This window comes from Schistocerca serialis, chromosome 11 (genome assembly GCF_023864345.2).
Source record: "Schistocerca serialis cubense isolate TAMUIC-IGC-003099 chromosome 11, iqSchSeri2.2, whole genome shotgun sequence".
NCBI classification, from domain to species: domain Eukaryota; kingdom Metazoa; phylum Arthropoda; class Insecta; order Orthoptera; family Acrididae; genus Schistocerca; species Schistocerca serialis.
Window position 1 is genome coordinate 181,949,998 of NC_064648.1, and position 144,179 is coordinate 182,094,176.

General features: G+C 43.8%; 1 protein-coding gene and 1 long non-coding RNA gene across 10 annotated transcripts; one reads left to right on the forward strand and one right to left on the reverse strand.

Annotated features, from left to right (window-relative positions):
• Positions 1-6,040: 6,040 nt before the first annotated feature.
• On the reverse strand, positions 6,041-89,554 carry LOC126427010 (facilitated trehalose transporter Tret1-like). 7 transcript variants are annotated; one of them, XM_050089159.1, is made up of 5 exons: positions 89,434-89,554; positions 31,373-31,488; positions 25,835-26,089; positions 14,282-14,809; positions 6,041-9,993 (listed from the first exon to the last, which is right to left on the reverse strand). In XM_050089159.1, exons 2-5 carry the CDS (start codon positions 31,473-31,475, stop codon positions 9,200-9,202), a joined length of 1,680 nt encoding a protein of 559 aa, XP_049945116.1. In that variant the 5' UTR covers positions 31,476-31,488; positions 89,434-89,554; the 3' UTR covers positions 6,041-9,199. The 7 variants fall into 7 exon arrangements, with proteins under 7 accessions (XP_049945116.1, XP_049945114.1, XP_049945115.1 ...); XM_050089157.1 differs by lacking the exon at positions 89,434-89,554 and adding an exon at positions 57,343-57,476; XM_050089158.1 differs by lacking the exon at positions 89,434-89,554 and adding an exon at positions 55,952-56,053.
• Positions 89,555-92,308: 2,754 nt separating this feature from the next.
• LOC126427013 (uncharacterized) lies at positions 92,309-119,766 on the forward strand. Of its 3 annotated transcripts, XR_007576496.1 has the most exons (4): positions 92,309-92,570; positions 100,468-100,595; positions 113,523-113,690; positions 117,506-119,766. It is a non-coding gene; the product is annotated as an uncharacterized LOC126427013 (long non-coding RNA). The 3 variants fall into 3 exon arrangements; XR_007576498.1 differs by lacking the exons at positions 92,309-92,570; positions 100,468-100,595 and adding an exon at positions 103,014-103,120; XR_007576497.1 differs by lacking the exons at positions 100,468-100,595; positions 113,523-113,690.
• Positions 119,767-144,179: the final 24,413 nt, after the last annotated feature.

Below are 144,179 nucleotides of genomic sequence, written 5' to 3' on the forward strand. Positions count from 1 at the left end.
CTGGTAAGGATCCCTCACCACGCAGCAGTATTCTAAAAGAGGACGGACAAGCGTAGTGTAGGCAGCACTTTAGTAGATCTGTTGCATTTTCTGTTTGCCAATAAAATGCAGTCTTTGGTTAGCTTCCCCATACCATTTTGTATGTGTTCTTTCCAGTTTAAGTTGTCTGTAATTATAATTCCTAGGTAGTTACTTGAATTTAAGGTTTTTTGATTTGACTGATTTATCGTGTAACCGAAGTTTAATGGATTCCTTTTAGCACTCATGTGGATGACCTCACACTTTTCATTATTTAGAGTAAATTGCCAATTTCCCCACCATACAGATATCGTTCCTAAATCGTTTTGCAATTTGTTTTGACCTTCTGATGACTTTACTAGACTAAAAACGACAGCATCATCTGCAAATAACTTAAGATGGCTGCTCATATAAATACAATAAGACGTGATAAATCGGTGTTCGTACACAATTGGGACATTCCCAATTCAATCCATATTAATGACTATGTATCTAAACTAGCAATAAAATGTTCTTTTGTATGTTACACAAGAACTGTTTTCAAAAGCTGCAGCCAGAGAATTGAATATTCGTTTTTGTCTATCAGCACCGTCTAGACTGGAGAACAGTTTACAAGTACGAGATTTGTGTATTACAGCCACACGTAAGGTACATTAGGATTCAGACACGTATTTATACAAGGTACATGGTGGCATATGAGGGTGGTTTAAAAAGTTCTCGGAAGCACCACGGGAGGTCAGTGCTAGCGCAACGAGTTCGTCACGTGATATTCACTGGACTGTTGCCTGTAAACACGTGCCACGTCAGAGAGCTGTGGCTGTGACGTGGCTCTGTTGTTGTTCCCACGTAGTGATTTGCGAAGATGGAAAAAAATCGAGATTCGAGCAGTAAGTACTTCGTAAAGAAACGTATGAAAGCTAAGGACATTCATGCCGGTTTGCAGAGTACACTGGGGGACTCTACTGCTTCATATTCCACTGTTGCCAAGTGGACAAATGAATTTAAATTTGGTCGGGAGAGCGTAGACGATGATCTGCTGAGTGGTCGGCCAACAAGTGTCATTACTCCAGAAATCACTGCAAAAGAGCACGGAGGATCGCCGACTGAAAGTGCGTGAAAGTGCTCACGCTTGCCAGATGTCATCTGAAAGAGTATATCATCACTTTTTAACTGAAGAATTAGAAATGAAAAATTATCTGTATGCGGGGTGCCGTGACGCTTCATGATGGATCAAAAACGCATGAGAATGGACATATTGGAACAATGTTTGGCCCGTCTTAGGAGAAATGAGCAAGCTTTTTTGCTCCCATTTGTGACCACAGATGAAACTTGTGTGCGATACTATAGTCCAGAGACAAAACAACAGTCAAAACAGTGGAAACATGCTGATTCTCTGCCACCAAAGAAAGCCGAGACAATTCCTACAGTGGGAAAGGCCACGGTATCAGTGTTCTGTTTGTAGATTGTCTCTCCGCTGGGCAAACAATTACTGGAGAATACTATGCTAACCTCCTGCAGAAATTGAAGCTAGAGATACGCGGGAGAAGGCCCGGTTTACCAAGGAAGAAAGTCATATTCCATCAAGACAATGTGCGCCCGCACACATGTGCCGTCGCTATGGCAAAATTACACGGACAAAGGTATGAACTGTTGCCACCCCCGCCTTATTTACCTGATGTGGCTCCTTCAGACTTCCACCTCTTCCCAAAACTAAAAAAACTTTTCTTGGCGGACGAAGATTCACTTCAAACGAAGAATTAATAGCCAGAGTTAACTACTATTTTGCTGGCCTAGAGGAAACTCATTTTCGAGATGGGCTCAAGGCACTGGAACATCGTTGGACCAAGTACATTAATCTATAAGAAGACTACATTGAAGAATAAAAAAAGTTTCAGTGACATAAGTAGTTTTTTCTATTCTGTTCTGAGAACTTTTCACACCACCCTCATATGCCTTCCTGTAGCAGGGAAAAGAAGGGAACCGGCGGAAAAATGCTCCTATCGGAAGAAGGCGAATATGGTGCTCTTTATTTAAGAGACTCTGAAAAGTGGAGTACGAGCTGCCTCATTCTGGCAGTTAGAATGCAGTCTGTTATTCTTCATCTATCACTGTAACTTTTAATACATACCTAGAGAACAGATGCTGTACTAGACTAATTTGCGTCAGCTCTATCGAATGAACTCGTAAAATTCACTTTAAGAGTCATTTTGTCTGTTATGGCGCGTCACAAGACACATTTGATGCCCAGTATTTGTTTTGGCTGACAGCTACTCACTGCAAAAACGAAACTGCAACACGAGAGGAAATAGTTACAGCCCACACAGAATCGCACAGGTCCAGTGTGGGCTGTAATTATCGTATGCTAGCGAAACCTGGTAGGTATGCTAATGCGTTGATGCGGAATCGATTTATATGGAAAAGAATTAGGCCCATTTTTGGGTAGCACGCACACACACACACACACACACACACAGGTACTGGGTGGTCCATCAAACGAAAAAACTATAAAGAACAAAACTCGTCTAGCTTGAAGGGGGAAACCAGATGGCGCTATTGTTGGGTCGCTAGATGGCACTGCCATAGGTCAAACGGATATCAACTGCGTTTTTTAAGAATGGGAATCCCCATTTTTTTATTACATATTCGTGTAGTACGTAAACAAATATGAATGTTCTAGTCTGACCACTTTTTTTTCGCTTTGTGATAGATGGCGCTGTAACCGTCACAAACGTATGGCTCACAATTTTAGACGAACAGTTGGTAACAGCCAGGTTTTTTAAATTAAAATACAGAACGTAGGTACGTTTGAACATTTTAATTCGGTTGTTCCAATGTGATACATGTACCTTTGTGAACTTATCATTTCTGAGAACACATACTGTTACTGCGTGATTAACTGTAATTACCGCATTAATGCAATAAATGCTCAAAATGATGTCCGTTAACCACAATGCATTTGGCAATACGTGTAACGACATTCCTCTCAACAGCGAGTAGTTCGCCTTCCGTAATGTTCGCACATGCATTGACAATGCGCTGACGCATGCTGTCAGGCGTTGTCGGTGGATCACGATAGCAAATATCCTTCAACTTTTTCCACAGATAGAAATCTGAGGACGTCAGATCCGGTGAACGTGCGGGCCACAGTATGGTGCTTCGACAATCAATCCACCTGTCATGAAATGTGCTATTCAATGCCACTTCAACCGCATGTGAGCTATGTGCCGGACATCCATCATGTTGGAATTACATCGCCATTCTGTCATGCAGTGAAACATCTTGTAGTAACATCTGTACAACATTACATAGGAAATCAGCACACATTGCACAATTTCGATTGTCACCGATAAAATGGCGTCCTATTATCCTTCCGCCCGTAATGCCGCACCGTACATTAATCCACCAAGGTAGCTGATGTTCCACTTGTCGCAGCCATCGTGAATTTTCCGTTGCCCAATAGTGCATATTATGCCGGTCTACGTTACCGCTGTTGGTGAATGACGCTTCGTCGCAAAAAAAGAACGCGTGCGTAAAATCTGTTATCGTCCTGTAATTTCTCTTGTGCCCAGTGGCAGAACTGTACACGACGTTCAAAGTCGTCGCCATGCAATTCCTGGTGGATAGAAATATGGTACGGGTGCAATCGATGTTGATGTAGCATTCTCAACACCGACGTTTTCGAGATTCCCGATTTTGTCTGCTACTGATGTGCGGATTAGCCGCGACAGCAGCTAAAACACCTACTTGGCCGTCATCATTTGTTGCAGGTCGTGGTTTGACGTTTCACACGTGGGTGAACACTTCCTGTTTCCTTAAATAACCTAACTATCGGGCGAACGGTCCGGATACTGGGATGATGTCGTCCAGGATACCGAGCAGCAGACATAGCACACCACCGTTGGGCATTTTGATCACAGTAGCCATACATCGACACGATATCGACCTTTTCCCGCAATTGGTAAACTGTCCATTTTAACACGGGTAATGTATCATGAATCAAATACCGTCCGCACTGACGGAATGTTACGTGATACCACGTACTTATACGTTTGTGACTATTACAGCGCCATCTATCACAAAGCGAAAAAAGTGGTCCAATAAAACATTCATATTTCGTTATGTACTACACGAATATGTAATAAAAATGGGGGTTCCTATTTAAAAAAATAAACGCTGTTGATATCCGTTTGACCTATGGCAGCACCATCTAGTGGTCCAACCATAGCGCCATCTGATTTCCCCCCTTCAAGCTAGACGAGTTTCGTTCTTTGTAGTTTTCTCGTTTGACGCTTATTTCGTGAAATGTTTGGTCTGGTCGTGTCTGTGTGTGTGTTAATTGTAAAATTAATTAAACATTTAAAATACGATTAACAGTATGCACAAATGCTGAAGACAACGTAAAAAACGATACAGTACCACCCCACCCCCCCCTCCTTTCCTCCGTCCTTTCCCTGGGCTCCCTCTTGCCCCATTCCATCCTGTGTTTCTCCCTACCTAACCTCTCCCGACGTCCCTTCTCCCCCCCCCCCCCCCGAGTCCTTTTGTATTCCCATCCTCTGCCTTCCCCACCCCCTGTTGCATCTGCCCAACATCCCCGACCCCGTTTGTGGGTCCTAATCCTCCATTGGCTCCTTTCTCCCTTCCCCCCCTTCGCTTTTCCTCACCTTCCCCCCTTTTTTATATTCCCGTCATCTGCCCAGTTTCCCCCCACCAGCTCTCGGCTGTGGTATCTCATATTTTAGTGCAGTGTTCCAGTGAATGTTCAGTGTTGTTTCGTCTTTACAAGTGTTGTGAACAGAAACCATGCCGTTGCTGGGTGTGAATTTTATGTCTTTTGCGAACAGAAACCAGACTGTTGCGGTGTTTTTTTTTAATTGTCTACTATTTTACCTGTCTGCTTCAGATGTATTTTATTAGCATGATCATCCCTTTATTGTATGTTCTAAGTTCCACGATTTTTTCGCCATGATACCCTTTCAGTCTCCGTTTTTATCGCCTGTTTTTTATTCTATATTATCTTCACCTTTTCAAAACAAACTCTGTAGGCTGAAGAGCGGCGTACTAAGCTGCTACCAGCCCGCCTCCTATGGGGGGAATCGAAATCCAATAAAGGAAAAAAAAAGTGAAAGGCAATCTCTCAAAATGTGAATGAGGTACCTGCCAGTTAGTTTTGAAAACTGTCGACAGGGGCGCCACAGAGTGTAGTTGCTGAAAATGGCTTACAAGGCAGCTAAAGCGTTTTGTGTGCTGGAATTTGCCCGCTGCCAATCGTCAGTGACTATTCAAAGGCCTTTGACGTGATACCACCTGTGCCGTTTCCAACAAGACAGTCTACGGACCGCTTCTTTGCCGAGAGAACTGCCAATAGTATCACCTATCTCGAAGTGCATAAATTGTCAATCGTGCCACATCTTGAAACTGAAAGCAGGGTTTTCGTCTTTTAACACTACGGCGCCCCTCCCCCCCCCCCCCCCCCCCCCCGACCCCCGGCACACCTCCACAACTGTGTATATGAGATAACCGGAACGAGATGTTGCCACATCTCAGGATAGGCCATGATGCGGGCACTCTCCAGGTGCTACTCGAGTGTCCACAGAGGTCGCCGGACTTGACACCTTCAGATTTTTTTCCTGTGGGGTAACATCGAGGTTTGCACTTCTGTCCCAGTTCTACGGCAGAACCTCCAATACTTGCGACACCACAGTGGAGCAGCTGTTCTTACTGTCTACTCAGATATGTTGGGTATGAGCAGAGTTGGACTACCGATTATGTGTACAGTATGAGGAAGGATGGACACATAGAACATTTATAAACATTGTAAAAAATACTGTGAGGTCCGTCTTTCATATACTGTATCATTTATTACGTTATTCTTGGCTGTTTATCTCTACCAAATTTCTGAAATGTTTCACAGACTTTATAATTACTGTGTATATAGACTCATTCCATGACCAAGTAGCTTAGGATAGCATGGTACCATGGATATGAAATATAAATAAAATTCTTTTTTAAAAGTCTTCTGGACGCAGTTTGCTCATTTGGCCAAAGAAGTCGATGTTACACACTGAGAGAAAGGAACCTACGAGTGAAATTGCATTTTCGTGTTGATATTGTCTGTGTAGCAGAAAAACCTTTTTCGAAACATTTTTACTTGAGTTAAACAATGCAGACACTTATTGACACTCATGAAAATATCGGCATTCTTTGAATACATCTCATCAATGGGATTTCCATCATCTATGGCATACGGAAGCGATGGTTATTTTTCTTTTATTATCTTTTCTTACCCTTCACTCAATATGGTTAGTGAGGGATAATAGTGGTACAAAATTATAACGTTTATACTATCAAAAATTTTAGAAGTATACAAAAATTTATCTTAATATATCGACAGAGTCCTTAAAATACATGATTTTAGGTACAACATGATAGTTATTTCACAATCTATAAACTGAATGAAACGATTCATTGTAATTACGTAACGTGAGGAATGCAAAGAGACCAATATGAAGTGAAGGAATAAAAACACACAAACTGTCAATTCTATGTGGTGGGCCTTTGCTTAAAGATTTTTGGAGTCTGGAACAAATGAATATGGAAGTTAAGTACTTTAGTAAACAGGTAGTGGATTAGGTGTGGAATGGATATTGGGCGTGAAGTTGTGAAGGTTTTTCTGGAGAGCTGATTGGAGGGATAATAAAAATAGGGATAATCGGTAATAAATGAAAGATTAGGACATAGAAGAGAAAGAGGCGAGTATGGATATGGAGAAAGAAAGAAAGGGCCCGTGACAGCTGATGGCACAGGTATAAGCCAGAGTCAAAAGGGGTTCAATGAAAATGTTCTAGGAGATGATGTGAAAATTATGTAGGTATAAGGTAGAGGTATGAGCTGTTACAGATGCGGCAGTGTGTAAAGACAGGAGGTTAGACAAGAAAAGATACTTTGGATGGTATCAGGTATTTTGGAGCTGTAGGATATTCTTATGTGTTCAATCACAGTGAAGAGAGGACATAATTTGATGAGTGGCTAATTGACTCACCTGCGGGACAAGAAAGGGACAGAGAACGAGAAGTGAATGCTGTTTGAAGACTTAAAATACTTGTACAATTTTGGGGTTCAGGTGGCTAAGTCACATTTAAAAAGGTATGCACTTTATACACCAAGGTTTGAAGATGTAAATAATGGTGGGGAAGCTTCATTCCTGAAGTGTAGCTGGCTAATTCTTTTACGTGTGCAGCGAGCCAAGAGTCTGGGGTGGGAGAGATTGGGTAGTTTTAAACTTTTTGGAGTAGGGACTGATCAAATTTCGCATCATTGTGGGTGATGTCATTAGGATGGATTGCAAAGTGGTTAATTTTGGAGACGTTGTTCGGTAGAGGGAGTAGCAGATAGCAGATAGCATTGGGAACAGATAGGGTTTGTTGCATTGTGGCTCGATATGACAAATGGGGAAAGTCTTCTGAAGAAAGAAAGGCATGCTATTAGACTGTTACGATAGTACTGATTGGCTTCAAAGTTTTATACCTAAGGCTTCCCAATAGGTTTACAATCATATGTGGAGGTAGTACAGGATGTGAACAGGTAGGCTATTGGGATTAAGGCATCCAGGTAGGGTCTATAGAGCGACAATCGGATAGACCGATTGATACTTGATTCCAGTGATGATGTTTTCTGCAGTGATTTAGCTGGAATGATAGGTTAAAAGTGGGATAGTGATTGTGTGACCATGGAAAGAGTCATTAGACACCAGCACTTGATTCTGACACGGGGAAGTTACTGTGGGCATTGAGAGTGATGGTAGTGCTAGAGATAGGGAAGGTCTTAGCTGTGCCTGTGAGAAAGTCAAGAGGATTAGAATGACGGGAAAAAGGTTTCACAGCTTACAGGAAAGTGATTGGGTAAGATGGTGAATGCTTTAGGGATTGTTGATGAACAGTGGTGTACCTAAGTCGAGCACTGAGAACTTCATCTCAACACACAGATTGTGGACTGTGTCTTCACTTTGTAAGCTTGTAAGAAGGTCACATTGAGGACAAGGGTTTGAAGTTTGTGTTCACTGAGTGTCCTCATGAACAGAATCGTGGTTTGCAGAAGCACGAGATCTTGTGGGAAAGGAGGTTTCAGCAGTGTCGTAGTTTACTTAACGTTAGGGAGTAGTATTCAGGTTAAGGGGAGTGTGATAAGGCTTACGGAAGGGAACTGAGATGGTTGTAAACGACGTGTACTTGATGACTGGCTCTCAGGTATCCAGTTGGATGGCAGTGTTGAGATACTATGAGACATCCCCCAGACTCGCCCAAACCATTTTCAGGCAAAGTCACTATATCAGAAAGTTATGAGTGTGGCGTGTCAGATTATCTCGACAATACCATTCAGCTGGAAACAATATTTCATTAGTAGCTTACACCAGGGACCATTTTATTCACACAGAAGCGTACTGGGTTGGAACAGCAGGTGGCTAAGAGATCAAGGTGGTATATGGAACAGGCGATAAGGTAAAAAATGGTCAAATGGCTCTGAGCACTATGGGACTTAACATTTGAGGTCATCAGTCCCCTAGAAATTAGAGCTACTTAAGCCTAACTAACCTAAGGACATGACACACACCCCCAGACTGAAGCGCGTAGAACCGCTTGGCCACACTGGCCGGCCGACAAGGTAAACTAGAGGGAAGTCCATCAAATTAGTTGGATAGTGGTCAGGCATTTTACATCTTCAGGTGTGGGATGGAATTGTATAGGTTTGGAGAGGGGAAGAAAGGGGAGAGGGGATGAGTTATATGGGAACAGTTTAGTTATGTATTCTCAATTCGACTATGGCGACAGTCATTATACAATGGTCAAGCCATTTTATGCTAATTCGGTTGTTCCAGAAGTGTTGGTCCAATAAGGTTCAAAATGGCTCTGAGCAGTATGGGACTCAACATATGAGGTCATCAGTCCCCTAGAACATAGAATTACTTAAACCTAACTAACCTAAGGGCATCACACACATCCATGCCCGAGGCAGGATTCGAACCTGCAACTGTAGCGGGTCCAATAAGACATACAGGATGGTATGTAAGTGTATGGTACGTATATGGTAACTGCTGTACTTGAGAAAAGTCATGAATCGTGATCTGGAGCACTATTTAAATCAGCTAATGAATGTGATAAAGTCCATGAGCTGGAAACTTGTATCATTTTAAGGAAAAAAGGTAGTGGCTCAGTTGGAAGAGCATTACTGGTGGCAGATGAGGGCCTGGGTTCCTGTTGTGGTCCATTAGATTGTTCCAAGTGATCAAGTGAATGTCTGATGTTAGAAAAAGTGAGACCGTGTTACTACCATTCGCTGATTCGTGTACGAATGTGGGTTCATCCAGAGGAATGGTGATCACTGTAACATCCAGATTTGTTGAGGTGAGGAGGTTCATCTGCAGGTGCAGGACAAACTCCACACTCGGGCCCCACCAGACAGCTGCCTCTGCACCTCCTCCAGCGACCGGTCCTTCGTCTCGGGAACCACGAAGAACACGAACAGGGCGCCGGCGACTGCCACGGAGCCGAAGATCCAGAAGGTTCCCTGGACGCCGACGGCGGAGCTGAGCTCGCTGAAGAAGGTGGTGACCAGGAAGGAGAAGGTCCAGCTGACGAGGCAGCAGAGGGAGCCCGCAAAGGCGCGCACCTCGGGGGCGTACAGCTCTCCGAGCAGCACCCAGGTGACGGGCCCGAGCCCCAGCGAGAAGGCCACCACGAACAGGCAGAGGCTGGCGAGGGGCAGCCAGTCCAGGCCCTCGGCCTCGCCACTGGAGTCCAGCTGGAAGTAGGCTCCCAGGAGCAGAGCGCACAGCCCCACCACTGCGGCGGACGCCACGAGCAGCGGCCTGCGGCCCGCGCGGTCCACCACCAGTGACGCAACCAGCGTCGCCACCACCTGCATGGCGCCCACCACCACGGCAGACGTATCCGCCTCCAGGGCTCCGCCCGACGCTCTCTGCGACACCGACATTTCGAAACGTCTCAGGTCCCTGCTTTTGGAAGGCAACGTAGACGACAGATACAGTAAGGCGGGTTGTACACTGGGATGCAATCAACAAAGGTAGGGCAGGCAGCATGTGCCCACTTCTACGTGGGCCGTGCTGTGTCTAGGACACAGTTCACTGTGCGAGCACCACACGTGCCCACTCACGCGGATGGTGTCTCAGAATGATGATGATGATGGTGAAGGTGAAGGTGATGGAGAAATATTGATACAAGGGCAAATCAAACAGTATGTTACACTTTCAAGTTCTGGCCATTTATTAAACCACATACACATAGGGAACACGGCTACGGCAATATACAATGTAAGTTCAGTTCCCCATATAGTCTCCAACAGACTGTAAACATTCCTCGGAATGAGCAACCAAGTTTTCGATTCCAGATGCGGAGAAATCACCCCCAGCGCAATGTGACCACCTGGATACAGCTGCTTTCACTTCATCATTGTTTCGGAATCGTCGTCCACTGAGATCGTCTTTCATCTTGCTGAACACATGATAATCGCATGGCACTAGGCCTGGGTCTCACACTTGAATCGCTCAGCAGTTCTGCATTACACTGTTTGATCATTGTTATCAAAGTCCCAATTTCCATTGTTTTGAAGAGACAGACACTCCTGGAGTCATGATATGATCAGTGTTTGGATATCACCTCATGTCATAGCTGGTGGGGATTGAGTGAATCCTGGTGGTACAACAGCACTTCAAGGACATCCTCATCTCTTCCCTCTCATGCGACAGTCTCATGTGCCATTTGTCAACAGGACACTGGTCGTTCACACGTGCCAAATTTCTTCATGAAATTTGTGCAGCATGTTGAGGTAATCACATGGCCAGCACGATCCCAAGATCTATTCCCAACAGAAGATGTGTGGAACCACGTTAAATGTCAATTGTCTTAGTGTCGGCATCCAGATATTAAGGGTAAGGTGAAACACTTGTGGGTCAGCTTGCCTCAGGATACGGTATAACTGTTTCATGGCTTCTTCTCAACCAAATAAGTACATACATCCAGGCCACAGGTAGGGTAACGCCGTACTAGTAAGTGGGCTCATACTGTCAATTTCTTTTTCAATTTGAATTGAATTTGAAATAACTGAAGTAACGTCACACATCCTTCCACCCCATTTCTTCGTTTTTTCCTTCCCCTGGGTGTTCGGCTTCTTGTCGGGCAGTGTATTGTTACTATTATTTAAATTCTAGTAATCTGTAGAGTGTTAATTGTAGTTGGTTGGTTGGTTGACTTGAGGGGAAGGAACAAAACAGGAAGGTCACCAGTCCCATTGGATTATGGAAGGATGGGGAACCGTCCCAGCATTTCCCAAAGAAATTTAGGGAAATCACAGAAAACGTAAATCAGGATGGCCAGAAGCGGGTTTGAACCACCATCCTCCCAAATGCGAATCCAGTGTGCTAACCACTGCGCCACATCACTCGGTATTAAATGTGAGTTTCGCAATATGTGATATTCGGGAGGAGTGGTGGGGGGGGGGGGGGGGGGAATGGGGATATGGTGAGAAACCAACCCCAGAACTGGACTGTGGATCTGTTGTTGCAGTCTTCCACAATATGCTGCCCCAAATTCGAAGCTGCACAGCAACAAAGTTACATAATTAATTTTTCGTTTGTTCATAGTTACATATCTCTTGTTCTGATTGAAATGCCTCCACCACAGTACCACAGCGTGCTGTTAGATGAGCCAAAATAAATTGGCCCTGCCGATTGCCAGATTTGAGATTGGTGGGGTTCATTACTTTCCTGCATTAGTAGGTTAACAATGTGACAACAATCGATGGTGAATTGGTAGAAGCGTACACCAACAGTAACCCACCATATGACATGTGGTTAGCTGGCAGGAATGCTTTTAGTGCTGCAAAAAAAAAAAAAAAAAGAAGCTGAATGAGAAAGAACTATATCTGTGTGATGGAGAAGAAAGTGGAAGAGTGGTGGAGGCACCAATGTTCGGAGACCAGGGGTATCACTGTCAATCTGATAGTGAGAAATGTCAGAATTAGTCACAGATCAGTTTTCAGTATCTTGGATGGCACATTGGGCACGGCAAAGGCCGCCACCCAATGGCTTCCTGACTGCTTATGCCCATTGTAAAGCCCACCAAATCGATGCAGCTGTGAAGATGCAGCAACTCTCTCAGACCAGTCCAGAGGACTTCTTTAGCTGCCTGATCTCCATGGCCGAAGTACTGGGTGTATTACAGGGACACTGAGACAAAAGAGCAAAGCAAGAACATGTGCATTCATGACTATCAGAAAACTCGAAAACTCAACCAACATCGGAGAAGCTGATGATGTGTGTGTTCATGACTGCTACAGTGTGGTTGGTCTACTAGCAATTACACTCGGAAGTGTAAATCAGTCACAGGAGCATACAACTGAAATCTCTTGCAAGGTTATGGGAGGTTGTGATGATGAAGTGTAGCGAGAAGCTGTCCGACTTAGTGCCACTGGTCGATGAAAATGCACAGTCTGTAGAATTCTGTGACCATTGTCACTGAAGTTGAAATCTGCTGATTTGTTAGGCCACATCATTTTTCTTCGCATGATCGCCGTTTCGACCCCGTTGCTTGGATCTTCCTCAAGATCTTATGCCGCAGATTGTGCTCAGTCTACAACGGACAGTAAAAGATCCTGAAGTAGATCCCAGCAGAGGGGTTGAAATGTCGATCACTCCAAGAAATATGACACGATCAGGCTGGCTGGAGTGGCCGTGTGGTTCTAGGCGCTACAGTATGGAACCGCGAGACCGCTACGGTCGCAGGTTCGAATCCTGCCTCAGGCATGGATGTGTGTGTGCTGTCCTTAGGTTAGTTAGGTTTAAGTAGTTCTACGTTCTAGGGGACTGATAATCTCATAGGTTGAGTCCCATAGTGCTCAGAGCCATTTGAACCATTTTTTGACACGATCAAACAACCCAGAACATTTTAACTTCAGTGCCCCAGATTGCCCTGGACAGGTCACAGTCACACAGTGTGTCTCTTTTCCGTGCAAAATTTTTCCTCATCTCCCTTATTCTCCTGATACGGCACCCATGACCTTCTTGCGTATCCAGAACCAGGACACAGTGATTTTCAAGGTGGAATGTTTCTTCAACAGCCAAAATTCAGTCTTGTACAACTAAGTGATGCACTGTTGGGAAAAATGTGTCACATTCATGAGTGAATATGAAGGGATAGATAACAATACAAGCAATGTTCATGACCACAGCTTCTCAAGGTGCCACAGATGAAATTTTAACCCAATAAGAAGGGGCACCAGATTGTAAAAATAACATTAAAACTAGATTTGTACTCTTGCCCATTGTGGCCGCTCTGTGGTCTTTGTGTGGACCCCAGACGATGCTGGGATACCCGGCAATGAACATGTTGACAGCCTGGCCAAACAGGCCACCAGTAAACCATCTCTGGACATTGGCCTCCCGGAGACTGATTTGCGAGCGATGTTACGCCGCAAAGTTTTCCAACTTTGGGACACTGAATGGCGCAACCTGACCACGCCAAACAAACTCTGTCCTATCAAGGAGACGACGAGTGTGTGGCGGTCATCCATGCGGGTCTCTCGCAAGGAGTCCGTTGTCCTGTGCCAGCTGCGCATTGGGCACGCAGGGGTGACGCACGGCCACTTATTGCGCCGTGAGGACGCGCCTCTATGTCGGTGCGGATCCGCTTTGACGGTGGTCCACATTTTGTTGGAGTGTCCCCTTTTAGCTGTGCTCAGGCAGACGTTAGCGCTACCTGACACGCTCCCTGCCCTTTTAACAAATGACACTGTCATGGCAGGCTTAGTTCTGCGTTTTATTCAGGCAGGGGTTTTTTATCACGTAATCTGAGTGTTAGTTATGTCTTTTTTGTTTTGAGTCTGGCCTTTGGCCTACGATTATAGACTGGGTTTTCGAGTGTTTCTCGGTGTTTGGCTTTTCCTTTATTATCTCTATGGTCAGCCAACCACTGTCACACTCTGTGTGATTTTATTTCGTTTTGTCTGATCTCTGTGTATGTCTTTCTTGTCTTGTGTCGTGTGTCGTCTTTTCCATAGTCGTTTTTATTCTCTGTGGGTGTTTTCAGTTTTGGACCAAGGGACCAATGACCGTAGCAGTCTGGTCCCTTTAATCCCACAAACCAACTAAGCTAGATTTGTACTAGTGAGGACTATCTTAGATGGCGCATTCTCTTGGCCAAACGTCCCTCACTGTGAATCGTCACAAGAGTCGCTGGCAGATTTTGCTCACCAGGAAGATATCGGACGCGTAGAAAAGCACAGCATTGATGCCACAGAGCTGGAAGCACGTGACGAGCCCCAGCCCCGCGACGATTCCCCGACCGGCAGCAGGGGTGCTCAGCCCCTCCCGGAGGGACCCGGACCTCCCGTTCCCGGAGTCCTCCTCCAGAGCCGCCCTCGCCTCGGCCAGCTCCGCCTCCACGTCCCAGCGCGGTCCCCTCAGCCAGCGGAGGGTCGCCCGGGCCTCGTCCTCCCGGCCACCCTGCAGCAGGTAGGGGGGAGTCTCGGGCACCAGCGAGAGTGCCACCAGGAAGACCGCGGGCACCACGGCGCAGCCCACGGAGGTCCAGAACAGGCCGGTCACCGCACCCAGCACGTAGACGTAGAGGGTGCCGACGGTGAGCAGCAGCTGGAAGTAGCCGCACAGTGCTCCCCGGACTTCCTTCTGGGCCACCTCGGCGATGTACACCGGCGCCAGCACGTTGAAGGCTCCGCCCGCAGCTCCGGTCAGCAGGCGGCCCACGCACAGCAACGCCAGCTGCGGATAGAGGTTCCCCATGTAATCTTACATGTATGTCTGGACTCACAATTGGTCACCCCTTCAAATGAGAACACTAATTGAGCGGAACAATATAGATGATTTAAAAGACATCAGCAGCCACTTTGTTGTTCTTGTTGGTCTCCAATTTATACTCTCTGATCATAAGAACCGAGTCAGTCCTATGTAATGCGGAAATCACCACTAGATATCAACAGAGGTGGGCCCCTACGGTATAAAACGGGGTGAGGAGTATTGTGTTGTCAGCAGAGAAGCAGTAATTTTCACGTGATTTTTCAAACCACTTCAGGGAATCCAGCCAGATAATATTTACAGCGACCATCTACAATTATGTGATCAAAAATATCCGGACACCTGACTGAAAATTACTTACAAGTTCAGGGCGCCCTCCATCGGTTCAAATGGCTCTGAGCACTATGGGACTTTAGGCTCTGAGGTCATCGGTCACCAAGAACTTAGAACTACTTAAACCTAACTATCTTAAAGACATCACATACATCCATGCCCGAAGCAGGATTCGAATTTGCGACCACAGCAGTCACGGGGTTCTGGACTGAAGTGCGTAGAACCGCTCGACCACAATGACCGGCCCCTCCATCAGTAATGCTGGAATTCAATATGGTGTTGGCCCACCCTTAGCCTTGATGACAGCTTCCACTTCCGCAGGTCTATGGTCAATTAGGTGCTCGAAGGTTTCATGGGGAATGGTAGCTGAGTCTTCACGGAGTGCTGCATCGAGGAGAAGTATTGATGTCAGTTGGTGAGGCCTGGCACAAAATCGGCGTTCGAAAACATCCTAAGGGTGACCTGTAGGATTCAGGTCAGGATTCTGTGCAGGCCAGTCCATTACAGGGATGTTATCATCGTGTGACCACTCCGCCACAGGCCGTGAATCATGAATGTGTGGTCGATGGTGTTGAAAGATGTAATCGCCATCCCCGAATTGCTCTTCAACAGTGGGAAGCAAGAAGGCGCTTAAAACATCAGTGTAGGCCTGTGCTGTGATAGTGCCACGCGAAACAACAAGGGGTGCAAGCCCCCTCCATGAAAAACAAGACCACACCAAACACCACCGCCTCCAAATTTTATTGTTGGCAGATGATGTTCATTGGGCATTCGCCATACTCACAAACCTCCCATCGGATCGCCACATTGTGCACCGTGATTCATCACTCCACACGACGTTTTTCCACTGTTCAACCGTCCAATGTTTATGCTCTTTACACTAAGCGAGGCATTGTTTGGCATTTATCAGTGTGATGTGTAGCTTATGAGTAGCTGCTCGACCATGAAATCCAAGTTTTGTAAACCCCCACCTAACTGTCATTGTACTTTGGGTGGATCCTGATGCAGTTTGGAATTCCTGTGTGATGGTCTGGATTGATGTCTGCCTATTACACATTACGACCCTCTTCAACTGCCGGCGGACTCTGTCAGTCAACAGATGAGGTCGGCCTGTATGCTTTGTGCTGTACGTGCCCCTTTAAGTTTCCACCTCACTGTCACATCGGACGTTTAGGAGTGTGGAAGTCTTGCGTACAGACGTTTGACCCAAGTGATACCCAGTCACCTGACCACATTCGAAGTCCATGAGTTCCGTGAAGCGCCCCATTCTGCTCTCTCACAATGTCTAACGACAAACTGAGGTCGCTGATATGGAGTACCTGGCAGTAGGTGGCAGCACAATGCAACTAATATGAAAAACGTATGTTTCTGGGTTGGTCAGATACTTTTGATAGTGTATTTCGGCTGGAGTACACCCCGTCATTTTCAAGGCACAAACTGCAACAGACAGGCGATGTGCAAGCAAATTTAAAAGCTCAGTTCTCGGAGTAATTCTGGAATGATAACACACACACAAACACACACACACACACACACACACACACACACACACACACACACACACACACACACTGTCCACTAGTGCCACCAAGGATGACCAAAGTGAGAGGCATCGACAGTAAAAGACTAAGAACTAGCAAGTGAGGTAACATTGTCTTAGGTTAGTGGTGTTTAACGTCCCGTCGACAACGAGGTCATTAGAGACGGAGCGCAAGCTCGGGTTAGGGAAGGATGGGGAAGGAAATCGGCCGTGCCCTTTCAAAGGAACCATCCCGGCATTTGCCTGAATCGATTTAGGGAAATCACGGAAAACCTAAATCAGGATGGCTGGAGACGGGATTGAACCATCGTCCTCCCGAATGCGAGTCCAGTGTGCTAACCACTGCGCCACCTCGCTCGGTGAGGTAACATTGTCCTTCTGTTTTCTGACACGGGAAAGAGCAGGATTGCAAGCAGATTTTAAACAAAAACCTGCATCCCTGTTTACAACGCTGCTCGTTACATTAATCTCAACAGCTCCCATAATAACACTGTCCCGTTATCTGAACGTGCATGCTATTATCTCGGTATTGTTATGTAACATAGGGTGACCAGTATCCAAACAATGTTCAGCAGTAGCAGATGTAGAATGAGATTTTCACTCTGCAGCGGAGGGTGCGCTGATATGAAACTTCCTGGCAGATTAAAACTGTGTGCCGGACCGACACTCGAACTCGGGACCCGAGTTCGAATCTCGGTCCGGCACACAGTTTTAATCTGCCAGCAAGTTTCATATCAGCACACACTCCGCTGCAGAGTGAAAATCTCATTCTTGAAACATCCCCCAGGCTGTGGCTAAGCCATGTCTCTGCAATATCCTTTCTTTCAGGAGTGCTAGTTCTGCAAGGTTCGCAGGAGAGCTTCTGTAAAGTTTGGAAGGTAGGAGACGAGGTACTGGCAGAAGTAAAGCTGTGAGGACGGGGCGTGAGTCGCGCTTGGGTAGCTCAGTTGGTAGAGCACTTGCCTGCGAAAGGCAAAGGTCCCGAGTTCGAGTCTCTGTCCGACACACAGTTTTAATCTGCCAGGAAGTTTCAGTAGCAGATCTAGTTGGCTGCTGTAATCGTGTCTGCCTTTTACACTGAGTCCATCGGTTCTCCACGGTCCTGATAGTTTGACCAATATATGCCAAGCTGCAGTTACAAGGAATGCTATATACAACCGTCTTAGGCAGACCAAGATCATCCTTAACAGAACCCAAAAACACTCTAATTTGAGATGGAGGTCTGAAAACACATTTCACATCGTATTTCCGTAAAATACGACCGATCTTGTTGGAAATTCGTCTTGCGTAAGGCAAAAAGGCAGTAGACTCAGTATCATCAGTCACCCGATGCACTGTTGGTCGATAGCGCAACGCACGTTCAATCTATCACTATAACCATTCTGACGGAATGTAGTTTGAAGATGGGCCAGCTCAGCTGGCAAAGTGTCAGTGCCGGAAATGACATGTGCCCTGTGTGCCAAAGTACGGAGTACCCCTTCACATTGAGCTGGATTGTGACAAATATCAGCCTGTGAATAGAAGTCAGTGTGAGTACGTTTCCGGTAAACTACATTTCCCAATGATCTATTAATCTTACTCCTAATCAAAACGTGAAGAAAGGGAAGGCAACCATCCTCTTCCACCTCCATCATAAAACGAGTGTTCGGGTGGATCGAGTTCAGATGTTCTAAAAAGGTTTTCAAATTCTCCGTACCATGAGACCAAACAACAAAAGTATCATCAACATACATGAAGAAACAGGCGGGTTTCAAAGGTGCTGACTCCAATGCACGTTGCTCGAGGTCTCCCATAAACAAATTTGCAATCACAGGAGACAACGGGCTACCCATAGCACCTCCATCTGTCTGCTCGTAATGCTGGTCACTGAATAAAAAGTACCGTAAGCGGATGTCAACAAATGTCGAAAGACATTAGTTAATTCAACACCAAACCTATACTCAATTAACCGCAACAAATCAGACAGAGGAACACGAGTGAACAGAGAGACCACATCAAAACTTACTAGAATATCAGTCATTGAAGTGCATTCGCTCCAAACGACACAAGAAATCATCTGAGTTCCTGATACTTGTAAACAGGGATGGAGATTTTTGTTTATGTTATGTAACAATACCGAGATATTGGCATGCAAGTCCAGCTATTGGGACAGTGTTATTAAGGAAGCTGTTGAGATTAAATTAGCGAGCAACCTTGTAAACAGGGATGGAGGCTTTTGTTTGAACTCTGCTATGAATCCTGCCCTCTTCCAAGTCAAAAAACAGAGGGACAAAGTCAATGTTACCTCACCTGCTAGTTCGTAGTCTTTCACTATCGATACCTCTGGCTTTGGTCATCCTTGTGGCACTAGTGTTCAGCGTTTGTGTGTGTGTGTGTGTGTGTGTGTGTGTGTGTGTGTGTGTAATCTTTCCTGAATTGCTCCAGGAAACGAGGCTTTAAATTTGCCTGTACATCGCCTGTCCGTTGCAGTTTGTGCCTTGAAAATGGCGGGGAGTACCCCTGCTGAGATATCGGCGGTCGCTGTAAATATTACCTGGCTGAATTGCCATAAGTAGATTGAAAATTGTATAGGTCAGGAGAAAATCGGGTCTCACAGATTACATCAGAAATCAGTGACTTCAAATGTGGACTACCCATTGGATATCCCCTGAGTGACAATCATCAGGAACGTTCCAGGCCCTCTAAAGCTACCCAAGTCGACTGTTGGTGACGTTGTTGTGAAGTGGAAATGTGAAGGGACAGCCACGACTAAACCGAGACCAGAACAGACCTCGTGTACTGAAGGAGAGAAACCGTCGTGCATTGTGAAGATCGACTGTTAAGAGAGGACGGAATCTCCAGTGAGTACCAAAGTTCTACCAGCAGTTCGGCTTGCACAGTGATTGTGCAAAAAGGCGTTAAGAATCATGTGGTACAATAGTCGAGCCGGTCTTCATTTAGTAAGCGGCGCTCGAGATGGTGTAAAAAGCGATGGCACTGCACAGTGTATGACTGTATACACGTGGTTTGGAGTGACGAGGAAGGCTGTACCGTGTAGCAATCTGGTGGAAGGATTTGTGTCTCTCGAATGCCTTGAGAATGTTGCCCGCCATAAAGTGTAATACCAGCAGTGAAGTATGGAGAAGACGGTGTTACGGAATCTTTCGTGTCTAGGGCGTGGTTTCCTTATTGTACTTGCAGAGGCAGACAAAAATGTTTTACAGGATTTTTCACTGCATACAGTAGAGGAACATTTGGGAGATGATGATTGTATAAGGACGACACTGTTCCTTTTTTACGACAGCATCTTTAAGGGGACATTGTACGTGAAATTCGTTGAAATTTGACATTTTCTGTTTTCTACTCCATAATGTACTTTGGAGTTTCCTGAACATTTCGGTACATAATACATTAAAATCAGACAATTGTGGGACCTTCAAATAGTATTTTGAATGTTGACGTGTGACTGTCAAATTTCGCGGCTACGCATATACTGGCACAGTTGAGCAGTCATATCTTGGGAACTACACCGTCTAGAAGGCTGTGAATTGCTTTGTTCTGTGCCTGCTGCTACGTCTCAGACGTTCGAATTAATAATAAACAAATCAGTCCTTTGTTTCTGATACTAATTTTCGTTCAAAGTAGTGTCGTGTCTGATTGCAAGACAATAAAATGTGCTGGAAAAGTAGCAGACAAAGTAGTTGATGAATTACAGCAATACTATGCGAAGGCCATTAGAGATAACTATGACAATTTAGAGAAGATGAAAAGAGCTGTGTGGAGCACTTTCTTTCATCGAATATCAACCGATGAAAAGCCATGTCATGCTTTGTGTCCACCTCCACAAAACACTTTGTGTAAATATAGGCAAGCTGAATTTTCTGACACCCTGCATGAATTTACACTTAAAAATTCTCTTCCTTCAGCAGTAATGGAGGCAATCAAAGATATTTACAGAGATTTGGCAAATCCTGAGCTACTAAGCAAATCTTTACATAGGAAGACCCAGAATGTAAATGAGTCTTTCAATTATGTTGTGTGGTGGCATGTGCGTAAAAATGTATTTGTTGGCTTTGTGACTCTAAAGTTAGCAGTGCCTCAAGCTGAAATAACTTTTAATGGTGGGAAATATGAAAGAATTAAGGTTCTGGAGAAGTTAGGGGTAAGATTGGGACAGAACGCAGTTAAAGGACTGCAGGAAGGGGATGAGTTTCATGTACGTGAAGCAGAGTTAGCTGCTCAGCAAATGACAAAAGAAACCAGAAAGAAGAGGAGGAGGCAAGCACTGGGCTGTTGTGACACTGAAGAAGACACAGGCTATGGGCCAGGGCAATTCTAGAGCATAAAAGACGCAGAAATGTAAGTCAGTATAAGAATTTGTAATTAAAAAGTTTTAAACCTCAATATCTCTGAACTACATTCTTTTGCAATAAATTACCCATTTTCTAAAAAAGTACTCATGGTAGAGGCATGAAATTCTCACAGCATGCCAAGAGTGATATTCAACACATATGGAACTAGAATGATTAAAATATCCTAAGTTGTTTTGTTTTTGTTCATTTATTTACAAAATCTGTCAAAAAATGAGTGTTTGAAAAAAAAGAGGACATGCCCCACAATACAATTTTAGTAATAATTCTAGTCCAGTATATCTAGAAAAGTGCATTCAATAATTATGGAAAACTGTAAGTTTGTCTCTTAAAGAGTTTCCACGATAATGGGTCACAAAATTAGATAAAATTTAACATTGGCAGCAAAGGAGAAACTGGGTGATCAAAAAGTCAATATAAATTTGAAAACTGAATAAATCACGGAATAATGTAGATGGAGAAGTACAAATTGGCACATATGCATGGAATGACATGGGTTTTATTAGAGCCAAAAAAATACAAAAGTTCAAAAAATGTCCGACAGATGGCGCTTCATCTGGTCAGAATAGCAATGATTAGCATAACAAAGTAAGACAAAGCATCGATTATGTTCTTTACAGCAAATGCTCAATATGTCCACCATCATTCCTCAACAATAGCTCTAGTCGAGGAATAATGTTGTGAACAGCACTGAAAAGCATGTCCGGAGTTACGGCGAGACATTGGCGTCGGATGTTGTCTTTCAGCATCCCTAGAGATGTCGGTCGATCACGATACACTTGCGATTTCAGGTAACCCCAAAGCCAATAATCGCACGGACTGAGGTCTGGGAACCTGGGAGGCCAAGCATGACGAAAGTGGCGGCTGAGCACACGATCATCACCAAACGTCGTGCGCAAGAGATATTTCACGCGTCTAGCAGTATGGGATGGAGCGCCATCCTGCATAAACATCGTACGTTCCAGCAGGTGTTTATCAGCCACGCTGGGGATGATGCGGTTGTGTAACATATTCGCGTACCTCTCACCCTTCACTGTAGCACTTACAAAACCAGAATCACGCATTTCCTCGAAGAAAAAAGGCCCGATAACGGTAGATGTGGTAAATCCAACCCATACCGCCACTTTCTCGTCGTGCAATGGAGTTTCCACGACAGTTCTAGGATTTTCGGTAGCCCAAATTCTGCAGTTGTGGGCGTTGACAGACCCTCGGAGCGTGAAATGAGCTTCGTCGGTCCACAACACGTTACTCAACCAATCGTCATCTTCCGCCATGTTTTGAAACGCCCACACCGCAAATGCCCTCCGCTTCACTAAATCGCCAGGTAACAGTTCACGATGCCGATGGATTTTGTACGGATAGCATTGTAGGGTACGCCTAAGTGCCAACCAAACAGTAGTGTATGGAAAGCCGGTGCGACATGCGACTGCACGAGCGCTGACTTCTCCGTGCATAGACGAACACGCTACAGTATCCATTTCTTCCTGAACTGTCTCAGCAGCATTACGCCTTGTGCTCGGTCGGCCACTATGGGGTCTATCGTGTAAACAACCCATGGCTTCAAACTTCGAAATCATTCTCGCCACAGCTGCATTTGTCAATGGACCTTTACCTGTTCCAATCCCCTTCCTATGGCTTTAGGATCGTAACGCTGAACTAGCACATTCCCCATTCTGATAATACAGCTTCAGTAAAGGCGCCTTTTCAGGTAACGTCAACATGCTGCGACTGCTGGCGCATCTGATTCTCTCTCTCATTACAGCTCCTTTTATACACGATTGTCATGCGCAGTCACTGACGTTTTGCTATCCAGCGCCATCTGTCGGACATTTTGTGAACTTTGTTTTTTTTTTGTTCTAATAAAACTCAATGTCATTCAAAGCATGTGTGTCAGTTTTTACCTCTCTATCTAAATTATTCCGTGGTTTATTAAGTTTTCAAATTTATACTGACTTTTTGATCACCCGGTACAATGTCCCCTTAAGGCAATTTCTTTTTGGAGCAATACACCACCACTTGTGTCTTGTGCTGTTCGTTTAAGTACATCCCAGGTTTCGGTCTTTCATGTTATTTTGAGGTATTTGATTTTATGCCTTTAACATACATTGCAAGACACTCAGCATGTTGTCAAGTTCAATGTTGGCCAAAAATTAAGAAAAATATTGGTTCCCCACGAAATGTCAGATTTAAAATGGTAACAGATCATTAAATAATCATAGGATCCCGTCGTATTTACTAAAAGCAGGCTTACGTTGTTAAATAAAAGATGAACACATGTCCCTAAAACATAAGTACGTTTTAAGGACATCAGAGTGTATTCATTGTGCAACAGGGCGCAGAAGTGGTAGTATAGGCTGTGAACAGTGGTGCTGGAAGTTTACAAAGCAGGTCTCAGTCCAGTCACTTCCACAGGTTATGCAGTCTGCACACGCTACCATAAAACAGTATAGCATTCCGAATGATACTCTCAGCATACACCATCGCAAAATCGCTTTGGACCTCGCCGCAACTAGACATGAAGCTACACGGTGACACTTATTGAACTGTATGAACAAAAACGTAAATTAGTTAGAAACTACGGCGTGCACACATTTTATTCAACATGTAAACGCCACTACAGATGTTCGGATTTAGGTTATGACATATTCGGTATGCCCACCCTCATTAGCGATGATGTGGCGCAGACGAATAGCGAAATTCTGCGTGACGGCTGAAGTGTCAGAACGTTGATACTGTCGGTGACCTCCTGAATACCTGTTTTCAGCTCAGAAATGGTATTGGGATTGTTGTTGTACACCCTGCCTTTAGTACAGACCCACAAAATGAGTCGCACGTGTTCAGATCCAGAGGATATGGCAGACAATGGAGGCCCACGCCAGTAGCCTCTGAGTAGCCCAGAATGAGAATACGGTCCCCAAAGTGCTCCTCCAGGACATCAAACACTGTCCAGCTTTGATGGTGTCGAGCTCCGTCTCGCATGCATCACATCTCGTCGAAATCAGAGGCACTTTGGAAAACAGGGATGAAATCATCTTCCAAAACCTTCACATAGAGTTTGGTAGTACCATGGTATTGAGGAATATCGCACCGATTATTCCGTGACTGGACACTGTCCACCACACAATCCCATGTTTAGGGTGAAGAGACTTCGCGATTGAGAAATGCGAATTCTCAGTTCCCCAAATGCGCCAGTTCTGCTTATTGACAAACCCGTCCAAATGAAAGAGGGCTTCATTGCTAAACCAAACGAATTAAAGAAAACCATGCACATACTAATTTCCACAGTGCCCTGAGGCCAACTGTGCAGTTTGAATGTCATAATGCAAACCGTTATTTGATATACACTACTGGCCATTAAAATTGCTACACCAAGAAGAAATGCTGATGATAAACAGGTTTTCATTGGACAAATATATTATACTAGAACTGACATATGATTACATTTTCACGCAATTTGCGTACATAGATCCTGAGAAATCAGTACCCAGAACAACCACCTGTGGCAGTAATAACGACCTTGATACGCCTGGGCATTGAGTAAGAGCTTGGATGGTGTGTACAGGTACAGCTGCCCATGCAGCTTCAACGGGATAGCATAGTTCATCAAGAGTAGTGACTGGCGTATTGTGACGAGCCAGTTGCTCGGCCACCATTGACCAGACATTTCAATTGGTGAGAGATCTGGAGAATGTGCTGGCCAGCGCAGCAGTCGAACATTTTCTATATCCAGAAAGGCCCATACAGGACCTGCAACATGCGGTCGTGCATTATGCTGCTTAAATGTAGGGTTTTGCAGGGATCGCATGAAGAGTAGAGCCACGGGTCGTAACACATCTGAAATGTAAGCTCCACTGATCAAAGTGCCGTCAATGCAAACAAGAGGTGACCGAGACGTGTAACCAATGCCACCCCATACCATCACGCCGGGTGATACGCCAGTATGGCGATGACGAATACACGCTTCCAATGTGCGTTCGACGCGATGTCGCCAAACACGGATGCGACCAGCATGATGCTGTAAACAGAACCAGGATTCATCCGAAAAAATGACGTTTTGCCATTCGTGCACCCAGGTTCGTCGTCGAGTACACCATCGCAGGCGCTCCTGTCTGTGATGCAGCGTCAAGGGTAACCCCAGACACGGTCTCCGAGCTGACAGTCCGTGCTGCTGCAAACGTCGTCCAACTGTTGGTGCAGATGGTTGTTGTCTTGCAAACGTCCCCATCTGTTGACTCAGGGATCGAGACGTGGCTGCACGATCCGTTACAGCCATGCAGATAAGATGCCTGTCATTTCGATACGAGGCCGTTCGTATCCAGCACGGCGTTCCGTATCACCCTACTGAACCCACCGATTCCATATTCTGCTAACAGTCATCGGATCTCGTCCAACGCGAGCACCAATGTCGCGATAAGCTACAATCCGACCTTTATCAAAGTCGGAAATGTGATGGTACGCATTTCGCCTCCTTACACGAGGCATCACAAGAGCGTTTCACCAGGCGGCGCCGGTCAACTGCTGTTTGTGTATGAGCAATCGGTTGGGAACTTTCCTCATGTCAGCACACTGCATGTGTCGCCACCGGCGCCAGCCTTGTGTGAATGCTCTGAAAAGCTAATCATTTGCATATAACAGCATCTTCTTCCTGTCGGTTAAATTTCGCGTCTGTAGCACGTAATGTTCGCGGTATAGCAATTTTAATGGCCAGTAGTGTAGTTCAATAAGAACGGTGTGCGGTGTGGTGGTGCGGAGGAGTACAGCAGGACTCACCGAGTCTCCCCAGATGAGGAACGCCCAGCCGGCCAGGAAGAGGGGGCCCAGGCAGAGCCCGGCCCGCTTGCGTCCCAGCACGTCGGCCAGCCGCCCCACGGGCAGCGAGAACGCCAGCGCCCCCAGCGACATGCAGCCCGAGACCCAGGACAGCTGCCACGACTGGTAGCACTGCGCTCCGGCCGCACTGCAGCTCCGGGATGGCCACGCTGGTCCAGCCGAGTGTCGTGCCCGTGCCCAGCGCCCCGATGCTCACTGCGGACAGGTCCGGGCGAGGCCGAGGTCAGTCTGGGACTCTGGGTGTCTGCTGGTGGCTCTCACAGAAACAGTAGAATATCCAGAATGAGATTTTCACTCTGCAGCGGAGTGTGTGCTGATATGAAACTCTCTCGGTCTGGCACACAGTTTTAATCTGCCACGAAGTTTCATATCAGCGCACACTCCGCTGCAGAGTGAAAATCTCATTCTGGAAACATCCCCCAGGCTGTGGCTAAGCCATGTCTCCGCAATATCCTTTCTTTCAGGAGTGCAAGTTCTGCAAGGTTCGCAGGAAAGCTTCTATTAAGTTTGGAAGGTAGGAGACGAGGTACTGGCAGAAGTAAAGCTGTGAGGACGGGGCGTGAGTCGTGCTTGGGTAGCTCAGTTGGTAGAGTACTTGCCCGCAAAAGGCAAAGGTCCCGAGTATGAGTCTCGGTCGGGCACACAGTTTTAATCTACCAGGAAGTTTCATATCAGCGCACACTCCGCTGCAGAGTGAAAATCTCATTCTGGATACCTTTGGAATGTTTTGTATCACCGTGTTCGTGCCGGGCCTCACTGAATGACATCAATACCCGTCCTCAGCGCAGCACTCCGTGAAGAATGGGCTGCCATTCGCCAAGAAACCTTCCAGCACCTGATTAAAAGTGTGCCTGCGAGAGTGGAAGCTGTCATCAAGGCTAAGGGTGGACCAACAGCATACTGAATTCCAGCATTACCGATGGAGGGCGCCATGAACTTGTAGGTAATCAGCCAGGTGTCTGGATAATTTTCCTCTTCACCAGGAGTAACACTAATGTGGCTCTCCAAAACATTTTAAGGATGGGAACTCTCCCTAAAAATGGTTCAAATGGCTCTGAGCACTATGGGACTTAACTTCTGAGGTCATCAGTCTCCTAGAACTTGGAACTACTTAAACCTAACTAACCTAAGGACATAACACACATCCATGCCCGAAGCAGGATTCGAACCTGCGCGACTGTAGCGCCTAGAACTGCTCAGCCACCCCAGCCCGGCAGTATGGATGTGAGGCAGCTGCTGTGAAAACAATTAAAGACTAGTAGTATATAGGTTTCTGGCAACTGGAAGTGTTCTGAATCATTTGGGTGGTGCACATCGTAATGTTTCATAAGAGACAGCGGAGGACACGAGAAAAGCATTTCTCAAAAGCCCCTTGAAGCATCCCCAGCTCTCTTGTGGTCCCCTTTTTAGGTACTCCACGTAGACGTCTGCTCGTAGATACGTATCGTCGGTAGGTTTTCCGGCTTTACTTCCCGACAGCGACGACTCTCCGATAGGGTGCGGGCCTTGTGTTTCGCTATTACTACGAGTCTTGTAAATATCGCTTTTATTTAGTAATTTGCCCGGGTAAAACTCTCCCCTTTTATGATTAAGACAGCCTGCGCCACCTTTCGGAGGGAGTGGGGATGTCAAAGAATCACAAAAGTTCATATTAAGCAGTCCGTAAAACACGTAAACGTTCACTTCAGTTAGCGTGTCAGTTAATGCCTACGCTTTCCGCTAGATGGTGCTGACTTCTTGCTGAATAGCTTTGGTTCCGTAAAACCTCCACTGATTATTACTAGGTAGATGAAATAAGTACAACACTCTTGTATTTCACTTTCACTCTATATTCGAGGATTAAGATGGTGATGGATGAAGGTCTGTTTAAAAGGTTCCTAGCCTGGAGGAATCTAAATAGTCCGCAAATGCCGATATGCACGCGTTAATATCTGAATACCGGTACCTCTGAATTCACTCGTATCAGCAGATAATTTGAGTTTCTGTCATCTATATGTCCGTAAAGTTCCAATCTAGCACTAAAGTCCTAAAATCCCCTTAATATTCCGTTGCTACCAACAGTCAGAGATCGTACACTACATCACTTTTAATCTCCGTAATATTCGAACAGTTTATCGTGAATCTCAACACGATGAAGACCAATCTCATTATTGTCTCGCTGACTGACACGGGTTCCCGCCCTTTAACGAAACGATCAAGGAAAAAAGGCGGCAATAATGACGATCAGGCCTTTTTATAGGTTTTTCATCACAAGAGTTAACGTCACCGCCTTCTCCATGACGGAGCTTCCGTGGCTTTGCTGTACTTAGACGTAAAAACTAGTTGCTGATATACTATAATTTTGATCTGCAATTACCGAACGCTGATTCTACACTATTTTCCTCTCTAAAAATTCTATTCTTAATTTTAAATTATTCTTTCTATAGCTTTTATCACTGTAATCTGAACCGAGGTGTTACACCCTGTATGAATTCCGCAGGCACCTAGGCAAGTTAATGTGCTCCAGGCGACATTACATCCTGTAGTACAACAACATCTTTGTTTGTATGCTTATGAAGTGCACGGTCTGTAACATTTGATGGCGAATGACAAACCGAGGCGACAACAGTTTTCTACGGATATGCTGCAACATACTGGCATGAACACCCAGTTCCTGGAAAGACGGCTGTTCTCAGATGAGGCAATCCTTCATGTATCAGGAACGATTAATCGGTATAACATTCAGATCTGGGACTTGCAAAATCTGCACACTATCACTGAACATGTTCATAATGGTGCTAAACTGAACGTCTTGCATTGCTGGACTGTTCTTCTTTGCAGAGAACACACTGAACGGGTCAGTGTGTCTGGACATGTTGGAGCAGTTTGCATACTGTCAGATACGAGGCTGGCAACGCAAAACCATCATCCTACAGGACTAAGTTCCTCTGCATTGGTCAATACCTGTTCACAAGTTAATGGCTAAGAAATTTCCTACTCGCTGCGCTGGATCAGATGCAGAGGACCCAATGCCTGGTCACGTTCCCCTGACTTTACTACGCTCAGTTTCTACATCTACATCTACATCTACATTTATACTCCGCAAGCCACCCAACTGTGTGTGGCTGAGGGCACTTTACGTGCCTCTGTCATTACCTCCCTTTCCTGTTCCAGTCGCGTATGGTTTGCGGGAAGAACGACTGCCAGAAATCCTCCGTGCGCGCTCGAATCTCTCTGATTTTACATTCGTGATCTCCTCGGGAGGTATAAGTAGGGGGAAGCAATATATTCGATACCTCATCCAGAAACGCACCCTCTCGAAACCTGGACAGCGAGCTACACCGCGATGCAGAGCGCCTCTCTTTTGCAGAGTCTGCCACTCAAGTTTGCTAAACATCTCCATAACGCTATCACGCTTACCAAATAACCCTGTGACGAAACGCGCCGCTCTTCTTTGGATCTTCTCTATCTCCTCCGTCAACCCGACCTGGTGCGGATCCCACACTGGTGAGCAATACTCAAGTATAGGTCGAACGAGTGTTTTGTAAGCCACCTCCTTTGTTGATGTACTACATTTTCTAAGCACTCTCCCAATGAATCTCATCCTGGTACCCGCCTTACCAACAATTAATTTTACATGATCATTCCACTTCAAATAGTTCCCTACGCATACTCCCACATATTTTACAGAAGTAACTGCTACGAGTGTTTGTTCCGCTTTCATATAATGATACACTAAAGGATCCTTCTTTCTATGTATTCGCAATACATTACATTTGTTTATGTTAAGGGTCAGTTGCCTGCACCAAGTGCCTATCCGCTGCATTTCGCTGCAATTTTCTAATGCTGCAACTTCTCTGTATACTACAGCATCATCCGCGAAAAGCCGCATGGAACTTCCGACACTATCTACTAGGTCATTTATATATATTGTGAAAAGAAAGGTCCCTTAACACTCCCCTGTGGCACGTCAGAGGTTACTTTAACATCTGTAGACGTCTCTCCATCGAGAACAACATGTTGTGTTCTGTTTGCTAAAAACTCTTCAATCCAGCCACACAGCTAGTCTGATATTCCGTAGGCTCTTACTTTGTCTATCTGGAGACAATGTAGAACTGTATCGAACGCCTTCCGGAAGTCAAGGAAAGTAGCATCTACCTGGGAGCCTGTATCTAATATTTTCTGGGTCTCATGAACAAATAAAGCGAGTTGGGCCTCACACGATCGCTGTTTCCGGAATCCATGATGATTCCTACAGAGTAGATTCTGGGTTTCCAGAAACGACACGATACGCGAGCAAAAAACATGTTCAAAAATTCTACAACAGATCGATGTCAGAGATATAGAGGTCTATAGTTCTGTGCATCTGCTCGACGACCCTTCTAGAAGAATGGGACTACCTGTGCTCTTTTCCAATCATTTGGAACCTTCCGTTCCTCTAGAGACTTGCGGTACACGGCTGTTAGAAGGGGGGCAAGTTCTTTCGCGTACTCTGTGTAGAATCGTACTGGTATCCCGTCAGGTCCAGTGGACTTTCCTCTGTTGAGTGATTTCAGTGGCTTTTCTATTCCTTGCACACTTATTCCGCTGTCAGCCATATTTTCGTTTGTTGAGACTCGTAGAGGACTGTGTGGATGCAATTATAGCGGATAACATGACTATGTTGAGACATCTGATGGGATTGCAACAGTGCCACAGCATGTGTTACAAAGAACATGGCAAGAAATTAAAAACAGTCTCGATGTACTTTCTGTTTCAAATGGTTCAAATGTAGAGGTGTACTTATGATTATTAAGTAAATTAATTTAGATGCTATTGCATATGGTGCGAGTTCATCATCATGTGTACTGCACATTTTTCTCCTCACTTTTGAAGTGTACAAGGTCTTACATGGCAGCTAGCTGAAAACCAAACCTGGACAGGTGTCCCATGAGAGCTTTCTGAGATTCCAGATTCGTGCAAAAATTATCACTGCTGAGCAGAGTGAAATTTTTGTTTTATTTTGCGAAAGACACGTAAACGTAGAGTTCTCCGACTACTATATCAATGAGTCACAATTGGTACAGGTCAGCTCGTAGAAATACCTGGGAGTAGCAGTTTCTAAGGATGTGGAATGTTGTGACCAGTTGGCCTATTTAAAGGTAAGTCAGATCACTGACTGTGATTCATTGGTAGAACATTAGGAAAACACAGTAATTGCACAAAGTGGACTGCATACAAGTCTTCTGTGACCAGTCTTAGAGGACTCTGACAAAGTAGGACATTGGCCCACGACCTTGAAGATACAGAGGATAATGGCCTTAGGACATTGACCCTTTTGGGATATCTGGCAACAGTGTAAGCTTGATCCCTGAATTTTGGAAGATCTGGCAACAATGCAGACTGTCTTTGTGCCAGTACAGCGCCACTACTGCTAGGTGTAACTATTTTTAGGAATATGGTGTTGAGCAATCACATTGGACCAGCCGTGTGTAAGGCAGTTGGCAGACTTGTACTCACTAGCAATGGCGGCCAGGTGCTGCCTCAGTCTGCTGGCTCTTCGGCTTCCTTCAGTTGCATGTTCAGGAGGCGGCTTCATCTCCAGCTCGACAGAAATGGTCATGATGTACTGCCTGCTATAAAAACAAAATGATTCATTGCTAACATGCATGTGTCAATAGTAAAAGCAATGTGTATTAGTATACTAATGTGAAAGGGACATGTTGAACAGTGATCCTTCAAAATAGGAAAAGTTGTTAATCACATTACAGTAATTATCTGACTAAACTTTTATTCCATTCGGGAGTAATATCCATCATCAACAAGGCAAATGCAGGTATGGTTCCTTTGAAAATGACATATACATCTGGATCTACATCATCAGCTCCATCTGTACTTAGGAAGCTACGTTGCAGTGTGTAGCGGAGGGTACTTTGTGCAACAGTGTCACTTTCCCATTTTCCTGTTCCATTCACGAACAGTTCATGCGATGAACGGTTGCTGGTAAGCCTCCATGTGAGTTTGAGTCTCTCAAATCTTACCCTCCTGTCCTTCTCGCGAGATATACAGGATGGAGAAAAATTATGGTTCAAATGGCTCTGAGCACTATGTGACTTAACTTCTGAGGTCATCAGTCGCCTGGAACTTAGAACTAATTAAAGCTAACTAACCTAAGGACATCACACACATCCATGCCCGAGGCAGGATTCGAACTTGCATCTGTAGCGGTCGTTCGGTTCCAGACTGTAGCGCCTAGAACCGCAAAGCCACTCCAGCCAGCGAGAAAAATTATGTTACGAAATTTTAATCCTAGATACCTGATGCCAGTATGAACCAAAATTACTAATGTTGTGTAGGTCGACAGTGGAAAATTTCTAAACTACAGAAACTTGGCACCACACTCTCCAATTGGCTGCTGGATTGCCCTGCTGCCAGATGCTCTGGACAAGGCATGACCTCGAATGCTTTGCCTGCCAGAGATTGCAATGTATCCGAGATAGCCGGCATGTTCGGTGGTACCACTCCAGCCTGTAACGCCGGAAATGCATATCCTCCTATTTCTATCTATTGTACTATTATTTTTTTCCTTGTTTTGTTACCGCAAGATATGACATTTCTGTGTCTTTACATATTGTAATTGTTTTACTAATTGTATATATATATTTATGCATTTATGTCGATGTATAATTGGTTTGTTTCGTAAATATTATTTGTATTTTTACGCTGGGTCTTGCCTAGGGAAAACTGCTATCGAACGATTACATCGATAGGTCGTGTGAAGACTCAAAGTGTGTAGGATCTTTGGTAGTGTTAACTCTGCCGCGTGGAGCGCGGGCAGAGCAGAGTGAGAGTCTGGCGGGAGTAGCGAGTGGAGCAGGTGTGTTGTGTGACGCTCCCGCGAGTTGCCGCGCTTTCGGGGTTTGGCAGCATGTAATTGCGCTCGACTCGCGATGATAGTTTCTGACATGGTGTCGCGGACGGGAAGCATTAGCTGGCGCACATCAAGAGCCCGTTTCGCCTGGTGACCGTGTCGAGAAGAAGGCGCGCCAACATCCAGCTTCTGCAACAGCGACGGCCGACAATGAGTGACTGTCGCCACCTCCTCGATCGACGGCTTCAAACCTTCAATCAACCAACAAGGAAGACTAAAAGCACGTAAAGTTTCAGAACTGTATGGCAGACCTCAGCTTTTCAAATTGTTCCATTTGCCTCGCAAAATTACAGCAACTTAGCATGAACCTTTGTTGCTCATTGTCCCAATTGCATTGCCAAGCAGGGTCCCTTCCTTTTCCGAAATGAACCCGAGTGTCGTTGAAATTCAAACGCCAGCATTAAAATAATATAATTAGATTTCACTGCTTTAATTTCAAAGTTCAGTAGCTGGCTACAATATTTAGGTTACACGAGCACAAATTAAGAGTGCGAGTTTTGTTACCTTATTTTAGCTTACCTGTGACTGCAGCTCAGCTTGGTACGTACTAAATTTTACTATTGTTAATAGTTCAGAATCATTTAATTCAAGTTCAAAGTAAAATCCCTTGTTTCTAAATTGCGTAGAGTCAAGTTGCTTTTGAAATGATTGTTGAGGTAGTCCAAGACTAACCGTATTTTACTGGATTTCAATGTGCTTCAGAAAGAAAGCTCACTATTAACTTCAGTCACTAAATTAACTTTCGATTTTCCGGTTTTATTAATTCTTTTGCTAAATTAAGTCAGAGTGTAGCGAAATTTATTACTTCTGACAAACTTTCAGTTTTCACACTACACGTGTCAACCTTCAGTTGCCACGCTTCTAGTGTTAATTATATGTGTAATAACCTTTCTTTTTCAGTTACTGTAGTAATTGTCCTTAGGACTGGCGACCGTGATTTCCCCCAAATCTCAAATATCTAATTACCGCTAGTTAATTGTTAACGTAACGGCCGCACATTTACTTTCTTTATTAACTTTACCCCTTTTCAAAATTAATTTCCACCAGTTTCATTTGCATTTTTCCTTTCATTTAGATGTAACCCTTTCCTCCCTCTTTACCGATAGATTAACTTCGGTGACGATTGCTTTTCCCAAATTTCCATTAGGTACACGCGGTTTAATTTTTCACTGTCATTAAGGTCGATAAGTGAGGGGGGAGGTTACAAGCCTTCCACTCAGGGGGCCTGGGGGCGAATCCACCAGGGTCCCGACACATCAATTATAGTTTCATGATAAGATGTACTGTAAACAAACCCATTAATAGCTGTTAGTTTGCATACAGAAAGTCTTTTACAAATTGTGTCGGCCCTGAAAAGGGCCTTTTTTTGTAGCAGGACATGTTTACTTAAAGCAGTTGCCCGAACTGGCGACCCCCTGATGCGACACAAGCTTGGTAATGTCGAACGGTGTTTTGTCGAATTCTTTCAAAGATTGGTGGCATGCTGAATGTGATCCATTAATTACCCAATGTTCCTAAGTATTTAGAGTCCGGGTGGGTGAACTAGAACCTCGAAAAATCCCCACAGGTAAAAATCTGGTGGCGTGAGGTCTGGTGATCGCGGGGGCCTACGAGCACCTCTGCCGAATTATCTGGCCGTCGAAGAGTCCATTTAAGTATCCACACACAGCACAAATGTTATGTGTGGGCACCCCATCGTACTACAGCCACATGCGTAGCCGTATGTCCAGGGGAACATCTTCCAGCAGGCTGGGTAGAGTTTCTTGCAAAAAGTGAAAGTAATGTGCCCCGGTAAGTCGAGGAGGTATATGGACCGACCCAATCAGATCGTCAGCCAAAATGCCTGCCCAAACGTTGAGCGAAAATCGTTCCTGGTGTCCGTGGACGTACGTGACATGAGGATTTCCCCTTGCCCAGTAATAAATGTTTCGAGTGTTGTAAAGGCTATCCCGATGGAAGGTGCTCTCGTCAGTAAACAATGCAACGGGGAGGAAGTCGGGATCTCGTGCAACACTTTGCAGAAACCACTGGCAAAACCCTAGCCCATGTTCATAGTCCGCCACAGGTTTTATGTCTTGGACAGGGCGGAAACTAAATGGATGCTGGCCGTCATCCCTCAAACCGATGAGTGACCCCCACATCGTGTCCAACCACTCGAGTACTTGTAGACGCTTCCTCGATGCGCTCCAGAACTGTCGCTTCAAATGCAACATCCCGTCGTGCTCCAGGTCTTCCAGCATCACCGTGATATCCTGCTAACGAGCCTGTTTCGCCAAGTCACCGGTGAACTGCTGTAAACGTTTGCGAGTGTGGGTGGCGTCCTGCTGGGTACCGTTCCTCATACAACCGTCCAGCTTCATGCTCATTACCGTCGGCTAGTCCAAAAACAAATACCACATCTCGGTGTTCTTCAAATGAATACTGTGCCACCATGCTTACTGTGTGACTAGATTGCAGGTGACGTGTGTGTGCTCTGAGGCAAAGCTTGCGTGTGAATGCCTCTGACATGAGGTGGAGACAAATGGCAAGGTCTATTGGACACGTGTGCGTATCACGTTAGGGCAGTGACGGGGTGAGGCAAATTTGTGTGTGTGTGGACTGAGAACCATAGCGCTGCCCGTCACCCGATGAACTTCAACAGGGCAATCCCACAGCCAATCGGAGTGCATGGCGCCAAGTTTCCGCAGTTTAAAAATGGCGCTTGTCGACCTACACAACATTAGTAATTTTGGTCCCTACTGGCATCAGCCATCCAGGGTAAAAATTTTATAACACAATTTTTTTCAACCCTGTATGTACACTCATGCTCATAAATTAAGGATAATGCTCATACATGGTGAAACAGCGCTCTGGTGGACGGTTTGCGGGTTTAAATTACCTTGCGGTATGGCCATGCAGTGCATTTGACCTGCGGTCTTCACATGGTGACGCTGGCAGCAGTCCACGTATGCAGAGGTGTGTCAGTCCATGTCAGAGCATGGTGAAGCGAGTAAGTGTACAGGCCTTTTCAGACGTGCTAATGGTGAATGTGTGTTGAAAATGGCTCAAAGAACACATATTGATGACATTATGAGGGGTAGAATACTAGGGCGACTGGAGGCTGGTCAAACACAGCAGGTCATAGCACGGGCTCTCCATGTGCCACAAAGTGTGATCTCAAGATTATGGCAACGAGTCCAGCAGACACGAAACGTGTCCAGGCGCTACAGTACGGGACGTCCACAGTGTACAACACCACAAGAAGACCGATATATGACCATCAGTGCCCACAGACGGCCACGGAGTACTGCAGGTAGCCTCGATCGGGTCCTTACCGCAGCCACTGGAATAGTTGTCTCCAGACACACAGTCTACAGATGGCTGAACAGAGACGGTTTATTCACCTGGAGACCTGCAAGACGCAGTCCACTGACCCATGGTCACAGGAGAGCCCGTAAAGTACGTGGACATTGGAACAGTGGTCCCCTGGTTATGTTCACGGATGAGTCCGTGTATAGTCTGAACAGTGATTGTGGCCGGGTTTTCATCTGGTGTGCACCAGGAGTCAGATACCAACCCCTTAATGTCCTTGAAAGGCACCTGCATGGAGATCGTGGTTTGATGATGTGGGATGGGATTATGATTGGTGCACGTACACCCCTGCATGTCTTTGACAGAGGAACTGTAACAGGTCAGGTGTATCAGGATGTCATTTTGCACATGTCCACCTTTTCAGGGGTGCAGTGGGTCCCACCTTCCTCCTGATGGATGATAATGCACAGCCCCACCGAGCTGTCTTCGTGGAAGAGTATCTTGAAACAGGCGAAACAGACAAATGGAGTGGCCTGCCTCTTCTCCAGACCTAAACCCCATTGAGCACATCTGGGATGCTCTCGGTCAACGTATCGCTGCACGTCTTCAAACCCCCACGACACTTCAGGATTTCTGACAGGCACTGGTGCAAGAATGGGAACCTATACCCCAGCATCTGCTCGACCACCTGATCCAGAGTATGCCAACCCATTGTGTGGTCAGTGTACGTATGCATGGTGATCATATCCCATATTCATGTCGGGGTACATGCGCAGGAAACAGTGGCGTTTTGTAGCACATGTGTTTTGGGACGGTTTTCTCAACTTATCACCAATACCGCGCCTATGCTATTAGCGCCAGTTTTGTGTAGTGCCACGTTGTGTGGCACCACATACTGCAATTATTCTTAATTTATGAGCATGAGTGTAGGAGTAAGCAATATATTGATTAACTCTTGTAAGGACTCGAAACTTTAGCAGTAGAGCACACCGTGATGCAGAATGCCTCTCTTGCAGCGTCTGCCACAGGAGTTCACTGAGCCTCTCTGTGGCACTTTCGCGCTCAGTAAATGAGCTTGTAGAGAAATGCACTGCTCTTCTTTGGATCTTCTCTGTTTGTCCTGTCTGGTATGGAACCGAGACTGACGAGCAATATTCAGGCTTTGTTTGAACGAGGCTTTTATAAGCTACCTCCTTCATACGAGGGTCACTCCAAAAAAATGCGGTGGTTAGCACACTGGACTCGCATTCGGGAGGACGACGGTTCAATCCCGCGTCCGGCCATCCTGATTTGGGTTTTCCGTGAAATTCCCAAAATCGCTCCAGGCAAATGCCGGGATGGTGCCTTTGAAAGGGCACAGCCGACTTCCTTCCCCTTCCTTCCCTAATCCGATGAGACCGATGACCTCGCTGTTTGGTCTCTTCCTCCAAACAATCCAATCCATTCTAAAAGAGATGCACACTATTTTTGTAAAAATACAGTTTTCATTCTGCATGTGTGAAAGTGTACAGTGTGCAGATACATCCTTCCCGCTTGTTTTCAAACTTAGTTCAACCTGTTCCCGTGAGTGGCGCTGTCACAGCATGTCTTCAAGATGGATGCTACACTTGAAGTTCGTCAGAAGCAACGTGCTGTCATAGAATTCCTGTGCTGTGAAAAGAAGACAGTGGGAAACATCCACAAGCGGTTCAAAAAGGTGTACGGAGATGCTGCTGTCGATGGCAGTACAGTTAGTCGGTGGGCGAGCAGGTTACGCGATGAAACCGGGCACGGCAATGTTGAGGATTGTCCTCGCAGCGGCAGGCCTCGTACTGCACACACTCCAGACACTGGGCAGAGAGTTAACGAATTGGTGACTGCTGACAGACGCATCACAGTGAACGAATTGTCACACTACGTTGTGATAGGGGAAGGAAGGGTTTGCAGAATACTGAAAGTGTTGGCGTTAAAAAAGGTTTGTGCCTGGTGGGTTACCAGGATGTTGACAGTGGCTCACAAAAAAACAAGAAAAACGGTATGCAGCGAACTTTTGGAACAGTACGAGAATGTTGGAGATGAATTTCTTGGAAGAATTCTGACAGGTAATGAAACATGGCTCCATCATTTTTCACCAGAGACGAAGAGGCAATCAGTGGAGTGGCATCATGCAAATTCACCCAAGAAAAAAAATTCAAAACCACACCTTCTGCTGGAAAAAATATGACTACGGTGTTTTTCGATTCCAAAGGACTCTTGCTTGTGGACATCGTGCCAAGTGGAACCACCATGAATTCTGATGCATATGTGACGACACTGAAGAAACTTTGAGCTCGACTGAGTCGTGTTCGACCACATCGGCAAAAGCAGGACGTTTTGCTGTTGCAGGACAATGCACGGCCACATGTCAGTCAAAAAACCATGGAAGCGATCACAAAACTCGGATTGACAACACTGAAACACCCGCCTTACAGTCCTGACCTGGCTCCATGTGACTATCATCTCTTTGGGAAACTGAAAGACTCTCTTCGTGGAACAAGGTTTGAAGATGATGACTCCCTTGTGCACGCTGCCAAACAGTGGCTCCAACAGGTTGCTCCAGAATTGTACCGTGCGGGTATACAGGCGCCGGTTCCAAGATGGCGTAAGGCAGCTGAGAGGGATGGAAATTATGTGGAGAAATGAAAATATTGTTCCTAAAGGCTGTATCTACACATTCTTTAACTTTCAAACATGTACAATAAAAGATGGATTTAAAAAAAAATAGTGTGCTTTTCTTTCAGAGTGACCCTCGTATGTCTACTACACTTCCTGAGGACTCTTCCAGTCAATATGAATCTTGTATCTGCTTCACCCATGGTGAATTTTATGTGGTCGTTCCACTTTAAACCGCTCCCTACCCACACTTCCTGATATTTTATGCAAGTAATTCCTTCCCGCGATCGTTCTGAAACTGTGAAATCAACACTACATTTGTAAATGTAGGCTTCCGCGGCCGTTGTCACGTTGTTATTGTGGTCTTCAGTCCAGAGACTGGTTTGATGCAGCTCCCCATGCTACTCTATCCTGTGCAAGCTTCTTCATCTCCCAGTACCTACTGCAACTTACATCCTTCTGAATCTGCTTAGTGTATTCATCTCTTGGTCTCCACGATTTTTACCCTCCACGCTGCCCTCCAATGCTGAATTTGTGATCCCTTGATGCCTCAGAACCTGTCCTACCAACCGGTCCCTTCTTCTCATCAAGTTGTGCCACAAACTCCTCTTCTCCCCAATTCTATTCAGTATCTCCTCATTAGTTATGTGATCTACCCATCTAATCTTCGTTGTCACTGTCAATAAAATTCTTCTGGGTTTGAGGCCGCAGCGTCAACTATAAAATTCCGACGTTTCGGCGACTATTGCAAGACGCCTTCCTCAAGGTGTACTGTTAACTGCCAAACGTGACGACTAGTTTCCGTAGTTTAAAAATCGTGCGATGTCGACCTACACAACATTAGTAATTTTGGTTCCTACATTGCAGTCGTCCTCGATGATTTCATGAGCTTAAGTGTTATAATTAGAGACCAGATTATATGCATTTGCATGTTGCATATGCATCTGCATATTTGGCTCCTTTTCTACGGTTATTGCGTATTTTAACTAAAAACTAGTGACGATACGTATTTTCGCTTTATGTTTACAATATTTTAAAAATTTAGACTGGCGGTCTCTAGCTCTATCTAGTTATGATGTCTCACTGATTGACCGCACAACTGCGTGTAATCGATAACCGTGAAGCAACTGCGTAGCGAAATCGTTACAGAAGAGGAACAAGCAGAGAGAGTTAATGCTCCTGCTCCCTCGCCCACGGTTTCTTCCTTCCGCTGTCACACTGAACGCGTCGGCAACAATTAAATAAAACCGCGCAAGCTTTTAGTCGCACGTCCATCGTTTCAGTTTAGCTTCCTATTTACTTGTACACGGCTGAACGTGTTTACGGCGTGTAGTGCGTAACGCGTTGTGCGCTACGCCACTCAAAAAACAGAACGTCGTTTCGTGGATAGCTGACCACCCTAGAACACCTAAAAAAAAAAAAAAGGCTCTGAGCACTATGGGACTTAACATCTGAGGTCATCAGTCCCCAAGAACTGAGAACTATTTAAACCTAATGTAACAATACGAGTCAAGATAGAGGTAACGGAACTTGAAAAGCGTATTTGCTTCCATTGGTTACGGTAGAGAGATCGATCTTTCGGTCCTGTCTGTATATTTATATATAATATCGCACGAATAAAGGCTGGGCGAGTGTTAAGCTATCGTTAAAAACGCACGCCGCGCGATTTGTTACGATTTGGTCGGTCATAATAATAATAACATGCATTTGAATACAATTAAAATATAACGACGATACCTTTGTGATCCACCAGGAAAACTTATGTGCAAAGAGTATCACTCTAAAAAATGTGATGAGTGTGGTTGTTCGTACAACCAATTATATAAGGAAGCATGGGCTACAACACAGGCTATTTAAAAGCTTTCTTGAGCATGAAAGCCTGTATGGTAGGCTGCCTTATTACAGCGAGGTCCGCTGGCTTAGTCGTGGCGAATTATTAAATCGATTTTTTTGCCTATTAGATGGGATAAATATGTTCATGGAAATAAATACGAGGGCAGTTCAATAAGTAATGCAACACATTTTTTTTCTGAAACAAGGGTTGTTTTATTCAGCATTGAAATACACCAGATTATTCACCAATCTTTTAGCTACACAACACTATTTTTCAACGTAATCTCCATTCAATGCTACGGCCTTACGCCACCTTGAAATGAGGGCCTGTATGCCTGCACGGTACCATTCCACTGGTCGATGTCGGAGCCAACGTCGTACTGCATCAATAACTTCTTCATCATCCGCGTAGTGCCTCCCACGGATTGCGTCCTTCATTGGGCCAAACATATGGAAATCCGACGGTGCGAGCTCGGGGCTGTAGGGTGCATGAGGAAGAACAGTCCACAGAAGTTTTGTGAGCTCCTCTCGGGTGCGAAGACTTGTGTGAGGTCTTGCGTTGTCATGAAGAAGGAGAAGTTCGTTCAGATTTTTGTGCCTACGAACACGCTGAAGTCGTTTCTTCAATTTCTGAAGAGTAGCACAATACACTTCAGAGTTGATCGTTTGACCATGGGGAAGGACATCGAACAGAATAACCCCTTCAGCGTCCCAGAAGACTGTAACCACGACTTTACTGGCTGAGGGTATGGCTTTAAACTTTTTCTTGGTAGGGGAGTGGGTGTGGCGCCACTCCATTGATTGCCATTTTGTTTCAGGTTCGAAGTGATGAACTCATGTTTCATCGCCTGTAACAATCTTTGACAGGAAATTGTCACCCTCAGCCACATGACGAGCAAGCAATTCCGCACAGATGGTTCTCCTTTGCTCTTTATGGTGTTCGGTTAGACAACGAGGGACCCAGCGGGAACAAACCTTTGAATATCCCAACTGGTGAACAATTGTGACAGCACTACCAACAGAGATGTCAAGTTGAGCACTGAGTTGTTTGATGGTGATCCGTTGATCATCTCGAACGAGTGTGTTCGCACGCTCCGCCATTGCAGGAGTCACAGCTGTGCACGGCCGGCCCGCACGCGGGAGATCAGACAGTCTTGCTTGACCTTGCGGCGATGATGACACACGCTTTGCCCAACGACTCACCGTGCTTTTGTCCACTGCCAGATCACCGTCGACATTCTGCAAGCGCCTACGAATATCTGAGATGCCTTGGTTTTCCGCCAAAAGAAACTCGATCACTGCCCGTTGTTTGCAACGCACATCTGTTACAGACGCCATTTTAACAGCTCCATACAGCGCTGCCACCTGTCGGAAGTCAATGAAACTGTACGAGACGAAGCGGGAATGTTTGAAAATATTCCACAAGAAATTTCCGGTTTTTTCAACCAAAATTGGCCGAGAAAAAAAAAATGTGTTGCATTACTTATAGAACTGCCGTCGTAACGTGTGTTCCTGAATTGAAAGAGCCTTCATGGAAATGTGATCTCGCGTTCTTAGCAGATTTAACTAGCCATCTGAATGCTTTGAACATTTCACTACAAGATTAAAGATCTGCTAATTACTCATTTCATAGATCGAACACGAACTTTTAAAATGAAATTGATGCTTTGGGTGAGTCAACTGGGAACAAGAAATCTAGCTCATTTTCCTAAATTATCATCCGTGCAAGATGTTCACAAAGACTGTGAACGTTATTCACATAGTTTAGTTGCCCTTAAGGAAGAATTTGATCAACGCTTTCAAGATCTGACAGCACTAGACAGTGATTTTGATCTGTTCTCCTCTCCGTATTCAGCGTATATTGAAGAGATTCGTCGTGAGCTGCAACTAGAAATTATTGACCTCCAGTGTGACAGCGAATACAGAGACAAATTTCGGCACAAGAAAAACATTTTGGAATTCTACAGACACTTTCCTCATAATAGATTTCCTCGTTTACACAAATTGGCGGCTACAATAATATCAATGTTCGGTTCCACGTATGTTTGTGAACAACTGTTCTCTGCAATGAAATGTAACAAGACGCGCTTGAGAAACGCATTGTCTGATCGAAATTTAAACTGCACACTGCATCTACAATGCACAAGAACAATTACTCCGAACTTAGACGCAATTGTAAAGGGCAAAAAGTACAAGATAACCGAGAATCCCACACTTCAGTGACATCTTTTATTGTGTAACAGTTCACAAATTAATGCGAATGTAGAGGCATACACCAAGCTAATAAAATTATGTGGCACGTGTACATTCTCCTTTATTTGTTTCATTTGTCACAGTAATAATTCGTGAGTGATATCCCTGCAGGTGGCCGCGGATTTACATTGACTGGCGGCAGCTGTTGTGTGCCCCACGTGACCCTCCCCACTCTCCGCTCTGGTCCGGTAGTGGGGGTAGCGTGCTCGCGCCTTGCTGCTCACAGCTTGCTCCGCGAGCACGTATGTTGTGAAGCCCTGTTCTAGTTGGACCACTTTTTTCGCTTTGTGATAGATGGCGCTCTAATAAACACAACCGTATGGCTCACAATTTTAGACGAACAGTTGGTAACATGTAGGTTTTATAAATTAAAATACAGAACGTAGGTACGTTTGAACATTTTATTTCCGTTGTTCCAATGTGATACGTATACCTTTGTGAACTTATTATTTCTGAGAACGCATGCTGTTACAGCGTCATTACCTGCAAACGCCACATTAATACAATAAATGCTCAAAATGTAACCTTGTAATGTAACCATCAGTCTGTTTTACGTGTGATTTGTTGGTCCCTCTTACCCGTCTTTCGCCTTTTGACTAAACAAGGCGTCTGCCATGTAGAGTCATACGTTTTGAAGACAGTAAATATGCTGGACTGATGGCTACACTTCTGTTTTATCAATACATGACGATACTGAAGATTTTACAATATGTATGAAAACTAATTAAATCTGATAGTGTATATTACGGTGTATTATGGAGTTTTATTAAGACCGAGATCTTGTAATTAAGGAAATTTACATGTAACACATTGTATTTCAATATGATTTATTGCTCTGATAAAACATCGCTGTATAATTCTAATTACGTAAAGTAATGTGCAGCACCTGATTCTTTTAGTCAATATGGTCTGTATTTCAACATGTGATTATTTATCTGTTATATCTTCCACAGTTTAGGCCTGAAGATGACGTAGTGTAACGTCGGAACTGGTTGCCTAGAAATAAACCTATACAACAGCGACTGGTATTGTTTTTATTAAACACTGAACAGCCGTAGTCCCATACTCCACCGGAAGATGGAGTTACATTGATCAAATACGATTCTGATGGTATGTAAGGTGTGTTAATTGCAGTTGACGCTAAATAATGAAAAGTGTGAAGTCATCCACACGAATCCGTTAAACTTTGGTTACACTATAAACGACACCAATCTATACGTGGTAAATTCAACTAAATAGCTAGTAATTACAATTACAAACAATTAAATTGGAAAGAAAACACAGAAAATGCTATGCAGAAGGCATACCAAAGACCTTTTTATTGGCAGAACACTTAGAGGATGCAACAGATCTGCTACAGAGACTGCCTACACTGCACTTGTCCGTCCTCATTTGGAGTACTGCTGCGCGGTCTGGGATCCTTACCACATAGGATTGACGGAGTATGGTATCTTCCAGGGATAGCGTGGCCTGTACATAGGCATGTGGTAGCACATATCTTCCAAAAGGTAACGAGACGTCTTGCGGAATAGATAGCCACGCAGATTGGCTGCTGTTCTGTTTTGGACACGCAGACCAGATCGCTACTAACATCTACATCTACATGGATATCTGAAAATCACACTTAAGTGCCTGGCAGAGGGTTCGTCGAACAACCTTCGAAATAATTCCCTATTATTCCAATTTTGAACAGCGAGCGGCAAAAATGAACACCTATATGTTTCCGTGCAATCACTGATTTCTCTTATATAGATCGGTGTCAGCAAAATACACTACTGGCCATTAAAATTGCTACACCAAGAAGAAATGCAGATGATAAACGGGTATTCATTGCACACATATATTATACTAGAACTGACATGTGATTACATTTTCATGCAATTTGGGTGCATAGATCCTGAGAAATCAGTACCCAGAACAACCACCTCTGGCCGTAAAAACGGCCTTGATACGCCTCGCCATTGAGTCAAAGAGAGCTTGGATGGCGTGTACAGGTACAGTTGCCCATGAAGCTTCAACCAGTTTCAACATGATACCACGGTTCATCAAGAGTAATGACTGGCGTATTGTGACGAGCCAGTTGCTCAACCACCATTGACCAGACGGTTTCAGTTGGTGAGAGATCTGGAGAATGTGCTGGCCAGGGCAGCAGTCGAACATTTTCTGTATCCAGAATGGCCGGTACAGGACCTGCAACATTCGGTCGTGCATTATCCTGCCGAAATGTAGGATTTCGCAGGCACCGAATGAAGGGTAGAGCCACGGGTCGTAACACATCTGAAATGTAACGTCCACTGTTCAAAGTGCCGTCAGTGCGAACGAGAGGTGACCGAGACGTGTACCCAATGGCACCCCATACCATCACGCCGGGTAATACGCCAGTATGGCGATGACGAATACACGGTTCCAATGTGCGTTCACCACGATGTCGCCAAACACGGATGCGACCATCATGATGCTGTAAACAGAACCTGGATTCGTCCGAAAAAACGACGTTTTGCCATTCGTGCACCCAGGTTCGTCGTCGAGTACACCATCGCAGGCGCTCCTGTGTGTGATGCAGCGTCAAGGGTAACCGCAGCCACGGTCTCCGAGCTGATAGTCCGTGTTGCTGCAAACGTCGTCGAACTGTTCGTGCAGATGGTTGTTGTCTTGCAAACGTCCACATCTGTTGACTCAGGGATCGAGACGTGGCTGCACAATCCGTTACAGCCATACGGATAAGATGCCTGTCACCTCGGCTGCTAGTGATACGAGGCCGTTGCGATCCAGTACGGCGTTCCGTATTACCCTCCTGAACTCATCGATTCCATATTCTGCTAACAGTCATCGGATATCGACCAACGTGAGCAGCAATGTCGCGATACGATAAACCGCAATCGCGATAGCTACAATCCGACCTTTATGATAGTCGGGAACGTGATGGTACGCATTTCTCCTCCTTACACGAAGCATCACAACAACGTTTCACCAGGCAACGCCGGTCAACTGCTGTTTGTGTGTGAGAAATCGGTCGGAAACTTTCCTCATGTCAGCACGTTGTGTGAATGCTCTGAAAAGCTAATCATTTGCATATCACAGCATCTTCTTCCTGTCGGTTAAATTTCGCGTCTGTAGCACGTCATCTTCGTGGTGTAGCAACTTTAATGGCCAGTAGTGTATTTTCGTATTCGGAGAACAAAGTTGGATACCGAAATTTCGTGAGAAGATACCACCGCAACGAGTAACGCCTTTGTTTTAATGATGTCAACCCCAAATCATATATCCTGCCGGTGACACTCTCTCACCTATTTCTGGATAATACGAAACGAGCTGCCCTTCTTTGAACTTTGTCGATGTACTCCGTCAATCGTATATGGTAAGCATCCCACACCGCGCGGCAGTATTTCTAAGCCGGGCGGACAAGCGCAGTGTAGGCAGTCTCCTTAGTAGCTATGTTACATTTCCTGAGTGCTCTGTCAATAAAACCCATTCTCTGCTTCGTCTCCCCCACAACATTTTCTGTATGTTCTTCTAGTTTAAGTTGTTCGTATTGTAGCTAAATTTACGGCCCTTAGATTCGACAGCATACGACTTGGAAGAGCAGTTGGAAGGAATGGGCAGTGTCTTGAAAGGAGGATCTAAGTGGGGTGATGCTGAGGGAATTAGATAAGGTAATGAGACACTTAAAGTAGTGAAGGAGTTCTGCTATTTGGGGAGCAATATTATTGATGATGGTCGAAGTAGAGAGCATATAAAATGTAGACTGGCAATGGCAAGGAAAGCGTTTCTGAAGAAGAGAAATTTGTTAACATCGAGTATAGATTTAAGTGTCAGGAAGTCATGTCTAAACGTATTTGTATGGAGTGTAGCCATGTATGGAAGTGAAACGTGGATGATAAATAGTTTGGACAAGAAGAGAATAGAAGCTTTCGAAATGTGGTGCTACAGAAGAATGCTGAAGATTAGATGGGTAGATGACATAACTAATGAGGAGGTATTGAATAGAATCAGGAGAAGAGAAATTTGTGGCACAACTTGACTAGAAGAAGGTATCGGCTGGTAGGACATGTTCTGACGCATCAAGGGATCACCAATTTAGTATTGGAGGGCAGCGTGGAGGGTAAAAATCGTAGAGGGAGTCCAAGAGATGAATACACTAAGCCGATTCATAAGGATGTAGGTTGCAGTAAGTACTGGGAGATGAAGAAGCTTGCACAGGGTAGAGTAGCATGGAGAGCTGCATCAAACCAGTCTCAGGACTGAGGACCACAACAACAACAACAAAAGATTCGACCGATTTACCAAGTAAGTGAAGTTCAACGGATTCCTTTTAGCAATCATGTGGATGACCCCAAACGTTTCGTTATTTTGGGTCAAAAACGAATCCTCTGACCATACAGATATCTTTTCTAAATCGTTTTGCAATTTGTTTTGATCTTCTGATGACTTTACTAGACGATAAACTACACCGTCATCTGCAAACAACTTCAGATGGCTGCTCAGATTGTCTCCTAAATCGTCTGTGCGGATAAGGAACAGCAGAGGACCTATAACACTACCTTGGATAACGCCAGAAATCATCTCTATTTTACTCGACAACGTCTCGCCAGTTACTACGAACTGTGACCTCTCTGACAGGAAATCAGCTGTGACGAAGCAGGTTGGCATCTCTTTACCTTGTTGTTTCGCCATCTGCCTCCTTAAATTCATTTTGTTTTCATTTTTGGGTCATTACCATTAACATGCATGAGTATAATCTGCATTTCCACAAACGTGTAAGGTTGGTCCTCAGTCTTAAGGAATATAGCACCAGGTCTAATTCTGTGCTTAGTTTTTTCAATGTAATTGATTTCCTAATTTATTTTGACCATTCCTAGTTAATATCTTATGCTACACATAGGGTAAAAAGTGTGAGATTTGCAGAGGAGGATGGCGGGGATTTCCCTCCCTCTGCATCAGACCATCCCCTCATCTGGTTTTAGTTTATGCATCCCAACCTGGGATTTTTATTTCCCACGCACTGGAGTAAAACTTCACACATAATTTAAATTTGTGGAGCCTAACACTGAAAGTTTTTAATACAGTTTTACTATTAATATGTTTACTTATTAATTTTGAAAAAGTGTTATGTAGTAGGTAAGCATTTCAAAACATTTAGAACTAAACGACAAGACGATGCACGCCACATTTCCGTAGCATGCTACAATGTTGCCAGACGTCGCCCCAGTGTAAACGAGGCTTTAGAGCCAGGTCTGTATTGTATGGTGGATATGATGTGTTGCGCACGAAACTGAAACCTGCAATCAGATCCAAACGACGTGGAAAACTGTGAAGAGGTGTCGTCATGCAGCAAGATAACGCTCGCCCACATTCTGCCAAACGGACAGCCGACGCAATAAAGGAATTGAGATTCGAGGTGCTGGAACATCCACCATACAGTACAGACCTGGCTCCAAGCGATTTTCACATGTTTGAGCCCTTAACGGAAGCACTACAGGGAAGAAGATTTGAAAGTGATGAAGACGCCATTGCTGCGGTGCAAAATTGGTTACAGATGCAACCGATAAATGTATTTTCTGATGAAATAAAAAAAACTCGTAAAACGTCGGGAAAAGTGCATTGAAGTCCAGGGAGGTTACGTAGAAAAATAACGCATGTTTCAGTTTTCTATCATCAGAATAAGTACAGCTTTTCACAAATGTGCCTTTACTTTTTGAATTGCCCTCATATACCTGTATGTAGATGATTTTGTAAATAAGCTTTACCTATAATGTACTTTTAAAGATATAACAAGGGATGGCTTTTCTGGTAGTGCTTACGCGTGAATAGTGAGTTTCGGCATTAACATCTATTTATAAATAACTGTTTAACCATAGCTAACGCCACGGTCCAAGCTAGTAACATATGTAATTATACTAATTATTTATACTAGCCTCCTAAGACATCCCCCTCCCCCCCCCCCCCCCCCTCACTGGTAAAAGCACAAAACGAACACTGGGCTAAAATCAGTAATTGTTTCATGACTTAGATTCTAATGGAAATAAACGTACGTCGAAGATGGGGATGAAATGATGATGAGGACTACACAACGCCCGAGCGGAGAAAACCTCCAACCCGGCCGGAAATCGAACCCGGGCCCACTTGCATGGGAGCCGAGCACGTTACCACCCAGCTAAGCAGGCGGATACATAGATTCTATTTTTGTCTTACAAACAAATATAAATTCCCTACTAATTATAAACATTTGGAAGAAGAACTACTAGGATTCTGAAAGTATTTATTTGGCCCTATTTGAAACCATATTAGCAAAGCCAGTCCTTAATTAATTCCAAAATAATTACCACGTTTGTCAAAAGCTTTGTTTGTATAACTAGATGTGTTAATTTCGTTATTTAAACAAATAATTCGGCCTAGCCTTTGTGGTAGAAGGAACTGTTGAAACGAAGGAATTTCTCGATGTATTCAGTTAATTGAATGAGTTATATCACGGTATATTGATAATTTTTACTTATGGACCATCTGACAGCAACTGAATAAAACACAATTTTAGTGCCATACGCGTTTCGCCTTTATTTTCTGCAAGGCATCATCAGTGGCCTGGAATACGTACGTATGTTAGCTATTTAATTTACATTTTTGTCACTGTGCCTATAGGTTATAAACAGTTCTGGTGGTTGGTATTTCCTATTAAGTAGTAATGTTTTGAACTGTACTTACAGGTTGCACGGACAATTTCTTACGTATTACGCTCCTGTTGCATTTTTGGTGTTGTTCTTCTTCTTATGAATGCCAATTTGCGGTTTTTTTCCCACATGCCACAGCACTATGAACTGAACGCTTGTTTCAATGCAATGTTTTGGTTTCTGTTGCCGACTATCAAATGTTTTGTCAAAGATCTAATGTTATTGCCAAACTTTCGAGTGTAATTATTGAAGTATCTGTGATCTGTTCCTGTATGCATTTGTGTGTGTGCGTGTGTGTGTGTTTGGCTGTGCTTTTGTGTGTGTGTGTGTGTGTGTGTGTGTGTGTGTGTGTGTGTGTATTTTGGGGTGTCAGACGGTCCATAAGCAAAAATTATCAATATACCGTGATATTACGTGCAACTGAGGAAGAAAGGACCACAAAAGTTGAAGATGAATGAGTTATGTTTTAACCCTTAAATGCATGATTTCTTATTTCAAGCTGTAAAAATTACCACGTTTAGTTATATTGCCTGCATTACGAAAAAATATTGATAAAATTTTTTAACTAAATTAACAAAGCATTATTGTTGACAATCGCTACAAACACAAAAACAGGTCTGATCTCAAATCTATCGTAAAGACTCTCGAATTAGCTGTCTACACCATATCTACTTACGTTTTCAAAATAAAAAAAGTAATTTTCAAACCCACAAATCAGTGCACAAACACCAAAAAAAACGTCTCTACTTTCCGCCAGAAAACGCAAGCACGGCAGTACAGTCACACAGCTGATTGTCGAACAGGGACAGTTCATCCTGCCATTTACGATCGGTGTGAAGAATTACTAGCAGCTGCAGTAGAGTGTAGGCTATACACGTAACTGTATAACGAATTTGATACAAAATGTTGCTCAGTATACGATACATCGAAGAAATGTCTGTAGGTGACCAGCTACACTATGCATTCAAGGGTTAATTGTAATTTCTGTAACTTAAACATCGCACGATATATAGTTTCAGGGCCTATTATTGTGGGGGTGTATAAAGGACCGATTTTTGGTCCCGAGACAGTCACTCAGTACACGGCCGATTTTCAGAAAAGTAAATTGTATTGGTTAGATTAAGAACAATGTATCAACTCAACACTGGAATAAGGTAAACAAATAGGCCGTGTGTTAGAACAATTAATGACGCTATCTGTTTAATTTATTCGAAAAATAGTGCCACAAGTACCGTATAATTCTGCAAGTACTGTGAACTGTGTGCTTAGGTTTTTACTGCTCATAGATGTTCAACAGCAGACTATGTAGCAGTATGCTGATGTTGCCTGCGACCTGTTAATGAGGCTTATCAACACTCAGGAGTAGTGAGCTGGCCATATAACTGTGCAATACTGGGAGGGGGGGGGGAAGTTGTGAACAGTGAAATTAAAGTACTATGAGCCGGCCGCTGTGGCCGAGCGGTTCTAGGAGCTTCAGTCAAGAACCACGTGGCTGCAACAGTCGCAGGTTCGAATCCTGCCTCGGGCATGCGTGTGTCTGATGTCCTTAGGTTAGTTAGGTTTAAATACTTCAAAGTCTAGGGGACTGATGTTAAGTCACACAGTGCTTAGAGGCATTTGAACCGAAGTACAGTGAAACGCAATCATGCAATTGTCAGCTACAACAGTTGCAGTAGTCACTGTTGAACTTCTAACCCCCCCCCCCCCTCCTCCGCCCAATTTTCAGCCAATATAACAAAGCAGTACGTCGACGCCGAGGACTATCAACGAAAAAATAAAGCAGGCGAACGTCACACAGTCACATACCTGAGACGATATTCCACAATCACGCAGTTTCACTAGAAGCCGCTTGTGAGGTACAGTGTAAGCATTCTGGACATCTGGAAATACGGAATCAATTTGAAATTCAAGGTCAATAGCACTCAGCACTTCGTGCTAGTTGTGTTTCACGAGAACGACGTTTTCTAAATCTGTGTTGACTAGGTGTCGAGGTAATTCATAATATTCGAACACAATGCAGGGTGGTTCATTGATCGTGGCCGGGCCAAATATCTCACGAAATAAGCGTCAAACGAAAAAACTACAAAGAACGAAACTTGTCTAGCTTGAAGAGGGAAACCAGATGGCGCTGTGGTTGGCCCACTCTATGGCGCTGCCATAGGTCAAACGAATATCAACTGCGTTTTTTAAACAGGAACCACCATTTTTTCTTACGTATTCGTGTAGTGCGTAAACAAATATGAATGTTCTAGTTGGACCACCTTTTTCGCTTTGTGATAGATGGCGCTCTAATAAAATAGGAACCCCCATTTTTTAAATAGGAACCCCCATTTTTATTACATATTCATGTAGTACGTAAACAAATACAAATGTGCTAGATGGACCACTTTTTTCGCTATTTCACTATTTTAGATGAAGAGTTGGTAACAGGTAGGCTTTTTAAATTAAAATACAGAATTTAGGTACGTTTGAACATTTTATTTCGGTTGTTCCAATGTAATAGATATACCTTTGTGAGCTTATCATTTCTGACAACGCATGCTGTTACAGCGTGATTACCTGTAAATACCACATTATTGCAACAAATGCTCAAAATGATATCCGTCAACCTCAGTGCATTTGGCAATACGTGTAACGACATTCCTCTCAACAGCGAGTAGTTCGCCTTCCGTAATGTTCGCACATGCATTGACAATGCGCTGACGCATGTTGTCAGGCGTTGTCGGTGGATCGCGATAGCAGATATCCTTCAACTTTCCCCACAGAAAGAAATCCAGGGACGTCAGATCCGGTGAACGTGCGGGCCACAGTATGGTGCTTCGACGACCAATCCACCTGTCATGAAATACGCTGTTCAATACCGATTCAACGGCACGCGAGCTACGTGCCGGACATCCATCATGTTGGAAGTACATCGCCTTTTTGTCATGCAGTGAAACATCTTGTAGTAACATCGGTAGAACATTACGTAGGAAATCAGTACACATTGCACCATTTAGATTGCCAACGTAGATTTTCCGCTGCCCAATAGTGCATATTATGCATTTACGTTACCGCTGTTGGCGAATGACGCTTCGTCGCTAAATAGAACGCGTGCAAAAAAATCTGTCATCGTCCTGTAATTTCTCTTGTGCCCAGTGGCAGAACTGTACACGACGTACAAAGTCGTCGCTACGCAATTCCTGGTGCATAGAAATACGGTACGGGTGCAATCGATGTTGATGTAGCATTCTCAACACTGTCGGTTTTGAGGTTCCCGATTCTCGCGCAATTTGTCTGCTACTGATGTGCGGATTAGCCGCGACAGCAGCTAAAACACCTACTTGGGCCTCATCATTTGTTGCAGGTCGTGGTTGACGTTTCACATGTGGCTGAACACATCCTGTTTACTTAAATGACGTAACTATCCGGCGAACGGTCCGGACACTTGGATGATGTCGTCCAGGATACCAAGCAGCATACATAGCACACGCCCGTTGGGCATTTTGATATCAATAGCCATACAGCAACACGATGTCGACCTTTTCCGCAATTGGTAAACGGTCCATTTTAACACGTGTATTGTATCACGAAGCAAATACCGTCCGCACAGGCGGAATGTTACATGATAACCACGTACTTATACGTTTGTGACTATTACAGCGCCATCTATCACAAAGCGAAAAAAGTGATCCAACTAAAACTTTCACATTTGTTTACATACTACACGAATATATAATAAAAATGGGGGTTCCTATTTAAAAAAATAAACGCTGTTGATATCCGTTTGACCTATGGTAGCGCCATCTAGCGGCCCAACCATAGCGCCATCTGGTTTCCCCCTTCAAGCTAGACGAGTTTCGTTCTTTGTAGTTTTTTCGTTTGACGCTTATTTCGTGAGATATTTGGCCTGGTCACTATCAATGGCCCACCGTGTATATGTTCGAAAGTCCTGCTTCATATGGACGTTAAAGATGTGGGCCTGTAATTAAGTGGATTACTCCTTCTAAATTTGTTGAATATTGGTGTGACCTGTGCAACTTTCCAGTCTTTGGGTACGGATCTTCCGTCGAGCTATCGGTTGTATACGATTCTTAACAACGGAGCATCAGCGTACTCTGAAATGAAGCTAACTGATATACAGTCTGGATCGGAAGATCTTCTGTTATTAGGTGATTTCCGTTGCTTCCTTACTCCAAGGTATTCTACTTCTAAGTTGCTCGTATCGGCAGGTTTTGTTGATTTGAATTCTGGAATATTTACTTCCCAGCATTTGGGAACCGACCTTTCGCCGAGCGAACGGTTGTGTATGATTGTTAAGTACGGAGCTATTGCATCAGCGTGCTCTGAAAGGAATCTAGCAGTCTGGACCGGGAGACTTGCTTTCATTGAGTGATTTACGCTGCTTCACCATTCCGACGTTATCTGCGAGGCGTGTTTTTTAAAGTAAGTACCGTTTTGAAAGTAAAAAAAAGACGTGCTGCGATATCTCAATAATTTTATTTTTGCAGAAAAGCCTGTACCTGAATCTACATTTCTACATAATTTCCGTCAATATTGAGGTACTTGTGATAACGTGGTACCAGTTTTTAAATACCCTCCTCATAGAAGTCTGACGGCTGACTTGTTAACCACTGCATCGCCACAGTTTTGACTTCGTCATCGTCTCGAAGACGCTGACCGCCCAGGTGTTTCTTCAAGTGCAGGAACAGATGGCAGTCACTGGGCGCAAGATCGGGGCTGTACGGAGGATGATCTAGAGTTTCCCATCGAAAAGATGTGATTCGCCACATGCGGACATGCATTGTCTTGCAGCAAACTGATGCCCTTGCTCAACTTCCAGGGACTGTTGCTTTGATTCTGGTGCTACGTAGGCCACCCATGTTTCATCGCCCGTAACAGTCTGGCTTAAGAAACCATCACCGTCGTTGTGGTACCGCTCAACGAAAGTCAATGCACTGTCTAAACGTTTGGTTTTGTGCGCATCCGTCTTCCACATCTACATACATACTCTGCAATCCACCATACGGTGCGTGGCGGAGGGTACCTCGTACCACAACTAGCGTCTTCTCTCCCTGTTCCACTCCCAAACAGAGCGAGGGAAAAATGACTCCCTATATGGCTCATGCCTCTGTACGAGCCCTAATCTCTCTTCTCTTATCTTTGTGGTCTTTCCGCGAAATGTAAGTTGGAGGCAGTAAAATTGTACTGCAGTCAGCCTCAAATGCTGGTTCTCTAAATTTCCTCAGTAGCGATTCAGGAAAAGAACGCCTCCTTTCCTCTAGAGACTCCCACTCGAGTTCCTGAAGCATTTTCGTAACACTCGCGTGATGATCAAACCTACCAGCAACAAATCTAGCAGCCTGCCTCTGAATTGCTTCTATGTCCGCGCTCAATCCGACCTGATAGGGATCCCAAACGCTCGAGCGATAATCAAGAATAGGTCGTATTAGTGTTTTATAAGCGGTCTCCTTTACAGATGAACCACATCTTCCCAAAATTCTGCCAATGAACCGAAGATGACTATCCGCCTTCCCCACAACTGTCATTATATGCTTGTCCCACTTCATATCGCTCTGCAATGTTACGCCCAAATATTTAATCGACGTGACTGTGTCAAGCCCTGCACTACTAATGGAGTATTCAAACATTACAGGATTCTTTTTCCTATTCATCTGCATTAATTTACATTTATCTATATTTAGAGTTAGCTGCCATTCTTTACACCAATCACAAATCCTGTCCAAGTCATCTCGTATCCTCCTACAGTCACTCAACGACGACACCTTCCCGTACACCACAGCATCATCAGCAAACAGCCGCACTTTGCTATCCACCCTATCCAAAAGACCATTTATGTAGAGAGAAAACAACAGCGGACCTACCACACTTCCTTGGGGCACTCCAGATGATACCCTCACCTCCGATGAACACTCACCATCGAGGACAACGTACTGGATTCTATTACTTAAGAAGTCAACATTTTCGGTACTCAACGTGAGCACAATATTCGGAAATTCTAGTGCTCGGTCACAATACCATACGAAACACTACGAGAAACATTAGGAAAGTCATCCTGCAAGGAGTAAATCGTAAAGCGTCTGTTTTCTCTCACCTTATTGTCCACTTCCCGCACCAAAGTTTCATTAACAACCGAAGGACGCCCACTCCATCGTTCATCGTGCACATTTGTGCGGCCATCTTTAAATGCTCTCACCCACTCTCTTACCATTCCGTCACTCATAATGTTTTCTCCGTAAACTGCACAGATCTCAACGATGAATATCGATCGCTTTTAGGCCTTTAGCTCTAAGAAATCTTACAACAGCCCGTACTTCACAGTCGGCGTGACTCGCGATTATCGGAGGCATCTTAAACACTCAGTACACAGCGTAAACAAGGAAGGACCAGACTGTAATGGCGTCAGTGCGTAGATTAAGGTACGGCCTTTCATGTGAAAATAAAATTATTGAGATATCTTAGCATGTCTTTTTTTAATTTCAAAACAGTACTTACTTAAAAAAACACGACTGGTACTTGAAAGTTAATCACGTTTGCAGCTGTTCTCGATTCGAATTCTGCAATATTTACTTCGTCTTCTCTGGTGAAGGAATTTCGGGAGACTGTGGTTAGTAACTCTGCTTTGGCAGCACTGTCATCGATAGTATTTCCATCGCTATCGCGCAGTGAAGGCATCGATTGTAACTTGCCGCTAGCGTACTTCTAGCAGGTGGTCCTAATGTGGTCAGCCTACGCGGCAGTGGACCAACACCGACTCAAAGGAAGGCCTCGGGGCTTGTTGGTGACGTCACGTCAGCTAGGCACGGCGAACGCCACGTCTGTTGCAGGCAGAACGCCTGAGCGTTTGGTTTGGTATTGTTTTGAATTCCGCAGTTTTATTTAGATGAAAGATTTTATTGCTGTCGTAAAGCTACAAATGAAGATCATAGTTCTGTATTACTGAGTCCTGTCGAAACAACCGTAGATCAATATGAGAAGATGCTTTGCCCCATTGCAAGCTTCGGAAATTTTACATTCAAGTAACTATATTTACTTGATCCATTTTGTTATCGAAACTTACCCCAACTCCCTTACAATTAACTCGTTTCTTTTATTTATTTATTTTCGTTAGACATCGTCACTGGGAATGTGAACTAATTTACACGTGTAAATGTCCAACTGTTGTCAGTCATTAGATTACAGTCGATTTCAATGAAGTTCTAAACAGGAAACAAAATAGCTTCATACATCGAAAATACTGCCGAGCTTAAACTTTTTTAAACATGCACATTAGAAAAGATAAATATTCCCCTCTTGCAATTGAAAGAAGAAACTTCATAACACAAAAAAATTTTATTTGATAAAACGAGTATCTCTCTTTTGTCTCTTCTTCTGTCCCGCACCCCCTCCCACAACGTGTACAATCGCAAGATATTTCACTAACATTCAGTGGTCCTCACCCCATAGTCAACCAAAATACCTAAAGAAGAGCACCAATATGTTCAGTTTCTTGTAAAAGCAACCCAGTACAAATGTAACTTCCTCAGATTTACAAATAAGGTAAAGAAGCACGAATTCTGTTGCTGCCGGACCATGAAGTTGTTTTTGTACCTCAATCGTTAAAACAGATGAAAATTTAAGTTCAGGAGTACACTATTTGTTAAGAAGTGCAATGTATTGCACAATTAATTGATTGCAGAAATCTCTCAGAACAATGTGTGTTGGTCAACTACCGCCAAGAGTTTCACATTCTCCTGTGTCAGAGAGGGAGACACCACCGTTATGAGTATGCCTGCAACAGACCTGGCGTTCGCCGTGCCTAGCTGACGTGACGTCACCAACAAGCGCCGAGGCCCTCCTTTGAGCCGGTGTTGACTGGATGCAGCTGTCGGACAGGGCCTACTCACCGTTGCCGGCGCTCCCGAGAACCTGTAGATGCAGACGCGGCTGGTTGTATTCGCTGCCGCCGTCTCCAGACTTGGCGACTTGGCAGACCGCCTGTGCCTTATCACCAGACGCAGAGCAGCACGGATCAGCTGCTGCCGCCGTCTGACACTAATCCAGGACGACGGCAGCCGGCCCGCTGTTATCTGGCCCCACACGCGCCGTCTGACGTCACACGGCGGTCCGCGTCTCTTGTCTCCGTAATGTCGCCGGCCACACGCGTGCGTAGAAACAACAGACGCACGGTCCGGGGACCCGACTAGCGTGACACCACCTGTTGCTCACGAGTGGTCATCAGCAGGACCGCCTGCTGTTACTGATACGCTCCAGTCGTCCGCCCCATTAGCTGATGGTCAGCGCGTTGGAATGCCACGGGTTCGATTCCCGGCTGGGGCGGGAGATTTTCTCCCCTCACGGACTCGGTGTTGTGCTGTCCTCCTCATCATTCCATCCCCATTGCCGACGCGCGAGTCGCCCAATGTGGCGTCGTACTCAGTAAGACTTGCAACTGGCGACAAAACTTCCCGACTGGGAACTCCCGCCCACTGACCCCAAACGACCATTTCCATTTCCACGGTCATTTTCACGGTGATTAAAAAAGGGACGGACCACAAAGGGACTATCCGAATGGGACACAAATCGGTATAGTTTCATACACGTCTACAGACAAACAATTACAATGAAGAGTCAAAGGAAATGGTACACCTGCCTAATATCGTGTAGGGCTCCCGCAAGCATGTAGAAGCGCCGCATGGACTACACTAATGTCTGCGGTAGTGCATTGGTCGAAAAAAGACCGGAATGGGCCAGAAGACATGGCAAAGTAACTTTTTTACACGACAATGCACCTGCACACAAAGTGAAACTGGTTCAGTATACAAACACTTGGCTGGGAGCTGCTATCTCACCCGCTGTATTCACCAGACTTGGCCCCTTCCGACTACTATTTGTCTTCATCAATGGGACACGCATTGGCTGAGGAGCACTTCGATTCCTACGAAGAAGTCGAAAATTGGGTGTCTGATTGGTTTGATTCAAAAGACGAACATTTCTATTGGCGTGGTGTCCACAAATTACCAGAAAGGTGGTCAAAATGTATAGAAAGCAATGGTCAGTACTTCGAATAAAATGTTTTTTACTTTTCAATTCAAAATTAGTGTTTCATTTTCATAAAAAAAACACTCATTTCATACCGGTACACCTGGTGAATGTGAATTGCAGAGTAACCATGTAGATGAAGATGTACATGTGAATGGATGCAGGTGATCAGGCAGTTTGCTTACGTACGTGTCACCTGTCAGAGTCGTATCTAGACGTATCAGGGGTCCCATATCACCATAACAGAGCCTCCACCAGCGTGAACAGTCCCCTGCTTACATGCAGGATCCACGTATTCAGCAGGTTGTCTCCATATCCATACATGTCGATCTCCTCTATACAATTTTAAACGAGACTTGTCTGACCAGGGCACACGTTTCCAATCATCAACGATCTAACGTTTGTGTTGACAAGCCAAGGTGAGGCATAAAGCTTTGTGTCATGCTGTCATCAAGGGTACACTAGTAGGTCTTCGGTTGCGAGAGCTCATTTCAATGATGTTTCGTTGAGTGGCTCGCACGCTGGCACTTGTTGATGGCCCAACATTGAAATATACAGTAATTTGCGGAAGCGTTGCACTTCTGTCACGTTGAACGATTCTCTCGTCGTCGGTCCCGTTCTTACAGGATCTTTCTCTGGCCACAGTCATGTCGGAGATTTGATATTTTACCGAATTCCTGATATTCACGATATATTCGTGAAATGGTCGCACGGAAAACTCCCCATTTCTCCGCTACCTCAGCGATGCTGTGTTCCTTCGCTCGTGCGTCGACTATAACACCACGTTCAAACTCACTTAAATCGTGACAACCTGACGTTGTAGCAGCAGTGATCGATCTAACAACTGCGCCAGACACTTGCCGTCTTATATAGGCGTTGCCGACCGCAGCGCCGTATTCTGCCTATTTACATTGTATTTGGATACACATGCCTCTTCCGGTCTGTTGGATGCTCCAGTTTAATTAAAATCACAGAAAAGCTGAATGTTTTATTCGAGAGAGAGAGAGAGAGAGAGAGAGAGAGAGAGAGAGAGAGAGAGGGAGAGAGACAGAGAGAGAGAGAGAGAGAGAGGGAGAGAGAGAGAGAGCTTCACAAACGGAGCAAGTCAGAAAGGGTTTGGCCCATCTCTGGTTGTTATGCCTGCCAGAGCCAACAGACTTGCCGCTGTGACAACACCCGACCTCGTCAGATCACCGAAGTTGAGTGCTGTCGATCTTGGCTAGTATTAGGATGGGTGACTGTCTGGGTCTGCCAAGTGCCGTCGGCAAGCAGGGCGTGCACATCCCTCGTGAGGCCAATTGAGAAGCTACTCGATTGGTGGGTGGCGATTCTGGTCACGAAAACGGAGAATAGCCGGGAGAGCAGTGTGCTGACCATATGCCCCACCACATTGCATCCAGTGACGCCTGTGGTATGAGGATGACGCGGCGGCCGGTCGGTACCGTTACGCATTCAAGGCCTTGGTACATAACGACTCCAGACACGAAAACTGAGAATGGCCAAGAGAGCTGTGTGCTGGCCATATTGCATCCAGTGACGCCTGTGGTATGAGGATGACACGGCGGTCGGTCGATACCGTTGAGACTTCAAGGCCATGGTAAATAACGGTTCCGCTCACGAAAACTAGGACTCGCCAGGAGAGCTGTGTGCCGACCATATGCCCCTCCATATTGCATCCAGTGACGCTTGTGGGATGAGCATGAGACGGTGTTCGGTCGGGACCGTTGAGACTTCAAGGCCTTGGTAAATACCGACTCCAGTCACAAAAACTGAGAATGGCTGGGAGAGCAGTGTGCTGACCATATGCTCTTCCATATTTCATCCAGTGACGCCTGTGGGATGAGGATGATACGGTGGTCGGTCGGTCCATTTGAGCCTTCAAGGTATTGGTAAAAAAAGGCTCCGGTCACGAAAACTGAGAATCGCCGGGAGAGCTGTGTGCTGACCATATGCCCCTCCATATTGCATCCAGTGACGCCTGTAGGACGAGAATGACACGGCGGTCGGTCGGCACCCTTGAGCCTTCAAGGCCTTGGTAAATAACGACTCCGGTCACGAAAACTGAGAATGTATGGGAGGGCTGTGTGCTGACCATATGCCCCTCCATATTGCATCCAGTGACGCCTGTGGGATGAGGATGACACGGTGGTCGGTCGGTACCGTTTGGCCTGCAAGGCCTCGGTAAATAACGACTACGGTCACGAAAACTGAGAATGGCCAGAAGAGCTGTATGCTGACCATATGCCCCTCCATATTGCATCCAGTGACGCCTGTGGGATGAGGATGACACGGTGGTCGGTCGGTACCGTTTGGCCTTCAAGGCCTTGGTAAATAACGACTACGGCCACGCAAACTGAGAATCGCCGGGAGAGTGCTGTGCTGACCACATTTCCCTCCATATTGCATCCAGTGATGCCTGTAGGATGAGGGTGACACGGCGGTCGGTCGATACCGTTGAGACTTCAAGGCCTCGGTAAATAACGACACCGGTCCCAAAAACTGAGAATGGCTGGGAGAGCAGTGTGCTGACCATATGCTCTTCCATATTGCATCCAGTGGCGCCTGTGAGATGAGGATGACGAGGTGGTTGGTCGGTCCCGTTGAGCCTTCAAGGCCTTGGTAAAAAAAGGCTCCGGTCACGAAAATTGAGAATGGCTGGTTGAGCGGTGTGCTGACCATATGCCCCTCCATATTGCATCCAGTAATGCCGGTGGTATGAGGATGACATGGTGGTCGGTCGGTTCCGTTGAGCCTTCAAGCCCCTGGTAAATAGCGACTCCAGTCACGAAAATTGAGAATGGTGGGGAGAGCTGTGTGCTGACCATATTCCCCTCCATATTGCATCCACTGACACCTTGTAGGATGAGGATGAGACGGCAGTCAGTTGGTCACGTTGAGCCTGCAAGGCCTTTCTAAATAGCGACTCCGGTCACGAAAACTGATAATGGCTGGGAGAGCTGTGTGTTGACCATATGCTCCTCCATATTGCATTCAGTGACGCTTGAAGGATGAGGATGACACGGCGGTCGGTCGGTTCCGTTGAGCCTTCAAGGCCTTGGTAAATAACGACTCCGGTCACAAAAACTGTGAACGGCCGAGAGAGCTGTGTGCTGACCATATGCCCCTCCATATTGCATCCAGTGATGCCTGTGGTATGAGGGTGACACGGTGGTCGGTCGGTCCCGTTGATTCTTCAAGGCCTTGGTAAATAACGACTCCGGTCACGAAAACTGAGAATCGCCGGGAGAGCTGTGTGCTGACGATATGACCCTCCATATTACATCCAGTGACACCTTGTAGGATGAGGATGACACGGCGGTCAGTCGGTCCCGTTGAGCCTTCAAGGCCTTTCTAAATAGCGACTACGGTCACGAAAACTAACAATGGCTGGGAGAGCTGTGAGCTGACCATATGCCCCTCCATATTGCATCCAGTTACGCCTGTGGGATTAGGGTGACACAGTGGTCGGTCGGTTCTGTTGAGCCTTCAAGGCCTTGGTAAATAACGACTCCGGCCACGAAAACTGAGAATGGCCAGAAGAGCTGTATGCTGACCATATGCCCCTCCATATTGCATCCAGTGACGCCTGTGGGAAGAGGATGACACGGCGGCCGGTCGGTACCATTGGGTCCTCAAGTCCTGATTAGATAGAGGTTAGTTTTTTATTGATTGATAAAGTTGTTGAAGGCCTTCTGAGGGATATCATACCAAATTGCGTGCAACTGGTACGTTAGAACGTAAAAATCTCGAGCTAGTTATTGAGCCCTGCCCGTAATGCTCTTGACGTTGTCAACTGGGGACAGAGCCGGTGGGCAGGTATTACTTTGATTAAATGTAAGCCCAGAATGGCTTGCCATCAGGGGCAAACAAAACGAGACGTAGAATACCGTGGACATACGACTGTTTTGTATGCGTGCAGCGGATGGTCAACAAAGGGGTCCCACGACGAAAGGAAGCGCCACTTCAGACCATCATTCCTGTTTCTCGGGCCATATGGCGGGCAGCAGTGTAATTGGCACCCCATCACTGTCCGGGGCGTATCCACACACTTCTTCGCTGGTCAACAGTGCCCATCACTGAAAACAGTTCTACCCCATTCAATCAGACTCCGGCCGAAGACATGTCTGGAAAAACCCCAGTCAGCAGTGACAGCATCAGAAATCGCAATGGCTTCAGTGTAGTTATTGTCTTTGAATAAAAGTGTCATTTCTCTTCGAACCATTCCATGTTTCTTCGAATGTACTATTCTGTACTATACTACAGCAGTTCTCTCTATCTTCAGTCCACGTTTCATCAAGCTTGTGCTTGCCAACGACGAATCATGCGAAAGTTATTTTCGCCCTTAAGTTTAGGATAACCATCTTAGCAGCTACGAAACAGAATAAACAACATTCTGTTTAAAATGTTGTAACTCACATCTGCATCTACATACACTATCTGGACAAAAGTATCCGGACACCCAGCAAAAAATGACTTACAAGTTCGTGGCGCCCTCCATCGGTAATGCTGGAATTCGATATGGTGTTGACCCACCCTTAGTCTTGGTGACAGCCTCCACTCTCGCTGTCATACGTTCTATCAGGCGCTGGAAGGTTTCTTGGGGAATGGCAGCCCATTCTTCACGCAATGCTGCACTGAGGAGAGGTATCGATGTCGGTCAGCGAGGACTGGCACGAAGTCGGCCTTCCAAAACATCCCAAAGGTGTTTATAGGATTCAGGTCAGGTCTCTGTTGAGGACAGTCCATTACAGGGATGTTATTGTCGTGTAACCACTCCGCCAAAGGCCGTGCATTATGAACAGGGTGCTGGATCAAGTTGAAAGATGGAATAGCCATCGTCAAATTGCTCTTCAAAGAGTTGGAAGCAAGAAGGTACTTAAAACATCAATGTAGGCCTGTGCTGTGATAGTGCCACGCAAAACAAGGGGTGCAAGCTCCCTCCATCCCACACCATACACCATCTTCTCCGAATTTTACTGTTGGCACTACACACGCTGGCAGATGACGTTCATTGGGCATTCGCCATACCCACACTCTGCCACCGGGTCGCCACACTGTACCGTGATTCGTCACTCCACTCAACGTTTTTCCAGTGTTCAATCGTCCAACGTTTAGGCTCCATACACCGAGCGAGGCGTCGTTTGGCATTTACCGGCGTGATGTGTGGCTTATGAGCAGCGGCTCGAACAAGTTTTCTCACCTGCCGCCTGTCATAGTACTTGCAATGGATCCTGATGCAGTTTGGAATTGCTGTGTGATGGTCTGGATAGATGTCCGACTATTACACATTACGAATCTCTTTCTCTTTCGGCGGTCTCTGTCAGACAACAGACGAGGTCGGCCTGTACGCTTTTGTGCTGTACGCGTCCCTTCACGTTTCCACTTCACTATCACATCGGAAACAGTAGAACTAGGGATGTTTACGAGTGTGGAAATCTCGCGTACAGACGTATGACACAAGTGACACCCAATCACCTGACCACGTTCGAAGTCCGTGAGTTCCGCGGAACGCGCCATTCTGCTCTCTCACGATGTTCGTATCACGTACGACTACTACTTATTTGCTGTCCGCTTCCACTTGCAAACAGAACGAGAGGAAATAGACTGTCTGTAAGCCTGCTTAACGACTCTTAATTTCTCTCGTCTTATCTTGGTGGTTGTTACGCAAAATGCATGTTGGCGTCAGCAGACTCGTTCTGCAGTCAACTTCAAATGCCGGTTTTCTAGATATTCCCAATAGTGCTTCGCGAAAAGGATGTCGCCTTCCCTTTGGGGATTCTCTTTCGAGTTCCCGAAGCACCTGCCTAACTCTTAAATATTGTTCCCAACCAACTGTAACTGAGCCGTGTGTCGACTCGTGCTACACCTTGTAATTAGATTGCACTGGTTTTCCTTTCCTTCCCCTGGCATGTTTGTTTGATACGTGGTCTGTCATTAAGTGGCTTCCTGGTCGTCTTTTCTCTCTGCTATCGATATCTGCGTTTGCTTCCGGGAAACTGCTATGGAGGAAGTGAGATCTTTGACCGGTTGTAACTTCGTGTGGTGGTGCGGCAGTAGGGGCGTTGCGCGTAGAGAAAGTGTGGTGGACACGGGAGGCCAGTGTGGCTCTCCAGCGAGAAGCAGGCGTGGTCGGCTGTACCGAGTCGCCACGTGATGTATGTCGGCTGTGTGTAACGAGCGGGTCGAGTTGACGGAAGAGCGCCCCGCGGGTTGGTTGTATGCAGAATCGCCCCACGAGTAGTTGCTGTTCATTTCGCCTCGGTGGGGCGTTAACAAGCTTCTTTAAGTTCTCCGTTTCGACACTGGAGTTTAAAAAGGAGACACCTAAGATGAAGGAGCGGTCACTACCCGTCAACGTTGCAGAGAAGACGGGGACTCCGGTGACAGAGCGTGTTGTCGCGTGACCGTGGCGTGTCGGGTACGCTGGCGACGCGTGCGAGGTCGGATGTGTGGATGCTGGCCATCGGAGGTCGTGTACTGCCTGGTCGAGCATAATTGCAAGTTAAGTTCGTGGAAGGTTTAATCATTAGGTAATAATCTTCTGTAACCAGAGTCTCTTCTGCCTTGTGGCCTCCGGCGATCGGATTTCCTGTCCCCGGCACCGGTGTCATTGAACACAGTGGTCTTTCCTCCTCCTCTCGTTACTGTCCGATGGGAGGTGTAGTTTTGAGCAGTTTAATTGTTTCGCTGTTCTGTCGTGGGTTATGAGTAAATTCGTGCTTCTTGTTGGTCGATCATGTGGACGCTCATTCAGGACTGTGTGGTGTAATGTTTCCTTGCACGAGGTTAGCTCTAATTCTGTCAGCAAGTTAAGCCATCTTATTACAACTTTTCGCTGGCTAAAAGTCGGTGCAGTGACCAGCCTGAGAGTGGCCATTGTGTTTACGGGCGTATTTAAATTGGTCATTATTCTGCCCAGCCTGAGTGGGTGATTTGTGGCTGCCTTACACGGGTCCGTCATGTCTGTTATGTTCTAATGATATTCCAGGACTCTTTTGTTTAAAAACTTTTTTAAAATTCCTCCATTCCTTTATTGCCATTAATCGTGAGTTTGCTGAGACCTTTGATTTTTTTTTTTTTAAATGGCGCTGTTGGTAGCTTTACTACCTCACCGTACCTTATTAACAAACTTCTGTATTTACTTTAGTAGCCTGTTTACTAATGTTCTTTAGATTTTATAAACTGTTGCATTGCTATAAATTACTTGGTTGCCGTTAGCGGCGTGTTTAAAAGGCTGTTTATTGCCGTACTGCTAGTTTCTGTAAGATACGAATAAAACATATGTGAAAATCTCAACTCGACAGTAAACTACTAGAAATTTGGCCCCGTTTCCCAACTTCTGGTGTCGCTTGTAGTAACCGTAACCACTGTGTGTGTAAGGAATGGAAGTTCTTATGTAAATATCTCCACAAGAAAGCATAATGCATAATTAACGAAAATTGCTTTTTGCTCAGAAGTATATTCTGAAAAGACCATGGTTAAAAGATCATAATTAGCGTTAAAGGCTTTCAAGGTGTTGCAATTTGCGAACAACATGAAAATTCGATTAAATAAAAACAAAACAAAAAAATTCTCTGCCGGCCATACAGTGTATCGGAGCGAAGCAGTGGGCGCTAACCTACTTAATGTACGTACGAAATAACAACGATCCTATAGCGCTTTCCTGGGGCACTCCTTGTCTCTGATGAACACTCGCTGTCGAGGACAACATACTGGGATCTGTTACGTGAGATCTTCGAGCCACTCACATATCTGGGAACGCATTCCGAATGCTGTGACCGAGCGGTTATAGGCGCTTCGGTCTGGAACCGCGCGACCGCTACGGTCGCAGGTTCGAATCCTGCCTCGGGCATGGATGTCTGTGATGTCCTTAGGTTAGTTAGGTTTAAGTAGTTCTAAGTTCTAGGGGACTGATGACCTCAGATGTTAAGTCCCATAGTGCTCAGAGCCATTTGAACCATTTTGAACCGTATGCTAGGACCTTCGCCAACAGCCTGCAACGGGACACCGCCCCAATTGCTTTTCGGAAACCTAGAAATATGGAATCAGCCTGTTGCGCTCTATCCACGTATTGTTGGACATTATGTGAGAAAAGGGAAAGTTGAGTTTCGCATCAGTGATGCTTACTAATTTTTTTCTGATTTGTGGACAAACATTTTTCGGTCTGAAAAACTTTTTTATATTCGAAGTCAGAATGTGTCAAAGAAATCTGCAGCAAACTGATGTTAAGGATATTGGTCTCCTATCATGGGCGTCTCTTAGATTAGGAAATGAGACACTTAAAGCAGTAAAGGAGTTTTGCTATTTGGGGAGCAAAATAACTGATGACGGTCGAAGTAGGGAGGATATAAAGTGTAGACTGGCAATGGCAGGGAAAGCGTCTCTAAAGAAGAGAAATTTTGTTAACATAGAGTAGTGATTTAATTGTCAGGAAGTCGTTTCTGAAAGTATTTGTATGGAGTGTAGCCATGTATGGAAGTGAAACATGGACGATAAATAGTTTGGACATAAAGAGAACAGAAGCTTTCGAAATGTGGTGCTACAGAAGAATGCTGATGAGTAGATGGGTAGATCACATGACTAATGAGGTGTTGAATAGGATTGGGGAGAAGAGAAGTTTGTGGCACAACCTGACAAGATGAAGGGACAGGTTGGTAGCACATGTTCTGAGGCATCAAGGGATCAACAATTTGGTACTGGAGGGCAGCGTGGAGGGTAAAAATCGTAGAGGGAGACCAAGAGATGAATACACGAAGCAGATTCAGAAGGATGTAGGCTGCAGTATGTATGCACTTCCATACATGGCTACTCTCCATACAAATACTTTCAGAAACGACTTCCTAACACTTAAATCAATACTCGATAGTAACTAATTTCTCTTCTTCAGAAACGCTTTCCTTGCCATTGCCAGTCTACGTTTTATATCCTCTCTACTTCGACCATCATCAGTTATTTTGCTCCCCAAATATCAAAACTCCTTTACTACTTTAAGTGTCTCATTTCCTAATTTAATTCCCTCAGCATCGCCCAACTTAATCCGACTACATTCCATTATCCTCGTTTTGCTTTTGTTGATGTTCATGTTCATCTTGTACCTTCCTTTCAAGACACTGTCCATTCCGTTCAACTGCTCTTGCCAGTCCTTTGCTGTCTCTGACAGAATTACAATGTCATTGGCGAACGTCAAAGTTTTTATTTATTCTCCATGGATTTTAATGCCTACTCCGAACTTTTCTTTTGTTTCCTTTACTGCATGCTCAATATACAGATTGAATAGCATCGGGCAGAGGCTACAACCCTGTCTCACTTCCTTCCCAACCACTGCTTCCCTTTCATGTCCCTCGACTCCTATAACTGCCATCTGGTTTCTGTACAAATTGTAAATAGCCTTTCGCTCCCTGTATTTTGCCCCTGCCATCTTCAGAATTTGAAAGAGAGTATTCCAGTCAACATTGTCAGAAGCTTAGCATTTACAATTACGAACAATTTAAACTAGAAACAACACACAGAAAATGTTGTGGGGAAGGCAAACGAAAGAATGCGCTTAGGAAAGAGACTGCTTACTCCTCTTTTGGAAAACTGCTGCACTGTGTGGGATCGTTACCAGATAGTATTAATGGAGTAAATCGAGAAAGTTCACAGAAGAGCAGCACGTTTTGTATTGTCGCGAAACAGGCGAGAGAGTGTTACTGACATGATACGTTATTTCGGGGTGGACTTCATTAAAACGAAGGTGTTTATGGTTGCGGCGTATCTTCCCACGATATTTCGATCACCAACTTGCTCCTCCGAAAGTTGGCACCCAGCTACGCAGAGAAAAAAGCTATCATAATAAAATAAGAGAAAGATTTAAGTGTTCGTTTTTCCAGCACGCTGTTGGAGAGTGGGACAGTGGAGAAACAGCTAGAAGGTGCTTCCATGAACACTCAGCCACGCACTTGGTTGAGAACTGGAGGGTCGCCAGTAAGTGCAGACGTAGATGCAGATGCAGATGAGAGTGTTTTGTGGACGGGCACAGCCAGGACTGCTGCGATGTGAGACGTCGCGTTTCAATTGTTTTTGTAGATAAGAGGTACTTGAAATCCTGGTGCAGGGTAATGAGGTGCTTTCGCTCTGCTCTCTCCAAATACTACGCTGTCCTCGACGGTGAGTGTTCATCGGAGGTGAGGGTATCATCTGGAGTGCCCCAGGGAAGTGTGGTAGGTCCGCTGTTGTTTTCTGTCTACATGAATGATCTTTTGGATAGGGTGGATAGCAATGTGCGGCTGTTTGCTGATGATGCTGTGGTGTACGGGAAGGTGTCGTCGTTGAGTGACTGTAGGAGGATACGAGATGACTTGGACAGGATTTGTGATTGGTGTAAAGAATGGCAGCTAACTCTAAATATAGATAAATGTAAATTAATGCAGATGAATAGGAAAAAGAATCCTGTAATGTTTGAATACTCCGTTAGTAGTGCAGCGCTTGACACAGTCACGTCGATTAAATATTTGGGTGTAACACTGCAGAGCGATATGAAGTGGGACAAGCATGTAATGGCAGTTGTGGGGGAAGGCGGATAGACGTCTTCGGTTCGTTGGTAGAATTTTGGGAAGATGTGGTTCATCTGTAAAGGAGACCGCTTTTAAAACACTAATACGACCTATTCTTGAGTACTGCTCTAGCGTTTGAGATCCCTGTCAGGTCGGATTGAGGGAGGACATAGAATCAATTCAGAGGCGGGCTGCTAGATTTGTTACTGGTAGGTTTGATCATCACGCGAGTGTTACGGAAATGCTTCAGGAACTCGGGTGGGAGTCTCTAGAGGAAAGGAGGCGTTCTCTTCGTGAATGGCTACTGAGGAAATTTAGAGAATCAGCATTTGAGGCTGACTGCAGTACAATTTTACTGCCGCCAACTTACATTTCGCGGAAAGACCACAAAGATAAGATAAGAGAGATTAGGGCTCGTACAGAGGCACATAGGCAGTCATTTTTCCCTCGTTCTGTAATGGGAGTGGAACAGGGAGAGAAGATGCTAGTTGTGGTATGAGGTACCCTCCGTCACGCACCGTATGCTGGATTGCGGAGTATGTATGTATAAGTAGATGCAGATGTAGTTCTGAAATTTCCTACGACTAATCAAAAACAACACCTTTCCTCTAAAGAACAGTCTGATCATCAGACACTGATTGTGCGGACACTTTGTGACCATCGACTAGACGGAGCGTTGTAAAACACTGGATGTTAGCTATCGTGGTGTTGACAATTCGCCGTCCATCATAAGGAAATGGACTCTTTTTCCACGTTATTAAGTCTGAAAAGGTACTTGAAATGGTCTTATCTCTTTATCAGTGAATTCCGCACGTCTTGTTATCTGAGAGATGCATTTTATTTTAAGGTACTACGCAGTACGCTGACCGAGCTATCTCGATTGGATGAAGGGTGGGGATGATGTGGAAATATAGAGGGAAAACAATAGATTAGGTTTGTGAGAGAAAGAGAGAGAGAGAGAGAGAGAGAGAGAGAGAGAGAGAGAGTTTTTAAGGTTCGTTAAGCCAATCGGTAAAGTGAGAACTCTTATCATTGTGCTATCCGTTTGTCTATCTGACTGTTAAGACCTCTTTTTCTGAGAAATGGACAGACGTATCAGGTTGAAATTCATATGACACACTACAGTCCATTGGCAGTGTTAAAATTTTTAGCTCCTAACTCAGTTTAATCAAAAGATACTGCCATTTATTGTACAGAAACTAGATGGCAGTTATGAGAGTCGAGGGACATGAAAGGGAAGCAGTAGTTGGGAAGGGAGTGAGACAGGGTTGTAGCCTATCCCCGATGTTATTCAATCCAAATATTGACGAAGCAGTAAAGGAAACAAAAGAAAAATTTGGAGTAGGAATTAAAATTCATGTAGAAGAAATAAAAACTTTGAGCTTCGCCGATGACATTGCAGTTCTGTCAGAGACAGCAAAAGCAAAACGAGGATAATGGAATGTAGTCGAATTAAATCGGGTGATGCTAAGGGAATTAGATTAGGAAATGAGACACTTAAAGCAGTAAAGGATTTTTGCTATTTGAGGAGCAAAATAACTGATGATGGCGAATTAGAGAGGATATAAAATGTAGACTGGCAATAGCAAGGAAAGCGTTTCTGAAGAAGAGAAATTTGCTAACATCGAATATAGGTTTAAGTGTCAGGAAGTCGTTTCTGAAAGTATTTGTATGGAGTGTAGCCATGTATGGAAGTGAAACGTGGACGATAAACAGTTTAGACAAGAAGAGAATAGAAGCTTTCGAAATGTGGTGCTACAGAAGAATACTGAAGATTAGATGGGTAGATCACATAACTAATGAGGAGGTATTGAATGGAATTGGAGAGAAGAGAAATTTGTGGCACAATTTGACTAGGAAAAGGGATCGGTTGGTAGGGCATATTCTGAGGCATCAAGGGATCACAAATTTAGCACTGGAGGGCAGCGTGGAGGGTAAAAATCTTAGAGGGAGACCAAGAGATGAATACACTAAGCAGATTCAGAAGGATGTAGGTTGCAGTGGGTACTGGGAGATGAAGAAGCTTGCACAGGATAGAGTATCATAGAGAGCTGCATCAAACCAGTCTCTGGAATGAAGACCACAACAACAGCAATGTCACATATTTTGATATTTGTCAAACTCACCATCAAAACCTATAGGGCACTTCCGCTTGATCTGGAATCATTAGTTTTGGGAAGAAGCAAGGTTTCGCTGTACAAGTAAAGGGAAAAATTCGAAAATTGTTAAACTATAATTATATCATGTAAAAAAAGATTTTTTGCCATTACAAACTTACATCACACTTGCAATCTGTCAAAAATATCAGTAACTGTGGTAGGGATTTTGATCGGTTTTTCTGTAATAGGTGACGTGATTCACGAGGTAGGTTCGTATGTTTAATTTACGGATATCTGGTGCTAATTGGCTGAGGTGTGAATCCTATGCCTTTGTCATCTAACGTTGATAGCCACATGGCCGCATGACTGCAATGGCGGATACAGAAAAACATCGAGGGGGCGCTAAAGGTATCTTGAGCTACCTTTACTTTTACCGTAATAAAAAATCAAGTCAAATGCAAAGTTTAGGAAAGTTTTATTTAAACTGATTATACACATATACAAGACAATGCTATCTTATGATATAAAAAAGTTGCAGTTTTGATTCTCTTCCTTAAATGATGAATTCTATGCGCCTATCCTTCCTGTCGAACTGGTTTATTACATCGTCAATAGAACAATCAGTGACGGGCTGAGTGTTGAACAGAGCTAAGCTATTAAGTCGATCCCCCTTCATTGTCGACCTCAGCCATGTCTCTGCACGCCGCAATGTTGAAAAAACTTCTTTCTACTGTAGCAACAGACGCATGTAGACTAGGCTGTCCATTTGTCCCGTTTTTCCCGGGATAGTCCCGTTTTTTACCAAAATGTCCCGCTGTCCCGAAAGTTTTTTTGGGGGACGCTCAAATGTCCCGTTTTTTTTATGATTCCGCTTGGCTAGAGTATTTTACTCTACTGGTTGTTTGACTTGCTATTAACTGCGCAATTATTTACGCCAGGAAGCGTGTGATGACTTTCAGCATACCCCAAACATGTACCGAACTGTCAAAATTCGCAAGTAATTTTAAACGCACTATAGGTTACGAATAACAACGAAGATTCTTCTCTTCTAAATCGATCCACTGAATCCATCCAGAGATACTCTACACCACTGATACTTGCTCTCTGGCTTTCGTCACCACACTATTAACGTTTTTCACTGTGCAATCACTGTTTCATTATGCCAAAACGAAAGTCTAATTTTAACAGCAGTATAAAAACCAAGTTTCCTTTTATCAGTGGTAGTGGAGAAACTGTAGAATGTACGTTGTGCAGATCAAAATTTGCTATTGGTCATGGTGGAAGGTCTGACATTGCGAATCACATTAAGACTAAGAAACATCGCATGGATGATCAAACGAAAAGAGCAAATAAATGCGTGAGTGACTGCTATGTAAACTTAAAATCAGTAACAGAAATGGATAGGCAGTTGGCAGCACAAGAAGCTACATTTGCATACCGCAGTGCAATGCGTAACCATAGCTTTAAGTCAATGGACTGTACTACAGCAGTCGTTAAAAAAATTTTCAATCCTAAATTCACATGTGGACACACAAAATGTAATGCAATAATTTCAAATGTTTTTGCACCATATGCAGCTCAGCAGGTTTTAAATGAACTGAAAAGTGCTCGATTCATTTCTGTAATGATTGATACATCAAATCATCTGGGTTTGAAGTTGGTTCCTCTCCTTATCGGGTATTTTCACCCTGAAAATGACATCATGGTTAAAGTGCTCGAATTGGTTAATTTAGCTGGGTAAACTTCAGATTTACTTCAGAATTATGCGCTGGAGGTTTAAAAGAAATATGATCTTGAGGGAAATGTGATTGCAGTTTCTGCAGACATCACTAACACCAATTTTGGTGGTGAGCAGAGGAAAGGAAAAAACAATTTGTTCTATAAACTGCAACAGAACACAGTGAATAATATAGTAGCTGTTGGCTGTCCAGCACATGTGGTGCACAATTCCTTACCAATTGGCTCAGATTGCCTACCCATCGACTGTCAATTAATTCTAAACAAAATCTACCAGCATTTCCACATATATACAGTAAGGGTTGAATCTCTGAAGTAATTCTGTAAGTTTACTGAAACTGAATACAAAACTGTACTTGGGCACAGCAAGACAATTTGGCTATCTCTGCTACCAGCATTGGAATGAATTGTAGAGATGTTTCCTGCTTTGAAATCATATTCCATTTCCCTTGAAAAGTGTCCTGTTATCTTTAAATAATTTGTTGATAACCTTGTGTCTATTGATCTTCTACATTTTCTTGTTAGCCAACTAAAACCAATCTCCACAACAATTAAATGTATTGAGAAACAAGAAATCACAATAGTGGAAGTTTATCAAGAAATAAACACATTATTGGGCAAATTACAATGTAGTAAATCTGAAAGATTTCTCACGTCCTTTGTACATGAGACTGTAAGAAAGCTGGAAGAAGAGGGTGAAATTACTGCAGAATAATTTCATATTTGTGCTGACATCTTCTATGACTCTTGCAAAAAAATGGTTCAAATGGCTCTGAGCACTATGGGACTAAACATCTGTGGTCATCAGTCCCCTAGAACTTAGTGCTACTTAAACCTAACTAACCTAAGGACATCACACACATACATGCCCGAGGCAGGACTCGAACCTGCGACCAGAGCGGTCACGCGGTTCCAGACTGAAGCGCCTAGACCGCACGGCCACACCGGCTGGCTATGACTCTTGCACTGAGTATATTAAAGAATGATGTTTACCTTTTCTCATACCTTTTAAAGCATTTGACTGGGTTAATAACGAAAAGGAACAGCTACAATGTAAGGATATTCAGGACTGTTGTGTTTTTGTTAAAAGTATTGTACCAAATTTTCCTGTTGATAAAGACGAACTGTTTGATGAATTTTCATGTGCACAGAACTTCATAAAAAGTGAAGAAGTAGACAAAGAAAGTGTTAGTGCAACGTGGTGTAAAATATTTGCTTAGTTCAAAAGTAAAATCATTAACATGAAAACATGACTCATTTGGTGGAGTTTTGTCTGGCAATTCCTGGGTCAAATGCTGCCGTGGAACGCGTGTTTTCGTTAGTGAACTCTTTGTGGTCAGATGCAAAAAAAAAAAAAACAGAATGAAAGTTGAAACAGTGAGGGCCTTGGTCCTTGTCAAAACACACTTTAATGGTGTATCGTGTACTGACTTGTATGATACAATTTCAACGAAATTGCACTTCTTGATAAAGTACATAAAAGTGAGAAGCACGGTGATAGTGTGGCAGAATAATTGTAAAAAGTGATTTGGGGTCATCTGAGTGCACGTTGTAAAGGTAAACTTGTATGTGTATTAAATTTAGTCAATGCAATATTTATGTCCCGCTTTTGTTTCTTCATTGTCCCAGGTTTTTCTCAAATTTATTTTAAATGTCCCCTTTTTCAATGAAAATGAAATGGACATCCTAATGTAGACAAGCAAATATTTTGTACAGCGTGTGCAAAGTAGGATAGCCATATCTGGGACAAACAGACAACGGTTGCATAACAGAATCTAGAGCATTAAGGACGTTTATGCTCGTTTGCTTGTGCTCAAGAATCTCTCCCATTAGTCTCTTTTTAATCACAAAACAGTAGAATATACACAACTTTTCTCGAACAAATAGAGACAGATTAACGACGTATCGAGATCACTAGAATGGCCGCGAATTTTCTCGTAGATATCTACATCTAATGGATACTCTGCAAATGACATCTAAATGCCTGGCCGAGGATTCATCGAACCACCTTCACAATTCTCTATTATTCTAATCTCGTATAGCACCCGGAAAGAACCGTAGGAGCTCTGATTTCCCTTATTTTATCGTGGTGATGGTTTCTCCCTATGTAGGTCGGTGTATACAAAATATTTTCGCATTCGGAGGAGAAAGTTGGTGATTGGAATTCCGTGAGAAGATTCCGTAGCAACGAAAAACGCCTTTCTTTTAATGATGTCCAGACCAAATCTTGTATCATTTCAGTGACACTCTCTCCCATATTTCGTGATAATACAAAACGTGCTGCCCTTCTTTGAACTTTTTCGATTTACTCCATTAATCCTATCTGGTAACGATCCCACACAGTGCAGCAGAATTCCAAAAGAGAACGGACAAGCATTGTGAGCGGGACTTCACATTGTTTGCAAAACGTTGTCATGTAAGTAGATCAGCCTTTGTCAGCAATACGTTTCAACAAATTAAATTTATCGAATCAACACGCCTTTTCAGGAATAATACCGCTCTTCTGGAATAATACAGTTCCCCACAGTCGTTTAATGAACAAAGTAAGAGCATATGGACTATCAGACCAATTGTGTGATTGGATTGAAGAGCTCCTAGATAACAGAACACAGCATGTCATTCTCAATGAAGAGAAGTCTTCCGAAGTAAGAGTGATTTCAGGTGTGCCACAGGGGAGTGTCATAGGACTGTTGCTATTCACAATATACATAAATGACCCTGTGGATGACATTGGAAGTTCACTGAGACTTTTTGCGCATGATGCTGTGGTGTATCGAGAGGTTGTAACAATGGAAAATTGTACTGAAATGCAGGAGGATCTGCAGCGAATTGATGCATGGTGCAGGGATTGGCAATTGAATCTCAATGTAGACAAGTGTAATGTGCTGCGAATACATAGAAAGATAGTTCCCTTATCATTTAGCTACAAAATAGCAGGTAAGCAACTGGAAGATGGAATGATCATATAAAGTTGATCGTCGGTAAAGCAGATGCCAGACTGAGATTCATTGGAAGAATCCTAAGGAAATGTAATCCGAAAACAAAGGAAGTCGGTTACAGTACGCTTGTTCGCCCACTGCTTGAATACTGCTCAGCAGTGTGGGATCCGTACCAGATAGGATCGATAGAAGAGATAGAGAAGATCCAACGGAGAGCAGCGCGCTTCGTTACAGGATCATTTAGTAATCGCGAAAGCGTTACGGAGATGATAGATAAACTCCAGTGGAAGACTCTGCAGGAGAGACGCTCAGTAGCTCGGTACGGGCTTTTGTTAACGTTTCGAGAACATACCTTCACCGAGGAGTCAAGCAGTATATTGCTCCCTCCTACGTATATCTCGCGAAGAGACCGTGAGGATAAAATCAAAGAGATTAGAGGCCACACAAAGGCATACCGACAATCCTTCTTTCCACGAACAATACGAGACTGGAATAGAAGGGAGAACCGATAGAGGTACTCAAGGTACCCTCCCCCACACACCGTCAGGTGGCTTGCTGAGTATGGATGTAGATGTAGATTTCTTCATTTTTGTACGCTGTTCTGTAATTAGTTGATTGACGCCACGGACTGTTGCTTTGATTCTGGTGTGACGTGGCCCACCCACGTTTCATCGCCCGTAACAATTTGGCTTAAGAAATCATCGCCGTCGTTGTGGTACCGCTCAAGGAAAGTCAATGCACTGTCTAAACGTTGGTTTTGCGCACATCCGTCAACATTCTAGGTACCCAACGTGCGCACAATTTTCGGTAATTCAAGTGCTCGGTCACAATGCCATACAAAACACTACGAGAAACATTAGGAAAGTCATCCAGCAAGGAGGAAATCGTAAAGCGCCTGTTTTCTCTCACCTTGCTGTCCACTTCCTGCACCAAACTTACATTAACAACCGAAGGACGCCCACTCCGTTGTTCATCGTGCACATTTGTGCGGCCATCTTTAAATGCTCTCACCCACTTTCTTACCGTTCCATCACTCGTAATGTTTTCTCCGTAAACTGCACAGATCTCACGATGAATATCGATTGTTTTTAGGTCTTTAGCTCTAAGAAATCTTATAAGAGCCCGTACTTCACAGTCGGTGGGACTCACGATTATCGGAGGCATCTTAAACACTCAGTACACAGCGTAAACAAGGAAGAATCAGACTGTATTGGCGTCAGTGCGTAGATTAAGGTACAGGCTTTGATGTAAAAATATAATTAGTGAGATATCTTAGCACGTCTTTTTATTTTAATTTCAAAACGGCACTTCCCTAAAAAACACGCCTCGTATAATGTCTCTTATTACATTTATATCCAAGTAATGATACTGAAACTTATGTACTTCATATCATGGACGCTTTTTACCAGGAGCACAGAGGGGTCGAACCTGTGGAAAGTGCGCCTCTTCGACTTTTTCCAACAGACCGGAAGATAACAGGCAGGAAGTACATGACCTTGTTATACTTTTTGTTGTGGACTGACAAGACAGCCAGTCCACAGTGACGGGTAACCGAAAGGCACGCGCTTTAACTCACGCAGGCTGGCGTGAGGTCTGAAACAGGATACGTAATGAATGCTATAAAGAAAAGTACGTAGCTTCTGGAATACTTAACTTTAATCCACAATTGGTGAACATTGGTCTTGTTACTGTACATGCTTCATTAGATACATAGCAAAAGATAAATGGCGCCTTGCTAGGTCGTAGCAATTGACTTAGCTGAAGGCTATGCTAACTATCGTCTCGGCAAATGAGAGCGTAATTCTCAGTGAACCATGGCTAGCAACGTCGGCTGTACAACTGTGGCGAGTGCTAGTAAGTCTCTCTAGACCTGCCGTGTGGCGGCGCTCGGTCTGCAATCACTGATAGTGGCGACACGCGGGTCCATCGTATACTAATGGACCGCGGCCGATTTAAAAGGCTACCACCCAGCAAGTGTGGTGTGTGGCGGTGACACCACACTTTTCCTGTCTTGCTTCTAGATCACATGATTTTATAATATTCCGTACTTCCTTAGTCACTATCCTCACGGTGAATCGTCTGTCCTTCTCACGATCTGAAAACACTGTGCAGGCAGAAGATATAATCCCGGAGGCTAATGGCTAACAGGTTACTGAACTGGGCATTGTTCTTGACAAAAGAATAAACAAAACAAAAAACTGTAGTCATATATTAAGTGAAAACTACACTACTGGCCACTAAAATTGCTACACCAAGAAGAAATGGAGATGATAAACGGGTATTCGTTGGACAAATATATTATACTAGAACTGACATGTGATTACATTTTCACGCAATTTGGGTGCATAGATCCTGAGAAATCACTACCCAGAACAACCACCTCTGGCCGTAATAACGGCCTTGACACGCCTGGGCATTGAGTCAAACAGAGCTTGCATGGCATGTACAGGTACAGCTGCCCATGCAGCTTCAACACGATACCACAGTTCATCAAGAGTAGTGACTGGCGTATTGTGACGAGCCAGTTGCTCGGCCACCATTGACCAGGTGTTTTCAATTGGTGAGAGATCTGGAGAATGTGCTGGCCAGGGCAGCAGTCGAACATTTTCTGTATCCAGAAAGGCCCGTACAGGACCTGCTACATGCGGTCGTGCATTATCCTGCTGAAATGTAGCGTTTTGCAGGGATCGAATGAAGGGTAGAGCGACAGGTCGTACCACATCTGAAATGTAACGTCCACTGTTGAAAGTGCCGGCAATGCGAACAAGAGCTGACTGAGACGTGTAACCGATGGCACCCCATAACATCACGCCGGGTGATACGCCAGTATGGCGATGACGAATACACGCTTCCAATGTGCGTTCACCGCGATGTCGCCAATCACGGATGCGACCATCGTGATGCTGTAAACAGAACCTGGATTCATCCGAAAAAATGACGTTTTGCCATTCGTGCTCCCATTTCGTCGTTGAGTACACCATCGCAGGCGCTCCTGTCTGTGATGCAGCGTCAAGGGTAACCGCAGCCACGGTCTCCGAGCTGATAGTCCGTGCTGCTGCAAACGTCGTCGAACTTAGTGATAAGAGGCTGTTGGGATCCAGCACGGCGTTCCGTATTACCCTCCTGAACCCACCGATTACATATTCTGCTAACAGTCATTGGATCTCGACCAACGCGAGCAGCAATGTCGCGATCCGATAAACCGCAATCGCGATACGCTACAATCCGACCTTTATCAAAGTCGGATACGTGATGGTACGCATTTCTCCTCCTTACACGAGGCATCACAACAACGTTTCAGCAGGAAACGCCGGTCAACTGCTGTTTGTGTATGAGAAATCGGATGGAAACTTTCCTCATGTCAGCACGTTGTAGGTGTCGCCAGCATCTTCTTCCTGTCGGTTAAATTTCGCGTCTGTAGCACGTGTTCTTCGTGGATTAGCAATTTTAATGGCCAGTAGTGTACATGAAACGTATTCGCTGTTGCGATTACCAACGGCCATCAACTGCGTACGGGAACGACTCTTGTTGCAACCCTTGTTCACTAAAGTAGGAGCAGCCCTTAGCGACTCGCCATCTTATTTACAACTTTTAATGACGTCGCCTTTCCGGCTTTGATTTTTTTTAAATGTGACTTGTAAGTACTGCATCTTTTTTCGGTCAATACAAACTTTACTTTTATTAATGTATTACATACCTAATATGTATTAGAACAGTTAGTTTAATTCTGAAGACGACGCTCATAGTAGCGTCGAAACCTGGTCAATTTTGACTTAATATTTGTGACCACGGGTTTATTTGTTCTGATATGGTCAAGGTAGTTTTCAGATAAAGCACTTAAAAAAATTTCACTGGATTCTTTGTCCCTACCACCCGTTATAAACGTTTGAGCCTTCCAGTCTATATCCGGCAAATTAAAATCTTCACCCAGATCTCCCCATCGTTGTTTGGGAATATGAACGGCTGCAGAAGGTCTGGATGTAGCCGGACATACCCACTTCCACTCAATGATCGGTTCAGTTGGAACGAAAGAAGCAGTCCGTTCGATGGAAACACAGCCCACACCGTTATGGAGCTTGGTTCAAAAAGGGCTCAAATCGCTCTGAGCACTATGGGACTTAACTTCTGAGCTCATCGTCCTCTAGAACCTAGAACTACTTAAACCTAACTAACCTAAGGACATCACACACACCCGTGCCCGAGGCAGGATTCGAACCTGCGACCGTAGCGGTCGCGTGGTTCCAGACTGTAGCGCCTAGAACCGCTCGGCCACCCCGGCCGGCGTTATGGAGCCTCCACCAGCTTGCTCAGTGCGTTGTTGACCACTTGGGTACACGGCTTCGTGGATTCTGCGCCACACTCGAACCCTCCCATCTTTTTTTGGTCATCAGTCTACTGACTGGTTTGATGCGGCCCGCCACGAATTCCTTTCCTGTGGTAACCTCTTCATCTCAGAGTAGCACTTGCAACCTACGTCCTCAATTATTTGCTTGACGTATACCAATCTCTGTTTTCCTCTACATTTTTTGCCGTCTACAGCTCCCTCTAGTACCATGAAAGTCATTCCCTCACGTCTTAGCAGATGTCCTATCATCCTATCCCTTCTCCTTATCAGTGTTTTCTACATATTCCTTTCCTCTCCGATTCTGCGTAGAACCTCCTCATTCCTTACTTTATCAATCCACCTAATTTTCAATATTCGTCTATAGCACCACATCTCAAATGCTTCGATTCTCTTCTGTTCCGGTTTTCCCACAGTCCATGTTTCACTACCATACAGTGCTGTACTCCAGGCATACATCCTCAGAAATTTCTTCCTCAAATTAAGGCCGGTATTTGATATTGGTAGACTTATCCTGGCCAGAAATGCCTTTTTTGCCATAGCGAGTCTGCTTTTGATGTCCTCCTTGCTCCGTCCGTCATTGGTTATTTTACTGCCTAGGTAGAAGAATTCCTTAACTTCATTGACTTCGTGACATCAATCCTGATGTTAAGTTTCTCGCTGTTCCCATTTCTACTACTTCTTATTACCTTCGTCTTTCTCCGATTTACTCTCAAACCATACTGTGTACTCATTAGACTGTTCATTCCGTTCAGCAGATCATTTAATTCTTCACTTTCACTCAGGATAGCAATGTCATCAGCGAATCGTATCATTGATATGCTTTCACCTTGTATTTTAATTCCACTCCTGAACCTTTCTTTTATTTCCATCACTGCTTCCTCGATGTACAGATTGAAGAGTAGGGGCGAAAGGCTACAGCCTTGTCTTACACCCTTCTTAATACGAGCACTTCGTTCTTGATCGTCCACTCTTATTATTCCCTCTTGGTTGTTGTACATATTGTATATGAGCCGTCTCTCCCTATAGCTTACCCCTACTTTTTTCAGAATCTCGAACAGCTTGCACCATTTTATATTGTCGAACGCTTTTTCCAGGTCGACAAATCCTATGAAAGTGTCTTGATTTTTCTTTAGCCTTGCTTCCATTATTAGCCGTAACGTCAGAATTGCCTCTCTCGTCCCTTTGCTTTTCCTAAACCCTCCCATCAGCACTTGCCAACTGAAATCGGGAGTCATCTGACGAGACCACAGTTTTACAGTGGTCTAGCGTTCAACCGGTATGGTCTCGAGCCCAGGAGATGCGCTGCAGGCGATGTCGTGATGTTAGCAAAGGCACTCGCGTCGGTCGTCTGATGCCATAGCACCACTAACGTCCTATTTCCAGCACTGTCCTAACGGATACGTTCATTTGTACTTAATGAAATCAAAAAATGTATTTTTCTAAGGTAACAGTGCACGTGACTGTAAAGGTCCCTGTAAATGATCAAACTTGTTTGTCAAATTCGGCGTTAGCTATCGAAGGTTTTGTCAAAAGAGCGCGTATATGCACCAGCCGTGTTTGTCAAACTTAACCCCACTTCTCAAGCAGCTGCAATATTGTGCGTATCGTGTCGAGAAGTTACTTGGTACCAGTGAAACTCTAAACGATCAGTATCTGCTCCAGTTGCCACATATCTCAGAGTTATAGATAATATTTCGTAAGTTGAGGAAACTGCACATCAGTTGCTTAATCGACAATATCTTATTGCGTACAAGGCCGGTTTCGGAACACTTACAAGTTCCTTATCATCTGGTCTTCCCATCGCGCAACATTGAGGAACAGTTTTTATCTAATTTATGAGACTTTTATCTTTTTGACCTGTATTTCCACGATACCATTGATGTGACGATGACCTCTGGAGTGTTAAGCGATGTTTTTTTGTTACACCAGATGACGGAACTACAACTGTTTCGAAAACGATCGTGCACACAATAAAAGTTTGTGGATTAAGCAACTGTTGCACAGTTTCTTCATCTTAAAAAATGGAGGCCGACCGCGGTGGCCGAGCTGTTCTAGGCGCTTCAGTCCGGAACCGCCCAACTGCTACGGTCGCAGGTTCGAATCCTGCCTCGAGCATGTATGTGATGTCCTTAGGTTAGTTAGCTTTAAGTAGTTCTAAGTTCTAGGGGACTCATGGCCTCAGATGTTAAGTCCCATAGTGCTCAGAGCCATTTGAACCATTTAAAAAATGGACTTCTACAGTTGCAGCTGATGCATAAATAGAACTCTTTATTGGTAATAGTCTGGCAAGCAACTGGCTATTCGACAAACGCATGTGTAAATGGACGAACTTGTTGGTCAAGCAGCCTTTCAGTCCAAATTTTTCTCAAACACGTTAACAGAGATCTGAAACGAGGTAGCACACTGCCAAATAATTTGACAGGCAGGGGGAAATTTGACATATTGATCACCTACCGAATGATTAACAAATTGCTGGGATATAAAATGGAATCAATACATGCGTTCTGTCGCAGGCGCAGCAGATATTAGACCAGAAAAATGCGATTAATGTACAGGGCGCGGCCTGTAAAAAAAATAGAAAAAGGTTCAAACGGCTCCAAGAACTATGGGACTTAACATCTGAGGTCATCAGTCTCCTAGACTTAGAACTACTTAAACCTAGCTAACCTAAGGACATTACACACACCCATGCCCGAGGCAGAATTCGAACCTGCGACCATAGCAGCAGTGCGGTTCCGGACTGAAGCGCCGAGAACTACTCGGCCACAGCGGCCGGCGCGGCACGTAAAACCGGCCCATAAAGTCAACACATGAACATAGACTGAAGCGTCAGAGAAACTGGAATAGGCATGTGTATTCAAATACAGAGATATGTAAACAGGCAGAATGCGTCTCTGCGGTCGACAACGCCTGTATAAGACAACAAGTGTCTGGCGAAGTTGTTAGATCGGTTGCTGCTGCTACAATGGCAGGTTATCAAGATTTTAGTGAGTCTGAACTTAGTGTACGAGCGATTGGACACAGCATCTCCGAGGTAGGGATGAAGCGGAGATTTTCCCGTATGACGATTTTACGAGTGTACCGTGAATTACAGGAATCCGTTAAAACATCAAATCTCCGACATCGCTCCGGTCGGAAAAAGATCCTGCAAGAACTGGACCAATGACGACTGAAGAGAATCGTTCAACGAGAGAGGAGTGAAACCCTTCCGCAAATTGCTGCAGATTACAGTGCTGTGCCATCAAGTTCAAAAATGGTTCTGAGCACTATGGGACTCAACTTCTGAGGTCATCAGTCCCCTAGAACTTAGAACTACTTAAACCTAACTAACCTAAGGACATCACACACATCCATGCCCGAGGCAGGATTCGAACCTGCGACCGTAGCGGTCGCGCGGATCCAGACTGTAGCGCCTAGAACCGCTCGTCCACCCGGCCGGCCCTGCCATCAAGTGTCAGCGTGCGAACCATTCAATGAAACATCATCGATATGGACTTTCGGAGCCGAAGAACCACTCGTGTACCCTCGATGACTGCACGACACGAAGTCTTACGCATAGCCTGGGCCTGTCAACACCGACATCGGACTCTTGGTGACTGGAAACATGTTGCCTGGTCGGACGAGTCTCGTTTCAAATTGAATCGAGCAGATGGAGGTATACAGGTATGGAGACAACCTCAGGAATCCATGGACCCTGCATGTCAGCATGGGACTGTTCTAGCTGGTGGAGGCTCTGTGATGGTGTGGAAGGTGTGTAGTTGCAGTGATACGGGACCCCTGATACGTCTAGATACGACTCTGACAGGTGACACACACATTAGCATCCTGTCTGATCACCTGCATCCATCCGTGTCCATTCCGCATTCCGTCGGACTTGGGCAATTCCAACAGGACAATGCGACACCCCAAACGCCCAGCATTGCTGCAGAGTGGCTCCAGGAACAGTCTTCTGAATTTAAACACTTCCGCTGGCCGCCAAACTCCCCAGACATGAACATTATTGGGCACATCTGGGATGCCTTTCAATGCGGTGTCGAGAAGATATCTCCACCCCTTTGTACTCTTACGGCCCCTTTGTACGCCTACGACTATTTTACGAGTGTACCAGGAATTACAGAAATCCAGTAAAACATCAAATCTCCGACATCGTTGCTGCCGGAAAAAGATCCTGCGAGAATAGGACAAACGATGTCTGAAGAGGAGCGCTCAAAGTGACAGAATTGCAACCCTTTCGCAAATTGCTGCAGATTTTGATGCTGGGCCATCAACAAGTGTCAGCATGCGAACCATTCAACGAAACATCATTGATATGGGCTTTCAGAACCAAAGGCGCACTCGCGTATGGTTGGTGACTGCACCGACACAAAGCTCTATGCCTCACCTGGGCCGGTCAACACCGACATTGGACTGTTGATGACCGGAAACAAGTTGCCTGGTCAGACGAGTCTCTTTTCAAATTGTATCGAGCAGATAGACGTGTACAGGTATGGAGACAACCTCAGGAATCCATGGATCCTGCATGTCTGCGTGGGACTGTTCAAGCTGGTAGAAGCTCTGTAATGGCGTTGGGCGTGTGAAGTTGGGACCCCTGATACGTCTAGATTCGACTCTAGCAGGTGGCACATACCTAAGCATCCTGTCTGATAACCTTCATCCATTCGTGTCTATTGTGCATTCCAATGGACATAGCCAATTCCAACAGGACAATGCGACAAACCACACGTCCAGATTTGCTGCAGAGTGGCTCCAGGAACACTCTTCTGAGTTTAAACAGGTCCGTTGGCCACCAAACTCCCCAGACATGAACATTATGGAGCACATCTGGGATGCCTTTCAATGCGGTGTCGAGAAGAGATCTCCACCCCCTTGTACTCCTACGGATTTATGGACAGCCCTGCAGCATTCATGGCGACAAGTCTCTCCAGCACTAGTTTAGGCATCAGTCGAGTCTATGGCACGTCTTACTGCGGGACTACTGCGTGCTCTCGGGGGCCCTACACAATGGTATGCACGTGTACTGTGCCAGTTTCTTTGTCTCTTCTGTGTAGTATGGAATCAACACTTGCGTTGTGTCGCAAGTAAAGCAGATACCAGATTTTCGTTCATCGGAGGTCAGCAGAGAAATTCGATTAATGTACAGGGCGTGACACCTGAAGCTGGCAGGTAAGGTCAACGCATGAACATAAAATGAGACGGAATGTACTGAATATGATTACTCACCTGACAGTAGGTGCTGAAAGTGTCCTCCACCCATATCAGTACATCTGTGGGCATTCTTGAGGAGATTCATACATACCCCTGTCAGTTCTTGTTTTGTGATGCTACTGATAACATCCTGGATCCTGGTCTCGAGTTCTTCAGTTGTGTGTGGGTTTGTTCCGTATAGACACCTACTCTTCGCTTTAACAGTGCCCAGAAGTAAAGTCTGGTGACAGAGGAGACGACAAGACTTGGCTGGTTGTCCTCTGTGGCAGCCCCGGATCTGCGATATTTCCCAGCCGAGGCAAAAACTTTATAGTGGCGCCATCTCCGAGACAGCACATCGAATATTAAAAAAGTCAATTTTTCACAAATATGTTCATTTTGTAGCGCAAATCTTTCTGAAGAGTTTCATATATAAAACAAAAATATTCGAGGAAATGTAAGACATATCTTTTGCTGTTAAGTGTGTGTCAAAGTGCAGTGCGATGCCTCTTCAAACACCATTCTTCTATCACACTTTACTGTATTTTGCTCTGTGGAATTGAAACGTACACTACTCGCCATTAAAATTGCTACACCAAGAAGAAATGCAGATGATAAACGGATATTCATTGGACAAATATATTATACTGGAACTGATATGTGATTACATTTTGGCGCAATTTAGGGTGGAAAGATCATATTTCCAATATAAGCAATAAACTTAGCAGTGCCGCTTTTGCTCTAAGACAAATTAAGCCACTAATAACTGAAGATGATGTGTGCATGGTGTATTTTTCGAACTTTGATGCCGTAAAGAGCTGTGGTATAGAAATCCGGAGCCACTCGACTGAGGCAAGTAAAATATTCAAATTACAAGAGAGAGCGATTAGAATAATAGGAAACAAAAGAACAAGAGATAGTTGCAAGCCTCTTTTCAAAAAATATAACATTCTGACCTTCTACAGCTTGTACATATATAAAATTCTGCTCCTTGCTCGGGATCATAAAGATAAATCCATTAAAAATGAAGATGTATGAATGAATGAATGAAATTTTATTGTCGTTTAGCTATTACAGCAATTGACAAAGTCAAGTTACATATATACAAGTTATGCAGCATATATACATGAAGATCAATATGTCACTATTGATTTTCCATAAAATACAATAACATTGCAACATAAATTACTCAGTTAAAGAAATTATGCTGTACTCTCCAAACTGGTACCAGTATGATATTTTACAATCATAAAATTCCTGAAGTGAGTAGCAAGGATTTCCAGCTAACCAACCGAATAATTTGTCTTTAAATAAATCAGATGGAGCTTCTACCCATTCCAGTGGCAGTTTGTTAAACATCTTCATACCCACCACTTCGTAGCTGTTCAGTGACGGATAATCTGTAGTAAGGTATGTCAGGATGGCTACTATTCCTGGTTCCATGAGAGTGTACATCTCTTCTACGCTGGTATTCTGATAAGTTGCTCTTTGTATGCAGTAGGGCAATGCAAATATACAAGTTTATAGGTACACAGCTTTTTTTAAATTCCTTAACAAATACACTACTCTAGACAGCCTTATAATGTATTTAATATGTGGCTCCCAAGTCAATTTACTATCTATAACAATACCTAAGAACTTAACACTATCCATGACATCTGCTACTGGCAGATCTCTTAAACTAAATACAATCTTTTTAGTTTTAGTCTCATTAAGCAGGAACCGATTAGCTCAAAACCAGACTGATGCTTGTGATATTGCGTCATTTGCCACAGTTTGCAGCATATCCATGTCTGAGCTGATATTGAAAAAAAGTGGTATCATCTGCATAGAGAATGGAGTGAGTATTCATGTAAAATGGTAGATTATTTGTCCTTAGGATAAATAGCAGAGATCCTAACACTGAGCCTTGTGGCACACTGCACTTAACTTCAGCTAGCTGTGATCTCTGATACCAATACAAACAATTTGTCTATGGTTGCTGAGAAAGGATTGGAAGATGTTGCCAACTTCACTGTTTGTGATTCCATAATAAACTAGTTTGCTGAGGAGTGAAATACGCTCCACACAATCGAAGGCTTTGCTAAGATCACAAAAGTTATCCTGAGCAAAATTTTTTTCCTTCATAAGGATTAAGCACCTTTTAAGTTAGGGAGTAAATGGCATGGACTGTGGATTTGCCCTTCCTAAAGCCAAATTGTACCACAGTAATAATGTTATTACATGTCAGATAATCACACAACTGGGAGTTGATGATGGATTCCAAACTTTAGATAAAATAGGTGTCAGAGATATTGGGCGATAGCTAGATGGGCAGTTTTTCCCTCCTTTCTTGGAAATGGGCATTACCCTGGATAATTTCAATACATCTGGGAATACTCCTTCAATTAAACATCTGTTTATACATTTAGTAAGAGGGTATACTATGTGTCCAATTATCTTTTTTTAACATATTACAAGAAATACCATATATATCTTCACTTCCACAGGGCCTAAATTATTTACAATAGTTCAAACAACATCTGGTGAGACATCTGTTAAAAGGAATCTGTCTTTCAGGGTGTAGTCTACTTTATGATATTTAATGAGATCAGCTATAGTTTCTTGCGGCCTCCCAACGCTTTCCCTCATTTGGTAAACAGATTTAATACAGTAGTTATTAAATTGATCTGCTGAAATTTCTACCACAGCTTTCTGCTTGCTTTTGGCCACTGAGTTTATTATAGTCCATGCTTTTTTTGCATTTATTTTTTGATGACTCAATGCTGACTAGATTATGTTGTTTTTTGGCCTCATTTAAAGCATACTTATATTCCTCTTGTGCTCTTGAGTACCTTTGTTTAGTCATATCAGTTTTCTGAAGTCTGTAAGAATCTCTATACAGCAACAACCTCCTTTTCATATTGGCTAGTTGAGCGGTATACCATGGATTCTTATCCCTATGTCTATTACTGTTATTTTTAGTGTTAACTTTACATTTATATTGAGGGCAGTTGGTCTCGAATATATTTAAGAAAGAATGAAAAAATCTATCAAACAATGTATTGGCAGAGCCCTGGGCATTATTGTTAAACATTTGTGACCAGTCACAATTACTGAGTGAGACCATGAGATTAGACAATTTTTCTTGTGTTATCGGTCTTGTGATGACCATTTCAGGCTCTTTAAACTCCTTATGGTCCATATTGCACCTATCTGTACCTATTTTTACCCAAACTGAGTCATGGTCCGAGAAATCGAAGACAGCTACATCTGAAGATCGTAACTCTCTATTGACATTTGTAAGTATGTTGTCGAGACAAGCAGACTGTCTTGTGGGTTTGCAGTTTGTAAAAATGAAGTTGAATAGTCCTAACAGGTTTTTAAATTCATTTACGGTGTGCACGTCTTTGTTTACATCAAATGCAGCATTGATGTCACCATCAATAACTATACTATATTTCTTCCAGTGAGGACTACGAAAGAAATGTAGTAAAATCTCAAGTTTTTCTAAAAATATTAGTAGACTTCCGTCTGGTGATCTATAAAGAGATACAACAGCAATTTTTAAATTATCCTGATAAACACCTATGGCTTCAAAATGTATCTCACTGCACAGAAATCATAGATCTAGTTCATTAGCACCATTTATTAATTCTTTCTTAATGTAAATTGATACACCCCCATGAATATGCTGCTCTGTGCTAAAGCTATTTGCTAAGAGGAAATCATCTAGTACATGAAAAGATATTTCATTTCCTTTACACCAGTGCTCACTTCAGCATAACGCATCAAATAATTTCTCATTTGCAAATTCGTTTAAAATTACTTGTTTTCCTCTTATACTTTCAATATTGAGATAACCTACCTTGAGAGACAAAGCTGGTGAGTAATTTTTTTTTTATGGGGGCAATCGTCATTACTGCTATTCTTCTTTCTAGTGTTACCGACATTTATTATATTACTCGTATCTTTAATCTGGTCGTCCAGTGTGAATCTGGGCAAACCTGTTACTCTCGGCCCTTCCTTGCCACCTCTAAAAAAAGAGTTTTTCCTAAATCTAAGTGGTATTTATTGACTTAGAGCTTTCGATTTTTGCTATGCCTAACTCATTGGCTACTTATATGATTTCATTACTCACATGCTTCTTTCCGAGTTGATTGAGATGAAGACCGTGAGCAGTGTGGAATCTTGTACCTAAGTTAGTTATGTTTACAGAACAGTAACGGAAAGAAATTAAGAATTCCGCAGCATAACACAACTTAATATGAGAGAAGCAGTGGTTACATGGCACACATCACTAATGCCAAATCGAAGGATAAGTTTAAACAGTCAATCAAATAACTGCTATCACAAACCCCTTTATATTCAATCACAGAACTTATTTCAAACGAAAATAACTGGAGCAAACAGGCATAGTACATTAAAAAAAAAAATGTACACAAGTGTAGACAAAAAGAGAAAGTAAAATGTCTTAACTTCTTAACAGCATTTATTTATCTAAAGATTTCGTTTTTCCACAGTATTATTGCTGTTAAATTTTTTTATAACTGTAAACAAAAGAGAATCTAGAATATGTATGTGCTGTGTGGCTGAATTATACCGTATATACAAAATAATGGACCAATAGTACAGAATTATTGCAATTAAATGTTCTGTAATTTAGGTACATAAATTACGTATGCCTCATAAAATCCGTTCAGTTTACAGTGGCTAAAATTTTGTAACTATGATGTTAATTTCCAGGAATGTTGTGACTAAAATTTATTAGTTATCTTAGCAAAACTATAGTTAGAACCAGTAAGAGTAATGTAGTTTATTGGAAAGCTGACAAAGCAAATATGTCTTGGACTTACTCCATAGATGTACATCATAAGCTGCTAATTAAATGCAAAAAATTCTAGACTGCTGCGGGATGTACTATCAAGTACTGTGTGTGTGTTGTTTATAATGCAAAAGGTGAACGTTGAATCCTTACAGACTCTGTCCCGCCTACACTTCTCTTTCTGTCTGCCCATTCGTGAAACGTTGCCGATCTAACATGCTGCATAAATGAGGGTTTAAATTCACATAAGCCGTTTTGCTGGAAAGTCAGAAGTTGGCATCTTGGTGAGTTGAGATGCATTCTGCTTTGCGCTCTGGAGTTTTTGCGTGAGTACGAAGCCAACGTGTTGGCCTGCCATCTGTCGGCGACACCAACCAACAAGTGCGATCGAGAGCCTCTCGCATATTACTTCACCCATTTCGCATTTGGAAGATTCACAATAACATCTCAGAAATAACAAACATCTCCTGCGCGATATCAACTATTTGAACATATTTTATTAATGGGATTGCTAGAAGCGCCAATACCTCCTCATTATTTCGGGCGAAAATATTTCATACTCACCAATGTTTGTGGTAACACATTCTACATATTTCAAATTCACCAAGTGGTGCCAGCGATTGTCATACTGTTCACGTGTTAAATGATTAGTAATTTTTGCAAGACACGGAAATGTAGGTCTGTGTCTATGAATCTGAGTGAACTACAGAGATTTAATAGAAACAAATTATCGAAGAGGATGGAAGCATTTATGAAGTAAGGAATATTAACAGCATACCAATCTTTGAGGGGCACGGTAACGTGTATTCATGTCTATGGATTGAGTGGATTACAGATGGGCCTAGTGGTAATGGTGTAAGAAGACCACCACTGAACTAAGTTCTCAGACTCATTCGTGCATATGCCTGTCTCACCACAGCAACTTATAGTGTGCACGTGGACACAGATTCTGAACAGTTCTTGCACTGCTGCAAGTCTGAACAGACAATCGTAGTGCTTCCCTTTCGGACAAAGCTGAGGTTTGGTACGATTATATACAGTACGGCAAAGCAACTCAAGATATGGACCTCCAGTTAAAACTAATGGACAAGAAGATAGTGAGTGTATAATCCACAAAGTTTTTGGGCATGCACATTGACCAAAACTTAAGCTGGAAAGACCATCTCAAGTACTTATCCCAAAGGCTCAATTCGGCATGTTTTGCATTGAGGATATTATTTAGAGTATGCAGCACAGACTGTACTAGACTAGTGTATTTTGCTTACTTTCAGTCCATTGTGTCTTACGGCATAGTGTTGTGGGGTAAAAGTAAATCAAGCTTAGCAGATATCTTCAAATTTCAGAAAAGAGCTATACGAATCATAACACATAACTCTCCAAGAACTCATTGTAGGCCCCCTTTTCAAAGAACTGCAAATACTCACAATACCATCACTGTATATTTTTAAAAGCATTCTGTGTACAAGAGCACATATGAAAAATCTACGTACAAATGAGGACTGCCATAATTTTAATACTAGAACTCGTAAGAATTTGTATGTAGAAAGGGTAAGGACAACACAAACCCAAAAGCATGTAAGTTATTTTGGAATAAAACTCTACAATACTCTGCCAGTGTACATGAAGGCAATAATAGATGAAGTAAAATTTAAGACTGAGCTTAAAAATTACCTTTTAAGCAAACCTTTCTATGACGTAGATGAGTACTTTGATTGTGTGTAAATTTATTGCCAAAAATTTTAATTTATGTGTCTAATTTGTACTTTTAAAAATTGCCTTGAAAGTGATATTCCATTATTATGTCTGCAGTACTTGTACTAGTATGACAAATTTGCTGTGACAATTCCTACATCATGTAAATGATATACAGGACGATAATAAAATAAAATGAAATGAAATGATAGATCGTATAGTGTTGGAAACACTACCGATTAGCCCACGTCATTCTTACTCCCCTAATTATGTCCTTGCCTGCCCATCCAGTCGACAATCATCATCTTCAATTTCCGTTAATGTAAAAACTCATCCTTAGCTTTTATCTGTTTGTTGCTTTTGCGTTACTGTAGTGTCGCTGCTACGGTGGACCAATGGAGAAAAGTGCGCGACGTTTAATGACGGAGAATCCGCACCTGGCCGGCTGCACGTAGTGTAGCAAAGCGGCGCGAGAGGGCAGCAGCTGCGGACGGCAGCACGAAGTGTCACTGCCTACGAAAGTATGGCCGTCATTGGATACGCACAGCGTACAGCTGACTGCACTTCGTGGCATTTGTAGCCACGTTGTTCGTTTAAAATAGCAAGTACTGTGTATTTTTGTCTTGAATAAGTCAACAATGCTGTGCTTTTAGCTGAACTTTCGAAGCCAAGAAGAGAGGGAAGCAGCAAGAAGAAGAATATGGCTGATGAACTTCTGCAGAGCAAACTGGCAGAACACAAAAGCAACTGCATTATGTGGAGTAAGAGCAATTTTCACGCATTAACGTAGATTGGAAAATGTAAGATTCCCCGCCTAGTATGTCACGTAGCAAAGACGTGCAGTATTTTACTTGTACAGCTCGTGACGTAACTAGCTGCAGAATGTTGAGGTTAAATTCGTAAGGTACAGTACTGGTGCTTTTACTGGTGCACACTTGTTGGAAAAACACAAAACAATGTCACCAGTAACTGAGCCAGCAAAACAAAATCTCGTTTCAACTTGTAACGTGCAGTTCCTGAAGCATGCTTTTCTCATTTGTTTATTTCTGTTCAGTGTAACATCACGGGAAGTGACGAATTAAAACGAAACGAGACAAACGTGAAAGGAAAGCAAATATAATGAGAACAGTATAGTTGATTTCTCGTTATTTTACAGTTCTTGTGTAAGAGACTGTTGCAGTAAACTATCTCAAGTGCAAATAGACCTTCAACATGTGTAATATATTCCGGTACCGGAACACATGCCAAGTAATGAACGTCATATAAGAGGAGATGTTAAGTTTTTAAATTAAAAATAAAATTGCTTTCGAGCAATTCAAGAAGTGGAATGTCACAGATGAGAAGGTGTCGTGTGTATTACTCTACTCCAGCATGTGAACTTTGTGTGTTGTGATTAGCAGCAATATTTCTAAAGTTGGGTTGTTTTGCAAATGAACATCTTTTTCATTTCCAAATGTAATTGTAATGGACAGTTACGAAATTTATTCACCTTTAATACACGGCAGACGAAATGAGTTCAGCCAATTATAGTTTCACTGATTAATCGAATCATTTTATTCTAGAGCCATTTGAAACCAAAGGAACTAATGAATTTGTGATACTTAAACCAGGGCAGCGCTTTTGTCATTGTAAACCAATACTTGTACGCAAGGCCGTTGCTGAGAGGAAGATGTTTTTGAAATATGCCCCTAGGAGACAGGAAAAGGGAAAAATTAATTTTATAGCTTCAGTAACTTGCATATCGTATTCATACTATCGTTTGCTGCTGAATCACAACAGCCTGAAATACTATAGGAATACTTATAATTTTATGGTTTAATTAATACGATGTTAAACATTCTGACTCACCAGCTTGGTGATCATAAATTTACCACTGCAAGATACTTAAGTATTCCAATAAAAGAAATGAATGGAATTGCCTGGTGTATGCTGTGAAAGGAAAACTAGGTTCAGTAACTATTAAAATAAAAATTAATTTTTATTGTAGCTACTGTATTTTTTAAATGGGACAAAAAGTAAAAATAATTTCATCCATCCCCATACAGATAGCTGTGAAAATGAGTGATTGTACAACTGTAGTGGGTATATAAATGCTTTGAAGACTTAAAATGAGAAATATGGTGTACATTCAGTAGATAATCGATGCATGAATAGTTCACCTCTTTGCTATTAACTTAGGCATGCAATTATTCCATAATACATTACTGTGCAGAAATGCGCTAAAGATGTCTGCATTATTAGTCGGAACATGCGTGTTCCTGGAAATATTTTAGACTGCCATTAAAATGTAGTAGTTTTGTTGAATATGACCTTAAACTATTATGGACTTTAAATAAATTTCCCTCTTCAATTAACGATTTGTTGCACATCAGTTGTTTCAGCCTGAGTTGTGTCAATAAATGTGCTTTGATTCGGGATCCTACTATCTTCCTGCTCACAAGTTGCAAAATTAACTACGAAAATCAGATTCAAACACCCAAATAATGGTTATAGTACTTTATACCTCTCTGAATCCTTCAAGAAGTGTATTAAAATCATCACAAACTAATGACTGGTTCAGCTTGTTTCACAGATAGCTCAGTAATTCATGTAGATTTCTCTTAAATCACTGAAAGTCTCATAGACCTCTGAGGAGTGTTATAATTAGAAGTGTATTATTCTCTAGTAACAACCGACAAGCACACGCTTTTACATTGCGATTTACAAAGAAACTCCTTGTTTCCATATTTTTGCTTTTGTGTTAAAACTCCTCCTTTTTCCAGGTAAACTGTACACATACATGATGCTAGCCTGTAATATCTTATTTCTGCATCACTGTGAGTACATGGTGTTGAGAGTGGCACAAAACACACATCCAAATTTCACACCTTTCTAACATAAAAGAAGCTCATGTAACTCTTTATTCAGCATCCTAATGTTTTGACGGACCAAACATTTAACTTTCCTGGAAACTATTCCATATTTTACAATGCTATGCAGTTCTAATTTCTCTCAAAGCTGTCTGTCTGTAATCTGACTCTAACCAAAAGATGTGTTGCCTTACGCTTCCTGCAAGATGCTCAACTAGTTTCTCGGGTTAACGGAAACGTCCGATTCCACCTGTGTGCTTTGACCAATGCCATCACCAATATGGCGGAAACGACCATTCACAGCAACTCCCATATCGCTACTAAAATGTCATTACGTAAACATGACAACAAACACGAAAATAGATCGAAAAACCATCAAATACATATTTCTCCGATAATATAATGAAACTAACAGGACAAGGGGGGGGGGGGGGGGGAATGTGTGTTTTTTGGGTAGGGACAAACTAGAACTAAACACAAGCCACTAAAACAAACGATAAAATATAATGACCACAACCTTTCCAAAATCAACTAGAAACAAAATCCACTGGAATCGAACATTTCCCTTGACCTATATAGCTCGACAGATACTACCGATACCAATTCATACAACCCAAACCTACAACCGCCTCAACAATCATCACTGCCTCAAAAACCACAAGAAAACACCAAATTTGGAACTAAACACTTCCCTTGACCTTACAGGTCATCAAAAACACACAAAACCTAATCACCAATATCAGCAGCACCACCACCCACACACATGATCCAGGAATTATCTAACCAGATAAAAACATGAACAGACAACTCACCACACACACACACACACGCAAAACTATACACACAACCTCATAAACATAATAAACCACAACCAAATAAAATTCCCCCCCCCCCACCCCCGAAAATCAAAACCAAAGAAACAAATACTAATCAAAAACAAAAAAAAGCCATACACATCCTAGAAGTAAAAAAAACACAACAAAACAAATACCAAAATCTACAACCACCCCCACCCAACTACCTCACCAAACTCCCCCCCGCCCAAGAGCCAGAGCTGACACCCCACACACAAAAAAAAACCCTAACTAACCTTCGGCCTGTAGATCTTACTAACAGCCCTTAAGAACAATAGTAATCCAAAGAATTCAGACACGACAAACGACACATAACACTACATTAACTTAGAAATAACCAAAAACCAAACCGTCAGCTCACTGCAGAATATTCCACTAGAAATTCACTAATAACCAGAACAACACCCGACAACGTCAACAACTCAAATGAACCCAGTTCAACACACAACCCACAAACACCAGCAGAGAGCACCACCAACTGCAACCGTATGGCACTTACAAACACATCACAAACACACACTAACCCAACAACAAAACCATACCCACAACCCACAAACACGCCACCAGAGAGCACCACTGACAGAACAAGAAGACATCTACAAACACTCACAAACTAAACTTCACACCATCGTGACGTCACACACCACAACAGACTTAGGTCACGGGTCGAAGCCGATGGGTGGTATCGGACCCTTCTGGTGACCCAGTTTCTCTCACTACCCACCCTATTCGGATGCAGGCCATAATTAGTGTATCCACATCTGCCAACTGGAGCGACAGTAACAGCACACACACGAGAGATTGATTCAATTGAAATCAGTTCACTCAGCACCCAGATTACATGGCCGATAGCTGTGTTTAGATTAGATTAGTACTTGTTCCATAGGTCATGAATACGACAATTTGTAATGATGTGGCATCTGTCAGGTTAATAAAATGTGTCTATACAAGATATTACATTAGACAAAATATTACATGACACTCAATATTTTATATATATATATATATATATATATATATATATATATATATATATATATATATATATATGGTTATAATAGAGGGAAACATTCCACGTAGGAAAAATATATCTAAAAACAAAGATGATGAGACTTACCAAACGAAAGTGCTGGCAGGTCGATAGATACACAAACATACACACAAAATTCAAGCTTTCGCATCCAACGGTCGTCAGACAAGTGTTAGCCCCATTTTCGTAATCTTTCACCACAACACCACTCCTTTTAATACATTTACACGTTTTTTCGAAATTTTCCCGAATTTCTCCGTACTTTAACGTGTTTTAGCGGCAACACAACCACCTAACCTTTATGCACATTGCTATCTACCAACCCAAGTTCATCACAGGATCAACTTAACCAACACTTATTCGCCTTTTTTCATACCAGATCTCCAGTTGCTTTCTAGTTCACCTTTATCTCACCCCATATATTTTTATTTTCATTTCAGCCTCATGTTACACTTTCCACCTTCTAATACCATGTCACCCTCACGACGACCCCAATAAGTTTTATTTACATTCCCTCCACAAACATGCCTTCGCCCTAGCCAGATTACGCTCCCATATTCTATTTTCTCAGGCCTGTCTGACATTTGGCATTACCCCCAAAGGCCTCACACTTAAAGTTCCCATCTCTGGCTGCAATCCTTCTTTCCATCAGTCCCTATACCAGTTCCAAACTGAACAATCCATTGCCCTCACCCACCTAATCCTTCACCTACACATCAACTCAGGCAATGAACACACCCGTCAACTCCTACCCTTAATAAAAGTCCTTAATCTTTCCTCTCCCACGTCCACACCGGCTGTTCAGAGCATCCTCCTACAGGCCAACCGTAAATTAGAACAGCATGCCACCCTCCACCTCAAAAAACTATCCAATCTCCTGGTTTCCCACCTCCGGAAAGGCAACTCACTCACCCTTCACAACCTTTCCAGCAAATCTCAACCTCCTCTCATTGCACACCAACCCAGTCTCTCCCATCTACTCAATCTCCCACTTCCAGCTCCACTCCCTCCAAAACCTCAAAATTCCAATCAACACAACATGGAACCACAACACCCTAATTCAGTAGTTAACCTTTCCTCCAAACCTCTCTCCCAATCCGAAACCTCTGTCCTATCCAAAGGCCTCACCTTCAGCCCCACTCCCAGATTCAACCAAACAGCCCTCGTCAAAGATTTACTGTCCTACACCCGTACTCTCTGCTGGAAATATCACTTTGCCACGAAGAAAAATGATCCTAATCCTACTCCTAATGATCCAACTCCCCAAGACACCATCCAAATTGAACCCTGCCTGGAACAGTTCCGTCCTCCGTCACAGCGGGACCCACCTCCTCTTCCTCAAAATCACCCTCTCCAAACCTTCCAGGAATTTCTCTCTTCCAGCCTTGCATCTCAATCCTTCTTAAAAAACCTTAATCCTACTCCCAACATCACCACTGCTGAAGCCCAGGCTATCCGTGATCTGAAGGCTGACCGATCCATCGTCATTCTTCCAGCGGACAAGGGTTCCACGACAGTGGTACTTGATGTCGGGAGTATGTGGCTGAGGGACTGCGTCAGCTTTCGGACAACACCACATACAAAGTTTGCCAAGGTAACCCCATTCCCGATGTCCAGGCGGAGCTTCAAGGAATCCTCAGAACCTTAGGCCCCCTGCAAAACCTTTCACCTGACTCCATCAACCTCCTGACCCCACCGACAACCCGCACCCCTACCTTCTACCTTCTTCCTAAAATTCACAAACCCAATCATCCCGGCCGCCCCATTGTAGCTGGTTACCAAGCCCCCAGAGAACGTATCTCTGCCTACGTAGATCAACACCTTCAACCCATTACATGCAGTCTCCCATCCTTCATCAAAGACACCAACCACTTTCTCGAACGCCTGGAATCCTTACCCAATGTGTTACCCCCGGAAACCATCCTTGTAACCATTTATGCCACTTCCTTATACACAAATACTCCACACGTCCAGGGCCTCGCTGCGATGGAGCATTTCCTTTCACGCCGATCACCTGCCACCCTACCTAAAACCTCTTTCCTCATCACCTTAGCCAGCTTCATCCTGACCCACAACTTCTTCACTTTTGAAGGCCAGACATACCAACAATTAAAGGGAACAGCCATGGGTACCAGGATGGCCCCCTCGTACGCCAACCTATTCATGGGTCGCTTAGAGGAAGCCTTCTTGGTTACCCAGGCCTGCCAACCCAAAGTTTGGTACAGATTTATTGATGAATCTTCATGATCTGGACTCACAGTGAAGAAGAACTTCAGAATTTCCTCTCCAACCTCAACTCCTTTGGTTCCATCAGATTCACCTGGTCCTACTCCAAATCCCATGCCACTTTCCTTGACATTGACCTCCACCTGTCCAATGGCCAGCTTCACACGTCCGTCCACATCAAACCCACCAACAAGCAACAGTACCTCCATTATGACAGCTGCCACCCATTCCACATCAAACGGTCCCTTCCCTACAGCCTAGGTCTTCGTGGCAAATGAATCTGCTCCAGTCCGGAATCCCTGAACCATTACACCAACAACCTGACAACAGCTTTCGCATCTCGCAACTGCCGTCCCGACCTGGTACAGAAGCAAATAACCAGAGCCACTTCCTCATCCCCTCAAACCCAGAATCCCCCACAGAAGAACCACAAAAGTGCCCCACTTGTGAGAGGATACTTTCCAGGACTGGACCAGACTCTGAATGTGGCTCTCCAGCAGGGATACGACTTCCTCAAATCCTGCCCTGAAATGAGATCCATCCTTCATGAAATCCTCCCCACTCCACCAAGAGTGTCTTTCCGCCGTCCACCTAAACTTCGTAACCTGTTAGTTCATCCCTATGAAATCCCCAAACCACCTTCCCTACCCTCTGGCTCCTATCCTTGTAACTGCCCCCAGTGTAAAACCTGTCCCATGCACCCTCCCACCACCACCTACTCCAGTCCTGTAACCCGGAAGGTGTACACGATCAAAGGCAGCCACGTGTGAGAGCACCCACGTGATCTACCAACTGACCTGCCTACACTGTGACGCATTCTATGTGGGAATGACCAGTAACAAACTGTCCATTCGCATGAATGGACACAGGCAGACAGTGTTTGTTGGTAATGAGGATCACCCTGTGGCTAAACATGCCTTGGTGCATGGCCAGCACATCTTGGCACAGTGTTACACCGTCCGGGTTATCTGGATACTTCCCACTAACACCAACCTATCCGAACTCCGGAGATGGGAACTTGCTCTTCAATATATCCTCTCTTCCCGTTATCCACCAGGCCTCAATCTCCGCTAATTTCAAGTTGCTACCACTCATACCTCACCTGTCATTCAACAACATCTTTGCCTCTGCACTTCTGCCTCGACTGACATCTCTGCCCAAACTCTTTGTCTTTAAATATGTTTGCTTGTGTCTGTATATGTGTGGATGGATAAGTGTGCGTGTGCGAGTGTATACCCGTCCTTTTTTCCCCCTAGGGTGGGTCTTTCCGCTCCCGGGATTGGAATGACTCCTTGCCCTCTCCCTTAAAGCCCGCATCCTTTCGTCTTTCCCTCTCCTTCCCTCTTTCCTGATGGGGCGGCGGCTTGTTGCGAGGGCTTGAATTTTGTGTGTATGTTTGTGTTTGTTTGTGTGTCTGTCGACCTACCAGCACTTTCATTTGGTAAGTCACATCATCTTTGATGCTATTAGGTAAGTGACCAAAGACTTTTGTGGCAGCATAATTTACCCCCTCTGAGCCAAAGTTAGATTTAACCTTGAGTAGCGAAGATCATCCTTTCTCCTAGTGTTGTAGCCATGTACACTGCTATTAGTTTTGAATTCGTTCGGATTGTTAATAACAAATTTCATAAGTGAATATATATATATATATTGTGAGGCTACACTGAAGATTTCTAGCTCTTTAAATAAATGTCTGCAGGATTATCTTGGATGAGCTCCAGCAATTATTCTGATTACACACTTTTGTGCAACGAACACTCTTTTACTCAATGATGAGTTACCCCAGAATATGATGCCGTACAAAAGCAGAGAATGAAAATAGGCAAGGTAAGCTAATTTACTCAGATGTATATTGCCAAAATTTGCAATGACCCTAATAGCATAAGTAGCTGAACTCAAACGTTTCAGCAGATCCTCAGTGTGTTTTTACCAGTTCAGCCCCTCATTAATGCATACACCTAGAAATTTTGAATATTCTACCTTAGCTACCGATTTCTGATCAAAGTCTATATTTATTAATGGTGTCATTCCATTTACTGTGTGAAACTGTATATACTGCGTTTTGTCAAAATTAATGAGAGCCCATTTGCAGAGAACCACTTAATGATTTTTTGACAAACATCGTTTACAATTTCACCAGTTAATTCTTGTCTGTCGGGTGTGATAGCTATACTTGTATTATAGGCAGAAAGTACCAGCTTTACATCTTTGTAAATGTAGAATGGCGAGTCATTAATATATATTAAGAACAGCAGAGGACCCAAGACCGAACCATCCGACACCCCATTCTTGATTTTCCCCAGTTTGACAAATCACCAGTTTTTTGCATATTATGTGACCTGTTTATTTCAACTTTCTGCACTCTTCCAGTTAGGTATGATTTAAACCATTTGAGCACTCTCCCATTCATACCACAGTACTTGAGCTTATCTAGAAGTATTCCATGATTTACAAAATCAAAAGCCTTTGATACATCACAAAAAATCCCAACGGGTGACTTCCGGTTACTCAGAGCATTTAATATTTCATTAGTGAAAGTATATATAGCATTTTCCGTGGAAATCCCTTCTGGAAACCAAACTGACATTTTGTTAAAACTTTATTTTTACAAAGGTGTGAAGCTACTCTACAATACATTACTTTTTCAAGAATTTTGGATAAGGCAGTCAGAAGAGAGATTGGGCAGTAGTTGTTGACATCAGACGTATCCCCTTTTTTATGCAGTGGTTTAACAGTGGCATACTTCAGTCTATCTGGGAAAATACCCTGCTTCAGAGAGTATTACATATGTGGCCAAGAATCCCACTTATTTCTTGGGAACAAGCTTTTATTATCCTGCTGGAAATGCCATCAATTCTATGTGAGCTTTTATTCTTGAGAGAGTTTATTATCTTCCTAATTTCAGAAAGAGAGGTGGGTGGAATTTCAGTTGTGTCAAATGGTGTGGGTAAGGCCTCTTCCATTAACTGCCTTGCTTCTTCTAATGAACATTTAGATCCTATTTTCTCTACAACATTTAAAAAATGATTATTCAAAATGTTTTTGGCTTCCGGCTTGTTGTTTATCAAGTTTCCACTCACCTCGATGATGATGTCATCGTCCTGTACTCTTGGTTGTCCTGTCTCCCTTGTAATAATATTCCAAATTGTTTTGATTTTGTTATCAGAGGTATTAATCTCAGACATGATGCACATGCTTCTGGACTTTTTAATAACCTTTCTTAATGTAGCACAGTAGTTTTTATAATATTTGGCTGTTTCTGGGTCATTACTCTTTCTTGTTGTTAGATACAGTTACCTTTTGTGGTTACAAGATATTTGTATTCCTTTAATAAGCCTAGGTTTTTTGCATGGTTTCTTACAATTAGATTTAACTACTTTATTGGGGAAACAGTTTTCAAATTCTCTTACAAGTGTATCATGAAATAAGTTATATTTTAAATTAGCATCGGGTTCCTTGTACACCTCATCCCAGTCTAACTGTTGAAGATTTTCTCTGAAATTTCTAATTGTTGAGTCATTAGTTGAACACACAACTTTGGAGGTTAGTTTTGAATTACTGAATGGAGCTATGTCATATACTGTAACTAGCTGAGCACCATGATCAGAAAGGCCATTCTCGACAGGACAAGAATTTATGTTACTAAACCTATCTTGATCTATAAAAGTGTTATCTATCAATGTGCTGCTGTCCTTGACTACCCGAGTAGTGAATCAACAGTGAAGTCCCCACAAATAATAATTTGCTTTCCCCTATCTGACAGATAGCACAACAAGGCATCCAAGTTTTCCAGGAATAAATGAAAGTTTCCTGAAGGGGACCTATATACTGTTACAAGAGCCCTCCTTCAGTTTAAGTTGACAGGCACATGCTACTATACAATGCTCTAGACAAAACGTTTTAGTATCTAAGCTTTCTACACAGTGATAACTTTTGACATATATGGCAACTCCTTCTCCCACCTTATTCTCTCTACTCACTTAAATCACGGCTGGTTGTGGTGCTGCAATACTTAAACATGTGTACTGTTACTTCTTGTATTTTCTCCAGACTGGCTTACATACTCTGCTCTAAGTTGACAGAACTATTTAAGTGAAACAAGTCCAAAACTCCTTAAGACTTTGTGTTCCTTTCTCTGTGGCTTTGTGCATTTGTGACTTCTGTATAAGTTTCGTAATTTGAATGAATGTAACAGTTATTGAAATTTTCAGGCAGAATAGACACATACAAATTTGGTGGACCCAAAGATTGTAGTTGGATTCTTCACTTACGATGAGAAACGGAAAGTAAGAGATAAACAGGAGAGGAACAAGCACCTGCTTGGAATACAAAGAGGGTCAGCCAGCATGCAGGTATTCTTGCCTTTGGTCAGTCTGATGGCTTTTCGTACCTAAATTACTGCTGCTTGGATATTGTTGTGGTCATCACTCCCAAGACGGATTTCGTACATATCTCCAATCTAGTCTGTCATGTGCAGTCCTCTTCATCTCTGAATAACTACTGCAACCTACATCCATTTGAACCTACCTACAGTATTCAAGGGTTTGGCTCTATCTAAAATCTCTACTGCCAACACATTCCTCAAGTACCCAATTAACTGTTACTTTTTACTTCTTGATGTTTCCTGTTAAAGTGACTGTACATTTAGGCAGGTGGTGCCATAAATTTCTGTCCTCTCAGATAATATACCTCTTTATCGATCATGATCTTCTCCATTATTTTCATTGGAGAATTTTATTTGTGGGTCGGCAAGTGATAAACTGTTTGTGGTAGTATAGAAGTGCCGTGGCCATACTATATTGTTTTTATTTTGTGTGTTTATATTCCAGTCTTTGTGATTCATTTTGGGATCTGCCTCATGTCGATCTGGAATGAGGCATCATTGCTGGTCGCAGTGGTCAAAACTAGTCTCAAACATGAAATTGGTAAAATAAAGCGATGGAGTTGTTCAAAAACAAATACCTCTTCATTGGTGATTCAGACTACCCACCACATCTTTAGCATTCTTCTGCAGCACTACACTGAAACGGCTTCTAATCTCCTCTTGTCTATACTGTTTATTGTCCAAGTTTCACTTCCATATAAGGCTACGGTCAAGACAAATATTTGAGTCAACAGGTGGATTTATTTGTGTTAATGCAAGGTGTGTATTGTGTTAGGATTTTAGGGCAACCTGAGGCACTGTGTGTAAAGAAACAAATCCCTATTTTAGAACATGGCTGTGTGAAGGTCACTGACTAAAACCTGAACATAAATCTAAATATGTAAATGAAATAACTAAAATGTAATACCTACAGTGGCCACAGGCTCCTTTCTGGGTCATATGCATCACAATAAACTAGCAATGAGTTAACTAATCCTCCAGCACCTCCGAAGAGGGTATGAAGATCACAGTTGAGAACCATGTAAGTGACACTGTAAACTTATTAGACGGGACCATTAGAATAATGAATAATAGACATCAAATTGCAATTTATTGGAAATCTTCAACAATGCTCTGCCACCCACAATTCCTCCTGTCATCCCACAGCCACAAAATGGTAGCATTCTGGTGTGTTGTCAACAGGAACAGCAACCCAACTACAACACTCTGAAGATAAATGTAAACAATAAATTGAAATGATAAAACACCACCTCCATAGTATACTCCCTGAAAAACTCAAATAACTGCAGAAGAATCACAGCACAGAAAACAAACATAAAATGAGATCTTCCACACACTACCATTTGTGGTTAGTATTTCATATTTGATTATCTCGATATGTAAAGGCATAAACACATCTTTCGTCATGTGCAACATGATTGGGCAGATAATTAGGCATCCTTGAAACACTGCAGATATACAAATACACTACTGGCCATTAAAATTGCTACACCACGAAGATGACATGCTACAGACGTGAAATTTTACCGACAGGAAGAAGATGCTGTGGTATGCAAATGATTAGCTATTCAGAGCATTCACACAAGATTGGCGCCGGTGGCGACACCTACAACGTGCTGACATGAGGAACGTTTCCAACTGATTTCACATACAAAACAGCAGTTGACCGACGTTGCCTGGTGAAACGTTGTTGTGATGCCACGTGTAAGGAGGAGAAATGCGTACCGTCACATTCCCAACTTTGATAAAGGTCGGTTTGTAGCCTATCGCGGTTGCGGTTTCTCGTATCGCGATATTGCTGCAAGCGTTGGTCGAGTTCCAATGGCTGTTAGCAGAATATGGAATCGGTGGGTTCAGGAGGGTAATACGGAATGCCGTGCTGGAACCCAATGGCCTCGTATCACTAGCAGTCGAGACGACAGGCATCTTATCCACATGGCTGTAACAGATTGTGCAGCCATGTCTCGATCCCCGAGTCAACAGATGAGGACGTTCGCAAGACGACAACCATCTGCACGAACACTTCGACGACGTTTGCAGCAGCATGGACTATCAGCTTGGGGACCATGGCTGCAGTTACCCTTGACGCTGCATCACAGACAGGAGCGCCTGCAATGGTGTAGTTGACGATGAACCTGGATGCACGAATGGCAAAACGTCATTTTTTCGAATGAATCCAGGTTCTGTTTACAGCATCACGATGGTCGCATCCGTGTTTGGTGACATCACGGTGAACGCACATTGGTAGCATGTATTTGTCATCACCATACTGGCGTATCACCCGGCGTGATGGTATGGAGTGCCATTGGTTACACGTCTCAGTCACCTCTTGTTCGCATTGAGGGCACTTTGAACAGTGGACATTACATTTCAGATGTGTTACGACCCGTGGCACTATCCTTCATTCAATCCCTGCAAAACCCCAAATTTCAGGAGGATAATGCACGACCGCATGTTGCTGGTCCTGTACGGATCTTTCTGGATACAGAAAATGTTAGACTGCTACCCTGGCCAGCACATTCACCAGATCTCTCACCAACTGAAAACGTCTTGTCAATGGTGGCCAAGCAACTAGTTCGTCACAATACGCCAGTCACTACTCTCGATGAACTGTGGTATCGTGTTGAAACTGCATGGGCAGCTGTACCTGTACACGCCATCTGAGCTCTGTTTGACTCAATGCCCAGGCGTATCGAGACCGTTATTACGGCCAGAGGTGGTTGTTCTGGGTACTGATTTCTCAGGATCTATGCTCCCAAATTGCATGAGAATGTAATCACATGTCAGTTCTAGTATAATATATTTGTCCAATGAATACCTGTTTATCATCTGCATTTCTTCTTGGTGTAGCAATTTTAGAAGCCAGTAGTGTATCAAAGAAAACAGACTGAGTCCATCCTAATTGCCAACATATACAACAGTGTCTGTCATCTCAGATTTTAACAGCACCCTACGCCATTAGATTTGCGATGCACTTGCACAAGCTCTCTCTCTCTCTCTCTCTCTCTCTCTCTCTCTCTCTCTCTCTCTCTCTCTTACACATATACACTACCTTTATCTTCCACTTCATATTTACCATGAATTTCGTAATTTTCATGTTTCATTAATATTTTCTATATGAACATTTGACTAGCATACTTCCAGTACTCACTAGATCTACTTAAAATGACAAAACAGTTTGGATCCCTTGTCATCCTAGTTGGTTATAGCATGCAACAGATGGAATCCTAGCAAACCCATAGCTCTAGGATAACCAGTATTTCTCTCTTCTTCTGCCACCCCTTTTGTCCTCTGTCTCTGAATCCCAAACCAAATTGTTATTTATGTATAATTATACCATTTTAGCACTATAATTATCACATTTCATGTTTTTAACAGGTCACCTGAACACACAAATGAGTACAAAGTTTAAGTTATGTAAATTTAAAAGAAAAGATTCATGTACCATTTTAAATACTAAATCTAAAATATCTATTAATGTACTCAACCACAGATATGCACAATACTTTAACGCATACTCAGAAATGCTGGGCGTTTTTACTGTATGCTCTTAGTATTTTGAAATAGTGTTTCTGCTGTACAGTCTTTGTGTCTATCAGTTTTTAAACATCATCTTTGTCAACGAAGTGTGTCAGTTTATTGTGATGTATAGCGACACAGAAACTAGCCTGTGGTAAACAGGGGTATTCTAAAACAACAGTTTTGTGTGTACATTTAGATTTACGTTTAGGTTTTAGTCAAAGATCCCCACAGTGTCATGTTCCAAATAGTGATTTGTTTCCCTACAGGCAGTGCCTCAGGTTAGCAAAAAATCATAACACAATACACACATCATATTAATACAAATAATCCACCTGATATTGAGGTTTAAATCTTTGAAGCACATTGAGGAAATAAATTAAACAGTGACTGGTAACTGTAAACACATTGTTTCATGTGAATGAATATACTTCCGTATAGTGGCTTCAGAAGTACTGAGGTTAAGGGCTTAGCCAAATCACTTGGCATGCCCTGCACGAGTCTGGATGCAAGTAAACAGAAACCACTGGAAAATTTAAAGCAAGGTAAAGGGATGTAGTCGAATTACAGCAGGTAATGTACAAGGAATTAAGAGGGGGAAATGACACACTACTAGTATTGAACAAATTTTGCTGTTTTGGCAGCAACATACCTGACACCGGCCAAACTAGAGAGGACTAAAATGGAGTGCGGCAGTATATAAAAAAGCTTCTTTGAAAAAGAATGAGGTATATTTACATCACGTAATTATAATTTTGACTACTGGAAAGTCTTTTTTTGAAAGTATTTGTCTGGAGTGTAACAGGATGTGGAAGTGAACCATGGACAACAAATAGCGTACATAGGATGAAAACTAGTTGTGTAAATGTGGTGCTACAGAAGGGTGCTGAATTAGATGTGTAGATTGGACAACCTATGAAGAGGTATTTGTTTCTCAATTGAAATCCCACAGGAAGTCCTCATGTCCATATTTTCACCATGTGTCTTTGAATGCGAGGAAACCTTCCTTGTTCAACCAGCCATTAATTCACTTGGCTACCTGTCCTGTCCACTTGCAATACATTTGCATTACAGCCATAATTACATCCACCCCGCCAGTCTGCTCCCTAACACATTTTTACTCTTCTATATAATTAGGCTGTAGTCTTTAAGTCCAGTAGTCCAGAAAAAATACACACAAAAGCTCTCCATATCAGAGATAGGACATATCTTTCATGGTCACTTAACTTGAAAGAATTCAGAAGAAATGACGTGTATATGAAGTGCCTACAGAACTGAATTACATGTTAATTAGCAACACACACACACACAATGCTCGTTTCACTATTATTTAAGTTAGATTCTTCTCATGCTGCTCAAAACTGCATCTGCTCAACCATAGGATGCTTACAGCTAGTATAAAGACCTTACTTATCTGTACAAATATATCAGGAGAGGCAAAAATTTGTTTCTTTAACTGTGTGGGAAGAAATTTTGTTTAATATGACTGTAACTTATAAATGATTCACTGAAATGTTTATATTGTTATAAATATTTGTAGCTACAAATTGTAAACTTGGTCTTTCTGTGTCTCCACACTTTACATCACACGTGACAACTCGTCAATCACGTATACAATGAAATAGATGATGATACATGAAATCTTTCGAAATTGCTATTTATATTAACCATAAATTTATCATTGTACCTATAACTACAGATATCACATGCTAATATATCTGAATCACAAACATATCATTAAGAATGCCAACTGTTTGCAGCAAATTTGGAGGTTACAGTTCAAAACCTAGAGTTGTCTTAGCTTTATATAAAAAAGAAAAAAATTAAAAATAACAAAATCTATGTTGCTAGTGTCCTCTTGACTGGCAGGTTCTACTCAATTAATAAATAATATACAAAGTTGGTGTATCATCTTCATGAGCACGGGGCATGCAACATTTGACACCAGTGCGTGAAAAAGTTTGCACTTCTAAACTCTCATTTGAAAGTTTTGCGTTTTACATCGCAGATCACAGTTTTCCTCTCACTCTTACTAGAACATGGTGTTGTTGTTGTTTTTGTTGTTGTTGTGGTGGTCTTCAGTCCTGAAACTGGTTTGATGCAGCTCTCCGTGCCATACAGTAAAGCTGCATGCCCTCGGGAAAAATTACGGCCGTAGTTTCCCCTTGCTTTCAGCCGTTCGCAGTACCAGCACAGCAAGGCCGTTTTGGTTAATGTTACAAGGCCAGATCAGTCAATCATCCAGACTGTTGCCCTTGCAACTACTGAAAAGGCTGCTGCCCCTCTTCAGGAACGACACGTTTGTCTGGCCTCTCAACAGACACCCCTCCGTTGTGGTTGCACCTACGGTACGGCCATCTGTATCGCTGAGGCACGCAAGCCTCCCCACCAGTGGCAAGGTCCATGGTTCATGGGGGGGGAACATGGCGGGTGAATGTGTAATGCTTCATACAAACGATGCTACAATATCTATAAGCTGTTTTCTTTTTTCGTGTCAAATAGTATAGGCAAGTTTGACTTCACTATGAATGATTTCCAGTGACAGAAACCAGACTTATGAGTAATCTACATCTACATTTATACTCCGCAAGCCACGCAACGGTGTATGGCGGAGGGCACTTTACGTGCCACTGTGATTACCTCCCTTTCCTGTTCCAGTCGTGTACTGTTCGCGGGAAGAATGACTGCCAGAAAGAATCTGTGCGCACTCGAATCTCTCTGATTTTACATTCATGATCTCCTCTGGAGGTATAAGTAGGGGGAAGCAATATATTAGATACCTCATTCAGAAACGCACCCTCTCGAAACCTGGACAGCGAGCTACACCACGATGCAGGGGGGCCTCCCTTGCAGAGTCTGCCACTTGAGTTTATTAAACATCTCTGTAACGCTATCACGGTTACCAAATAACCCTGTGATGAAATGCGCCGCTCCTCTTTGGATCATCTCTATCTCCTCTGTCAACCCAATCTGGTACAGATTCCACACTGATGAGCAATACTCTAGTATAGGTCGAACGAGTGTTTTGTAAGCCACCTCCTTTGTTGATGGACTACATTTCCTAAGGACTCTCCCAATGAATCTCAACCTGGCACCCGCCTTACAAACAATTAGTTTTATATGATCATTCCACTTCAAATCGTTCTGCACGTATACTCCCAGATATTTTACAGAAGTAACTGCTACCAGTGTTTGTTCCGCTACCATATAATCATACAATAAAGGATCCTTCTTTCTATGTATTCGCAATACATTACATTTGTCTATGTTAAGGGTCAGTTGCCACTCCCTGCACCAAGTGCCTATCCGCTGCAGATCTTCCTGCATTTCGCTGCAATTTTCTAATGCTGCAGCTTCTCTGTATACTACAGCATCATCCGCGAAAAGCCGCACGGAACTTGCGACATTATCTACTAGGTCATTTATATATATTGTGAAAAGCAGTGGTCCCGTAACATACGATGGTACAGACTTCGAGTTGAACTCAAAAGAAGGAAAGACAGTGAGAAGTGCCTTTGTAACATACGTTAGTGCTGTGAACAAGACAGGAGGCCATTCCAAATTCCAATACTGCCATGGAACTCAATTGAGATAAAAGTGAAATTTGTTATTGTTATTTATTCCAAAACATGTTTCGGCCCTGAACTGATCTTCTCTCCTATCGTACTACTCAGATGACTCCATCCGTCTTCCCACAAATGCAAATGCGCATGCGTATGTTCACTCTATCTCTATCTCTCTGCCTTCCCACATGTAACCATCTGCTCATTTGCATATGACATCTGTCCAGCATGGACTACAGCTCCATTGCCAGCACTGCCAACTGTGCCAGCTGTGACACTTGCACCAGTCAGCTGTGCCTTCACCCTCACTCTTGCTCCATTTCCACATCACCATCACTACATGTGGGTCCAGAAGCAGCGTCCCAGCATCCCCACCTACTCCAGCAACAACAAACCAACACCTGCAACCTGTGCCATGTCGCGGTCGCCTCCCTCTTTTTATTCGTGCCCTTATAATGGATCGACAGTTCAGGGTACGTGTGGGTTCTGTCCTGTCAGACACCTTTCGCCAGGAGAATGGGGTGCCACAGGACTCCGTTTTGAGCGTCGCTCTCTTCGCCATAGCAATCGATCCAATAATGGATTGCCTCCCAGCTGATGTATCAGGTTCCCTTTTCATGGACGATTTTAACATCTACTACAGTGCACAGCCTACACGTTTCCTGGAGCGCTGTCTTCAGCGTTGTCTTGACCGTCTTTACTCCAGGAGTGTCGCCAGCGGCTTCAGTTTTTCTGCCGAGAAGACGGTCTGTATTAACTTCTGGCACTACAAAGAGTTTCTCCCACCGTCCTTACATCTCGGTCCTGTTGTGCTCCATTCGTGGAGACAACAAAATTTTTAGGTCTTACATTTGACAGGAAACTTAGCTGGTCTCCACATGTGTCATATTTGGCTGCCCGGTGTACCCGTTCCCTAAATGTCCTCCATGTTCTCAGTGGTACGTCGTGGGGAGCGGATCGAACCGTCCTACTTCACCTATATTGGTCAATCGTCCGCTCAAAGCTGGATTATGGGAGCTTTGTGCAGTCCTCTGCACGTCCGTCCATCTTACGCCGCCTCAACTCTATACAACATCGGGGGTTACGTCTTGCGATCGGAGCGTTCTATACTAGTCCTGTCGAGAGTCTTCATGCTACCGGCACGTTATACTGCTTTGTCGGTAGGCCTGTTGGCTACTGTCAATGCCCGACCACCCGTCTTATCGTTCCTTTTTTGACGACTCTCTCGACCGTCAATACGGGTTGTATGTATCTGCCCTGCTACCCCCTGGAGTTCGCTTTCGTTGCCTCCTTCAGCAACTTGATTTTCCACTCCCTGCAACCTTCAGAGTGGGCGAGAGCCAAACGCCACCTTGGCAACAGGCTCAGGTTCGCGTTCACCTCGACCTCAACTCGCTCCCAAACGAGGTTACCACAGCTTCGGAATACCGCTCGCAGTTTGTCGAACTTCATCCGAAGTTCATTAATACGATCTCTATTTATACAGATGGCTCTAAGACCAATGACGGTGTCGAGTGTTCTTTTATTGTCGGGACGCACAGTTTCAAATACTGGCTCCGTGGTCATTGTTCGGCCTTCACAGCTGAGCTATTTGCCCTCTACCAGGCCGTTCTTTACATCCGCCGCCACCGACATTCTGCTTGTGTCATCTGCTCCGATTCCCTGAGTGCCATCCAGAGCCTCAGTGATCTGTATCCGGTTCACCCTTTCGTGCACCGGATCCGACGCTCTCTTTGGCAGCTGGCAGACGATGGTTCTCTGGTTACCTCTATGTGGGTTCCTGGCCGTGCCGGTATCCCTGGGAACGAAGCTGCAGATGCTGCGGACGAGGCTGCGGACCTCCAGCCTCGGACAGCTTTTCGTTGTGAGCCTTCATCCGATTGTAGCAGGGTCATTTCTCAGCACATTTTATCACTGTGGCGTGCCGATTAGGCTCCACTTACTGGAAACAAGCTTCGGGCCTCGAAACCTCTCCCCGCAGCTCGGACGACCCCTTCACGCCCTTCTCGGTGGGAGGAGGTCGTTTTCACCCGGTTACAGATTGGACACTGCCGGTTCAGCCACTGCCATCTGCTGACGGCTGCGTCAGTGCTGTTCTGCCGGTGTGGGCAATTGCTGACGGTGCGCCACATTTTAACGTCCTGTCCGAATTTTAATACACTGTGCATTGATCTCGGCCTGCTGTGTACTCTGGGTGAAATATTAGCGGATGACCCAGAAGCAGGTGCTCACGTTCTTCGTTTTATCCACTTGACAAACTTGTCTGAGGACATTTGATCATGCTGTTTTCTTTTCATCCCTTGCCTGTTAATGTGCCTTTTATAGTGTTGTCCTTTTTAGTTGCTGTTTTAACCTTGTGCCTCGCAGTGCATTCATAATTTAGTCTGGGCGCTAATGACCACTGTAGTTGTGCGCCCTAAAACCACAACAAAAAAAACCTCTCTCTCTCTCCACCTCCACACCCTCCATCTCCTTCATCAAGGCAATTTCCAGCACCGCCCCCTTTCGGATGTTGAACTTCGCCCTGACATCTACCCTTCCTTCCAACTGTAACCTGACCTCGTTCCCTCCCCATATCCACAGCTCGTGGTCTTACGGTCGCGTTCTTGCTTCCCAAGCGTGGGGTCCCAGGTTCGATTCCCGGCGGGGTCAAGGATTTTCACCTGTCTCGAGATGACTGGGTGTTTGTGTTGTCCTGAACATTTCATCATCATTCATGAAAGTGGAGAGTTTGGAGTGAGCAAAAGTTGGCGATTTGTACAGGTGCTGATAACCGAGCAGTTAAGTGCCCCGCAAACCAATCATCATCATCATCATCATCATACCTCTCCCCCCCCTCCCCCCCCCCCCTTCTGTCGCAGCTGTATATCCAAAAGTAATTTTGAATAGACTATAGGTAGACTTAGACTATGTGCATCGTACAATATATGTTGTTACACAGGAAACCTAAATCTCATGAAAATTAAACTTAAACAAAGATACATTACCTAAAAGATGTTAGTTATCTCATGTAAAATAAAAAATTTTTCAATTATTTTGCAGGTAGAAGCTGAGAGATTGATTAGAACGACAGTGTTTGTGTATAGCTACTGTACCTAATTCATAGGCCTCTGACCACCTTGCACTGCATGTAGTTTTAGTAATGTGTGCTCAGTTCTATTGATATTGCAGATTCATATATTTTATATTATAAAATATAGTTATAATGTACAGTTTTGAAATTTTTATATCGCTTAAATAATGAAGTTGGTAATTAAATTGGCTGATAGTACTGTTTCTGTTCACCAGAATCACTTCACTCCAGACCAATTTGAAACCAACAGAGCTTGTGGAGTGGTAAAACTTAAACCAAATGCTGTGACAACCATTTTTTGTCATCATAAGCCACCAGTGGGATGTAAAGCTCCTTCTGAGAGAAACCTGTTGGCCCACTAGAGAAACAAACTGAGGATACTGGTAACTGGAAAATAACATTCACTACTTCAGTAGCTTTTTATATATGTCATGCTGTCACACGCTGCTGAATTGCAGTACTGTGAATATCTTGTGTAACTGCTAACGGTTCACATTTGTTGTTTTGATCAGTAGGACACACAGAATTTCCCTTCACAGCATTATGCTTGCAAACAGTGGGCTTACTTGTATCATAGAAGTTGTCGTAGTAAATACTTTGTCAATTGAGTACAATAAGCATTTACTTTTTAATTGTTGTTGTAAATACATAGCTTAGAGTTTCTTCTTTAGAAATAAGAGAAGGAGTTTATCTACATCATTTATTATTTGCTGATGATCAAGTAGTCATAGCACAAGATGGGGAGGATGCTAACTATATGTGCAATCAACTAACAGTAGCATACAAAACTTGGGGTTTGAAGATTAATTACCAAAAAACAGAATACTTGACTAATGATTCAGATGAGCTATACATTGAAGGAAAGAAAATCAAAAAGATAAACACTTTCTGTTATTTGGGATCCATTTTAGAAATGGAGGGAAAATCAGGGTCAGAAATCAATAAAAGAATTAGTAGCGGATGGAGGGTCATTGGGATGCTTAACTCAGTCTTATGGAGCAGGAATGTAATGAGCAGAACTAAAAAATTAATATACAAATCCATATTGGAGAGTGTGGTTCTGTATGGAACGGAGACCTGGACAATTAACATGAAGCACATTAAAAAATTACAAGCTCCAGAGATGGACTTTTGGAGAAGATCAGCAAGAATCTCCAGGAAAGAAAAGATAAGGAACACCGAAGTAATAAGGAGAATGGAAATAAAAGAAAGAATATGTGACGTAATGGACACGAAGAAATTACAGTGGTACGGGCATGTATGACGAATGGAGAAAACCAGAATACCAAAATTGATAATGGAGTGGGAACCGGAGGGGAGAAGAAGAAGACGACGACCTATGACCACCTGGCTCCAAAATGTACAGCACACAATGAGGAGAATGGGCGCAGAGGAAGAAGACACACAAGATCGAAACACCTGGAGGAATATTTTGAGAATATAGTTTAAGAACATTGATTGTTTGTATTGTAATTTCAAATTAAATTATTATGTTGGAGATAAGCCTCTGTAATGAGGAAAAGCTCAAAATAATATAATACAGTTTCTTCTTTTGAAGTTATATTTAATACTCTCATTTAAACACTCAGTTGTGTACAGAAACAGACTCAAACATTTAATTTACAACAGCTGTATATTTTTCAAACTGGCACGTCCAGGGTCTGTTGGTGGTGGGAACAAACTACTTTGTCACAAGTTAATTTAGCAAGCACGGCCACATCTCTTACATACACAGTCCACTTCTATTGGTATCTGATGAAATATGTCTTTTCTCCTACATTTTAGCATGTGGCTTTTCTGTACCATTTTTTATCTCTGTATACAGAGCTTTACATTTGTTGGCAATACGTGGCACAACAGGTGCTAAGATGTCTAATGTTGTGGTTGAGTTTGGTCATTATTTAATCTTTTATTGTAAAGAATATTTACTTGCACTTAACTGCACTCCGCGCTACAACCCACATCAGGAAGTACGACTGGCTTCACAGCTCTTGTAATTTAAGTATTCAGGCCACACAAGCTCTGTTATTATTGAACTGTTGTATAGTGAAGGTCTGTTAAATTACAGTGCTGTCAGATTTCTTTGGTGCTTTAGCAAAGAGCTAAGGATTTTTGTAAACACTGTGGTAGTGTTTATTGGGAATTAAATATTATTGGTCGCCTACAATTTCACTTTAGTATATGGCATTACTTTTCCATTCCATAGTATTAAGAGCCCACCTCCAAAATATTTTGGGCTCTTAATACTATGAAATGGAAAAGTAATGACATGGAGAAGAAATAAAAACTTTGAGGTTTGCCGATGACATTGTAATTCTGTCAGAGACAGCGAAGGACTTGGAAGAGCAGTTGAATGGAATGGATAGTGTCTTGAAAGGAGAATATAAGATGAACATCAACAAAAGCAAAATGAGGATAATGGAATGTAGTTGAATAAAGTTGGGTGATGCTGAGGGTATTAGATTAGCAAATGAGACACTTAAAGTAGTAAACGAGTTTTGCTGTTTGGGGAGCAAAACAACTCATGTTGTTCGAAGTAGAGAGGATATAAAATGTAGACTGGGAATGGCAAGGAAAGCGTTTCTGAAGAAGAGAAATTTGTTAACATCGAGTATAGATTTAAGTGTCAGGAAGTCGTTTCTCAAAGTATTTGTATGGAGTGTAGCCATGTATGGAAGTGAAACATAGACGATAAATAGTTTAGACAAGAAGAGAATAGAAGCTTTTGAAATGTGGTGCTACAGAAGAATGCTGAAGATTAGATGGGTAGATCACATAACTAATGAGGAGGTATTGAATAGGATTGGGGAGATGAGAAGTTTGTGGCAAAGCTTGACTAGAAGAAGGGATCAGTTGGTAGGACATGTTCTGAGGCATCTTTATTAGAAGATGCTAGGCTGTTAATGGAAGAGGCCATACCTATGCAATTTGATACAATTGAAATCTCACCCACTTCTCCCTCTGAAATTAGGAAAATAATAAACTTGCTTAAAAGCAAAAACTCACATGGAATTGATGGCATTTCCAGCAAAATACTAAAAGCTTGTTCTCATCAGATAAGTAAGATTCTCAGCCACCTGTGTAATAGCTGTCTGGAACAGGGCATTTCCTCTGATAGACTGAAATGTGCTATTGTTATATCTTTGCATAAAAAAGGGGATAGATCTGATGTCAACAATTACCGTCCAGTCTCCATTCTAACAGCTTTATCCAAAATTTTTGAGAAAGTAAGGTATTCAAGAGTAGCTTCACATATCAGTAAAAATGAAGTACTAACAAAATGTCAGTTTGGTTTCCAGAAAGGTTTTTCAACAGAAAATGCCATATATGCTTTCATCAATCAAATTTTGAATTATCTGAATAATCGAACACCGTCCATTGGGATTTTTTGTGATCTCTCAAAGGCTTTTGATTGTGCAAATCATGAAATTCTGCTAGACAAGCTCAAGTATTGTGGCATGAGTGGGACAGTGCACAAATGGTTTAATTCGTACCTAACCAGAAGAGTGCAGAAAGTTGAAATAAGCAGTTCTCATAATATGCAAAGATCAGCACATTCCTCAAACTGACAACTCCTTCTACCCCATAGAGGAATTTTTAGATATAAATTAAGAAAAAAGAAAGAAAAAAAAACAAACAAAAAAGTTGTTATATTAACTTAATTTAGTTGTTAAATTAACTTAACTATGTCATGTATTGGAAAATTTGACTCGTTCCACATCATTACGAAATATCGTATTCGTGATCCATGGAACTAGTATTAATCTAATCTAATCTAATCTAAAGGATCACCAATTTAGTATTGGAGGGCAGCGTGGAGAGTAAAAATCGTAGAGGGAGACCAAGAATGAATACACTAAACAGATTCAGAAGGATGTAGGTTGCATTAGGAACTGGGAGATGAAGAAGCTTGCACAGGATAGAGTAGCATGGAGAGCTGCATCAAACCAGTCTCAGGACTGAAGACCACAACAACAACAACAACAACAACAACAAAAAGAGCCCACCTGGAATTTTACCACTCATATTGTCACAGATTTGCCTCTGTCCCTTGAAACTAAGATTTTGGCATGTTATGAATCTTTAAATCACATACCACATCCTACTGAGAAACAATTTCTGGCTGCTTGAAAGCATATTGTAGTATTAAATACTTTTTCATTTTTGAAGATCGTAATATTGCAAATTTGTGTTCCAGAGGTTGGAGAGCCTTCAAATGTGACCAGTGACATCAGTCCTCCAGAGAACCTGGACGAAGAGTGTGTTTAGAATAAGACAACTTTCTTGCCAGCCTGCATGGTTTATTTGGTGCAGATCGGTTTGCAGTATTAACAAAGGGGACATGTAAAGGTAGCAAATGGTCAGTGGAAAGGGCTGAGAATTAGACTAGCTTGTGGTAGTATGTGGTAGAAAATAAATTTCCGTTTCCTTCAGACAGAACCCCAAGATGTTTGCTACAGAATGTGAAATTTAGACCTGGTGTGCTGAGGCAGCTAATGAGTTTTCCTGAAAGTTAACTTTGACCTCATGCTGCCAGATGAAAAATGTGCTCCTCCCCTCATGGATGAGGGTCGTATCATTCCATCATTGGAACATGATTGGAGCATTAGTTGTTATGCTGGGTGGTATTACCTGAAAATGGAAACATACAATAGGTTAGTATTACACAGGCCATCTTTTTCCAGTTCTCATGTCAAAAGCATCACTATAAGCATTTAGTGAATCTGAGGCACTCGGTATCAATGTTCACTACGTCGTGTCAGATACGGCAGGGCAAAATCGAGCTGTATGGTGAGAATTTGGAATTGTTGTTGGCAGGTTTTCAAAATTAGTCAATTTTTGCCAGTATCCTTGTGATAACAGAAAGCTAATTTTCCTCAGAGATACACCACACATTTTGAAAATATGAGGAACCACTTAGTCACCGGGCAATAAGTCTTCCTTTCACAAAATGTTGTTGAGGAACGATATCTACCTTGTAATGAGGTACATATAAATCGTGTAAAACAGTTGCTTGAGATAGACAATGGTTTAAGTCTTAAACTGGCACCATAACTGCATGAGAGGTGTTTGATGCCAAACCTTTATGATAAAATGAAAGTTGGCTTGGCTACTGCCCTAATTAACAGCCAGACTGCAGCAGCCATTGAGTATGGTGTCAGGACAGAGAAACTGCAGAAAAATGCTTTAACCACAGCACGGTTTCTAAAGCACGTTCATAAGTGGTTTCGCTTCATGACATGTAGAGCTCCAGTTATGGCTCTGAGTCGTTCTGATGAACAAACATACAGTGAGGCTCTCTGTCATCTGGAGGACACTCTGTGTTTATTTCAAAACTTGAAAATTGGCCTGAAGGGTGCCTGGAAACCAGTTCAGTCTTTGTAGTTTTGTCAACTGTAGGTATTTTGGAATTGCAGGACACATTCATGAATGAGAAGAATTTTAAATTTCTGCTGACAAGTAGATTTGCACAAGATGCTTTAGGAAATCTGTTTTCAATGGTCTTCTTCAAAAATCCAGTATCAGCACCACCAGAACTGAAAACAGCACTGATGATTATTACTCTTTCTTAATTCTTTACTTCTACCACTGATAATGAAAATTAAGACAGTAGATTCCTGGCAGAATTAGTGGGGTAATTTGTAAGTGAAGATGAGGATAAGTGTGCTGAGGAAGTTGACGAGCCACTTGCAACATGGTGTGTGATGATGAGCACCAGTCTCTCTGCTATTTGTGTTGTCACAGTGTTAGGCAAGCTATGAAGCGCCATGCGCTTTGCGAATTTTGCGAGGAGAGCCTAATCGCATCTAAAGAAAATCCCTGTACGTCTGTGAACATGCTTTTACATCTCAAGTCCTTTAAAGATACCTCACTTATTCAGCCACCAAGTGAGGTTTTCAGTGTATTGCAAATGGCAAAGGTTCATTTGAGAAGCAACAAGAAGAAGTTACTCACAAGTGAATTTTTGGTCTCTGATATAGCCACTTCTGTGTTTGCATCAGTGGAGGAGAAAGTAGTTTTCCCAGCCAGCCGCTTTATACAGAAGAAAATAATTCACTTTGTTGGCAACAAGAGTACATATGCTTCTAAATGAGGCAAATAAAAGATACCAGGGTGTAGTGACACAGGGCAGTAGACGCTTGGCCATGAGAAAATTATTGCAGAATCTGCGACTTCCAGAATCACTTTTTACTAAATAATTTGGAAAATTGACATTGAAACTTCTTAAGGTTATCGTTAACATATTGAGGTACAAAATCTGTGGTAACATTTTCTCTTCAAATAATCTCATTTTTGTTTGACTTACAGTGATTTTTACAAAATTTTTGTTCCATGTTTCTTTCTGAGTGTGGAATGTTATTATTATCTCATGTAATATTTGTTACATTTTGCAAGCAGACTCTGTCCCTGTCAAGGGTTCAGAATGATACATAGATAAATAAAATCTTCATCCCTCAACCTGTGTACATATTTGACATTTGTGCTTTACCATCACCTTTGTTTCTTCCTTGTGCTTCATTTGCTTTCGTTAATTTGTTTCTCTGAGTTTTAATAGGCTTTTATACATACGGTGTATCTACATTTTATGTAATATTGTAGAGAGGGAAAAAGTATAAATACTTCGAGGAAGAAATTAGCTTGTACTCCATACTCTTTCCTAGCCCAGAATGAAATAGCACGTACAAAATCTGGTGATGGTTCACAGGTAGGCCACCCTTTTTGAAGAATACTTGTTTCAAAACATGGTGAAATTTGAAGGTTATTTCATGTAAATGTCATGCACATTTTGTATTGTAACTGCTATTTTTATTTCTCTTCATAATCTGACAATTTATGTTGAAATCACGAATGTGTGAGCGGAAATGCAGTCAACTGTGGTACATGCTGTAGTTAAAGTTACCGAATGCTTCTGATAGTAAAAATATAGACAAGTTAACCCATTGCTGTAATATTTTAATATTTATACTGAAAAAGTTACACTGCCATTCTGGCTAAGTTTAGGTTAGTCTTAAGACAACACTTATTTTACCTAAATGGAATACTGTGAGTAACATATTAGCAATTTCAAAAGTAAGTTAGTGGTTAATAAGAAACATAAAGAAATTGTTCTAGGTCAGTAATGCAGGATTAGTTTGAAATTCAAAGAAATTTATATAGACCTGTTATTAACAGTTTTTAAGTTAGGTGGATATAAATGTAAAAATAAGATTTCAGGATATTTTTAATAACACATTTCAAATGATAGTGCACATATTGTCTTACAAGTTGAACAACACTTTCAGTAATACTATATAGTAAATACATTCCCTCAAATATTTTCAGATAGTTAGTGTAGATGTTCACTGCTATAATGCACCAATCCCCTTTTTGTTTACGGATATTGGGCGAGATTTATCTTTTCTGTTAATAAACCTTCATACAGTGTAGTGTCAATCATTTATTTGAAAGCCATATTCAAAAATTAATTTAAATTTGGTGAGCAAATCCATCAGCAAACCCAGAACCATGTTCTGTTATTGGTTGTAAGTTTCCTGTGATTGTGAGCATGTTTCTGCTAATTCAGCTAATTTCATGCTCCTACTATCAGGAGCACCTCCAGGCCTGTTATTTTAATCTCAATATCTCACCACTGCAGCATAAGTCCTTATACATTTTCTTGTTTTGGGGTTGATTTTAGTCACAATGGGAAAGGTTGCAGGAACTTGACTTAACCATTCAGTTAAATTTATTCATTGCTGGCCTTTTGTCTTTCTGCATTTCTGTTACTTAGTTTCCAATCCATTCGAATAGCAAAAAAGTCAGAAGAGCTAACAGTTTGGTTCTATGGTAATTTAACTACAAAATAGAAATCTTAAAGAGATAAAGCTTCCACTGTTAGCATACTAAATGAGAAATAGTGAGTGGTGCCGTACAAAGTCATCATGACTGGTAAAAAATTTGACCTCATTGACTGTACAGTATGGTTTAAACTTATATGTAGGATGTTCATAATAATAAATTGTAGTTTGTTCCACACAATATAATGTACAAAAAGTAAAAAAAAATTATGCGCTGTGCAAATATCGAACCTATGACCTACTATTCAGTAACCATTGTTACCAGGAGACTATTATTACAATTGCAACCTGGTTGCTAAAATGAATTGTATTAAGGCTAGTACAATTGTTACTGTTTCCTCCATGCTCCTTCTGATCGTAGGCCTAGTTTTGTTTGAACACAGTTTTTTTTCTTTTCTTTTCATAATCATTCTTCTAATGTCATAGAACAATTTGCAGGCAACATTTTACGGGATAGATCTGACAAAAATAAAAGGCATGCGTAATCGTATAGGAACGTTTGTCAGTTCTATTTACTAAGGAACCTTGCATATATATTTGAATCCAATGCTTCACTTCGTATTAAAGAAGAAGATACAGTGTTTGTATTTTCGTAGTACCAAGTAGCAGGAACAAGAAGTCGATATAGAGCTTAAAATTAACGATAGCATTTTCCTTGCACCTGTGGAATAATATTGGTTCCCTTGTCTCCTGCTGACTATTGGACAGGACTAAATTAACGCTAATTACGCTACAGGCTTTTAAACTCGATACCGCAACAAGAACTGCGAAGTCTGGTTTCGCTATTAATAAAGAATAGCAAGGAAAATCTGTTTCATGCTCGCCACAACAAATGCTTTTCGACTCATTTCGCTAAAGTTTATTGCTAAATATCTAACATGCCACAAATCAGTTTTAGCAGTGCATTAGACGGCAGAGTGTGCTTCTTAAATGTACACGGCTAATCATGCTGCAGCAGTCAATATATCCCCAGAAGTTCAGTTCCACTTGCAAGTTGGCCGTACATTCCCTATACAAAGCTGTACGCTTTGCAGCTCGCGCATGCCATCTGTTGGTGACAGTGCGTACTCCGCGACTCCGGGTACTCTGCAATGGGGGCAGGTACTGCACTCTCGCGTAAGTCCTCTACACTACGTGCAGCTGGCTGGGTTAGAATCTCCGCCATTACACCACCTGCCGTGTTCTGCTTGCCTGGATTTCCAAAACTGAGCACAACTGACAGGGAAAAATTTGCGATTTCAATACTGGAGCGAGGGAAGACTAATCCCGAACCAGTTGATTTGAAAGCATATATTCATGGCATTTAACCAATACTTTTCGTCTTAATCCGCGAGTTCCACAGGGTGAGACGAAACGTGGGAAGTATTTTTACGTGAAGCACCCTGCTTTGGCTGACAGCAATGAGTTTACATCTAATCCACATGCACGTGGAGGGCAATCGAGGTAAGAACCTAAAACAGAAAGTTTGAAAGTATGCTTGAAACTCGATACAAAAAGCTAAACTATCACGCAAGGAGCAAATGGATAAAGTTGCAAGTTGTACAGAGAAGAAAAATAAACAGAAAAGTAAAAGTAACCTGGCCTGCTTTACTCTAAACTCGATATAGGCTTTCCAAAACTAAGTTTCCGATTTGTTCGAAAGGCGAATATTGCAAATATTACCAGTTTTGACTTATAGCGACGAGATATGCCGGTGGACTTCAAATACCGTTCTTGTGGAGATGCTTGTTGCGAATTACAGGAGGAGACAGGGATATACACAAATGCGCCAGACTCCAGAGCAGACTAGCAGACATAATTACTGCCGTAACGGAGATGGGATGCGACTATGCAAGCAGAAGATTAATCATACGTGGTCAGAATTATGTATTACAGATATTACTACAACCCATTGTTGGCATCTACTTCACTGGCATGGAACTGTTGCTCCGTGAAATTCCAAATATTACCTGAATAAAGAAACTCTTAACCAACATTTTGTGTTTTCTTTTTTTTTTTTCCTTATTGTTATTTTGAAACCTGTGTACAGGCAGGCCAGCAGCAGCATACTATGCTGCTCTTGGGCCTCAGAGAAACACAAAAGATACAAATGAAGACATTTAGAGAAAAAAATACGGTGGACATATAAACGGAGACAAACACTTTTTAAAATACATGGAACCGTTCACGGGCGTAGAGTCCAAGACAAAATTTGTTCAGACACTTCGACACATATATAGACGAAAATTGTCTCACGTGAATGTAGGTGCACAAAACGAATAACACTGAACCACTTAAGCACAAAACGACGGCACACACAGAACACGAGGCGTTGATCTCTGGCGTGTGAATGTTCACTAACAGTGTACGAGTCCGGGGACCTGCCAAGAGAGAGGGAGGGGGTGTGGGAGAGGGAGAAGGGAGAGCAGATGCCATGGGCAGGGGAGATAGGGGGAAGGGAGGAAGGGGGAGGGGAAGCCCGGTGTAAGAGGGGTGAAGGGAGGGGACAGAGGAAAAGGAAAGAGAAGGGAGGGAGGGTGCCTAAAGGAAAGGACACAGGAAGTAGAGGGGGGGGTGGATCAAAGTTGATACGAGGGGTAGATGGAGGGGAGGAGGACATCATCAGGGAGGGGGAGCTGGCGGAAGCCACCTTGGGAAAGGGTAAGGAGGGTGGAGTGATGGAGACCGGGCGGGACATGGGAATACAGGTGCGGCAGCTGGCGGGGGTGGGAGAGGATCGGGGAGATAAGCGGATGAGGAGGATCAAGTTTGCGGGAGGTGTACAGGATCTGCATCCTTTCAAGGAAAAGGAGGAGGTGGGGGAAGGGGATGAGACGTACAGGATACGCGTGGGGGAGGGGAGATGGATGCGATAGGCAAGGCAGAGAGCATGGCATTCAAGGATTTGGAGGGATTTATAAAAGGTAGGGGGGGCGCAGATCCAGGCCGGATGGGTGTAACAAAGGATAGGGCGGATGAGGGATTTATAGGTGTGGAGGATGGTGGAGGGGTCCAGACCCCACGTACAGCCGGAAAGGAACTTGAGGAGACTGAGTCGGGAGCGTGCCTTGGCTTGGATTGTCCGGAGATGGGGAGTCCAGGAGAGGCGAAGGTCGAGGATGACGCCAAGGTACTTAAGGGTGGGAGTGGGGGCAATAGGACGGCCATAGCTGGTGAGATAGAAATCAAGGAGGCGGATGGAAGGGGTGGTTTTGCCTACAGTGATTGCCTGTGTTTTTGAGGGATTAACCTTGAGCAACCACTGGTTGCACCAAGTGGTGAACCGGTCAAGATGGGATTGGAGAAGGTGTTGGGAGCGCTGCAGGGTGGGGGCAAGGGCAAGGAAGGCGGTGTCATTGGCAAACTGGAGAAGGTGGATGGGGGGTGACGGCGGCGGCATGTCTGCCGTATACAAAAGGTAGAGAAGGGGGGAGAGGACGGAGCCTTGGGGCACACCGGCGGAGGGGAAAAAGGTGTAGGAATCTGTGTTATGGATGGTGACGTAGGAAGGATGGTAGGAGAGAAAGTAGCCGATCAGACGGACATAGTTAATTCTAAGGGCGAAGGTTTGGAGCTTGAAGAGGAGACCGGAATGCCATACGCGGTCATAAGCTCGTTCGAGGTCCAGGGAGAGGGAGATTGCGGAGTGACGAGAATTAAGCTGGTCGGAAAGGAGATTTGTGAGGTGAAGGAGAAGGTCGTCGGAAGAGAAGGACGGCCCAAAGACACACTGGGTAACGGGAAGGAGGCGGTGCTGGCAGAGATGCTGCTGGATGCGACGGGTGAGGATATATTCCAGGACCTTGCTGAAGACGGAGGTAAGGCTGATAGGACGGTAGGAGGAGACGGCGGATGGCGGTTTGTCAGGTTTAAGGAACATCAGGATATGGGAGGTTTTCCACAGGTCGGGGTAGTAACCGGTGGACAGGACTACATTATAGAGCCAGGCCAGGGTGGAGAGAAAGAGACAGGAGCTTCACGAACGTGACGGTAGGTGACACGATCATGACCAGGAGCGGTGTTGCATTTTGTGCGGAGTGTAGCAATGAGATCCTGTGTAGTGATAGGGGCATTGAGTTCCGTGTGTGCAATGTTGTCCGAGTACTGGGAACCAGGTGTGAGGGGAGGGACAGAGGTGTCAATTCGATCTCGGACATCGGGGAATAAGGAGTAATCGAACTGGGGATCATCAGGGATGGAAAATACATCGGAGAGGTAGGAGGCAAAATGATTGGCCTTACTAAGGGTGTGTCACTGGAGTTGCTGGTGGCGTCATAGTGTGTCCAGGTCACACGTGCGGAGGAAGGTACGGTAGAGACGGCAGGATTCACAAAGGTGGAGGACGGCCTGTGGAGGTAAGGTAGGACAGTGGGGGTGGATGGCGACAGTAGGGACGTGGGCCTCCACTGCCTCAGACAAGGTCTGCTGGAGGAAGGAGGCGGCATGGGTGACATCGTCAGGGTGGTGGTAGGTGAAGGGGTGGCTATCGACCTGGGTGGAGAGGGTATCCCGGTAGGCATTCCAGTTGGCACAGGAATAGTCATGGATGTACGAGGGGCGTTCAGAAAGTAAGCTCCGATCGGTCGCGAAATGGAAACGACTATGAAAATGTGATAAAGCTTTGCACAGATGTGTTGGGTAGTGTCTCTAGTATAACCCCAGTTAGCATCACGTCGCTTTTCTCATTTCTGAGCTCGCAGTGAGTGCGTAAAGATGTCTAGAAAATAGTGTCTGCCGCCAAGTACGAGGGCCTTGTGAGAAATTTCCCCTGAAGCTATGCAGCTAACATTACATAACTGTCGTGCTGTTTCTTCTTCAAGACAATTCTCAGCCGCATTCTGCAGGGGCAATGAAGATGCTCCTGCATCGTTTTCAAATGGAAATGTGAGATTACCCACAATACAGTCCGCAATTGTCTCCCCCTGAGTTTCATCTCTGGTCACATGAACCGCTGTCTTTGAAGACAACATTTTGACACAGACAACGAGGTGTAGGCCAGCGTGGAGAATTGGCGAAAAGCGCTGGCGGCTGCCTTCTATGATGAGGCTATTGAAAAGTTGGTACAACGCTATGACAAAAGTCTAAGCCAGAACGGCGACTACGTAGAGAAGTAGCTGAAAGGTGTAGCTAATTGTTACAAGTAAAACATTTCTGATGTTCACTGTGGTTTCAATTTGGCAATCAATCGGAGCTTACTTTCTGAACAGGCCTCGTACTTAGGGGTAGGGTCAATATGAGGGTCGGGGCGGTGGCAACGACCATCTGAAACAGTGAGGAGGACGGGGAGATGGTCGGTATCAATAGGCTCCAGGACATCCACCGTTATGCAGCCAAGGAGGTTGGGGGAGGAGAGGATAACATCGGGAGTGTAGTTGGATTTGGGACGGGTGTGCTGGGGCATGGGGATGAGGTCACTTGAAGTGAGGAGAGGAACCGATGCCACCGCCGTAACTGGGCTGCGGAACGACTATGGACGTTGAGGTCGGCTGTGATCACGTAGGAGGAGAAGATACGGTCAATGTGGGAGAGGAAGTCGAAGGGAATAGGGGTGTGAGGGTGTACATAGATGGTGGCGCAGGTAAAGGTAAGGCGGGGAAAAATAAACTGAGGATCAGGTGTTCGGTGGGGTCGGGAAAGAGAGTTTGGAGCCGAACTGGGATCTGGCGGTGGTGACCGATGGCAACTACGCCACGCGCAATCGGGAGGGGATTATTGGAGCAGTGGAGGAGGTAGGGTGAAGTGTGGACGGTGTGGTGGGGTTGGAGGAAGGTTTCATTGAGGAGGAAGGCATCCACGCGGTGGGTGGCAAGGGTGTGCAGGAAGAGGGTCTTGTTGGCGGGAAGGGAGTGGATGTTGTTGAAAAGGATACGGTGCTGTCGCGCCATGACAGGGATTTAGACGAGGGTGTCAAGATGGGAGGAGGTGAAATGGGCCTGGTTGTTGGAGTAGGTGGCGTACATTTTTAGGTGGAAAACGAAACGGGCGGTGAGGGAGATCTATTGGAGGGTGTTGGGGCACTGAGAAGGATGAACATTCTGAAGGACGATGGTGAGGAATCTGATGATGTCCTCAGGGGTAGCTGCAAAAAACGCACGGTTCAGCATAAATACAGGTGCTGGCTACCGAAGCCTGCAGATTGCGTACTTCTATTTGAGCTCGAACAGCACCCTAGCAACGACCTCAATACGTTGCAAGCTATAGTGTAATTATACAGGTGGGACTATTGATAGAGACCGGGCCAAATATCTCACGAAATAAGTGTCAATCGAAAAAACTACAAAGAACGAAACTCGTCTGGCTTGAAAGGGAAAACCAGATGGCGCTATGGTTGGCCCGCTAGATGGCGCTGCCATAGGTCAAATGGATATCAACTGAGTTTTTTTAAAAAGGAACCCCCATTTTTATTACATATTCGTGTAGTACGTAAAGAAATATGAATGTTTTAGTTGGACCACTTTTTTCGCTTTGTGATAGATAGCGCTGTAATAGTCACAAACATATAGCTCACAATTTTAGACAAACAGTTCGTAACAGGTAGGGTCTTTAAATTAAAATACGGAATGCAGGTACTTTTGAACATTTTATTTCGGTTGTTCCAATGTCGTACATGTACCTTTCTGAACTTATTATTTCTGACAACGCATGCTGTTACAGCGTGATTACCTGTAAATACCACATTAATGCAACAAATGCTCAAAATGATGTCCATCAACCTCAATGCATTTGGCAATACATCTAACGACATTCCTCTCAACTGCGAGTAGTTCGCCTTCCGTAATGTTCGGACATGCATTGACAATGCACTGACGCATCTTGGCAGGCATTGTCGGTGGATCACGATAGCAAATATCCTTCAACCTTCCCCACAGAAAGAAATCTGGGGACGTCAGATCCGGTGAACGTGCGGGACACAGAATGGTGCTTCGACGACCAATCCACCTGTCACGAAAAATGGTATTCAGTACCGCTTCAACCACACGCGTGCTATGTGCCGGACATCCATCATGTTGGAAGTACATCGCCATTCTGTCATGCAGGGAAACATCTTGTAGTAACATCGGTACAACATTATGTAGGAAATTAGCATACATTGCACCATTTAGATTGCCATCGATAAAATGGCGGCCAATTATCCTTCCTCCCATAATGCCACACCATACATTAACCTGGCAATGTCGCTGATGTTCCACTTGTCGCAGCCATCTTGGATTTTCCGTTCCCCAATAGTGCATACTATGCCGGTTTACGATAGCTAGAGGGGCAATTTTTGTCTCCTTTCTTGTAAATGGGCACTACCCTGGATAATTTTAATACATCTGGAAATACTCCTTCAATTAGACATCTGTTTATACATTTAGTAAGAGGATATACTATGTGCCCAATTATCTTTTTTAACATGTTACAAGAAAGACCATATATATCATCACTACCAGAGGGCCTAAAATTATTTACAATAGTTAAAACCACATCTGGTGTGACCTCTGTTAAAAGGAATCTGTCTTTCAGGGTGTAGTCTACATTATGATACTTAATGAGATCAGCTACAGTTTCTTGTGGCCTCCCAACGCTTTCCCTCATTTGGTAAACAGATTTAATACAGTAGTTATTAAATTGATCTGCTGAAATTTCTACCACAGCTTTCTGCTTGCTTTTGGCCACTGAGTTTATTATAGTCCATGCTTTTTTTGCATTTATTTTTTGATGACTCAATGCTGACAAGATTTCTTGTTTTTTGGCCTCATTTAAAGCATACTTGTATTCCTTTTGTGCTCTTGATTACCTTTGTTTAGCCATATCAGTTTTCTGAAGTCTGTAAGAATCTCTGTACAACAACAACAACCTCCTTTTCATATTGACTAGTTGAGCGGTATACCATGGATTCTTATCCCTATGTCTATTACTGTTACTTTTAGTGTTAACTTTACATTTATATTGAGGGCAGTTGGTCTTGAATATATTTAAGAAAGAATGAAAAACTCTGTCGAACAATGTATTGGCAGAGCCCTGGGCATTATTGTTAAACATATGTGACCAGTCACAATTACTGAGTGAGACCATGAAATTAGACAATGTTTTTTTGCGTTATCGGTCTTGTGATGACTATTTTAGGCTCTTTAAACTCCTTATAGTTCATATTACGCATATCTGTACCTATTTTTACCCAAACTGAGTCATGGTCCGAGAAATCGAAGACAGCTACATCTGAAGATAATAACTCTCTATTGACATTTGTAAGTATGTTGTCGAGACAAGCAGACTGTCTTGTGGGTTTGCAGTTCGTAAAAATGAAGTTGAATTGTCCTAACAGGTTTTTAAATTCATTTACAGTGTGCACGTGTTTGTTTACATCAAATGCAGCATTGATGTCACCATCAATCACTATACTATATTTCTTCCAGTGAGGACTACGAAAAAAATATTAGTAGACTCCTGCCTGGTGATCTATAAAGAGATACAACAGCAATTTTTAAATGATCCAGATAAACACCTGTGGCTTCAAAATGTATCTCACTGCACAGAAATCATAGATCTAGTTCATTAGTACCATTTATTAATTCTTTCTTAATGTAAATTGATACACCTCCATGAATATGCTGCTCTGTGCTAAAGCTATTTGCTAAGAGGAAATCATGTAGTACATGAAAAGATATTTCATTTCCTTTACACCAGTGCTCACTTTGGCATTACGCATCAAATAAGTTCTCATTTGCAAATTCGTTTAAAATTACTTGTTTTCCTCATATACCTTCAATATTGAGATAATCTACCTTGAGAGACAAAGCTGGTGAGTAATTTTTTTTATGGGGGCAATCGTCATTACTGCTATATTTCTTTCTAGTGTTACCGACATTGATTATATTACTCGTATCTTTAATCTGGTCGTCCAGTGTGAATCTGGGCAAACCTGTTACTCTCGGCCCTTCTTTGCTACCTCTAAAAAAGAGTTTTCCCTAAATCTAAGTGGTATTGACTCAGAGCTATCGATTTTTGCTATGCCTAACTCATTGGTTATTTATATGATTTCATTACTCACATGCTTCTTTCTGAGTTGATTCAGATGAAGACCATGAGCAGTGTGGAATCTTGTACCTAAGTTAGTTATGTTTACAAAACAGAAACAGCAAGAAATTAAGAATTCCGCAGCATAACACAGCTCAATACGAGAGAAGCAGTGGTTACATGGCACACATCACTAATACCAAATCGAAGGATAAGTTTAAACAGTCAATCAAACAACTACTATCACGAACCCCTTTATATTCAATCACAGAATTTATTTCAAACGAAAATAACTGGAGCAAACAGGCATAGTACACTAAAAAAAGAATGTACACAAGTATAGAGAAAAAGAGAAAGTAATATGTCTTAACTTCTCAAAAGCATTTATTTATCTAAAGACTTCATTTTTCTACAGTATTATTGCTGTTAAATTTTTTTATAATTGTAAACAAAACAGAATCTAGGCTGTGTATGTGCTGTGCGGCTGGATTATACCGTATATACAAAATAATGGACCAATAGTACAGAATTATTGCAATCAAATGTTCTGTAATTTAGGTACATAAATCACGTATGCCTCATAAAATCCGTTCAGTTTACAGTATCTAAAATTTTGTAACTATGATGTTAATTTCCAGAATTTTTTTTTTTTTTTCCTTTATTGTAATTTTAATCACCTATACAGGTGGGCTGGCAGCAGCACATTACGCTGCTCTTCGGCCTTAAGTGGAACAATAACATGACATAGAGGTGATACAGACAATACAAAAAACGGCGGGCAAAAAAATGGAGATACAAAAGATACAATAAACATGAAGCCGTTCACGTTGGACGAAAAAAACACTAACACTTGTTGACACGGCGCACAAAACGCACAAAACACGGAGAACTGCGACGGCACATTTGAACAGTTGAGTTGTAACGGCACGAAACACAAAACGAAGCACACACACTAGACACTGATGGCGATGATCTCCGGCGCGCGAATGTTCACTGTGTGTGTGCGAGTCCGGGGACCTGCCAAGAGAGGAGGCGGAGGAAGGGGAGTGGGAGAGGGGAGAGCAGAGATGCCAAGGGCATGGGAGAAAGGGGGGAGGGAGGAAGGGGGAGGGGAAGCCCGGGGGGGAAGAGTGGTGGAGGGAGGGGACGGCGGAAAAGGAAAGAGAAGGGGAGGGAAGGGAAGAGAAGGGAGGGAGGGAGGGTGCCGAAAGGAAAGGACAGCGGAAGTGGGAGGTGGGGCAGGGTCAAAGTTGATAGGAGGGGTAGATGGAGGGGAGGAGGACATCATCAGGGAGGGGGAGCTGGCGGTTTCCAGAAATGTTGTGACTAAAATTTATTAGTTATCTTAACAAAACTATAGTTAGAATCAGTAAGAGTAATGTAGTTTACTGGAAAGCTGACAACGCAAATATGTACTTGGACTTACTCCATACATGTACATCATAAGCTGCTAAATAAATTAAAAAAATTCTAGACTGCTGCGGGATGTACTATCAAGTACTGTATGTGTGTTGTTTATAATGCAAAAGGTGGACGTTGAATCCTTACAGATTCTGTCCCGCCTACACTTCTCTTACTATTTGCCCATTTGTGAAACTTTAGCGATCTAACCTGTTGCATAAATGTAGGTTTAAAACACGTATGTTCGCTCTTCCGCGAGGAAGCTGTTTCCCTGGAAAGTCAGAAGTTTGCAGTATGATGAGTTGAGATGAATTCTGCTTTGCGCTCTGGAGTTTTTGCGTGAGTACGAAGGCGATGTGTCAGTCTGTCTGCCATCTGTCGGCAACGCCAAGAAACAGGTGTGATTGAGAGCCTCTCGATTACTACTGCACCCATTCCGAATTTGGAAGTTTCACAAGAAAAAAATCAGAAATAACTAACATCTCCTGCGCGATATGAACTGTTTGAACGCATTTTATTAATGGGATTGCTATAAGCGCCAATAGCTCTACATTATTTCGGTTGCAAATATTTCATCTTCACAAATGTTTGTGGTAACCTATTCTACATATCTACCAACCGCAGCATTCTGCGGTTGTCGCATTTCTGCTCTTATTGTTGCCAATTTTTGAAAGACACGTGCTTTGATGTACGTGTCTATTATTGTATTTGAATGATGGATGAATTTCCAACGTAAGCGATGAGTTGTAGGTGTAATAAGGTCACGTGATGAAGTTTTTAGACTAGAGATGGGCAAACTGAAACACGTAACTGTTTCGAAACAAATGAAACAGTACAATGTAATGTTTCGATACACTAGTGGTGGGCAGAAAATCGCGTATCTGTTAGAAATCACAGCGATTGAGAAGTCACAGATATCACAATAACAACTTTACAAAATATAACTGCGATTTCAGTCACAGTTAGCAGTCACAAGTAGCATTTCACATTCAACGCCGTGAACCTTCTGTTGGCCGAATTCCGTACTGCTTTCTGCGATTTCAGTGACAAATCGCGGCTAGAAGTTGCAAGTAGAAACTAAAAAGCGCAGTTAACAGTGCCATCTGTTGGCCAAAGTTCGTACTACGCTCATCTCCGCGACACGCTATCGAGTCTAACTGCGATTTCCGTGACAAGTCGCAAGTAGCAACTAAAAAGCGCAGTTAGCAGTGCCATCTGTTGAGCAAAGTTCGTACTACGCTCATCTCTGCGACACGCTATCGAGTCTAACTGCGATTTCCGTGACAAGTCGCAACTAACAAGGGGAGGCCGCCAATTGTGAAATTCAGATTCGATTCATACTGCGCATGATAAAAGCTCATGGCCAGAGGTGTAATGTGGCAAAGCACCAAGATGCACTTCTCAGCCGTTGTCGAGAAAATCGACAGTCAAGATAAACCGTTGTGGTGAAATGCTATCAACGATTCATAGTTACCGACAGCGTCGTGGCGCAGTGGTAAGCGCTCGGGTTCGTAATCCGAAGGTCGCCGGATCGAATCTCGTGCCATGCAATATTTTTTTTTTGTATTTGTTTTTTGTTATTCAAATGTGTCTATACACACACACACACACACACACACACACACATATATATATATAATTCCCGACAATCAGTTGCAACAATTATGCATATAATAAGTTGTTGAAGGTCGTTTGTCGTGGAAAAACTGGCGACTTCGAACATCATTATGTTTTCCGCAAACAAAGTTGTATTTCACAAATGTTATTAATTGTCTTCATAATGTTAACCACGTATAGTTAACGGAAGACGTAGAAACGATATTCCGAAACGAATACGTACAGCGTTAAGTCAAACGCTCGAATTAGAATAGAATTTTCTGTGGCAGGTATGAAATATAAACTCCGTTACTCGCTCGTTACACTTGAAGGACAGATGTTGAATGGGCCAAAACGAGCCTCCGCGTAACAGCGTAGTTGCCTGCTAACTTCGAAAGAAGGTAGATGCGGTCCCTAGCGCAACTTATAACATTGTCGAAAATCAGTGCGGACGTGAGAGCTTTGGTACACCCTGTTAAACAAACGGAAAAATGGAGGCGGTACAATTGGAGAGCGATCCGCCTTCACCAAAATGACTAAGCAATTCATTAATAGTTTATATATATATATTTGAATTACAAAAACCTAATAATAAAAAAAACTTGCATGGCGCGAGATTCGATCCGGTGACCTTCCGATTACGAACCCGAGCACTTACCGCTGCGCCACGACGCTGTATGATACTATTAACCGTAGAGGGCATTTCACCGCAACGGTTTATTTTAACTGTCGATTTTCTCGACAACGGCTGAGAAGTGCATCTTGGTGCTTTGCCACATTACACCTCTGGCCATGAGCTTTTATTATGCGCAGTATGAATCGAATCTGAATTTCACAATTGGCGGCCTCCCCTTGTAAGAGTCGCAAGTAGCAACTAAAAAGCGCAGTTAGCAGTGCCATCTGTTGAGCACAGTTCATACTATGCTATTCGCTACCGAGTCAAACTGCGATTTCTGTGACAAATTGCAAGTAAGAGTCGCAAGTAGCAACTAAAAAGCGCAGTTAACATTCTTTTCCTAGTGCCATCTGTTGACCGACGTACGTACTTCGTTACGAGAGCCTTGTGCCTCACGAGATCGACGTGCTGTGTGTATAATACTGAATATGAAGGGCTTATTTCAATAGTGGTACAAGTCCACTTTCGTTCGTTTTGAGATACAGACTCGTAAAGTTGGCGGACATGCCGCCGCCGTCACCCCCCGTCCACCTTCTCCAGTTTGCCGATGACACCGCCTTCCTTGCCCTTGCCCCCACCCTACAGCGCTCCCAACGCCTTCTCCAATCCCATCTTGACCGGTTCACCGCTTGGTGCAACCAGCGGTTGCTCAAGGTCAATCCTCCCAAAACCCAGGCGATCATTGTAGGCAAAACCACCCCTTCCTTCCGCCTCCTTGATTTCTATCTCACCGTCTATGGCCGTCCCATCGCCCTCACTCCCACCCTTAAGTACCTTGGCGTCACCCTCGATCGTCGCCTCTCCTGGACTCCCCATCTCCAGACAATCCAAGCCAAGGCACGTTCCCGCCTCCGTCTCCTCAAGCTCCTTTCCGGCCGTACGTGGGGTCTGGACCCCTCCACCATCCTCCACACCTATAAATCCCTCATCAGCCCTATCCTTTGTTATGCCCATCCAGCATGGATCTCCGCTCCCCCTACCTTTTATAAATCCCTCCAAATCCTTGAACGCCATGCTCTCCGCCTCGCCTATCGCATCCGTCTCCCCTCCCCCACGCGGATCCTCTACGATCTCATCCCCTTCCCCCACCTCCTCCTTTTCCTTGAAAGGATACGGATCCTGTACACCTCCTGCAAACTCGATCCTCCTCACCCGCTCGTCTCCCCGATCCTCTCCCACCCCCGCCCGCTGCCGCGCCTGTATTCGCACGTCCCACCCGGTCTCCACCTCTCCACCCTCCTTACCCTCTCCCAAGGTGGCTTCCGCCAGCTCCCCCTCCCTGATGATGCCCTCCTCCCTTCCATCTACCCCTCCTACCAACTTTGATCCTCCCGCCCTCCTCCTGTACTTATTCCTCCGTGCACCCTCCCTCCCTCCTCTCCCTTTTCCCTCCCTCCTCCTTTTCTCCCCCCCTCCTCCCCCGGGCCTCCCCTCCCCTCTTCCTCTCCTCCTGCCCCCGACTCCTCAGCCATTGGCATCCTTTTTCTCCTCTCTCCCCCACGTCCCCCTTCTACCCCTCTTGGCGGGTCCCCGGACTCGCACACGTTACGTGGACATTCGCGCGCCGGAGGTCGCCGCCATCAGTGTTTTGTGTGTTTAGTGTTTAGTGCTTAGTGTTCACCGTCCCCTCCATCGTTCACCAGTGCCATCATCATCTTCAGTGGTTGTGCGTCGTCTCATCAGCTAGCAGTGTGGATTATCGACGAGTGTGAATGGCTCCGTGATTGTCTCTATGTGTCTCCTGTTTTATTGCCCACCGCTCTGTGACTTATGTGTCTTCTCACTGTTTTTGCTGCTTGTGTCTTCTATGGATGAAGAGCAGCGTAGTGTGCTGCTGACAGCCTGCCTGTTGTACAGGTTTTAAAATAACAATAAAGTAAAAAAAAAAATCGTAAAGTTAAATGAGTGCTGAAAAATCTGCAGTTGAGATACCAGAAATATTCAAGCATATGGCTTCTTGCTAGAGATGAACCTTTATTTATGTTTGTTTGGATCATTAATTTCAGAAGCATTATAGACAAAAAAGTGGAGGTAATGGACTTGTACCACTATTGAAATAAGCCCTTCATATTATATGACGACATGCACATTCAGCATCAGTTATGGTTGGTCAAACACAGCTGTGACCTTGAATGTATTATATTAATAAGAAGCAACATTGCCTTTTTCTCCTGAAAATATCAAGTAACGTAACAAATGTGTTTGATTCTGCTTCCAATGTGACAGTTTTGGTTAATACTCCACATGCTTACAGGACTTTGCAATATTAACACAGCAGAACTCAGACACTTGTATAAGTGTAGTGAAATAAAAACAGTATTATTGTGTCATATGAATGCCTCACTTTTGTTCCGACACAGTTTAAGACTCGGGAGAAAAGTTTTACACCTGGTGTTCTACATGGCAACTTCACACACAAGAACTTTTTGCCGACACTACTACCACCTACATAAGTAAGCTTTTCCTGTGTTACGTTCAAGTAATTCACTTAAGCTAGTCCTGATTTAACTGTAAGATCTGTACTTCCCACTTTCGTATCAACAGCCTCAAAATGCATATTGTAGACTTCGGGATATGTTACAGGTCAGTGTCACACCAAAATTGTGGAGAAAGAGCTGGAGGAAGGGGGGGGCGGCATGTCACTCTCCAACAAGTGTTTACCGATAAATATAGGGCGGAAAATTACGGGTATAGGACGGCTTAACATGTGGAAAATGAGATTTTCATTATTCGCTCACTGTATTTAACATTTATTATTCCTTTAAAATCGCACAACAACTTCAATAAAACACAGTTTAATCACTCATCTTATTTCGCAATAATGTAACTTTTAAACTGCAAATCCTCTAAGAGCTCTCTTGAATCTTCACAAGTCCCTCCCAACAGCCTTGATGTGGATAGATACGTACAGCAACCAGAACTGTGTCTGCAAAATCACAAGAATTATTAAACAATTTTTGCTGTCACTAATTACAAGCAATATAATTGACAGAGTAGATTGCTAATATTTGCTGTAATGAAAGCCACTTAATGGGGTATATTTCACATCTGCAACAACGATCTCACTTAAGTAATTAAGTTCATCCAAACACTTAGAAACTAACCTCTTGCCTGAGTCTAAAGACACAGTGGCAATTTCTCCAGATCTGCTGACAATGATATTTTGAGTTATCACTTTACTGAGTGACTGAAATGTAGTTCAGGTAGCTGAGAACATAACAATATGTTAGAATTCATTTTCTAAACACGAACTATTACGGTACTGTATGGCTACTTACATATTAATTACACTATTAATATTTTCACAGTTGTTTCTTTAATACAAGATTAAAGCCAACGGAAGAACAAACGTAAAACATACTTACCAATGACAGGTTTGTTGAGATGCAATTTTCTGTGTGGACAGATGTAGCTTTTTCATACGGTGGTAAGTCGCAGAAATCGCAGAAGTCACAGAAATCGCAGAAGTAGCAGAAGTCACAGAAATCGCAGAAGTAGCAGAAGTCACAGAAATCGCAGAAGTCGCAGAAATCGCGGAAGTAGCAGAAATCGCAGAAATAGCAGTGGCGGAGGGATACGAGACTTAGGTTCCTTAACTGCGACTCTTAACTGCGACAAATCACAGTTAAGAATAACAGATACTGAAAAGTAGCATTCACAGATATCACTGATATCGGAAAATCGCAGTTTAGCCCAACACTACGATACACTGTTTCGAAACAGTGAAACAGTTTGCGTTTATGTTGTGACGTAACAAGACTGTTACGCCACACTGAAGTAGCCGAAAGAAAGGCACGCGTACACACATGCCGACGGGCGTGAATTCTGGAACAGGATAACTATTGAATGGTAGCAAGAAAAGTACGTAGCTGCTTTATACTTAACTTTATTAGTTGATGACTACAGTGTTCTTCATGAGACATTTGTACTATAACTCTCTAACTATGTAAGGCTAATGGCGCCTTGCTAGGTCGTAGCCATGGACTTAGCAGAAGGCTATTCTAACTGTCTCTCGGCAAATGAGAGGAAGGCTTCGTCCGTATTGTCGCTAGCAATGTCGTCGTACAACTGGGGCGAGTGCTATATCGTATCTCAAGACCTGCCTTGTGGTGGCGCTAGGTCTGCGATCACACAGTGGCGACACGCGGGTCCGACATGTACTAAATGGACCGCGGCCGATTTAAGCTACCACCTAGCAAGTGTGGTGTCTGGCGGTGACACCACATTCCTCCCCCGCAAATCGGCGAACGGTCGTGAGATAAGGCTTCCGCCTGCCGTGGGGAGGGCCCCATGTTGACGTATGCGATGACGTGGGGAGCCTAACAACAGGCGAGGCTGTGCCACCCGCATCCGGCCATTCGGTCCGAGGGGAGCTAGGAAACGCCTGAAAACCTAGTCCAGGGTGCACGTCAACATGCGGTGTATGCGCCCGTAAAGAAACAGGAGGGGCCGAAGGGTCGACCTCCATTGCGTCGGGGTAACCGACGCGCGATGACGTCATGTGGTCCGGAGCTGGCGGGAGTTCCATGGCGGAGGACAGCTGGTCACGGGAAGCGATCGGCGGCGCGTGACCCTGGGAGGCGCTTGGCGGCTGCAGCGAAGCATCGAATGCGGGCGGCGCCAGCGGGAGTACCGGCGGCGGCGGCGGCGGCTGCTGCTGCTGCGGCGGCGGCGGCGCGTCGCCATGGGGCAAAATGGAAGGCATCGTCGGTAACACCTGGGGATGAGGCGAGCCAGTAGGTGGGTCCCCAGGGCGCTGACCGGACGGCACCATCGCTGAAAGCAGACGGGGAGCGGCAGATCCCGTGCGACGACAGAGACGCAGCTGATTGAGATGCCGACGCACCTCACCAGAGGCCCCCAAAACCAAATACATCGCGCGGCCGAGGCAACGAAGAATGAGCCCTGCGAGCCAACGCCGTGAACCTCGATAGTTGCGATAAAATACAACGTCGCCTGGAGCAAAAGCAGGAGGCTGCCGCTGCACAGGAACCTGATGCGGCGGATGCAGCAAAGACATCAAGGTGCGATGAGGACGACCATGGAGCAACTCAGCCGGCGAGCGACCATCTCGGGGCTGAGAGCGATACGAAGACAAAAAGAGCAACAATGCGTCCTCCCGAGAATGCGACTCTTTCAATTTCAACATCTGTGACTTGAAAGTCCAGACCAATCGTTCAGCGGCACCGTTTGACTGAGGCGAAACCGGCGCGGATGTCAGATGTTGAATACCATTGGCCTGGCAGAATGACTGAAATTCTGCGGACATGAATTGTGGGCCATTGTCGGAAACAATAGTCTGCGGAAGACCTTCAATGCAAAAGATAGCAGACAACGCTTGGATGGTGGCGGAGGACGTCGTGGAAGACATCCGGACAACAAAAGGAAAATTACTGAAGGCGTCGACCAGAACCAACCATCGAGCATTCCAGAATGGACCAGCAAAATTAATGTGCAAGCGTTGCCAAGGGGAAGTGGCTTTTGGCCATGCAAAGACTGTCCGCGGCAGTGCGGATTGTTGTTCGGCACACGCCATGCAAGAAGAACACATATTCGTAATCGCAGCATCGATTCCAAACCAAGTGCAGTGCTGAGGAGCAAGTTGTTTCGTTCGCACTATACCCCAATGTCCTTGGTAAAGAAGCCGTAAAACAGAGGACTGTAACGAACGTGGGACCACTACTCTGGACTGATCATTATCAGAACGCAACAACAAAACACCACGTCGAACAAAAAGTCTCTCCTTGTGAGCAAAAAATCGGCGAACCAACGGATCGTCGATCCGAGACTTTGACAAAGGCCATTGCGTAGCAACAAAACGCAAAACAGTAGCAAGGACCGGGTCAGCAGCCGTGGCTGTAGCTACACGACGAAAATCAATCGGAAACGATTCGACCACTTCATCCGTTTCCGAATCAATGAACATGCAAGCAAGTTCGGAAGAATCGAATGCTTGATCCTCAGCAACAGGCAAACGGGACAACGCATCGGCGTTCCCGTGCTTAGCAGTGGACCGATACAAGATATCGTAGCGGTACTGCGAGAGAAAAATAGACCAGCGAATGAATTTCTGCGCTGTACGCGGAGGTACAGGCTTGTTCGGATGAAAAAGCGATGTCAAAGGTTTGTGGTCTGTGATGATGGTAAAGTGACGACCATACAAGAAATCATGGAACTTAGTAACACCAAACACGAGAGCCAAAACTTCTTTCTCTATCTGCGAGTAATTTCTTTGCGCAGACGAGAGCAATTTGGACGCAAAGGCAATAGGGCGATCATAGGAGCCAACTTTGTGCGCAAGCACAGCACCGATCCCGAAATCCGATGCATCTACCATCAACAAAAGGGGTTTCTGGGGATCGAAAGGCGTGAGGCGGGTATTAGAAAGCAACGCCGATTTCAACTGGCGAAAGGCGCGTTCGCATTCCGTCGTCCAGACGAACGGAACACCCTTACGGCGTAAGCGATGAAGCGGAGCTGAAATGGAAGAGGCATTGCGCACATATTTATGATAATAGTTAATTTTACCCAACACACTCTGTAGCTGTTTCACATTTTGAGGGGAAGGTAAATCTTGTATGGCACGGAGGTGCTCTGGACTTGGATGTATGCCTTGGGCATTGATGACATGGCCCAGGTATGGTAAGTCACGAGCAAAAAACACACATTTGTCCTTCCTCAAGCGAACACCATTTTGTCGCAAGACCTGCAATAATGTTCGTAGGTTCGCAAGATGATCTTCTTCTGTCTGTTCGGAGATCACTATATCGTCCAGATAGTTTGCTGCAGTAGGGACCGACGCACAAATAGTTTGTTAATATTGCTGAAACAATGCAGGGGCGGATGCACACCTGAAAGGCAGTCTTTTGAACCTGTACAATCCAAGATGCGTGTTAACCACCAATACGCGCTGGGATTCGTCGTCCACAGGTATTTGCAAGTACGCATCGGCTAGATCCAACTTCGAAAAATATTTTCCCGGGCACAGTTTAGCAAAAAGATCTTCCGGGCGGGGCAAAGGAAAAGTAGCAGTCACTAGTTGTGGATTCACTGTGGCCTTGAAGTCCACACAAAGTCTCAATTTTCCAGAAGGTTTTGGCAAAATTACTAAGGGTGAGGCCCAGAGAGAAGCTTGCACACATTCAATTACACCCTGTGATTCTAGATCGTTTAATGTTCTTGCGACCTCATCACGCAATGCGTGGGGAACATTGCGCGCTCTGAAAAATTTCGGTTGCGCGTTTACTTTCAGTTCCAAATGTGCGTCATAGTTTTTAGCGCAACCTAAGCCCGGTGCAAAAATGTCTGCAAATTCGTCACATACACTAGAAACACTGTCTGTAGGCACAGTTTGATTCACTGATAGCACCTGATTTACAATAGACATGTTAAACAACTGAAATAAATCTAAACCAAACAAGTTCACTTCAGAAGAAGAACGAAGAACGTAAAATGACACAAGTTTTGTATGTCCCTTGTATGTGGCAAGAAGGCTGCACTGTCCTAACACAGGTATATTCTGTCCTGAATAACTGTTTAACTGAACATTTGCGGCACGCAACGGAGGTGCGCCCAGTTGTTTGTACGTGTCGTGATTGAGCAATGAAACTGCAGCTCCGGTATCGAGCTGGAATGGTATCACTTTGCCTTCAAAGTCTAAGTCCACAAAAAGTTTATCGTCCTGCTGACGACAAGAGCGACTGTTTTGTGCAATTTGAACAGACACTTGTACAGAATCACTTGCTAATTGACGTGATTTCCGGCGACGTCGACGCACAGTTTGTGTGGGACGAACACAGTCACTGTTAGAGAAAGTGGCACTGGACGAATCGGAATTAACTACACGAATGTCCATGGGCGAAGTTCCACGATCCTGCGTGTCCTTGGTTCGATTCCGGCGCGAAGCAGAGGGCCTGGAATGATTGTGATTGTCTGATCGGAGCTTTTTCTGGCAAACACTTTGAACATGTCCTTTCCTATTACAGAAAAAGCAAATAGCTTGGCGTGACGGGCAATGTTCACGCGAATGTCTAGTAGCACACCGCGGGCATGATTTCACTGCATTTGTGGGCTGGCGTGGCACACCTGGCTTAGAGCGCGGCGGCAGCTGCGTTCGTTTGCGCGAGGGCAGTTGACCGGGCCGCGCAGCTCGCCCGGCAGGCCGGTTAATGTTACACACTGCTGGCGAAGTTTCAAAAGATTCCTGAGCACAGTCAAGTGTGTCTTGTCTATCCAATATGTCTATCACTTGTTGAAGGGAGGGATTAACTAGTTTCAATATTTGCTCCCGTATGAGAACATTAGAAACGTTCTGTGCAATTGCATCACGTACCATTGTATCTGAATAAGAAAGGCCACAGGCACAGTCAAAGGCACAGTCCCTAGTAAGTCCTTGCAATGTTGCTACCCACTCCCTATTAGTTTGACCGGCCGTACGTTTTGTACGAAAAAACGTATACCGTTTTGCAACCACATTAACTGATTCTTTGAAATAGGCATCTAAAGCAGACAAAATTTCGTCGTAGGATAGAGTTGCTACGTCGCGTCGGGGAAACAAGTTCACTATCACACGGTAGGTGGACACACCGACACAAGAAAGCAAAAACGGCTGCCGCTCATTACCTTGAATTCTGTAGGCGGCGAGATGGAAGGCGAACTGTCGGGACCATTCTGGCCACGACTCGTGCGCCTCATTAAAACTGCGAAACGGTGGTGTTATGGCATGTTGAGGCTGCGGTAGCGGTGAAGCGGCGGCTGCCGCATCGGTTTGAATGGCACGTTGACCCTGGACGAGCTGTCCAAGGGCATCCAATAACGCCTGCGTCTGCTGATTCTGTAAGCGATAAAATTCGGACAGTACATCTGGAGAATGTGGCGAAGCCATGACACTAATAAATCAGAGCAAAGCAAGGAGAAGAATACGATCCTGTAAGCCTCGTTGCCAATCTGTTGTGACGTAACAAGACTGTTACGCCACACTGAAGTAGCCGAAAGAAAGGCACGCGTACACACACGCCGACGGGCGTGAATTCTGGAACAGGATAACTATTGAATGGTAGCAAGAAAAGTACGTAGCTGCTTTATACTTAACTTTATTAGTTGATGACTACAGCGTTCTTCATGAGACACTTGTACTATAACTCTCTAACTATGTAAGGCTAATGGCGCCTTGCTAGGTCATAGCCATGGACTTAGCAGAAGGCTATTCTAACTGTCTCTTGGCAAATGAGAGGAAGGCTTCGTCCGTATTGTCGCTAGCAATGTCGTCGTACAACTGGGGCGAGTGCTATATCGTAACTCGAGACCTGCCTTGTGGTGGCGCTAGGTCTGCGATCACACAGTGGCGACACGCGGGTCCGACATGTACTAAATGGACCGCGGCCGATTTAAGCTACCACCTAGCAAGTGTGGTGTCTGGCGGTGACACCACAGTTTAGTAATCTAATAAACCTACACATTTTATCATCTTTTTTTTTTTCTTTATTGTAATTTTTATCACCTTACACAAGGCGGGCTGTCAGCAGCTGAGTACGCCGCTCTTCAGCCTTGAGATTTACAATAAGCAATAAATAGAGGGGACACAGAGAATACAATCAAAAATGGCGGGCAAAACAATGTGGACACCAAAAAACAAAAAACACGGAGCCGTTCACACCTGACGAGAAAACAACACTGACACTAGTCGACACGGCGCACAAAACAGGGATGATGGCGATGGTACACATGAACAGTGGCGGCGTTTCGGCGAACAAACACTAAACACAAACGAAGGCACACACACGAGACACTAATGGCGATGACCTCCGGCGCGCGAATGTTCACTATGCGTGTGCGAGTCCGGGGACCTGCCACGAGAGAAGGAGGAGTAGGAAGGGGAGTGGGAGAGCGAGAGGGGAGAGCAGAGATACCACGGGCAGGGGAGATAGGAAGGGGGAGGGAGGAAGGGGGAGGGGAAGCCCGGGGGAAGAAGGGTGGAGGGAGGGGATGGGGGAAAAGGAAAGAGAAGGGAAGGGAAGAGAAGGGAGGGAGGGTGCCTAAAGGAAAGGACACCGGAAGTGGGGGATGGGGCAGGGTCAAAGTTGATAGGAGGCGTAGATGGAGGGGAGGAGCACATCATCAGGGAGGGGGAGCTGGCGGAAGCCACCTTGGGAGAGGGTAAGGAGGGTGGAGAGATGGAGACCGGGTGGGACGTGCGAATAAGGGCGCGGCAGCGGGCGGGGGTGAGAGAGGATCAGGGAGATGAGCGGATGAGGAGGATCGAGTTTACGGGAGGTGTACAGGATCCGTATCCTTTCAAGGAAAGGGAGGAGGTGGGGGAAGGGGATGAGATCGTACAGGATCCGCGTAGGGGAGGGGAGACGGATGCGATAGGCGAGGTGGAG

Coding starts and splice junctions, on each gene's coding strand:
- LOC126427010 (XM_050089159.1), bottom strand. CDS start 31,475: ATGACCATTTCTGTCGAGCTGGAGATGAAGCCGCCTCCTGAACATGCA. Junction 26,090..31,372: donor GCACCTGGCCGCCATTGCTA/GTGAGTACAAGT, acceptor ACCTGTCCGCAG/TGAGCATCGGGGCGCTGGGC. Junction 9,994..14,281: donor ACGCGTCCGATATCTTCCTG/GTGAGCAAAATC, acceptor TCGGTGTCGCAG/AGAGCGTCGGGCGGAGCCCT.